The sequence below is a fragment of the Triturus cristatus genome, chromosome 2_2 (genome assembly GCF_964204655.1).
Source record: "Triturus cristatus chromosome 2_2, aTriCri1.1, whole genome shotgun sequence".
Taxonomy (NCBI): Eukaryota; Metazoa; Chordata; class Amphibia; order Caudata; family Salamandridae; genus Triturus; species Triturus cristatus.
The window spans coordinates 474570880-474715058 of NC_140582.1; positions in this window are offsets into that span (position 1 = coordinate 474570880).

Genomic DNA, 144179 nt, shown 5'->3' on the forward strand with positions numbered 1-144179 from the left:
TGACACGGAGCAGCGGGACAGGACTGCAGTGCTGTTGCAGAGCTTGGTGATGGCCCTGGTAGATGCAGTGGTACGGAGCAAGTTCTGCCGATGCCTCCTGCGCTCGCTGTGTTGTCCTGCTAGGATGGCACGGGTGTGCTCCTGTAGGCTCTTGTTGATGTCCCGATTCCCCTCAGCTACAACTGTGGTCATGTGACGCACAGCGTCTGTCAGAGTACACATGTGTTTTGCCAGTTTGGAGATGTTGAGGTTCATTGTTCCCATGTGTCTCCCCTGCAGGCGCTGAACACGCAGCATCTGGGCCTCTACACCACCATAGATGTTTCTTGGCTGTTCGGGGAGCTCAGCAATACTGCACATGGACCTGCGCCGCTGTGTGACTCGGCCACGTGCTGGTGGTGGAGCTGGCAGAGTGACACGTGTCTGACTGGGGACACTTGTGGGGGCTGGTCTCGGCTCTGTATCCATCACCTGCAGGGAGGGGACATGTGCCCTGCGTCTTGGTGGTGTTGTCGGTGGTGGTGGTATTGTCGGTGGTGGTGGTGGTGGTGTTGTCGGTGGTGGTGGTGTGGATTGACGTTCCTGCGGAGTCTCTCCATCGGTCTTTGCCGGTGTCTCGGAGATGATGAGGCGCTCGCTGTCATCAGAGTCCACCGGAGATGCATCTGTGTGTGAAACTGTGCATTGCTAGTTTCTTTGTGACTATATCTGTTTGTCATTCCGCATACTTTTACTACAATATATGTCATGTTTAGACACACTGTCGGGCCCGTACTGCTGGTCTCATTTATTGTGAACTGGTGATCATACATGCACACATGGCTAACATGACTACAACTCCCATGATGCAATACTAATGTCAGGGTATATGTGTTATGCACTTCTCCCTGCACACTGTGATTGACCTGAGGGGATGGGCATGGGTATACAATACGCAGCGTATAATTGCAGGCATGCATCTTATCTTGTTCTGTGGTTGCTGCGCCGGAGGTGTCCATCTGGGTTACTCCGACGACTGCCTCTGGAACAATGGTCCCCTCAACAAGCTCCTCCAGGGCTGTGTTGGCAGGTACTCTGGATGGCCCCCCTCCTGTGCCAGCTGCTTCCTTGACCCTTTCGGCAATGCGCTCCTTTGCCCTTTTTCTGAGGTCATACCACCTCTTCTTAAGGTCGTCGATGCTGCGGTGGGTGACTCCGACAGCATTCACCCTCTCCCTAATGCGAAGCCATATCTTCCGCTTCTCGGCTTCGGGCACCTTGAGTGACAGATTCCCAAACAGCTTATCATGCTTGCTGCTCACCCCCTCGATCAAATGCTCCAGTTCCCTGTCAGAGAACTTTCTCTTCCTCTTCCTGGGCGTGTCTGATGGAGTAGATGCATTCTTGTCCATCCTGGATAACTGTAGTATTGATGGGTTCTGAGGGTGAACTCTCTTGGCTCAGCTTGTATGCTCTGCCTCCTCCTGTGAGCTCCTCAGGGCAGTGAATGAGGGATGGGCTGGATGACTTCCTGGTTGTGATGTCATCAGTCAGCTTCAGGTGCGACCCGTTTTTTGCGAATTCGCTATGTCCGAATTCGCAAATACCAATTTCGGTATTACCGATTTCGGTATTTGCTAATCTTTATTTTAAGGAATCGCTATTGTGTCTTCCGTTAGTTTTAGCGATTTTTAAGGAATCGCTAGATTTTACCAAATCTGCAGATGCATCCCGAAAAACGATTCCTTATTTGTGATTCATTATTTATCGCTAATAAGGACTCGCGTTTCTGATTTTTGATGCATGTGCACCAAAGTCTTCCCATTCATTCCTATGGGCCTCCTAGCCCATAGGAATGAATGGGAAGGTATTCCTTAATTGCAATTTGCAATTTGCTAATCGCAATTAGGGAATGCCAAGGAATCGCAAAACATTTGTGAATGTTTAATTACAGCCCTTTTGTGATTCTCAAAATATCGATTCCCTAAAAATCGTCATTTGAGAATCGCAATAATGGTATTTGATACATATGCCCCTTAATGTTTCTGGGGCATTACATACACGGGCTCGGTAAAACTAGGAGACACCGTGTTGACCCAAACCACCCATCAACAGTTGTGCCTCTAGCAGACCACCTGGCTGCTATCAATCATTGCACATACCGTCATTGGGACGAACTGGGCTATAAGATGGACAAATGGCTGCTACCAGGTGGTAATTTCAGTATGGCTCTTTACTCTAAACCCACAAAATTGTCTCTGACAAGGCCGACCAGGCATTCGGTGCAAGTGTGGCATGCGGCCAATAAAAGTATGGGTTGGGGACAGAAAATTATGCAGGCCCGTCCCCTGTGGGACTCGGAGCAACTGGGCACCTTGAGGAAAACAAAGGGATTTGAGAAATGGGACATGATTGGGATCTCAAAAGTAGGTGACTCATGGAAAAAGGGAGGAATCGTATCATTTGCCACTCTGCAACAGGAGTATGAGATGGCTGACTCAGAACACTTTCGGTACCTGCAGGTGAGCCATGCACTGACATTGCAGATACCGAAGGGAGAGTCTCTTCCAGAGGCCTCAAGTTAGAGGATAGATTGCTCGATGGCTACATGCAAACAAAAGTGGTATCCCTGACATAAACCAAGCTGATTAATACCACCCAGACCCCTTGGAACGGTTCGGGTACACTGGGAGGAGGATGTCTCAGAGCTAGATGAAGATGAGTGGCAGGAAGCTTTGGACTCCCCCCAGAAAGTCGTGATCTCCGCTCAATTGCGACTGGTCCAAATTAAGATTCTCCACAGAGTATACATCACGGGATCCATGCTAGCTAGGATGGGCAGGGTGGATGACTTGGGGTGCAGGAGACATTGCGGTCAAGAAGGCACATTTATACATATACTGTCGCAGTGTGTACACATTCAGAATTATTGGAAGGGAATTCACGAATGTTTCAGAAAGGTCCTTGGACTCCACATGGAAATTGATGTCAAGAGATGTCTGCTAAATGTTTGGTAACCTACTGATCTAAATAGCAAAGACAAAATGTGGGCTACACTAGGTTAGATGGTTGCTAAATGAAACGTTGCTAAAATGTGGGGCGCAAGTACATCTCCTACAGTGGAGGCGTGGAAGGCTGACATAGACTGGTGCATGATAAGGGAGAAAACTGTATATGTTGCAAGAGGCTGCCACAAAATATGGTTACAAATATGGAGCAAATGGAATGAATATCATGATAATATCTGTACCCCACCAATTGCTCCCTCTCTTTCTGTTCCAAGTACATCGTAAATAATGTGACACAAGATTACTAAGTATCACACTATACAACTGAGCAATGTATGTATGTTTACGCTAAACCAGAATTTATCCCATTTGATTGCAAACATGAATGTCGCTTCACTGTTAACAATACAAAGAATTATAAAAAAAACAGTTGTGCCTCTAGGGGACTTAAGTCCACCGCTTCTGTAAACGAGCACCGTAGTGACTCAGGACATGATACATCTGTAGATACTTGTGCAATTAAGTGTGGGAAAGAGTAAACTGAACTTGGATGTCTGTGAAGGAATACATGGCATATCCCAGCCACATGTCCCCCAACACTGTAATTCCTATTGAGTCCCAGCGGCAAAATCCCTTCAAACACCACCTGCTCCAACCAGCATCCTCTCCAAAGGATAGTCTGCTGAGGAAGATGTCTATCCCAGCCTGTGATTCGTTTTACTCCTCTCCACACCAATAAGATCGCTTTGGGGACCTCTGGGAGGGTAAGAGCAATGGGACAGCCACATAAATGTTGCATGACCCCTCAAGACGTAAGCTGGGCAGTTCTAGTTAATACACCAGGTGATCCCATATTTATTACTAATACTTGGGACACCCAGTATGGTTACTCCCACTTTTTGCTTGATGTAATGCTGATTCTGACAAGTCTCACTGGGACCCTGCTAATCAGAACCCCAGTCTTTCTGCTTTCTCCACTAAATTGTTATGGCACAGATTGGATACTGGGGTGCTCTTATAAGTCCCTAGTATATGGTACTGAGGAACCTAGGGCATAGGTACCCCAGAGGTCCCCCATAGGCTGAAGCATGTATTATGGAGACCATTTAAACTATCTCTACAGGCGTGCCATTGCAGCCTGTGTACGCTGGTGCGAGCACCACATATGAAAGATATATGTTTCCCTATATCTAAGGTCTCTGCACTTAAAACCTATAAGTTACCCCTGCAGCAGCCCTTTTCAATCCTAAAGGCAGGGTGCCTGTTCTAAGTGTGAGGGTGCCCGTGCATGAGCAGGACACCCGTAGAGTCTTTGGAGTACATTCCCCTGGGTTGTAAGTGAGACAGCCCTATGACATATAGAGGGGCACCGCGTCATTACGCGATGACCATCTCAAAATTGGCTGTAACAAACCCTGTTGTGTTTGGTATCAAACATGTTGGAATCATACCCCACACTGTAAATGGTGTGGGGATATGATTCCAAGCACTGTAAAGGCCCTCCGTTAGGTCCTCAGTGCTCCCAGGACCAGTCTGCTAGACCCGGATAGCGCAACATGGCAACTGCCAACCAGAGACACAATTCTGTCCTCCTGATGCTGAGCCAAGCTCGAGCAGAGGAAGGCAGAACAATAGGCATCCTGTCACAGGGAGGTGTGACCACCTCCAAGAGAGGGTTTAGTGTATTGGGCCAGGGTGGGAGCACTTACGAGCATCACATAGTCTGCATGCAGGGCACATTTGGCACATTTAGTACACTCCATGCATAGTCAAGCTCAAACCAGTTCAGGGAGCATTGGCTCCCACTCTGGCACAAAACTGGACAAAGGACAGGGGAGTATCGGCCCCCTTTTCTCCTCCAAACCCTTTCCTTAGGGTATTTAAGGGCTTACCTGTGGGTGGGTCTCTAGATTCATCGTGGGACACATTACAATTCAGACACCACTTCAACTTTGACCATCTGGGCACTTTGGACTTCACTGGACATTGCTCTGGGCATCAAGGCTACATCTGGGAAGACTTTTGATGCTCCTGATCTCTTCACCCTGCTCATCTGCTGCAATGTCCAGGCCTGTGCTCCATACAGGAACCTGTCCAGGGCCTGTGGACATCCAAGACACCTGAAGGAATCTCCCTTGAAGTGAAGGAGTCACTTCCCTGCATCTGCAGGCACCGCAACTAAGCTTACCAGTCTGCCTATCCAGGACTACTATGGACTCTGGAAGGCTCAGCAACACAGGTCGTTGTTCTTCATGTCCCTCGAGACCTGCCCTGTCCTCTCACCAAGTTTGAGGCCAGTATCTCTCGTCAGAGCCGAAGGAACTGAACCCCTGTGCACTGTGTAGACATGTGCTTGCAAAGGCTAGTCCGCTTCCTTCTACCAAGATCTTTGGCCTCCAAGTAGCCCCAACATCAAGCATCTCCAGTGACCAAGATCTTCAGCCTCACCCCGTCCTTGTACCGTGGGCCTGCATCCTTGGTGAGCTGCTTGAGATCCTCTGCAACTTCAGTGCCTCCAGCCTGTGGGTCCTCTTGAGGGTCACTTTTGGATTCTTTAGGGCTCCCCTGATTGCTCTGGGACTTCCCTGAGTCCCCCGCTTGTGGTGAGTCTTCTGGACCTTAGTGGACCCGACATTGCACCTTCTTCTACTTCTACATTGTTTGCAGTTGCCAAGGCTTGTTGGTGTTTCCGCCGGACAGAGACCCTTCAACTAGGTCTGGGCGATAAATTTCATTCCGCTCGCGGAATTTGGGCAATTTCGCGTTCTGCGGAGAACGCGGAATTGCCCAAAATTCTGCATTCCGCGGCTTCGCAGAATTTTTTGCTTGTTCGTGTTCTCAAAATGTGTGTTCGCGAGATATTTCCCCCCGAGCACACAAACAGCATTCGCGAACAGGAAAAAAGCATCATGAACAAGCAATTCCGCGTGTTTCGTGGAGTTTTGCATAGTGCGACTATGCAAATTCCGCCCACCCCTACCTTCAACTCGACATGGGACAGCTCTCGTATCACTGCCGGTCTTCCACAGCATTGCGTGGTCCACACAGCTGCAGTTTCAAGGTCACCATCAACTCGTTTACAGCACCGACATCGGTGGCATTCATCTTCCATGCCTCCTGGTCACTTCCAAGTGGCATAGACTCTGTCCCCTATGCTTTCAGGTATTTCTTGACTTGAATCTACCTTTGGCTTCCACCGGACACTTTCACCTTCTCCAACAGCGGCACCTTCCTGAAGTCCTCCATTGGGTTCCACAGAGGTTTCTGAAGCCACTTCACACCTATGCACCCGGCTCCCCTGGGGCAGGTATCTTGGTTCCTAAGGTATCCACAGGTGGGGTGGTTCTCCAACCTTCTGTCTTCCATGGAGTTTCTTCAGGGTACACTGGGAATGGTCCTTCCTCTTTAAATTGCAACTGCAACTTACATATTGATTTGTACGGAGAACATGGTTGTGTTCTTACACTGCACACAGCCTCTGTGGGGCTCCTAGATACTCACCTTGGGTGGATCCTTGGGTCCCTGGCACTTCTACATCCTCTGACTATTGTCTTGACTCGAGTCGTGGTTCGCATACCACTAGTTTAGTATATGGTTTGGTCCCTCCCTGGTGACCACTGTGTATTCTGTGCTACTTACCTGTTTCTATTGTAAAGTATTGTGTGCATTGTAGTCCACTGACAGAATACTGATGTAAAAAATATAGAAGTATATCGATGAAATAATATAGAATGCAAAGATTTCGACTCCCTATACTTAAATAGGAAAGTGCAAAAATATTGAGAAAAATAATATTGATGCCAAAAATATAGTTGTTCAAAATCTTCATTTGTATATATATATTATCTACTGGCGGTCGCCAGTAGATAGTTATAGTTAGGACCTATTTTCCATAGGAAATCCGCAACATTCTATTCCCAATAAGTCTGGCGCCGGTTGACGAATCCTCGCTAAATTTTCCAAACTTTTGGCCAGCTCCGCTCCGCTCCTATCCTGAAAGTTTTGTGGTGATTTGTCAAGCGGGGGCCGAGAAAAAAGGGGGGTCCCAAAACGCGTTTTCCCCATGCAATATCCCATAGGATCTGTTGTCGCAGCTACAGCCCGAACCGCTGAATGGAATGACACCAAATTTGGCAAAGAGGTAGTCCTCAGTTCAGACTCGTGCCTTTTGCATAAATGGTGTGAATCTGTTCAGTAGTTCCTGAGAAAATTAGAGTTAAAAGTACATAAATATCTATGGCCGTGGAGGATCCACAGGCTGTAAACGCACCGTATGCGCACCCTCCCCGGACCGAGCGCGCACCCTCCTGATCGCGCACTGAATGCTAGTTGGCTGTCGAGTGTCTCTCTACATTCAAAACCAGGAACTGTTGGCGGCCATTTTCTGCCTCGGTAGAAGCGAGGCTGAAGGTGCAAGGGGAATAAGTATGTAAAACATATAAAGGGAGCAGAGTGGAAATACTCTGACCCTCTAGAGGTGCTCTCTAGAGGTGCTTAGGGGGTCCCAGAAGCAGCCCCTGGGCCCCCTTTAAAAAAAAAAAACAGCCAAATGCGCGCACAGTGCGCGCATCCTATCGCGTTGGGTACGCGGATCCACAGATTTATTTTTTTTAAAAGGCAAGAAATCATTGGTTGTATGACTACTTTGTACACTGAAAGGTAGGGTGTATATTTCTGTTTTTTAAAGGTATGATTCTTATTGGTTAACAAAAACAGATTGTAAGGAACATTATATATGATTAGCTGATATGTTGAAAAGTGAAGCACACTTCCTCACTTGTGTAGGAACATTGTGTGCTGAACTTCTGACCTGTGTGCTTAGTGCAGTGTTCCATGACCTGTTTCTATGGTAACAGGCAGAAGGCAGATTGGGGGAAGGGTTGAAATGTTTTTCAGTTGGAAAGGGTTGAAATGTTTAACCAATAGAAATGTGTGTTTGCTTTTGCGTTTATGTGTGAAGGATTGTGATTTGATGTTTACATGTATATGTGTGGAAAATGAGAGGGAAACTTTTCCATTCTTTGTTTTTGCTGAGAGGTGCACAGTGCAGAGATTCTGTAAAAGAAAATATGGTGAGTGACTGATATACTTCTTAATCTACAAAAGAACTTGAAAGATGAGTTATTTAATTGTGAGGGGATGTATGTAGACTATTTTGATTTTAATCAGACTAATGTATTTCTCCTGCTAAAGTGTAGGGAGTACTTTTTTTCTCTACAATCTTATTGACAGTGTGTGTGCATGTAGAAACCATTCTGTGATAAGCATTTGTGTTTTTCATGTGTTTTCAGACAGATAACTGTGCTGTTTTTATATTTTGGTAGAATTAGAAACCAGTCATTGTTTATGAATTTGTGAAATGAGTTATTTTATGTTTCTATACTAAAATGTAGTACTACTTCTAGATGAAGAAATGTGTTTTGGTAAAGTGCAAGGGATAGTGTTGTTTGTCTAGAATCACACAGTCAGTCTGTGTGCATTTGGGAACCACTGTGAGAGAAGCATTTGGTAACATCGTGTATTTGCTGACAGATAACTGTTTTAACCTGTCATGTTGTGAAGTTTTAGTAGCATTAGAAGACAGTTATGGCTTATGATTTGATTAAATGAGTCAGGCTTTGACAGAAAAGTGCAGTCCTGAAATATGTAGATTGTGTGCAGTTCCCTTACCACTTGCACTGTAGTGAATGAGTTTTGGTAAACTCCTAGGGATAGTAGTGATTGTCTAGAATCACACTGTGAGTTAGTGTGTATTTGGAATCAGTGTGAGAGAAGCATTTGGTGACATCATGTATTTGCTGACAGATAACTTTTTTAAAACCTGTCATGTTGTGAAGTTTTAGTACCATTAGAATCCAGTCTTTGCTTATGCGTTGATTAATTGAGTCATGCTTTGACACTGATGTGCTGTACTTAAATATGTAGATTGTGTTCAGTACCATTAACTCTTCTAGACTAGTGAATGAGTTTTGGTAAACTCCTAGGATAGTGTTGATTGTCTAAAATCACACTGTGAGTCTGTGTGCATTTGGGTAAGGATTGTGAGAGAAGCATTTGGTAACATCGTGTATTTGCTGACAGATAACTGTTTTAAAACCGGTCATGTTGTCAAGTTTTAGTAGCATTAGAAGCCAGTCTTTGCTTATGCTTTGATTAAATGAGTCAGGCTTTGACACTAAAGTGCAGTCGTGAAATATGTAGATTGTGTGAAGTTCCCTTACCACTTCCACTGTAGTGAATGAGTTTTGGTAAGCTGCTAGGGATAGTGTTGTTTGTCTAGAATCACACTGTGAGTCTGTGTGCATTTGGGAACCACTGTGAGAGAAGTGTTTGGTAACATCGTGTATTTGCTGACAGATAACTGTTTTAACCTGTCTTGTTGTGAAGTTTTAGTAGCATTAGAAGACAGTTATGGCTTATGATTTGATTAAATGAGTCAGGCTTTGACAGAAAAGTGCAGTCCTGAAATATGTAGATTGTGTGCAGTTCCCTTACCACTTGCACTGTAGTGAATGAGTTTTGGTAAACTCCTAGGGATAGTGGTGATTGTCTAGAATCACAGTGTGAGTTAGTGTGTATTTGGGATCAGTGTGAGAGAAGCATTTGGTGACATCATGTATTTGCTGACAGATAACTTTTTTAAAAACTGTCATGTTGTGAAGTTTTAGTACCATTAGAATCCAGTCTTTGCTTATGCATTGATTAATTGAGTCATGCTTTGACACTGATGTGCTGTACTTAAATATGTAGATTGTGTTCAGTACCATTAACTCTTCTAGACGAGTGAATGAGTTTTGGTAAACTCCTAGGATAGTGTTGATTGTCTAAAATCACACTGTGAGTCTGTGTGCATTTGGGTAAGGATTGTGAGAGAAGCATTTGGTAACATTGTGTATTTGCTGACAGATAACTGTTTTAAAACCGGTCATGTTGTCAAGTTTTAGTAGCATTAGAAGCCAGTCTTTGCTTATGCTTTGATTAAATGAGTCAGGCTTTGACACTGATGTGCTGTACTTAAATATGTAGATTGTGTGCAGTACCATTAACTCTTCTAGACTAGTGAATGAGTTTTGGTAAACTCCTAGGATAGTGTTGCTTGTCTAAAATCACACTGTGAGTCTGTGTGCATTTGGGTAAGGATTGTGAGAGAAGCATTTGGTAACATCGTGTATTTGCTGACAGATTTCTGTTTTAAAACCGGTCATGTTGTCAAGTTTTAGTAGCATTAGAAGCCAATCTTTGCTTATGCTTTGATTAAATGAGTCAGGCTTTGACACAAAAGTGCAGTCCTGAAATATGAAGATTGTGTGCAGTTCCCTTACCACTTCCACAGTAGTGAATGATTTTTGGTAAACTCCTAGGTATAGTGGTTGTTGTCTAGAATCACACTGTGAGTCTGTGTGCATTTGGGAAGCACTGTGAGAGAAGCATTTGGTAACATCGGGTATTTTTTAGCAGATAACTCTTTTAAAACCTGTCATGTTGTCAAGTTTTAGTAGCATTAGAAGCTAGTCTTTGCTTATGCATTGATAAAAGGAGTCAGGGTTTGACACTAAGGTGCAGTACCATGTACTATTCTGTTCACTGTGGCAGAACTGAAAATGTAAAAGTTTTACCTAAGCACTGTCCTAGAAGTAATCTGATTATTTAGTCAGTTTCTAAGTACCAAATAGATTGCTTCAAATGTCTATGCAGTATGCATGTAGTGTTCTAACATACTATACACTTGTCTTTTATACCTTCAATTCCCTAGTCAGTATCCATACACTTCCAGGAAACACCCTGTCACTTCCTTTGCAGTCCTCTAGAGACCCATTCAACAGCATGTACTAATCCATTCACTGTGCCAAAACCCAAACACTTATACATTCTCCAAGACACTCTCTTCCCAGTGCTCTAATGATTCAGTCACTGCCTAAGTATTCATGCACTGAGCCAGGTCTTAGCACATGGACTTCTTCAAACCCCTATCCACTATGCATGCAGTCCTCTAACCACCTACACACTTGTCTTTCACACCTTCAATTCCCCAGTCAGTATCCATTCACTTCCAGTAAACACCCTGTCACTCCTGTTGCACTCCTCTAGTGACCCATTCAGCATCATGTACTAATCCATTCACTGTGCCAAACCCTAATAAATTCACCCAGGCACTCTCCTTGCAGTACTCTAATCATTCAGTCAGTACACAAGTACTCATCCAGTGACCCAGGCCTTAGTATATGGACTGCTTCAAACCCCTATCCACTATGCATGCAGTCCTCTAACCACCTACACAATTGTCTTTCACACCTTCAATTCCCTAGTCAGTATCCATACACTTCCAGGAAACACCCTGTCACTCCCTTTGCAGTCTTCTAGTGACCCATTCAGCCTAATGTACTAATCCATTCACTGTGCGAAAACTCAAACACTTATAAATTCACCAAGATACTATCTTTGCAGTACTCTAATCATTCAGCCAGTGCCTAAGTATTCATGCACTGAGCCAGGCCTTAGCACATGGACTGCTTCAAACCCCTATCCACTGTGCATGCAGTCTTCTAACCACCTAGACACTTGTCTTTCACACTTTCAATTTCCTAGTCAGTATCCATACAGTCCAGAAAACATCTTGTCACTGCCTTTGCACTCCTCTAGTGACCCATTCAGTACCAAGTACTAATCCATTCCCTGTGCGAAAAGCCTAGCACTTATAAATTCACCTAGGCACTCTCCTTGCTGTACTCTAATTATTCAGTCAGTACCCAAGTAGTCATGCAGTGAGCCAGGCCTTAGCACATGGACTGCTTTAAATGCCTATGCAGTATGGATGCAGTCCTCTAATCACCTACACAGTTGTGTTTCACACCTTCAATTCCCTAGTTAGTATTCATACTCTTCTAGCAAACACCCTGTCACTCACCCAGTGTGTCTCCTTACAGTACTGTAATCATTTAGTCAGTTAGCATGTAGAGTTTTAGTGAGGTAGGCTTTAGGGCATGAACTGCTTCAAAGTAGTATGCACTATGCATGTAGTGTTTTAACCATCGTCACACTTGTGGTTCAGGGACATAGTTTCTTAGTCAGTATTTATATAAAATGTGTCTGTACAGTAATGGAATAGAATAATTTTGAAAGTTATTAATATACATTTATTTGTGATTTTTTTTACAGCTACAGAATAGGAGTGTTTCTCATCTGTTTGCACTCTTCTCGTGCAAGATTGTTCGGATGAAGGGTCCTTAGGTGTTTCATCATACTTGCCGTGCCGTACGAGTATTGCTTGTTAGGATCCCCTCGTGACAGAACTCTTTTGCAAATCTTGCACGTGACCAAGGTGGCATTGGTCTTTGGTTGCCCCTTGGGAAAAGTAAAACATCTCCTCACCACTGAAGAAAAACGTTGTGGGCGTGGTGCCTTCTGCAAAACAATTTCCTCAGATTCGGTAAATATTTTAAAGCGGCAACATTCACAGTTTTTGTAAGTTAAACTTATAACATTTTGTTAGATGTATGCATTTTATATATCTGTGATTTGTTTCTTGTAGTATTTTGTTGAGAATAGCATGTTGTTTTTTTTTAACAATCTTTCTGATTTTACAGGTCTGTCGTCGACATCCATGGTCCCCACAGGAGTGTTCCGCTTGTTGTTTTGTATTATTGTTGATACATTTTGTTTATTAGTTTATCGTTCATATATATGTTAATAAAAAAATAACGTTTGAAAATAGTTTATCGTTTACATATTTATGATTATAAAAAATAAAGTTTGAAAAAAAAAATTATAACGTTTTTGGTTGTTCTCTTAACTGCTGTGTGACTCTTTCTTGTTCTTATTACTGTTATTTGATGGAGTCCACCATGGTGTTAAATTTTGGGGCACTTATCACTGGAATACTGGTGATATCTGCAGTTTGCACCAACTTCTGAATAGTGTGTTAGATTTATCTCAACTTTACTTCCGTTAAAGTGCTGATAATGAAATGGAGACTAGCCGTTCCCGTGCAAAAAGACACGAGGTGCACCTTTCCGATTTATTCTAAATACTAAAATCCTTGATTGAATTGCACTGAGGTATTGGCTGCACTTACAGTGTACACACAAAATCTATTAAGAAATCTCATTGTATTTATATTGATTGGGAATAGTGTGTCAGGTGCTGGATCTTGACGAGATGCATTGCTCAGTTCGTATATTGTTATGCACACGAAAAAAATCACATCACAACTTTCACACCAATTGCAATGCAAAACAAATTCCGGCGATAAGACACGTTAGCACCAGGGATTTTACACCTGCTTTCTGCTGGTGTTAAGCATGACTTGACAACTACCTGCACCATGAAAGGGAACAGAGCCAAGAGCCACACCAGAACACCCACAGGTGCCATAGAGTCAATGAGCATGGTACAGGGATACCCATGAGGGCCAGAAGACTCATCTCAACAACTCCAGGACCGCCAATGCCCCCAAACCCACATCTGAGCAAGTGTGTCCCTGTGGTCATTGTCTTAGCATGATAGGCACGAGCCCTGCAACATCACAGTGTGCTGTCACCTCAGCGTTGGCAGTGAGCCTGGACGTATAGCTACGCACGCATCCTCCTGCATGCACAACTGGCGTGTGCTGGTCTGGGGTTCACAGGTCAGTGCAGGGGTGTGCCTATCCAGCAAGGGGAATGGGGTGTCTCGGACATGTCCGTGTACAGGAAGTGCGGTAAGTGTGTCTCTGTGTTCTGGTATGGCCTGCTACAAGAGCCGCAGCAGTCAATGTTGTAAAGTGGCATGCACCACCTCCAAACGGCACTGTGATGGTGTAGTTGGAATGTAGCAGGACATGCGCAAATAGGCATTACAATAGTGTGCCGTACGAGTGCACGAGATACAACAGTGCACCGTACAAAAGTGTGGGGGCTTGTGGGAGGGAGGAGCAGCCGTTTGGCAACATAACACACAGTGAACTCGACCATGTGCCACATGCTGGGCATCTCATCCATGATGACCACGGTTGCAGACATCGCACAACACCAACGACTAGCCTTTGTACACATCCTGTATGAATGCAGTGTGGTTTTCACTTCTATGCTCGTTCAGTGGTGTGATGTTGGCGGGTTGTGTGACTTGTGCTCCTTGTTGGTGTGTTTCATTTTGGCCATTGTTAGTCTATATGTGTGTTGTACTTAATTGTGCATGTGTGCCATTAAGCCCATCTCCCCCCCTGCCCCCACTCCCTGCTTCTTCTTCTTCCTGGTGCTGTTGTGTCTATCATTTAGTTGCTCCACACATAAATACATGTGAAGAATAAATTAGAATAGTTCCTTGATTCTTTTAGGTTTCAAAACTTCTCTATTGGTTTCTTTTTAATTTTCCATATGAACCGTTTTGTAAATTTTCAACAACACATAGAAGTCAGAAGTGCAACGTATTCTATCAACACACTTTCTAGAACATTCTACAACACGTGCAGGTTAAAAGTTCATCAATTTTTTAAAACTTAACGATATTTTTTTGCAACATTTTCTTGAACATTTAAAGACACGTGCAGGTTAAAAGTTCACGATTGTTTTAAGTTCGAACAGTGCCTTCCAAATGCAAGTAGCAGGTGTGGTTGAGATGAGCAAATTTTATCCTATGATATGTACTCCACGTTGAAACTGCTTTTTCTTAACCAATCACAAAGATGCTTTTCCACAAAACTAATGTGCAGCCTACTTTTAAAAAAGAATGCTTTTCATGATATCTTTAAAGATAAGTTATAGATAGGAATTAGCATTTAGAAAAGCTTTGAAATTCACTGAAAAAACCATAGGTTTCATGCACGTTATAGTTAGGAATTGGCATTTAAAAAACCTTTGAAATTCACTGAAAAAACCATAGGTTTCAGGCACGTTATAGTCAGGAATTAGCATTTAAAAAACCTTAGAAATTCACTGAAAAAAACATAGGTTTCAGCGGCGTTATAGTTAGCTGGACATTTCCCTCGTACAAAACCCTAGAAATTCCCCTGTTATAGTTAGTTCAGCTAACTATAACTCGCGCCCCCGCAATGCACTGCTGATGACATCTCAAATTACATCACTGATGACATCACTGATGACATCATCCATTGAGTATGTGTTTCTGAACAGTTTTAATATGTTTAATATATATAGGGAAAGGCCTGTTGAAGAATAAGTGGGTGTACAAGTGTGTGAATGGATGATTTTCTAGGTGCGGAACTGACTCTATAAGTGATATATTAAATGTATCTTACTGCAGACTAGTGACTAAACTGTGTGAATATCTGTATGTGTCTGTGTGTTGGTGTATAAGTGGCTGCATCGTTTTGTAAATAGCTATATGAGTGTCTATATGGGTTATTGATTGGTTGTCTGAGTATCTGTATGGGTGCCTGAGTGTTTGTGTGGGTAGGGTGTGTGTGACTCTGTGACTAGATGTGTGAGTGGGTGATTCAGTGGGTGCATGGTTTTAAGAGTGCATCTGTGATGGATTGTATGGTTGGGTGACTGTATGTAAGGGTGTGTTAGTGATTGAATGTATATCTCAGTTGTACATGTGTCAGTAACTACATATGTGAAACGCAGTGTATATGTGTGTGAGAGTATATAACTATCTATATGTGAGAGTGTGTGATTTTGCGAGTGGCTGTATGCACCATAGTGCAAGGATATCTGTGTCATATGCTGTTTGTATTTCTGCAGGAAGACACAGAATTTGTTAGTATTTTTATGAGTAAGCGAACTTGAGTGTGTTTAACTGTATAGGTGAGTAAATTGGACTGTGATTAATTATTTGCATGACTGACTAGATGTGTCAGTACCTCAATGGATGATTGGCGGTGTGTGATTGTCTATATAGGTGTATAAATGCACAGAGTGACTGTAAGTATGAGTGACTGTACAGGTGAGTGAGTGGACATGTATGTAGACCTAAAAGTTAATGAGTTTTTTCAGTGAATTTCTGAGGTTTTTTAAATGCTAATTCCTAACTATAACGTGCCTGAAACCTATGGTTTTTTCTGTGAATTTCAAAGGTTTTTTAAATGCTAATTTCTAACTATGCCTACAGAGATAGGACATGTGAAGAAAGAAGAAAAAATGCACAGAAAGAAACAAAAGAAGTGCAGAAAGAAGCAACAGAAGTCCTCAAATACGAAGATAAGTGCAGGAAGAAGGATAACGTGCAGAAAGAACAAAAAGAAGAGCAGAAAGAAGCCTTGTTGCAAAATCATCCTGTACCCTCAACTTTTTCAGACGGATACTGGTGGTAACTGAGTCTGACTAACCAGTCCTAGAGCCAGTGCTATGTTAAAAGACACTTAGAATACAGTGAAAACACCTACATACACTAGGGAACATTATGCGTTGGGGTCCCCCTGTGATTAGCATGACCTCCTCTGTAAGCCCCTAGTGTATAATAGGGCATGGGGATTAAAACTACCTCTTAAAACAGGCCACAGGGCGTTTTTGCACACATTAACTCAGGCCCCGTCCCCTCCCTTCACCACTGTGTAAACACGCCCTGTGTCCATTTTTAGTTGGGAGATTAAGTTCATTTGAATCCTGAGGGTCCCTAGGGTCCAACTAGCCCACTAGGTACCTCCAGTAAGTGCCACAGAGCTGCGTTGCAGAGAGGTGTAAAAAGTGGCACGGCCTGGACCACCTCTCTGCAATGCAGCTCAGTGGCGCTTACTGGAAGCACTTGGTGGGCTAGTTAGCCCCCAGGGGCCCTCAGTATTGAAGGGAAATTATATCCCCAATTTAAAACATGCCATAGTGCGTGTTTGCACACGTCACCTCAGGCCCCGTCCCCTCCCTTCACCACTGTGTAAACGCGCCCTGTGGCTGTTCTAAGTTGAGAGATTAAGTCCCCCTGAATCCTAAGGGTCCCTAGGGTCAAACTAGACCACTAGGTACCTCCAGTAAGCGCCACAGAGCTGCGTTGCAGAGAGGTGTAAAAAGGGGCTTGGCCTCAGAACACCTGGCTGCAGCGCAGCTCCCTGGCGCATACTGGAGATGCCTGTTGGGGGCGCGTTTGCAGAGTGCTGCACGGAGGGGGCATGGCCTCCGGCACGATGCCAGTCTTTTATTTATTTTAGTTTTTTAAGAAGGGGGGCTGTTTGGTTCCCCTTCTTATTCTAATTTATTGGCCCTGATGACCCCATCCCCCAGGGCCAGTCTCCTAATTATATTTTTTTGACCCCAATCCCCAGGGCCGGCCACTGTTTTTTATTATTTTTAAAAAATATATATTTATAGACACACCTAGGACATGCTGGACAAACCGTACGTACCTATCACCATGACGATTTGCGTGATATTCATTAAAAGGCGACTATGCATGCAATGAATCCACGTGGAATGTATTTACACCACTAGTGAAGCTCTGACATGTCTGATGCCCTACCGTGCCTAATCCTGGTAGACACCCTTGTCGTTTATTTATACAAACATGGGTAGCTATTGACGGGCACATTTAATACACATGCACACCAAGCCATTCAAAGGGGATTCGACAAAAATTCGACCAAAACTATGCAAGAAACCCCCCTCACGGTTAATAAAACACACATCCACTGCCGGATGTGTAATACTTTTTATTTTACTCTCTGGAAAGGGGACGAACATCACTTGAGAGTCACAGCGTGCTCCTGACAGAGCCCAATGCTGTGTTACACCCACCATTGCCTGCCGAGTGCCACACACCTCTGTGTTGTATTCCACTAGCTAGTGCATATGCTATGACACTCTCTAGCCCATGTGCACTGTAACACCACCCCGTGAATATGTCATGCCACACTTGTCTTCGCACGGGTTATATTGCCCCATCTAACGTGCCTTTCTCGATGCCTATGTTATAACGCACAGTGCTATGCCATACATATTACAATCTGGGATCCATATATTTGTCACAGTGCATATGCAACGTTACACTCCCCAGCACATATTTTATATTACAACTTTAGAGACTAGTTAGGTTACACAACACTGCCCTGTGCATATTACACTCCAAGGCGCATATCGCATAGCACGCGCTAGTGCCTGTGCTATCTCGCGCTCTCCAATGAATCTGTCATTGCGCACAATGTATTGCAAATTATATTTCACGCCCGGTTCATCTTATATCACACTTTTTGGTGCATAGTTTATACCATACACTATATCTAGTTTTCATTTTCAATCGTGCTCTCAGGACTATGTTCTATATAACACTGTGTTCACCTCCCCTTTTCACGGGCATTACATTTTGCGATAGGGGGTGGAGGGTCAGGGGGTGTTTCTGCCAAGTGAGCCCGGAGTCACAGTCACAAACGTCCTCTTCTTCCTGAATAAAAGTGAGATTATGCTGCATACTTGTTCATATTTTAAGTAGTTCGCACAGACACAATGTTTTAAAAACAATAAAGTTCCTAATACCCGCCTTCTCTGAACAGTTAGCTTGCTGCCCCATCCCCTTCCTCCCTATCCTCTGTTGTGTGAATCCATGGACTAGCCCCCTCCCTCCTGCCATGCATGGTCTGATGTGCTGCCACTGCCCTCAATTTAGTATGATGTACCAGTCCAGTCCTCCTGCCCTCCATTGCCCAATTCTATGCCCCATCATTGACCTCCTGCTTAAACTCTGTGCTTAGCTTGCTGCCCCTATTCTCCTTCCCCCTGCCCTCCGATGTCTTTGTGCATGCCCCTGCTCCATCCTTTTTGCCCACCATGTCCCATGGACCTGCCACTCCTATCTACTCTGAGTGTTCTGTTGAGCTGCCACTCCCCTCCCACCTGCCTAGCATTGTCAGATGACTGTAACCTGTCCCTGCCACCTCCACCCTGCCTGTCCACATGCCATGCCCCTATCCTCTTCCTCCTGTCCTACATGGTCCATTGTACTGCCACACCCTTCTGCCCTCCCTGGTCTGTTGTGCTGCAACTGCTCCTCCTGCCTGCCCCGTGTGGTCTGTTGTAAGGTCCCTTCCCCTGAACTTTCTTGTCTGTGCACAGGTCCTGACCCTCCCTTCTATCCTCCATTGTCCTTTGTGCATGCCCCTCCACCCTCCTTCTTGCCCATCATAGCCATTGTGCTGCCACTAACCCTCCCACTTGCCATGCATGATCTTCTGTGCTGCCATGGCCCCTCCCACCTTCCCTGTGTGGTCAGTTAGCTGCCCCTGACCTCCTCCCACCTTCCCTCCATGGTCTGTGTGTATGCCATCACAGTCTCACTGTTGCTCTTCATGGTGTGTCTTGCTTCTAGTGCCCATCCTGCCTGACCTCCATGGCTATCTTGCTGCTCCTGCCATGCCCCCTTGCCCCCAGCCCTACTCCCTCCCTCCTGGCTTGTCTGTTCCATTGTAATGCCCCTGATCCGTCCCTCCTGCCCTTTATGGTCTGTTATGCTGCAGCTTTCTCTCCTGTCTGTCCATTATGGTCAGCTAGCTACCATTGCCTCTTGCCCCTCTGTTCTCTGTTGTCCATGTGCATGGTCCTGTCCCCTCCCTCTTGCTTTCTATGGATTGTTGTGCTGCACTCCCGTCCTGCATGCCCTGTGTGGTGTATTGTGCTGCTGCAAACCCTGATGCCTGCCCTGCAGGGTCAGTTTGGTGCACCTCTCCATGTCCCTCCTGTCCTCTGTTATCCAAGTCCATGTCCCTATCCCATTTCCTTCCATGATCCAATGTACCATACTTGCGAACATTTTGAACTTGGTAAGAGGGAGATTTTGAAAAAAAACTGGGGTATTGATTTTCCCCTTTGAGTTACATTGAAAAAGAGGATATTGTAGACAGGAGACAGATCAAATAAAGCCCATTTGAGCTTAAAAACATTGGACGTTTCCTGGCTGAATCGGGTCTGTTGGCATGTATGGTTGTACTACCATTGCCTCTTCCTTCTGCCCACAATGGTCTATTACATTGCCACAGCCTTGAAGGAGGGTAGATTTTGTATCACAGGGGGCCCCTGGCCCGTTCTGTCCACACCTGAAGTATGAGACCCTTGTCCTTGCCCTGCCAGCTGCATTTGTAGGCCGTATTAAATTGACCAGCGGGTCCTGTATTGCTATATAATTATCCTGAGACATCCTTACCACTCAGCCAGCATAAAACCCCTGTGTAGGCCCTTCTGTTCAATATGTAGGCCTCTTTGTTAAATTGACCATAGCTCTGCAATTTTAGTGTATAGCAGTCTGAAGGCAGGTCTACGAGGCCTTCTGATCCAAACTAGTAGCCCCCACCCTACCCGAGTGCTCCGTGCTCGGTATCAAAGTTCAACATCCCCCTGAAGCTGTCGACATACAGTAGGCTGCATCCTGGACTGGTACTTGCTTCCTGGGCAGGTTTCCCGCTTTTAAGGAAGTGGCAACCGCAGAGCGTCAAGTTAGGAGAACTGAGGAGATTTTATACATGAATATATTGAATTCCCGTACAATACCCATTATTTTCTGCTTGCTCTATGGAACTTACGATAAGCGATTGGCCTGAGAGACTGACCTTTTCACCCAGTCCATTGTCAGCATTAAGTGGGTAAATGACGAAATGTCTGGTAAAATCTGCAGTCGAAGCTTTTGGGTAGCATACGTAGGTAGATGTAGCGTGCAAAGGAGCCCACAAAATGATATAAAAAGGGAGCACCCACAGATATCGACGGACTACCTCGCCGTCTGTATGTAGATTAACAGGCAGTGCAGGTTTTCCCCAAGAGCTGGGAGCTCTTGTCTTCCTTTGCTTAAAATGTCTTGCTCTGCTTTGCTTGAAGTATCTTATTCTATTTTACCTATATGAAATGTCATGTTATGTTTAACCATTGTTCTCTTTACTTTTGCATTTAAAAGATTTTGTATTGTAATTGCAGGAATGCTTGCTCTAAGAGTAAACGTGAGTGTTCCTAGGTAACATTTTCCTTGGTGTAACTTGTTTCTCATGATGCATTTATAGATGTGTTTTCTCTCTCTCTCTGTCAGGACATTAATTGAGATACAGAGAATATTATGACAGCTGTATGATTATCTGGATTCTGTTTTTTGTACTTTATGTCTCTATTCTGCGGTTTCTTTGAAGTTGCATCTTCTCATTAAACTGCCATTGTATTCTGCCTCCAATTCCATGTCTCATATGTCTGTTTTCTTCATTTTTGGAGCAAGCGTTCCTAGGCACCCCGGCTCAAATTAAGGTGCCCCTTTTGTCCCTGACTCACTCTCCTGCTCAGTTCTGTGGTGGCTCCCGGGGATCTGGGGACCGCCCCTAGCTTCCTTGACCCGTAATAGATCTTCCCTCCAACAGCCTCTCTTGCAAGTCCTGTATTGTTGGTTTGTTGCCCCTGCCCCCCTTTCCACTGCCCTCCATAGTCTGTTGTGCTTCCACGGCCCTTCCTGCCTGCTCAGTGTGGTTAAATTGTTGCCTTTGCACCCTCCTACCTGCCTTCAATTTTCAGAGTCCGTGCCCCTGGCCTCTGCCTCTCAACAGTATCCTAATGAACAACTAGATTGCTAACATTCTATATTTATTACAAAAGTGTGGAACGCCTGACATCATCTTGATGTAATCAAAACTGTAATACCTAGAGCATTTCCTTTAGAAATTACATATATGAGAGGGTCTTATTGGCATCAAAATTATGGTTAGTGCTCTAAAAGACTAAAATAAGGACATATTTTCTGAGTTTTCAAATAGCGACAAAGCACTTTTAAATTATTTGTTATCTTTATGTTTTTTTATCCAGTTGACCACTTGATTAAATGTTGCACTTAGGGGAGAGGATGTGGTGTTACTTCCAGAACTGTAGACTTTGCAACTGGGGAACCAGGTTGAAGTTTCTGCTTCAGCTCGACATTCTGTGATTCTGGTCAAATCACTTAGTCTCCCCATGTCTACAACCAAAATGAATTTGTTCTTGTGTGATGTAACCAATGCTCATGTAAAGCACTCCAATACCTGACAAGTCTGCACTATATAACACTGCAAAAACACAAAATAATAAGTGTTTTGCACACTTCTGTCATTGGGCTATATTTGGGCTACATCTGGTTGATTTTGGGCTACATTTGGGCTCTTTTGTCTCCGGTGGCCATCTTGGGAGATTTATTTGTTATGAAGTTTCCTAATTTCCTCATGTACTGCAGTCTTCTCAGTAGGAAATGCTTTCAGTTTTTTTACTTTGATTCCATCATGAAGGTATTCAGATATGTCACACATTTGCCATAAATTCTGAATGTTAGCACTCTAGTTGCTCATTAGATCACTGTAGTAAAACTACTCCACCATGGAAGTCTGCTCCTGGTATTAAAAGTGCATGTTTCAGTCTGCATGTCAGAATTTTTTAATGAAATAGAAGAGGATTTGAGAAGTCACTCAAAATGTGCCCTCATTTTCTTTCTTCAGTATTAATCATAATTTCTATGGCAAAATGAACCTCCTCATTGTGTTCCTTTTTAAATTAAATGTTTTAAGTGTTACCAGTTTATTCCAATCAAGATGGCTTCAGGTGTGCCATACTTTTGTCATAATGAAGACAGTAAGCGCTCTAGTTGTTTTTAAGAACATTCTGGGACATTCTGTCATTGGGCTATACTTGGGCTACATCTGGGTGATATTTGGGCTACATTTGGGCTCTTTTGTCTCTGGTGGCCATCTTGGGAGACTTATTTGTTATGAAGTTTCCTAATTTCCTCATTTACTGCAGTCTCCTCAGTAGGAAATACTTTCAGTTTTTTACTTTGATTCCATCAAGAAGGCATTCAGATGTGTCACACATTTGCCATAAATTCAGAATGTTAGCACTCTTTTTGCTCATTAGATCACTGTAGTAAAGCTACTGCTCACCAGGGAAAACTGCTGCTGGTATTGAAAGTGCATGTTTCAGTCTGCATGTCAGAATTTTTTAATGAAATAGAAGAGGATTTGAGAAGTCACTCAAAATGTGCCCTAATTTTTCTTTCTGCAGCACTAATCATACTTTTTATGGAAAAATGAACCCCCTCATTTTGTTCCTTTTTAAATTAAATGTTTTAAGAGTTACCACTTTAATCCAAGCAAGATGGCTTCAGGTGTGCCATACGTTTATCATAAGTAGGACTGTTAGCGCTCTAGTAGTTCTTTGGAACACTCTGGGAAGCTGCAGTAGAACACAAAGGAATCAACTGACAGTCTCTGCCCTTGTTGGATGTACATGTTTTACTGAGAATATCAGACTTCATTCTCACATGACTGAGAAAGATAATGTGAATTTACAGAAAATAAGCTCTCAGTTTAGCCTATAGATCACCTTCCAAACCTCTGTGGTAAAAGCATGAGAAAATATTTTTCTCTCAATCATGATATCCCAGCAGAAGGCTTTTTCACATGGTGAAATCACCTTAGAACATACCACAATTCCTAAAATGAGTATGGTACCATCAACAAATGATTTATAATGTAACTAAAGTCTTAAAACCTTCTATTAACTGCAATGCTTTTTAATGAGGTGCTATCATGTATATTTGTCCCAAGATGGCTGCCAACACTTCTTGGATGAAGTGCTGACAGCCAATCAGATCTCAGGATGAGATGTGTGGTTAGGCTCCGCCCACATATATATATGCTTTTAAATGCTATTTACTCAGGAAATACTGAACAGATTTACACCAGACCTGCAAAAGGCACTTCCTTGACCTTATGGCTACCTCTCTGCCAAATTTCAAGTAATTCTGTTCAGCCGTTCGGGCTGTAGCTGTGTCTAAAGGTCCTATGGAAAAATGCATGGGGAAAACGTGTTTTGGGACCCCCCTTTTTACTCGGCCCCTGCTTGACGAATCCCCCCGAGACTTTCAGGGTAGGAGCGGAGCGTAGCGCCCCACCTATTTTGAAAATTTCGCGAGGATTCGTCGACCGGCGCCAAAGTTATTCCAAATAGAATGTTGCGGATTTCCTATGGAAACAGGGTCCTAACTATAACTACCTACTGGCGACCGCCAGTAGGTAATATATATATGTATGTATATATATATATATATATATATATATATATATATATATATATATATATATATATATATATATATATATATATATATTATAGTTAATTTATCAATGACAACTCCATGAACCTCCAATTCCCAGCCACTATCAACAAAGAAAAGGTGGAATTTTTGGATGTAGAGGTATACATTGTTGAGAATCATTTACAAACTCGGCTACATAGAAAGAGCACTGCTGGCAATTCCACCTTGCATGCCAGCAGTGCTCACCAACGTCATTTAATACATAGTATTCCATACAGAGAATTTCTCCGTATACGACGTATCTGCAGTTTAGAGTTGGATTTAGACAAATGCCAAAAAGAGGCTTTTTCACAATTTTTGGTCCGTGGGTACACACTTTCTAATTTATCAAAGGCTTTGGACAAAGCCAATTCTCGACCACGGGACCTGTGTTTGCAAAAAAGCCTCCATATTACAACTCACAATGAACCCACATCTGAACCGATACAAACAATCCGCCTTATTACAACCTTCAGCAAACAAGAAAAAAGTATCAGACACATTGTATATAAACATTGGCCCATTGTGTTGACGGATCTAACACTCAGATTCCTATTGCCAGCACTCCCCGATATAACTTTCAGGCGGGCTCCTTCTATGAGGGATGCCTTAGTTAAGACATGCCCGGAGGTTATAATGAAAACCAATTGGCTATTTAAACCAGGCTTTTTCAAATGCTCGTCATGTCGAACATGCAAGTTTGGCTTAAATATATCCGAATACTGTACAGCTTTCAGTGAAACTCCAATCTGTATAAAAGAACACTATACATGTAGAACTGATTTTGCTGTATATCAACTACAATGCACATGCCAGTTGAAACATATTGGCAGTACGAAGCTTCCGGTTTTTAATTGGATTCTTCAACATTTGCGCGCCATTGTGAATTCAGATAATAACTATCCTGTAGCGTGACGTTTCAAAGCAGTTCACAATAATATATTGAGTGACCTGACGTATTCTGTAATTGGGGCTGTTCCCCCTCATTTTCGGGGAGGTAGCAGGGAGAAAAAATTAAGACAGATGGAGTTTTCCTTTATACTCATGTTAGACACACGTATACCGCATGGGTTAAATACCAGTGAAGACCTGTATAATTTGTTATAACAAATATGATAAATTCTGTCTTATGCTTAATATACACCGTCGAAACTGAAGCACACATCTACACTTATCTCTATAATAATACAACTGTATGACTGTATCTAAAGATCTATTTGTTCATGGAGATGAGATGTTTACCAACATAGTGTCAGATATTTAGTTTTTTGCTATTGCTATTTTTCTTGAAATATTGGTTGTATATACGCTTGACATACACTTTAAATGAATATAGGATTAGATTAGACACCTGCAAGCCATGCCATTTGGAAATGCCACACATAGTATGAATAGCATTCACAATTAATGCCCTTTTGCTGCACTACCATTCTTTTAAACTTTATTATTTTTTTTGGTTTTATTTATTGTTAAGACACATAGCCTTGCACTACTAGCACTTTGTACACTTTGATGGCACAGGACCTACTATGATATGAGTTATGCATAAATGCAATGACCATATATTTCTCATCTATTAGTAACCAGCACTTTGGTACGCCTTAAGTTTCATACAATGATTGTCATTAAATCGGACGTATCAATAACTAACATGATATTTCTAGCTTATTGGTATACAATGATAAAAACAACTTGAATCGATAGGCACTTGCCTTGAATCTAAGAAACATTAGTTGGGATACACATTATTTAAGATGTGTAATAATAGGCATTAGCCGCATCGTCTCGTATATACCTTTACTGTTGTAATATGGCACATAGATGCTTATAAATTCCATAACAGTTTTAGTTCTTAGGAGTTGTTAGTTATGATATCTACCTATAGAATGAATTGGTATATGTATGAATCTCATCTTTAATGAACAGTACATTTAAATTCTAAATGATTTATTTATAACAGGCTGTTTAACCCCTTCGCTGCTGCGGACATTCCGCTGCAGCGCTGGGGGGGGGCAGGGGGGCAGCGCGGTGGGCCTGTGCTCATGACGGAGCCGCTCCGTCATGAGCCACAGTTGAGCTGTGCTCATGACGGAACGGTTCCGTCATGACTCCGCCCATTTGCGTTGTCCCCCCACACAGGCGGGGAAACAGCACCGCGCAGGCGGAGCGGCCGCCAACGGGAGTGTCATGACGGAACCGTTCCGTCATGAGCACACGCCAACCGTGGCTCATGACGGAATGGTTCCGTCATGAGCAGGGAAGGGGTTAAACAAGTACTGGTTAAACAAAACAGAATGTACAGATTGATTATGAGAATTAGTTAAAGTGGTCCGGTTACTATTTATAGCCCATGAGGGTGTGTGTGTTGCTTTAAAATTGCACGTTGGCTTAATCACATTCAGGTATTCATTGGTTGTATTTTATTTAAAAATGCCATTCTGTCACCGGCGCGTCGGGTGATCAAGATCGCTCATGCGATCGAAACGCATCCGGGGCGGACACTTGTCTGTATCAACTTCAATGATGAAATAAACCGATATCATGAAGTAACCCCCTTCGTTTGGATTGATTGATTTCCTTTGAAGAATTTTGTGGCCCGTACCTGTTTTGAAGAACGAGCAATTCAGGCATCAATGCTATATTTATAGTTATATATATATTCACTGAAAAACCTTAGGTTTCAGGCACATTATAGTAAGAAGTTAGCATTTAAAAAACCTTCGAAATTCACTGAAAAACCAAAGATTTCTGGGACGTTATAGTTAGTTGTACATTTCACTCGTACAAAACCAGTGGAATTTGCCCATTATAGGTAGTTCAGCTAACTATAACTCGCACCCCACAATGCACTGCAGATGACGTCCCATATTACATCATTCATGACATGGTCAGTGACATCACTGATGACATCACTGATGACATCTCAAATGACATCACTGATGACATCATCCAGTATATAAAACAGACTCAGGATTCCAGCGTCAGTGGCATTTTGAAAGGAACTGCATCTGATGAAGGCGAAAGCTGAAACGCGTTATGCCATTCCTTTTAATAAATGAAATTTTAAACCCCGCCGTGCCCCCTTGTCTACTTGGATGGAGGGAGACTGTTTTTTGCATTTTACCGCATAGCCATGACACGCAAGGGAGGCCCTTCCTTTAGTTTCTTGTGTTCAATGGCACTTACACAGACCGCCCTGCATGCCATGGAACAGAGACTCTGCTATCAGCAATAGTCCATGAACTCGTGGAGCGACATCGCTACTTCATTGATGTCCCTGACTTGCAACCAATAGGACTGCGAGGCTGGAAGTGAGGGTTTAAGAGACTTATTTTTGCCCAGTAATACGCCGCAATCCTTAACCTGACTACGTTCTCAGCCAGCCTTCAATTGGATGTACTGCAAGAATCTGGCTATCAGGATCACTCACCCCGACATCGCGACACGAACAAACTGCATGCTGGGAGGTGCAGTCTTTTTACACCAAATCACCAAAGTGATCCTTGCTGAACGAAGCTCAGGTGTGCAACATCCTACTTTAGATGGGCCAGTATTTAAAACACACTCAGGATTCCAGAGTCAGTGGCATTTGGAAAGGAACTGCATCTGATGAAGGTGAAAGCTGAAACGCGTTATGCCAGTCCTTTTAATAAATGAAATTTTAAACCCCGCTATGCCCCCTTGTCTACTTGGATGGAGGGTGACTGTTTTTTGTATATATATATATATATATATATATATATACTGAAAAACCTTAGGTTTCAGGCACATTATAGTAAGAAGTTAGCATTTAAAAAACCTTCGAAATTCACTGAAAAACCAAAGGTTTCAGGGACGTTATAGTTAGTTGAACATTTCACTCGTACAAAACCAGTGAAATTTACCCGTTATAAGTAGTTCAGCTAACTATAACTCGCACCCCACAATGCACTGCTGATGACGTCACATATTACATCATTCATGACATGGTCAGTGACATCACTGATGACATCATTGATGACATTTCAAATGACATCACTGATGACATCATCCAGTGACTGTGTGTTTCTATAAAGTTTAAATATGTTTTATATATATGCCAAGGTGTATTGAAGAATGAGTGGGTACATAAGTGTCTGGATGAAGGATTTAGTAGGTTTGTGACTTTATAAGTGAGTGAATAAATGTGCCTTAGTGAATGCATGGGTTAGTGACTAAACTGTGTGAATGTCTGTATCAGTGTGTCTGTTGTTGTGTAAGCTGGTGCATGGGTTGGTGAGTAGCTACACGAGTGTCTATGTGGGTTATTGATTGGTTGCCTGAGTATCTGTATGGGTGCCTGAGTGTTTGTGTGGGTGGGTGGGGGTATGTGACTTTGTGCATAGATGTATGAGTGGGTGATTCATTAAGTGTATGGGTTCAAGAGTGTGTCTGTGAAGGGCTGTATGGGTGAGTGAGTGTGCGTATGGCTGTGTTAATGAGTGAATGGATGTCTCAATGGTATATGTGTGAGTAACTACATATGTGAAAGGCAGTATATGTGAGTGTTGGAGTATATAAATGACTATATGTGACAGTGAGTGAGATTGAGAGTGGCTGTATGGATGAGTGTGTGCTTGTGTCAGTGATTGGATAAGAGAGTAAGTATGTGTTAGTACCTGTATGAATAGGTGAGGTGGTGTGTGTTTATAAGTATATTGGTGAGTAAATGGGAGTGTGATTGATTCTTTACATGACTGACTAGGTGTGTAAGTAACTGTATGGGTGAGTGGTGGTGTTTGACTGTCTGTATAGGTGTATGAATGCATATGATAGTGCTGTATTGATGAGTGACTGCATGTATGAGTGACTGTATGGGTAAATGAGTGGATGTGTGAATGGATCGAGGAGTCAATGATGTAGTAACTGGTGTTGGTGTGTCTATGGTTTCGAAAATGGTCTGTATTTTAGAGGGGGTGTATGAAAGGTTATATTAGGGTGTGAGGAGGTGCATCAGATTATCACATGGATGACGTCATCAGTGATGTCATCAGTCATGTCATTTGAGATGTCATCAGTGATGTCATCAGTGATGTCACTGACCACGTCATGAATGATGTATTATGTGATGCCATCAGCAGTGCATTGTGGGGGCGCGAGTTATAGTTAGCTGAACTAACTATAACGGCCGAATTTCACTGGTATTGTACGAGTGAAATGTCCAACTAAGTAAAATGTACCTGAAACCTATGGTTTTTTCAGTAAATTTCAAAGGTTTTTTAAATGCTAATTTCTAACTATAACGTCCCTGAAACCTATGGTGTTTTTTCAGTGAATTTCAAAGGTTTTTTAAATGCTAATTTCTAAATATAATGTTTATGAGACCAGTTTTTATTCAGTAAATTGCTAAGAGTTTTAGTGATATTTGTTAACTGTAATATCCTATTAATATTTTTTTTTCTTTTTTTAAAATGATGTAATGTTTTGTGTTTTCCAAAATATCAAAAACAAATGGGAAAAAAAGTGGAGTCGCCTACCCATCGTGTACCTATCTCGGTGGGTGCTCGGATTTATGTGTGGTATGCGACTGGTGTGTGGTGCCGAGCTGCGCGTAACATCATATACATATGGGGGTCGCGCCAGGGGCACAACTTTTGTAATTTTTGGTATGTGTTAAAACTATGGGGGTCATTAGTATAGTGGGCGGATCGCCACCGCCCATATGGCAGTGGCGATCCGGCTGCTAAAAATCACCGCCCGCTTACAAATTCCCCCCACCACATTACCATGGTGGGGGGACCCCGGCGGACAGGAAGACCGTCCGCCGGTTTTCCACCGGTAGGCAATCCGCCCGATTGCCTACTTGGCGGAAAAGCATTTTATATGGTGGCGGTGTCTGGTAGACACCGCCATCCATATTACAATGCAAGCGTGGATCTGCCTTTCCGTGGCGGCAACTCTGCCACGGAAAGGCAGGCAGTTTTTCACATTGGGGGCCCGTAGCGGGCCTCCAGGGATTCTGGGGGTTGGGGGATTGCACATGGGGGTACCTATGGTACCACACTGCATTTCAATGTACAACGTGGAATTGCGGCGGGTGGTGCTCTCTGCAACGCCCGCCACAATGTTGAAGATGCACCATGCACCCGCATGTGGCGTGCGCATACTAATCGGGAGGGTGGGACCGCCGCACCCTCAGTGGGCGGTCCCGTTTCCCGAGGGCATGGCGTCCGCCCGCCATACTAATGGGGCCCTAGGTGTCTATAATTGTAATATGTATATTAGAGTAATGCATTATCTAAAGTAATTATAAAAATCATATCTTTGTATTTACATTGAAGTTATATGATTCTTAAATATATTTTGCAGAAGTCGTATTGTGTGCGCATTTGATATGCGACGGTTGCGCGGTGCCTTGCCCAGCGTAACGTCATACATGTATGGGGTCGCGTCGAGTGCGTGTTTGGTATGCGACGGGTGCGCGGTGCAGGGTCCCGCATAACATCATATACTTATGGAGTTGTGCTGGGTGCGCGACCCTCGTAAATTTTTTAATGTTTTTAAACTATATGTATATTACTTTAATGTGTACATGAGAGCAAGAGATTATCTAAACTAATTATAAAAGTCATATAGTTGTAGTTTCAATAAAGTTATATTATTGTTTAATATATTTTCGCAGAGTCGCGACGCGTGCGTGCTGGTTGCGCGCCGGGTGTCCGACCCCCATGTGACTTTAAAACTAAGCATTTTATTGGTTGACAAGGTTTTTCATTCTAGCAGTTGAAGGATCCCACCCATTTTTGTCATTCTCTCTGCAGCATCACTGGAGACACACCTGCTGGGTTTTTTCATCTACTGAGTGAATTTTTTTGGGTGTTTGCTAAAAAATTTAACAATGGCCCCTTCAACTCCTGTTGCAGATCTTCCTTCTGATGATGAAGAGTTTGACCAACCTCTAAAAAAAAGGTAGGAATCTAATACCATCGGAGCGGCCCTTGCTCCTGTTTTTAACAACATTTTTAAGTGAGGTCTGTTTCCAAAAGTTTGGAAAAAAGCCTCAATCCTTCCTCTTCTCAAGAAAGCCAACTTGGATCCTAAGGAGCCAAACAATTATAGGCCTATCTCTTGTCTTCCCTTACCGGCTAAGATGATTGAAAGGGAAATTAATCTTCAACTAAGCTCCTTTATCAAGACCAATGGTCTTTTAGATTCAACTCAGTTTGGTTTCCGTTCAGAACACAGCACGGAGCTGGCGCTGATTAAGTCAACCGAGGAAATTAGAGAAGCATTAGATCAGGGTAGAGCTGCGATCTTGATTATGCTGGACCTTTCGGCGGCCTTTGACATGGTCCACCATGAAGTATTGTTGGACCGGTTAGGCGAAAGCGGTGTTACAGGCAAGACTCTCGCCCTTCTAAAATCTTTCCTCACCGACAGAACCCAAACAGTAGATATGGGTAAAGATTGTTCAAGGCCATTTTCTTTGCCCTGTAGGGTTCCACAGTGGTCGGCGCTCAGCCCCACGCTGTTTAATATATATGTGTCTCTGCTGGCAGCCCTCATATGATTATTTGGTTTACAGCTGACCTCCTATGCCAATGGCACACAAATAGTGTTATCTATACCAAAGGGTAAAGAGGCTGAGACTGGTCGGGACTGCTATAATAGCATGCAGTCTATCGCAGGCTGGATGTCAGCAAACTGCCTCAAGTTAAATGCAGGGAAGACAGAGGTGATCATTTTTGGAAACCCCTCAAATCTCTGGTCAACCGATTGGTGGCCTCAAACATTGGCTCACCCTCCAGCCCCCACTGTTAAGGCAAAGAATCTGGGAGTGATGGTGGACTCTAAACTGTCCTTTGGGGACCAGATCGGTAGAGTGGTTTCCTCCTGCTTCCATCTCCTCAGGATTATGAGGAAAATTAAATTTCTTCTTCCTGTGGATAGCCTTAGGACAATAATAACTGCGCTCATTCTGTCTCGCCTAACCTATTGCAATGCCCTGTATCTTAACATCCAAAAAAGGCAGCTTAACCGACTGCAAGTGGTGCAAAATGCAGCCGCCAGGGTCCTTCTGGGTATCCCTAGGTTTGTCTCAGCTAAGAGGGGACTTCGGGAGCTCCACTGGCTTCCAATGAAACAACGCATGGAATTTAAGGCCCTTTGTCTGGTCTTTAAGGCCCTTGAAGGATACAGCCCTGCCTTTATGAGACAATGTCTTCAATGGTACATTCCCTCCAGGGCTCTACGTTCAGCTGAGGCAAAGCTGGTAAAAGTTCCAAGCATTAAAACAGCCAGTTGGGGGGGCAGGAGTTTCTTCTGCTGCGCCGCAAAGGCCTGGAATGGCCTCCCCCTGCAGCTTAGAGGAGCAGCCAGGCTCCTAGAGTTTAGAAGGGGCCTGAAAACCTGGCTCTTTTCTTAATTTGACATTCTCTCTTTCACCATGTAGGCAATGTTTCAGCGCCAGGACACCTCAGGGTAGCAGTGCGCTTTATAAGCATCATTAACATAACATAACATAACATAACATTGTCTGGACATTTTTCACCATTCCAGATGGTGAAAAGAAGGTGTACGCTAGAAAGGTGAGCTGTACACTTTGCCCAAGAATTTTATCAAGAGGAAGCGATAAGAAATATTTGTGTGGAACATCAAGTATGTTTAAACATCTTCAAACAATCCACCCGAGACATTTGGCACGTGAACAGCTCCGATGCGCACAAGAAGCCATGCAGGAAGGTGACTGCTCCCAGCACTTCTGGAGCCTCAAGTTCCTCATCTCGAGGACCGGACATTCGTCCTGAGTTTGTAACCCTTGAACAACATTGCATGAAATGCAAGATTGTATTGTGTTGTGGGGAGCAGTCAGTTGATGCTGTTTGTTCTGCAGCAAGAAACCATAGTTGCACATTTTTTGATTGTTGTGTTGGAATGACAATTTAATTCCAAAAGTTAACAGTTTTATCTGTTGGTTTTTTTTGTTTTTTTTGCAAAAAACACCAAAAGTTCACAAAATAGTTTAAAAAACACAACAAAAATGTAAAAACAAAAAAGAAGAAAAAAAAGAGTTTTTTTCAGAACTACCTTACCCGGTTAAAAAAGAGAAATACCTGCATGCTGATGCCTGGGTGATTGCATGAGTATATATATAGAGATTGATTGATTCAAACAGTGCATGGGTAGTGCATGGGTGATTGTATGAGTGCAAGACTAGTGCCGCATGATTGCACGAGTGTAGCTGTAAGGCCTGAGTTATTGCATGAGTGGATGGATAATGCCTGGGTGATTGCATTAGTATATAAGTGGTGGTTGGGTGATTAGAAGAGTGTATCGGTAGTGATTGGGTGATTGCATAAGTGCATCAGTAGTGTCTGGGTTATTGCATGAGTACATAGGTAGTGGTTGAGTGATTGAAAGAGTGCATGGGTAGGGCCAGGGTGATTGTATGAGTGCATCAGTAGTACATAGGTGCTTGTATGAGTGCATGGGTAGTGCTTGGGTGATTGAAAGAGTACATGGGTAGTCCCTGGGTAATTTGAGGATTGCATGAGTAGTCATGGGTGATTGGAGTAGTGTATAAGTAGTGCCTGGGTGATTTCATAAGTGCTTGGGTAGTTGCAGAGTGATTTCATGAGTGCTTGGGTAGTGGAGGAGTGATTTCATAAGTGCTTGGATACTAATTGGGTAATTGGAGAATTGTATGGGTACTGCATGTGTGATTGCATCAGTGAATGGATAATGCTTGGGTTATTGCATGAGTACATGGGTAGTGCTTAGGAGATTGGGACAGTGTATGAGTAGTGCCTAGGTGATTTCATAAGTGCTTGGGTAGTTCTGGAGTGAATTAATGAGTGCTTGGATACTAACTGGGTGATTGGAGAATTGCATGGGTACTGCATATGTGATTGCATCAGTGCATGGGTATTACTTGGGTTATTGCATGAGTATATGGGTAGTGCTTGGGTGTTTGGGACAGAGCATGGTTAGTGCCTGGATCATTGCATGATGAGTACATGGGTATTGACTGGATGATTAGTGTACTGCAAGGAGAGTGTATTGTGAGTGCTTGGGTATTGGTTGAGTGATTGGATATGTGCATGGTACCAGCTGGGTGATTGGAGGAGTGCATGGGTAGTGACAGGTTGATTGCTGGAGTGCATGGGTAGTACCCGGGTAATTGAAGGAGTGAATGAGTCGTGTCTAGGTGATTAGAGGACTGCATGGGTAGTGCACAGGTGATTGTAGCAGTGCATGGTTAGAGCCTGGGTGATTGCATGAGTACATGGGTACTGACTGGATGATTAGAGTACTGCGTAGATAGTGCATGGTGAATTTACATACAGGTGCTTGTTTTGGTAGAGTGATTGGATAAGTACATGGTAGTGCCTGGTTAGTGGCAGGGTGATTGCTGGACTGCATGGGTACTACATTAACCCTGGGCAAAGCACTACGCTCCGCTCGCATAGTTTGCGAAGTCTGCACTACTTCGCAATACGCGAATTGCACGTAGCAAAGTGCACACACACGTAGCATAGCGTAGTGCAGCAGTCATTTTTTGCTTGCTCGCGGTCCTCAACGTCAAGTTGGCGACCGCGAGCAAGCAAAATGACATCCCGGCGAGACTTTTTCCTCGTTCTCGATCAGCAACATCAAGTTGCCAATCGCGAGCGTGGAAAATAAATCTCCCGGTGAGATTCTCAATGCGGGGAGGTCAGGTTTCTCATTGCAAGTGGTCGCGTAAGATCGCGACCGCTCGCGATGAGAAACTACCAGTCCGCGTTGAGAAAGCTGCCGCTCGAGTAAAAATCTACTCGAGCGGCAGAAAACTACTGCTCGCACTGTGCAAGATGCCGTTTTCCATGATTGCACAGTGCTGGATACTTGTCTGCACTGTGCAATCATTAAAAATGGCATCTTGCACAGTGCGAACAGATTACTACGCAGTTCAGGAAGTGCTACGCGTAGCTCGCGTAGTGCGAAGTGCACTTTGCGTAGTTACGCGTTGCGCTACTTCGCGAACTACGCCCAGGATTATACTACATGTGTAATTGAAGGCGTGAATGAGTAGTGTCTAGGTGATTAGAAGATTATATGGGTAGTGCACAGGTGATTGCAGTAGTGTATGGTTACTGCCTGGGTCATTGCATGAGTACATGGGTACTGACTGGATGATTAGAGTACTGCAAGGAGAGTGTATGGTGAATTTATAAGTGCCTGGGTATTGGCAGAGTGATTGGATAAGTACATGGTACTGGCTGGGTGATTAGAGGAGTGCATGGGTAGTGGCAGGGGGATTGCTGGCATGCATGGGTACTACCTGGGTATTTGAAGGAGTGAATGGGTAGTGTTTAGGTAATTAGAGGACTGCATGGGTAGTGCACAGGTGATAGTAGCACTGCATTGTTAGTGCCTGGTTATTTGCATGAGTACATGGGTACTGACCGGATGATTAGAATACTGCAAGGATAGTGCATGGTGAATGTTTAAGTGCTTGGGTATTCGCAGAGTGATTGGATTAGTACATGGTACTTGGTGGGTGATTAGAGGAGTGCATGGGTAGTGACAGGGTGATTGGAGCATTGCATGGGTACTACTTAGTAATTGAAGGAGTGAATGTGTAGTGTCTAGGTGATTAGAGTTTTGCATGGGTAGTGCACAGGTGATTGTAGCAGTGCATGGATAGTGCTTGGGTGACTTAATCTTACCTTTTTTGAAGTAGAAATGAAACTCATTGAAATTATTTTTTCAGTTGTTTTATTATAATCCAAATTTAAAATATTTTCAAACTTTAGAATTAGTGTCTGTAAAAGAGAAGAAAAGATACTGTTATTACATAGAAGTTTATAGTTTTCAGAACACAACATAATTTTACAATTATGTAGCATATTCAGTTTGCCTTTTTTGCTGTTTTCAGATTCTATTGAATTTCACCATACACAGTGATTTCAATGTTGATCATCATGTGACAGCGGGCAATAAAATACAGTCAATACGATTGTTAAAAAACAAACAAATGTGTGTTCAAAATATTTACAAAAAACTCAACTATCTGTTACATTTTCAAAAATAAACACCCTCAATATCATTGCAAAGCATACAAAAATCAAATATATGAACTGCTTCTTTCAAAAATAATTTTCTAAATACAATATCAAAGAACAGAAACGATAATTGAAACTGTAATTGTTGACATCCTCCCGATAGGCCGAATGATGCTTCCGAAAACATTTGCATTGAAAATATCCCAAATAAACTTCTTAATTCATATTGACATCTTATCAATAGGCCGAATGATGTTTCTGAAATTGTTTGTATTGAAAATATCTAAAAAACTCATTAATTCATGTTGACATCTTCCCAATAGGCCGAATGATGTTTTCAGAACTTTGGCATTAAAAATATTATGTATGAATTTGGTAATTCATAGGGCAACCGACATTTGAATTCTAAATGAGCATCATTACAATGTGTCCATCCTTTAATGCACTTTAAATACACAGTATAGTGTCCAGATGTTGTAGAAGGTCCATCGTGGAAAATAATTGCTACTGCTTTGTAAGTTCTTCCTGAAATTGACAGTTGACTTGCAACAAAATCTTTAATTTTAGTTTTCAATTTTCTTCCATCTGCTTTACAACGTTGTAGCATTAAAATGACATATTGTCCAAATATTTCTATAAATAATGTTGATAACATTACAGATTTGCAGTGAGTACATTCCATATTTTGATTAGCTGATTTTACTAATTTGTTAAAAGACACTGTTTTTCAATCTTGTATTGTCAAATACATGAATCTTTCAGTGTCTATTTCAGTTTTAGAAGAAAATGAACAATCTTCACATTTATGATCCCATTTGTAACGAAGTCCAAACAGATTTCAAGTTGTATTCCTTCATCTCCCAGTACTACAAGCATTTGCATAAGATCTTCTTGAGCATCTTGCTGTACATTAAGTGTAAATTGTGAAGAACCAGAACATATATCCAGAAGATGCCGAATGCTAAAAGCACTTTGGATTTAAATTTTATCGGTTGTCAAGTTTTCAAAAATAGATTGCAACAAAGAACTAAACCTTTTTACTCGATTCACCATAACTTGTTGTTGAAGATTTTCTAGAAAAAATATAAAGTTCTCAACTACAGTAGCATAGCAGTTGAAACCTGAACTAATTTTAAACTGATATCCTACAATATCATCAAATGTGTTCATTTTCCTTTTTCTTTGGCGCCTCAACATTCTCTTGATTTTTTTTCTTATTTCCAACCTCACTAGAGAGTTTCTCATATGTTCGTTTTTGACATACTACATGCTTTTCATATACAGGATATTCACCTAAGTTGGGAGCATACAGTCTTCTTAACCGGTTATACTCTTACACAATTTGCATCTGCACTAATCTTTCTCTCATCAAAATCAATCAAATACAATCCAGATAAAGTTCTGACTCTGGAAAATGCAACATATGCCATGCCCTCTTAAAACACGGTACTTCCAATGTTTACCAAAGCACTGTCTACACTTAAACCTTGAGATTTATGAATGGTCACCGCAATTGCTAATGAAAGAGGAAACTGTTTTCTACGAACATACAAGTCTTTAACAAACAAAAAACGAACAGCACAATGTCCAATCTGTTTTACCTCTTCTATCTGATCAAATTTAATCTTCAAAAATGTAATTCCATCTCTATTTGAATAATTAACAAAATCAACAAATTATCCCATTGGTCCATTTACTAAACCTTTTTCCACATCCAAATTACGCTGCAAAATTACCTGACAGTATTAACATACACATAAATTATTTTCTAAACTAGCAGTCTTAGATATAGATTTTTCCAAAGAATCCAATTTAGTTTTTAATTTTTCAGACAAAATAATAGTAATTCCTTCGTCTTCTATTTTATCAATGGCTTCCATTTTAATTATTTGTTGTTTTTCCAACTTCAAAAGTTCTTGATTGAATGTAGAACACTCTCGCAGTGTGGGCATTAGGCAAATTATAGATTTCTTTTCTCTAATTTTTTGTATATTATTTCGCGAGCAACATTATCATTTGGAAACAAGTTTGTAAGTAGCCGACTTTGCAAAGCTTCTTTACCATGTTCTGTCAATACACCAATTCTTATATCTTGAAGAATGCTTCCATAATATTAATCACTTGCCTGTCGCATATTTTTTAATTAGTTCTTTGTATTCAAAATATGACCAAATGTTGACATTTTCAATACTTCCCAAAGATTTCCTGGTGTCTTCATGCACAAGTGTTTTAAAAACTGGTTCCCCTTTTACAGGAGTAAGTTGCAGTAGATCGCCAAAAACAATCACATGTTTTCCTCCAAATAATACATCATAATCAGTTTTTAAAATTTGCTGCATTCTTAAATGTAGAAAGGCAAGCATTAAGTTTGAGACCATGCTCACCTCATCAATTAGCAGAAGTTTCATTTTCTTTAGTACTCTTGAAACTTCAGAACAAGCTTTTCCAGATAGCTTGTGATATAGTAAATGATGTAATGTAATCCCCTTAATGTTGTGTGCTGCTAACCCAGTTGGAGCGGTTACAGCAGAAGATAAATGTGATTCAGTGGTTTTCTGTAGATAACAGGTCAAAACTTTAATTAAGAAACTTTTTCCTGTACCAGCTTTACCACTGATATACATTTGAATAGGTTTAAATGATGTGCAGTTGCATTCTTTATTTTCATGAAGTAAACCATGGTCTATCTGTTGTGTGACTTGCTGATATATTTCTTTCTGTTCAATATTTAGTAATTCTTCCAAGTTTCCCAACTCCATAATATCCTGTTGAGCTTGATGCATTGCTGTTTCTACTTCATTCAAGGCTATTGCTGCTTCATTTTCAAGAATTGGTTCTCCTAGTGGATCTTGACTCAGTGGAGCAGAACTTTGACTTTCTTGAGAACTGTCTCTAGCAATCTCAGCTGCAATAGAAGCTTCTTGTTCAATTTCTTCATTCAACATTTGTAGATAATTTGGAAAAACTGTGCATTCAATGCTATCTTTACATGCATTAAAAGAATATTCATAGCACTGAAAATCTCCAAGTAATTCCATTTCATTACGCCAAGGCTTAAACAGTTGCAGAAGTGCTAAATAGAAAATTCCCTTTTATCTGGTGTTTCACAACTGAGTTTCCTGTGAATAATGAGATTTCCTTTGGTATGTTTCACCAAACATCCATCACAGCCAATGACTTCATATTTTTATTTATTTATGTTCTCTGTAATATTTCTCTCAAAGCTATAATATTGCAATAATTCATAGACACATAGGTTTTCAGGATAGGGTCTTCTTTTAGGATAGTACGTATCCAACATGATTGTTTTAACAATATCTGTGCTTTCTGGTTCATTTAATGCTAAATATTCAATTTCTTGTACAGATTTCAATACTCAATTTCGTGTTGCAGCAAGACCTAGACTAACCCAAATGATTCCTCTTGACTTTGACTATAAAGTTGCAGCGGTCAACCGATCCAAACATTCGTAGGATCCAATCTCCTGATGGGACAGCATCTTCAAACTAAAGCTGTACAATTTGTTACTCAAAGTCTTCTCTTGTGAAATTTCCTCCCACATTTCTTTCAACTCCGTCTTTTCAGATTGTGTTATGTATGATGTAACATAACGAGCAACAGCAATGGAATTATCTGCAACATACTGTATATCGATATTTGCATTCCACATCAACAAAATCTCTGGATTGTAATCATTGATATACTTTGAATGTTCACTTCTTTTTAAATTGTAAGTATTTTTGGAAGATTTTCGAGTTATAGTATGCCTCACTGCTGACATGAAACTGTTGACTCTTCCTTTAGAAATTACTGGACGTGGAAATCCAAAACGACATTTTGTATAAAACTTTTTATCTGCCACATCGCTGAGTTTGAAACCGTAAAACTTGTTTCTTAAGGTATTTTCTTCTTCTGTTTTTTTAATACCACATGTAGCATAGTCTTCAATGAAAGATAAAACAGTCTCATCAGAATCATTTCCAAATGTGGGTGCATCTTTGATCCATATTAGAATATGTAGGTGTGGCCAAGATGGCGGCCGAGTAGGACATGCCTGCTCATCGCTCCATCCTATGGCCCAGGCCCTGCTTGCATAGCGGCGTATAGCACTGCCCTAAATACAGATTTGGACCTGTCTCGGTCCCGCACATACCTGGGTGTCTTATCGTGCCTCTGGGGTGGCGTGACCGCAGCTGCTGAGCCCTAACAATCGCAGTGAGCCAGGCCGGGACTGCCCGTAGACCACCTTGTGGGTTGCAGAGGGTGATTGCAGAGGCAGGCGCGTGGCGTCTGAGACCAGTTGCTGGGCTCCCGATTTGTGCTGCATCAGAGCGGAGTGCGGAGAGTCGTGGTGAGCTTCCCGCCAGAGTCCCTGAAAGTAGCAGTGTGACGTCGTCCCAGCGGCAGATCAGAGCCGTCGGCCTGGAGCCCGCTGGAACTGCACCCCTCCGTCCACTGTGGTGAGCCTGCCTGCGGCGTGACCTGCCGGTCGCGGCAGATTAGATGTGCCACCCGCTTCTGCGGGATCATCGACCAGGTGCCCGCCTGACCTGAGACTGGCGCTGGTGCAGCATCTAGGACCCGGACATCGGGGGCCAGCCCCCCGAGAGCAGTAAGTGCATCGCGGCCTACCGAACGACCGGTGCCGGCAAAGAGCGAGGCCTTGCGGCCAACCTGGTGTCCTGGCATAGGAAAGGGCGGATGCCTTGAACTGCTCCCCGGGGGTGGCCCGCCTAACACACGCAGCCTCAAACCCAAGGAACTCCAGCGATCCCAGTGACTGTATGTGCCTGATTTAGAGCTGCAGCAGTAGCGTGGTTTCGGGCTCTGCACCCACACAAGACGGGCCCTGCTGTGGAGATAGACGGCTGCTGGGTGCGCAGGCCTATGGAACCCTCCCTCCTCCTGAGTAATCGTGTTCTCCGGGGCCTTCTCATCTCCCTCCTGGCCCGTGAGCTGCCTGTGAGGCCTACAGCAGAGCGCCCCACATACACGCCTGACCATTGGCCCGCGGTCCTTTGCCATGTGGGCCTCGCCCTTCTCCATCTGAGCATTGCGGCGGTGTCGGGCAGCACTCGGAGAGGCTGACTTGCTCTAGATTTAGTGGCCAGCAAGGATGTGGCCTATTCCTGGGGACACCCGTTCAGACTTATCTTCAAGTGGGAGGGCAAGCTACGTCAACATCACTCATTTGATGAGGCCGCACAGCTCCCCCGACTGCCAGAACATGACCACGCTACACCTGAGGAACCTGCCCCTTCTGGACGCCGAGATGATGCTACACGATGGCAGCAGATGGGGGGCTCGCCATGGAGTCTACGGCCGGATCCAGATGCTATGGCTAAAGAGCGCTCGGCAATTCTTCGATCCCTATCAGAGGAGTCTAACACTGGAGACTGATGTGTCCTGATTGAGAAGCTCTGACCGTCAATATGGTTGGGCTCTACCTGCTTCCACTGGCAGGGCCTGGTGCAGGGAGGGGGTGGCGGGTGTTCCTGCTATCCATCCCACGCCTCACTACTGGGCGGAGGCCCGGACAATCGTAGATTCCATACGAAAATGTTTTTTCTTCTTCTTTGTTTATGTTGTGGGTTTTGGGGTTTCCTCCTCCTCCTCCTCTGAATTCTGAAGGTAGCTTGCCACCTTTTATTCCAACTCTCCTTCCATGTTTCACCTTTGCTGGATCTGGGGCAACTATTCATGGCTCATATAGGGATTTATCCCCATGTCTTCCGACATCAACATTGTGTCCCCTAGTGTTAAGGGGCTAAATAATCCTACTAAACGTCGAGCCATCTTGTCCTATCTCAAACATTCAGGTGCCTATATCTGTTTACTTCAGGAAACACACCTGCTGTCTAAAGACACACACAGATTGAGATCTAGAATATTCCCTCACCAGATGTTTTCGTCGGCCACTTCAAGACTGCAGGGGTAGCAATCTGGTCTCCGCTCAGTTCCTGGGCCAAGTTGGCGGTAAGCAGGCTGAGCTCAAGGGGAGACTCCTAGCACACACTTTCACTTTAGAGGCACTCAAGTTCACAATCGCCTCGGTGTATCTCCCTAATAGTGAGCAAGAGGGCTTCATCACAGACACCATACACGAACTCACGAGCCTACCAGATAGAACATTGCTCCTGGGGGGGATTTTAACCTAGCATTTGATAAGGACATGGACCGCTCGGGACAAAGATGTGGACAATCGAGGGGCTCTCTCCAATGGAGGGAAATGATTACTAACAGAGGCCGGACTGACTGATTTCTGGACACTACATAAGCCCAACACTCGGACATATACCTTCTATTCTCACCCACATAAGACCCACGCCAGATTTGATTATGTTCTCACCTCTGACTCTTTGATGCGACAGACACGGGACGTGGAGATTCTTCCCTGCCGACCACTCGGCGATAAAAATATCCCTATCATTACATTATCGATGCCCTACTCGCTGCTTCTGGCGTCTGCCCGAGACCATGTTAAAACGCCCCTCAGTGGTACAACAAATCCAAAGCTGTATGACAGACTATTTGGACCTCAATGATTCCCCCACCATCCCCACAACGACCCTTTGGGAGACCATGAAAGCAGTGGTACTGGGGGAATTTATTGGCATAGCCGCGGCTGACAATAAGGATAGGCGAGAGAAAAGAGAGCGATTGACAGGGGAGGTGGTCGAATTAGAGAGCATACATCAGAGGACAGGAGCACCCAGGATTTGGAAACTGCTCAAAGCAGCTAGAGCACAATTGGCAGGGTTGGATGTTGATCGGGCTGAATACACAGCCCTACGCCTGAAACATGCCTTTTATGTGGGGGTAGACCGCTCTGGACGCCTCCTTGCCAATCGTCTCAGGGCGCAACGTCAAGCCTATAAGGTCGCTGAGATTCGGGATTCGCGGGGGGGACCTGTTTGGGAAGACCCCGAGGTTGTAGAAGCTTTTCGGCAGTTCTATGAGACTCTCTATGCGGCTCAGCCTCTGCCTGAGAATGAGCCGACTTCTTATCTACGGGAGGTAGCCACAACTAAACTACTACCAAACCAAGCGGCAGAATTGGAGGCCCCCATCCAGCTAGAGGAGGTAATCTCGGTAATCTCTCGCCTGAAACTTAATAGGTCGCCGGGCCCTGATGGATTCTCCTCTATTTTCTACAAGAAGTTTTATGCGCTACTAGCCCCACTCCTGGTACGTGTTTTTAATTTGCATGGATCTGCCCCGGCTTCCTCCCTCCCATCCTCTATGCTGGAGGCTCTAATAACAGTAATCCCTAAACCCGGCAAAGACAAATGCCTTTGTGGTTCCTACCGCCATATATCCCTCCTCAATGTGAACTTGAAGATCTTCACGGGCATTCTAGCCGCTAGACTCTCAGCACTTACCCGGGCTGATTGACCCCGATCAGTCCGGGATCGTCCCTGGACGACAGTGCCCCAATAATACCAAAAGGCTCCTCCACCTAATAGATTGCTCTGAGCGCTTCCCCGCAGAGCACCTGATCCTCTCTGTTGATGCAGAAAAGGCGTTTGACAGGGTTTATTGGCCGTAGCTTAGGGCGACCCTGGTCCACTTCGGACTACCGAACCGCTTTATAGATTGGATCTTTGTGAGCTATGCATCTCCTATGGCTACAGTCCGGGTAAACAGAGTGGCCTCTTCGGCCTTTCCTATTTGTAGAGGGACCAGGCAGGGGTGTCCGCTGTCCCCGCTACTGTTCACCCTCTACATGGAGCCATTGGCCCAATGAATCCGGGATGACCTCGAAATTATAGGAGTGTGCTTTAGTAGCTCGGAGCACAAGCTCTGTTTATACGCAGACTATGTGGTGGCGATGCTGGAGCATCCCAGGGATTCCCTCCCAGCCTTCTTGGATGAACCGGATCGGTTCACGCTTGCTTCAGGTTTCAAAATTAATGTTCATAAGTCACAAGCCCTCGTTCTCTCTCTGCATCCCAACACTTTGGAGCTCCTGCAGTGCACATATCCGATCCAATCGGCCCGTGACTCAAACTCCCTACTTGGTTTTGCAGGTATCAGCTACTACCGCAACCACCAGATCGACGAATTACACAGCGATCCTGAAACAAATTTGCAACTCCCTCCGGAAATGGAGGCCTCACTCTCTCTCATGGTTAGGTCGCATCGCCGCTGTAAAAATGGTAATATTGCCCCAGACTCTCTACTTGTTTCACACCCTCCCCTTGACACCACCTACGGGAGTCGTGCACGCATTGTAACGTGATGTGGAGCACTTTATTCGGAGGGACCAGAGAGCCCGGTTGAGTCGGGAGCTTGCCTATAGAGACCCGGTGGAAGGGAGACTAGGTATTCCTGACCTTATACCTTCCTGGCGAGCGGCCCAGATGAGGGTGCTAGTGGAGTGGTCACTTCCTGAATCTGAAAAACATTGGCCGTTCATGGACAGGTCCCTGGCTGGCCAGCCTTTATGGGGGGTACCTTTTCTCTCATGCGCAGGGTGTCCTCTCCATCTATACCTTTCAGAGGTGACCCATTCCACATTGTTAGCATGGGACAAAACGGCAACATCTAGGGGGCTCACTATGTTCCCGTCCCCGATTACGTCTATAGTACAGAACCCTGACTTTACCCCAGGGACTCCCACCACTGGACAGCGGAAGGCTGCCGATCCATAGGCCACTTTTTTGATTTATTGGGGCTGCGCCCTTTCTCTACCCTCCGTATTGACAATGGCATCCCTGAGACGGAACGATATCGATACTTACAAATCCGACATTGGGTTCTTCAAAAGGGATTGCGAGAGGGTGCAGAGAGACTTCTTACACCCTTTGAGAAGTGGCTATTGACGAGACATAGCAATGCACGACTGACTTCGGAGTTATACAGATTTACCCGACGCACTTCAGAGGATGGGAAGTCCCCCGGACAACTATCCTGGGAGGGGGAGTTGGGTAGGGCACTAACCCAGACAGAATGGAGGGATATTTATCACAGAGCCCGACGCACTGCACGTAATGTGAACTCTATAGAGACTGCCACTAAAGTGGCCACCTATTGGTATTTAACCCCGGTGCGTCTTCACAGGGGCAATCCCTCACGTAGTGCCCACTGCTGGTGAGACTGTGATGCGCTGGGCACCCTTACCCACTTGCTGTGGGAGTGTCCTCTCCTAGAAACCTATAGGCAGCAGGTACTAGACAATATAGACTCCCACTTTGATACTCAGATTCCCAGCTTATGTTCTTTTGGGTCTCCCTAACGCTCTTACTTTTCCTCTTACATCCAAGAGGGGTTGAAAGATGGCCTTGGCCTTGGGGGCGGCAGTCCAAAACGTCCTGACACATTGAGGTACCAAGATCATCCCCACTCGACTGGGATGGCTCCATCATCTGTGGGCCATACTTGGTATGGAAAAGATCTCCCTCTCCTTGACCAACCCGGGGGCTTCCTTCCACGATTTATGGGAGCCCTTTCTCACGCTACTGACTTCCGAATTTACGGAGCTTACCTGCCCCAAATACCTACGACTCCTGGGACTAGCAGATCCCCCCTACGCAGACAACCTCTAGTATGTCCACCGCATAGTAGGCCTTAGAAGGTCTCTTTCTAGATCATTGTCTGTTCCCTTTGTAAATGGGAGTATTTATTTTCAGGGAGGAGGAGGTGGGCGGGTGGCTGGTAGGTTGTTCCTTTTCTCATTTATATTGTTTACGACAGCCAAACTTAGCAATACAAAGTCCGGGTTGCATCCCGATGACTGTGGAACACACTGGCTCATTAGTGTTCCGGTTTCTCTAAAATCAATAAAGAAATTTAAACAAAAAAAAAAGCATATGTATATGAGGAGCACCTCTAGCTTGGTACTCCTTTCTCCAAAAGAAATCAATAACTTCTCCAAGAGGTGGGTTGTTTTTATTGCAGATAAAAGACATCATAGCTTGAAACCTATGATTAAAATATTTGTACACCTTTACAGGATCCAAGGAACACAGTTCTCCAGCTGTCTTGAATTGAATGTTTTTAATATTTGAATTAGCTTTTTGAAGAAATTCAAGTAAATCGTCCCATGCGTATTCAGCACAGCTTAGCGTAACAAACCATGTAGGGGTTCCTAAGTTCCTTAACATACATTTAAGTTCTCCATGACGACGATACCAATACTCATTAGTACCACTTTGACGCCATCAAACTAATCAATTGAGATTCTAAATGATTGTCTTTCTGTTGTACTTTTTCCATGAATTCCTTTGCAGAAACATGTTGAATATGAACTCCTGTTTTTAATATGCGGTTCACTGCATATGAAAGTCAAGACAAGTCACTTTCAAACAAAAGATGAAATATATATGGAATACATTGTCGAAATCTTGGATCTTCTGAGTACAATCTTGTTGTACGATATTCTGACGCTGAAATCTGTACTGGTCGTTTGTCATATCGTCCACCTTTTCCAGTGGGGAAGAGCTGTGGAAAACAACGAGCTTCCAAACTTCTTTGCCAAACACTCATAGGAGTTCCCTTTGCTTTCTTCATTTAGAATAATTCAATAGTATTTCCAATCACTTCCTTTGAATGTAAAGGATGTACACTATAATGTTCATACATTTGGCCACTTGAAATTTTGCTATCATCTCCTAAAACTATTTCTTCTTCTTCCACATACACATTTTTGTAATAAACATTGTTTTTTATCAGATATAACATAGCCTTTTGCACTTTGCTAACATCTAGTAATTATTGCAATATTTTCCGACTCTTCATAGGAACACCATTAACTAGAATAACTATAGGTTCAGTTTCCTCTTTCTCTACACCAATAGTTTCAATATTTTTCTTTGAATCGAAAGGTAAATACACAACTCTTCCTTTTAATCCTCTTTGTAAATCTGTGGGAGGCAACTTACCTGTTTTAGGCTCCATACAAACAATAGCCTGAAACGGGTGCACAGACTGAATCAGAATGGACTCATACATATTTAGATCTACCAGTTCTGGAGGAATACCTTCCAACTCTAGCTTATTATATACAGCTCTAGCTGGCATTTTCTTCTCCTCTAATTTGCAATAACAATATTTACAAATACGTTGATCACTACCCAACTCAAAGCAATCTTCCACTAGCAAATAAGCTCCAAATTCCTTCCACTTATCATTGTTTTCTTTTTCACTTTTTAAATACAGATCAACATTCCTACTTTGTTTTCTATAGTGAGTACGTCAACAACAAATACAAAGATAGTTTGGTCTTTCACTACAAATTACCTTAAACTTCGCAATTTCTTCTTCAAACGTCTCAGTACTACTATTTACTACCTCTTCTTACACAAATACACTTTCAGTTTCTCTGCACTCCTGGTCAGGACCAAAGAAACAAAATTCTATATCATCACAAACTTTTATTACATCTGATACTGACCCATGCAAAAGAGCAGTGTTTAAGCCACTTAAATGTATTGCAGGACTTTTTACATAATACAATCTTCTTACTAACTTCCGCATTGCAGAGTGATGTACTGCTAACATTCTCAAATGATGAAAAACAATTTTACACACTTTTCTAGAAAGACAAGCCAGAGAATGACCTTGTAAACCAGTATTATTTCTCACTTTACAAGGATCTAGTCCTTGCAACATCTTAATATTTTGTTTAATACTTTTTTTTACTATACTCTCGTAAGGAAATTTCGTAAAATATCAATAGACTCCTGTCTTATACTACAAATACTACTACAATCCCAAGTATACACTGGGGCTTTAGAACGTCTCCCTAGTACTTCATCAGCTATTACTTCTTCTACATTTCTAGAAACCATCTTTTCTTTTTCAATTACTCAACCGTTCTTCACTTCATAAGCACGACCATTGGTATCAACTGCGTGAACTAATGTATTGTTTTGAAAATAGCTCTCTTCATTAAAAAAAGTCTCTGTACTTGAAGTGTGCTTCCATTCACCCCAAATTTTTTTACAAATGTTAGTTCTGTTAATTAGTCTCTTCTTTTTACTTTTGTCCTTCATAGAATGCATTGCTTTATCGAATGTTCGCATTTTTGTTTAAAACTAAAATGAACAATTTTCTTTTTATTTCAAAAGCCTTTTCGACTATAGATTCAATCAGTTTTTTTCTTTTTATAAAATGCAGATCTTCTTTTATATTTCTTGCCATCTTTCAATCAATTTTATAGTACTCTACTTTCATACATACGTTTCCTTATATCATAAAATTTAATCATCCTTCTTTTAGCATAAATTGTTTTAACAGAACGTGATTTGCCATTCAGTTGTCCTTTTTTTATTTCATTCTTCTTTGTTCTAAATTAAAAGTCGCACATTATTACATGACTCAACTATAAGTGTCCCCATATTGCTAAAAGCACACATACATATGAGTCTTCCTTCACAAATCATCATGATATGTAAAAGAAATATATATTCTATTTTTTTTAAATATAGGAAAACCTAGAAACTGAGACATGTACTACATCTGCCTGAGTGATTCTAAAACTCTGTAGGTAGTGCTTGGGTGATTGTATGTGACCAAGGGTAGTGACTAGAATTTTGTAGGAGAAGATAGATACTGACTAGCTAATTACCTGAGTGCATACATTCACTTTAACTGCATGGTTAATTGTAAAAATAGTACCTGAAGGGATCAATGAGTCATTGACTACTGCCTAGGTAAATAGACAAATGCAAGAGAAGGGCATGGGTGATTCTACGACATCAAGGGTAGCGTGTAGGTTATTTCATGACTGCATAGGTACAGCCTGCATGATTGTATGACTGTAGGAAAAGTAAATGACTATACCCTGGATAATGACATGTTTGCAAGGCTAATTTCTGGAGGATTACTGAAGTACATAGAAAGTAAGTGGATGATTTTATAAGTTCATGAGTACCGCCTGGATGCTTAGTGAAGTATTAAGATGGTGCTTCACCGATTACAGGAGTGCAAATGTAGAGACTGGGTGTTTTTAAAACTACATGAGTAATGATTGACTGATTCCATAAGTACAAGAAAAGTGCATATGTGATAGAAAGAGAAGAAAGGGATTAAAGGAGTACATGGGTAAAACCTCACCAATTGCATAACTGCAGGGATAATGTCTGGGAATCTACATAGCAAGTGACTGGGAGAGTTTTTAAGTGCATGGGTACTTCTTGGATAATTGCGGTGCTACTGAGGTAGAGCCTGACTAACTAAAAGGCCCGAAAAGTAGTGAGAGGATGATTTCATAACAGCATAGCTACTGTCTCAGTGATTTCAAGAGTACAAAGATACAGCCTCCGTGATTGAACGAGTGTAACAGTAATACATGGGTGATTATATACCTGCATGAGTTATACCTTAGTGATTGCATAAGTGCACAGATAGTGCCTAAATGATTGCATATGTGCAAGAGCAATGGCTGAGTGATTAGAGCACTGCATATATTGTGCTTGCATCATTGTAAGACTGTATGGTGAGTACTTGGGTGTTGTTATAAGTGCATGACAGTTGGGCCTAGCCAAATATAAAGTCGCATACTATTACATGACTCAACTATAAGTGTCCCCACATTGTTAAAAGCACACATACATATGAGTCTACCTTCACAAATCATCATGATATGTAAAAGAAATATATAATCAATATTTTTGAAATATAGGAAAACCTAGAAACTGAGAGATGTACTACATCTGCCTGAGTGATTCTAAAACTCCGTAGGTAGTGCTTGGGTGATTGTATGAGATCAAGGGTAGTGACTAGATTTTTGTAGGAGAAGATAGATACTGACTAGCTAATTACCTGAGTGCATACATACACTTTAACTGCATGGTTAATTGTAAAAATAGTACCTGAAGGGATCAATGAGTCATTGACTACTGCCTAGATAAATAGACAAATGCAAGAGAAGGGCATGGATGATTCTACGACTGCAAGGGTAGTGTGTAGGTTATTACATGACTGCATAGGTACAGCCTGCATGATTGCATGACTGTAGGAAAAGTACATTACTAAACTCTGGATAATGACATGCTTGCAAGGCTAATTTCTGGAGGATTACTGAAGTACATAGCAAGTAAGTGGATGATTTTATAAGTTCATGAGTACCGCGTGGATGCTTAGTGAACTATTAAGATGCTGTCTCACCTATTACAGGAGTGCAAAGGTAGTGACTGGGTGCTTTAAAACTACATGAGTAATGATTGACTGATTCCATAAGTACAAGAAAAGTGCATATGTGATCGAAAGAGAAGAAAGGGATTAAAGGAGTAGATGGGTAACACCTTGGTGATTGTACAACTGCAGGAATAATGTCTGGGGATTTACATGACTACACAGCAAGTGACTGAGAGATTTTCTAACTGCATGGGTACTTCTTGGATAGTTGCAGGACTAATGAGGTAGAGCCTGACTAACTAAAAGACTCCAAAAGTAGTGACAGGATGATTTCATAACAGCATAAGTACTGTCTGAGTGATTACAAGAGTAGAAAGATACTGCCTCCATGATTGACGGAGTGTAACAGTAATACATGGGTGACAATATAACTGCATTAGTTAAACCTTAGTGAGTGCATAAGTGCACAGGTAGTGCCTAAATGATTGCATATGTGCAAGAGCAATGGCTGAGTGATTAGAGCACTGCATATATTGTGCCTGCATCATTGTAAGACTGTATGGTGAGTACTTGGGTGTTGTTATAAGTGCATGACAGTTGGGCCTAGCCAAATATAAAGTCGCATACTATTACATGACTCAACTATAAGTGTCCCCATATTGTTAAAAGCACACATACATATGAGTCTACCTTCACAAATCATCATGATATGTAAAAGAAATGTATATACAAAATTCCTCAAATATAGGAAAACCCAGAAACTGAGAGTTGTACTACATCTGCCTGAGTGATTCCAAAACTCTATAGGTAGTGTTTGGGTGATTGAGTGCAAGGGTAGTCACTGGAAGTTTTGCAGGACAAGATAGATAGTGGCTAGCTAATTTCCTGAGTGCATACATACACATTGACTACATGGTTAAGTGTATAAATAGCACCTGAAAGGATCAATGAGTCATTGAGTACTGCCTAGGTAAATAGACGAATGGAACAGAAGGGCATGGGTGATTTTATGACTGCAAAGGTAGTGTTTGAGTGATTGGGAGAATGCATGGGTAGTTCCTGGGTGATTTCATAACTGCTTGTGTAGTTGCGGAGGGATTTCATGAGTGCTTGGATATTAACTGGGTGATTGGAGAATTGCATGACTACTGCATGTGTGATTGCATCAGTGTATGGGTAATGCTTGGGTTATTTCATGAGTACATGGGTAGTGCTTGGGTGATTGGGAGAGTGCATGAATAGTGCCTGGGTGATTACATAAGTGCTTGGGTAGTGGCGGAGTGATTTCACCTGTACTTGGATACTAACTGGGTAATTGGAGAATATGGAATCAGTGATTCATTACTCATGTAGTTTTAGAATCACACAGTCACTACCTTTGCACTCCTGTAATCGGTCAGACAGCCTCTCAATAGTTCACTAAGCATGAAGATAACTGTATAAATATAATCTGAAGAGATAGATGAGTCATTACGCATTATCTAGTTAAATAGATAAGTGCAACATGCCTGCAAGGGTAAGATATGGTGGTTTACTTTTGAGCTATATCTTCACCATTCTATCTACAAATATGCGACATCATTAAACTATACCTTTCAATGGACTTAATAAAGAAGGCTAATTAACAACACCTTTTATGAGCATTTTTAAAACCACACTTTTATTCTACATCTTCACCTTTGTATCTAAAATTATGTGGCATCATTCAACTATACCTTTGTTCAGACTAGAAAAAAGAAGACTGATTAACAGCACCTTATTTCCCCAATGTTTAAACCACTATTTAATGCTGCATCTTCATCTTTTTCTCTAAAATTATGTGGCCTCATTTAAGTATACCTTTTTCCAGACTAGAAAAAAGAAACCTAATTAATAATACCTTATATGACCATCCTAGAAAGCACACTTTTGTGATGCATCTTTACCATTCTATCTAAAAATATGTGGCATCATTTGACTTTACCTTTGTAAAAACTGGAAAAGGAAACCTAATTAATAACACCTTATATGAACATCTTTCAAACTGCACAGTTGTGCTGCATCTTTACCAAACTATCTACAACTATGCAGCATCATTCAACTATACCTTTGTAGAGACAACAAAAAAGAAGCCTAATTAATTACACCTTATATGAACATCTTTCAAACTACACATTTGTGCTGCGTCTTCAACCAACTATCTAAAATTATGCAGCATCATTCAACTATACCTTTGTACAGACTTAAAAAACAAGCCTAATTAATAACATCTTATATGAACATCAGTAATCATCTTAAAAAATACACATATTACTGTTCAGCGTCTTTTTTAAACAACATTGAAGTACAATGAAATAAATTACAATATACATCTCTACATTTAATCATATATTTCAAACAACACAGTTTTTGAATAATGTTAAACATGTAAAAATTAAACCTCACAAATGTATAACTCACCTTGCAAATAAATGTGTTGAATTTAAAATCTCACAAACTCTGACAGGATTTTCTTTTACACTCAATCAATATAATGCACCAGACTCAGCACGGTAAAACCAGTAAAGGCAAAGTTTCCTTCTCTTTCTCCACACAAATACACATAACTAACAAATGGCATTGCTTTCCAGTTTTTTTCAAATTGTATACCACATTTCCAATGGTTACACATAATAATCCTTAGCAACTTACTTCTAAAGGTGCGCAAACTGTTTCTACATATTTTTAGAAGTCACAACGCCATCCATTGTGCACCACTGTGATGGAGTCGTGAATTCATACGAAAGTTCAAAAAGATATAACAAATAAATTCAACACTATTTTTTAATTAAACACCACTTCTAAAGATAGTATTAACTTAGGAAAAATCATTCCACAAAAATATTACTAATATATAAATTACAATTTCACATTTTAAAAGCACAGTTAAGTTGTAACCTTTCCCCCATTCTACTTCATGCCAGTTTCCATAGTACCAGTTCATGGAACATTCAACTGAACTCACAGGTCACAAGTTTACCATATTTTCAAGTTCACCACACAATGTTGCAAATACAAACAGCGGGTGTGGTTGACTTGGCAAAATATGATCTTATCCTTTCCATTGTACCTTTGAAACATTTTTTTACTAACCAATAGGAAAAATGCTTTAAAAAAAGTAAAAGGCACCCTATTTTTGAAAATAGAATGTTCCAATCAATTGCCTAATTTTTTAAAAATTGCATCTTGTCCACCATTGTACATACCTCTCATTCTACCAACTGACAACCTCAGCTACAGACATCTTTTCATTACTTCCAGACATCCCTTCAAGATGCTTACAGTGTGGATTGTTGGGCTGAGCTATGTTTTCTGGTGCAAAAGGTATGCTGAATGCAGAGGTATTGACAAAGACCTAGATTTGCAAAATGTCAACATTAAAATGGATTGGATGGAGAGGATTAAAGTGGCACCAATTGATGCATTTGATTAAAACCTTTTTGCATCTCTAACCCCCTGACCTTATGATTGTGCACTGTGGTGGCAATGACCTAGGCATATTGACTGGGGAAGGTCTGGAAATGCTAATGAAGGACACCTTTGCAGAATTGATGTTGCTTTTCCCCAAACTGTCTTTGTATACTCTAACATATGCCAAAGACAGAAATGGAAGTGGTCCAATCAATTCTGTCCACAGATTGAGAAAGCTAGAAAAAATGTCAATAAAGCTCTTTCCGCTTACCTCAGAGACCATAGGATGGGCTCCATCTATAACAACAATCTACGTTTCCATATGGATGAAATCTACAAAAGTGATGGAGTACACTTTACTGATCAAGGCAACAGAGTGTTTCTCAACAACCTGAAGCTCTGCATCAGCACTTACATGTAGCTACAACAATTTCCCAATCAAAAGAAGGGCTCTTTTTAGAGCCACCCAATAACCCAACAAATAACCAAGCTTTAGAAAAAAAAATCTTAATTATTTTTGCTTGAAGTCGAGCACCCATCGCGACTTAAGAAACAGCGCACCCATCTCGTTCACACTAGGGGGCCACGCTGAGAGCTGCTCACCCATCATGTTCACACTAGGGGCCGTGCTGAGAGCCGCACACTCATCATGTTCACACTAGGGGGTTGTGCTGAGAGCCGCGCACCCATCCCGTTCACACTAGGAGGCAGCGCTGAGCACCACAGTAGGATCGTGACTTCAAACTTTGTCGGAAAAAAACTGTCCACTTCCAATAATTTATATTTGCCCCGGGGAGCCCGACCCACCAGGACAGGCCCAATTCATTTATTTATTTTTTCAAGGGAGGGTTGACTGCATGGCCCCCCCTCCCGGGCCATTTTTGCCCCGGGACCCCATCCCTCGGGGCATGCCCAAACATTTTTTGTTTTTTTTTAAATATAGAGGGGCTCACCTCCTGGGCCATTTTTAGCCCCGAGGCCTCAATTCCCCGTGGCATGGCCTTTTGTTGGGGACCGTGCGGGGAGCCACAATGCCCCCACGGTCCTGCCGGCTCCCCGACTCCTGCGGAAGCCGGCATTGCTTTTGAACAAGGGGAGCTGCTGACATGCAGCTCCCCTTGCTCAAAAGCAATCTGCTTTGCTTCATTGAAGCGAGAGCAGGTTTTCCTGCTCTCGCTTTAATGAAGCAAAGCAGTGTTTGCTATGGCAGTGCTCCTGCCCTGTCATAGCAAACGGCAATGTCCTGGGGGTGGGCACCCCGTATAACTGCAGGAGCCGGCACAGGGGAGTGGTGGTCCCCAGGGCTATCAAGGGCTCCTGGAGGGGGGCCGCATGGCCCCCTCCTAACATTTCTAAAGCCCAGGGGAGGTGGTGGTCCCCAGGGCAGTGTGGGGGGGCTTAAGCCCCCCAAGCACTGTTTATTATTCATAGCCCCGGGGAGGTGGCGGATTCACTGAAAGCCTGCTGTGGCCGCATTTCTGTGCCAGTGATCAAGAGCAATCAAGTGCTCGAAACGTGTATGGCCAAGGCAGAATTTTGATTAAGGAGGCATGAGGGCAGGCTGGTGGAGTGGGAGTGAGAGCTGTAACCCCTTCATGTGTGATGTCTCCTTAAGGGCAACCTTCTCTGTGTGTGTATATATATATATATATATGTATATATATATATATATATATATATATATATATATATATATATATATATATATCTCGCAGCAACTCGTGATGCTATCCCGCTTATGCACGGAAATCACCAGTACAGACCAACTTTTGCAGCATTATTTTTTATTTTCTGTCTCCTCCTGTGTCAGGACGCGTTTCGGCCATCCAAGCGGCCTTGATCACCTGATCGCACGTCACAGAGTAACCCATTTTTAAAGTGCCAGTGCAACGTTCAACAATAAACATAGATGACATACTATGACCTCAATATTACAAATCACGGCAAATTTTAGCCATCATTATTCACGAAACATGTTTTAAATGTCACAATCATGTTCAGAAAATCCCCCATTGTTAAGGTAATTTAACACATTTGATAAGAGCCTAAATGCCTCATATATTTTACATATAAATATGTGTATCTCCATAATGTGCTTATTGGGGGAAATATATAATGAGAGTGTCATCAATATGTTAAAATTACTCATAAATTTATTTGTTGCACAATGAACATAGGATATAAAGTGCTCACCGAAATAAAGTGCTATAGTATTATCATTTCAAAGTATGCAAAATACTTAAAAAATAGATATACTATGATACAAATAAAAACCATTAAATATACAGTGTTTGCAACAAAAATTCAGGGACATGAATAAGAAAAGAACACTCAACTGAGGATAGCCAGATATAAAATATACTTCATCTTGTGAGGAGCTATGGTGTACCAATCAATCCTGAAGATTAAAATTATTAATTTCATAAGAGTGGCCCGGTGACACGTTTAAAACAACCAATGTATAAAAAAACCCATAGATAAAACTACCCATGAAATTCCTTTAAAACTGATTGTTAAAAGACAGCGTCCCCATAAATACAGCCAAATGATGTACATATATCCACCCAATAAGGGGCACCCTCTGTTTCTTAATAAATTTCATAGTAGGGTGTGCAAATCTTCCATTGTGTTTAAACCACCTGGCCATTTGCTATTGAATTCCAAAATATAATTGGTCTCTAACCTACGGAGGGTAGCCTCCCTATCCCCTCCTTTCTTTGTTATAGGAATGGACTCAATGGCAAAATAGTGGAGAAATCGAGGGTCACTATTATGCATGATTTCAAAGTGTCTGGCGACAGGGTAATTTGGGTCTTTATTGGTTATTGCCCTCAGGTGTTGGAGGATTCGCTTATGAACTGCCAACTTTGTGCTGCCAATGTATTTAAGGTGACAATCACATTCAAGGACATACACACAAAATTCAGTTTACCCCTATGGACGCCGATTGGGAGTGCACCTCGCTCTTGTGGGGCAACCTGTGAACCTTTATGTAATTACGGCCGGCCCGGCCGTGAGGAGCACCGCCGCAAATCAAGCGGCTCCGCAGCTGTTCTGTTGGATAGCGCGGCGGAACAAACTGGCGAGAGGCTGAATGGGGGAAGGTGTTGGCGGTGTACCCGCGATGAATGAACTTTATTTACTTTATTTTGCTCAGGAATACTGCCAGCTCACTTGGGCGTTATTTGGACTTCCAATCCCAGAATTCTTCGCGTAGATACTCACCTGAGTTTGATGCATAAATAAAGGGTGTATATTGGAGAGTCATGTGGTGGCGTTTCTGCGCAGCAGCATCAACCTCTGAGGAAGGGCGGAGCCCGAAACAAGTCAGGTCGCTGCAGGCATGGGGCACGCCTGCGACCTTCCCTGACCCTATGGACGCCGATTGGGAGTGCACCTCGCTCTTGTGGGGCAACCTGTGAACCTTTATGTAATTACGGCCGGCCCTGCCGTGAGGAGCACCGCCGCAAATCAAGCGGCTCCGCAGCTGTTCTGTTGGATAGCGCGGCGGAACAAACTGGCGAGAGGCTGAATGGGGGAAGGTGTTGGCGGTGTGCCCGCGATGAATGAACTTTATTTACTTTATTTTCCTCAGGAATACTGCCAGCTCACTTGGGCGTTATTTGGACTTCCAATCCCAGAATTCTTCGCGTAGATACTCACCTGAGTTTGATGCATAAATAAAGGGTGTATATTGGAGAGTCATGTAGTGGCGTTTCTGCGCAGCAGCATCAACCTCTGAGGAAGGGCGGAGCCCGAAACATGTCAGGTCGCTGCAGGCATGGGGCACGCCTGCGACCTTCCCTGACCCTATGGACACCGATTGGGAGTGCACCTCGCTCTTGTGGGGCAACCTGTGAACCTTTATGTAATTACGGCCGGCCCGGCCGTGAGGAGCACCGCCGCAAATCAAGCGGCTCCGCAGCTGTTCTGTTGGATAGTGCGGCGGAACAAACTGGCGAGAGGCTGAATGGGGGAAGGTGTTGGCAGTGTGCCCACGATGAATGAACTTTATTTACTTTATTTTGCTCAGGAATACTGCCAGCTCACTTGGGCGTTATTTTGACTTCCAATCCCAGAATTCTTCGCGTAGATACTCACCTGAGTTTGATGCATAAATAAAGGGTGTATATTGGAGAGTCATGTGGTGGCGTTTCTGCGCAGCAGCATCAACCTCTGAGGAAGAGCGGAGCCCGAAACATGTCAGGTCGCTGCAGGCATGGGGCACGCCTGCGACCTTCCCTGACCCTATGGACGCCAATTGGGAGTGCACCTCGCTCTTGTGGGGCAACCTGTGAACCTTTATATATATATATATATATATATTCACTGAAAAAACCATAGGTTTCACACATGTTATAGTTAGCTGGACATTTCACTCGTAAAAACCCAATGAAATTCCCCCGTTATAGTTAGTTCAGCTAACTATAACTCGCGCGCTCGCAATCCACTGCTGATGACGTCACATATTACATCACTCATGACATGGTCAGTGACATCACTCATGACATCACTGATGACATCTCAAATGACATCACTGATGACATCGTTGATGACATCATCCATTGAGTATGTGTTTTTGAACAATTTTAATATGTTTAATATATATAGGGAAAGGCCTGTTGAAGAATGAGTGGGTGTACAAGTGTGTAAATGGATGATTTTCTGTGGTGCGTAACTGACTCTATAAGTGAGTCATTAAATGTATCTTACTGCAGACTAGTGACTAAACTGTGTAAATGTTTGTATGTGTCTGTATGTTGGTGTATAAGTGGTTTTGTGGTTATAACATGGTTTTGTGAATACCTATATAAGTGTCTATATGAGTTATTGATTGCTTGTCTCAGTATCTGTATGGGTTCCTGAGTGTTTGTGTGGGTAGGGTGTGTGTGACTCTATGCATAGATGTGTGAGTGGGTGATTCTATGGGTGCATGGTTTTAAGAGTGCATCTGTGATGAACTGTATGGTTGAATGAGTGTATGTATGGGTGAGTGAGGGATTGAATGTATATCTCAGTGGTACATTTGTGACTAACTACATATGTGAAAGGCAGTATATATGCGTGTAAGAGTATATAAGTGGGTAGATGTGAGAGTGTGTGATTGTGAGAGTGACTGTATGGATGAGTGTGTGCTTGTATCAATGATTCTATAAGAGCGTAAGAATGTGATACTATTTTTATGAGTAAGTGAACTTGAGTGTGTATAACCGCATTGGTAAGTAAATGGGAGTGTGATTATTTGCATGACCGAGTAGGTGTGAGAGTACCTCTATGGATGATTGGTAGTGTGTGAGTGTCTATATAGGTGTATAAATGCATATGATAGTTTTGTATGGAGTGACTGTAAGTATGAGTGACTGTACAGGTGAATGAGTGCAGGTGTATGTAGACCTAAGAGTTAATAAGTGGGTATGTAGTTATTGGTATTGCAGTATGTATGGTTTTGAGAATAGAACTCTTAAATTTTTAGTCGGTGTATCAAAGGTTATATTAGGGTGTGGGAAGATGTGGTAATTTATCACATGGATGACGTCATCAACGATGTCATCAGTGATGTCATTTGAGATGTCTTCAGTGATGTCATGAGTGATGTCACTGACCATGTCATGAGTGATATAATATGTGACGTCATCAGCAGTGGATTGCGGGCGCGCGAGTTATAGTTAGCTGAAATAACTATAACGGGGGAATTTCATTGGTTTTTTACGAGTGAAATGTCCAGCTAACTATAACATGTGTGAAACCTATGGTTTTTTCAGTGAATTTGCAAGGTTTTTTAAATGCTAATTCCTAACTATAACGTGTGTGAAACCTATGGTTTTTTCAGTGAATTTGCAAGGTTTTTTAAATGCTAATTCCTAACTATAACGTGTGTGAAACCTATGGTTTTTTTAGTGAATTTGCAAGGCTTTTTAAATGCTAATTCCTAACTATAACGTATGTGAAACCTATGGTTTTTTAAGTGAATTTGCAAGGTTTTTTAAATGCTAATTTATGAATGTATTATTATATTTTTTAAATATTTATTTTACAATAAGCTACCTATATATATAGTTATAGATTAACTTTATCCTGTAATATGGAATGGCTCCGTTTTTTTTTTATTTGGATAGAGTTGAACAGCATAGTTAATATCTTCTATAAACTTATAAACACTTTAAACAATTATTTTTTTAAGGGTTTTTGTCCGTGCGCGCACGGTGCGTGCACGGTGCGCGCACGGTGCACGCAGGCTTACCTACTCCGTGTGCGCATGCGTACGTGCTCCACATGCGCATGCGTACGTCGTGTGTGCTCCGTATGCGCGTGCTCCGTACGCGCATGTGCACGTGCTCTGTACGCACATGCGTGCGTGCTCCGTGCGCGTCCGCGCATGCGTACGTGCTCCGTACACGCATGCGTGCGTGCTCCGTACACGCACCGTGCGCGCACGGTGTGCGCACGGCAAGTCATGTGATTTAGAAACAACACTTTTCATTGGTTTATAGTAGTTTCAGGTCATGTGATTAAGAAACAACACTTTTTATTGGTTTATAGTAGTTTCAGCTCCAGAAACTTCCAACACCATACCCACTCCCCTCATTATTACTTCTGATTCCCTAGGAGAAGGAGCTGAGCAGCTTTTCCAGTACTCCAGTACTTGAGAATGGCAGAGCAGCAGTCATCTTCTGGGAGTGAGCAGGAGACCCTTGTGAGACAGAGACAGAGGAAACAGAAAGACTCTTTTATTTGGCAATTTTTTACATTTCTGGTGGGGCAGAAAAAGGTGAATGCTCCAAAAGTCACCTGCACTCTTTGTGATCGTGTCTTATCAAGAGGAGATCCTAAAAAGAAATACTCTTTTAGTATCTTCACTATGATCAGGCACATTAGAGATGTACATCCTATGGCTTATGCTCGAGCTGCTAGAGAAAATCCTCCAGCAGCTCAGCCGAGCACATCCGCAGCAGCTCAGCCGAGCACATCATCGGCAGCTCAGCCGAGCACTTCATCTGCGGCGGCAGCTTCACCTGCTTCGGTTCCTCTGGATATACACCCTCTGTTTAAGAGGGTGCATATACGGTGCAATGCGTGCAATGCTCTTCTCTCTTATGGGGAGACCAGCATTCCCCTAATAGAGAGCAAGATACAGCAGCACACGTGCGGCACCCTATAATTTTTGCCATGTTTTTTTTCCCTCTGTCCCTCAATTAACACAACGGCTCTTTTTAGAGCCACCTAACATCTAAAGACTTAAATTTGATTTTTAATTCTATTTTTTTTATGATTCCGCCATGCGCGCACCCTGCGCGCACCTCGCGATGGTGCGCGTACGGTGCACGCACCGTACGCGCACCCCGCGATTTAAAAAAAATATATATATGTTTTTTTCACCCTTCATTTTCCTTCAGGGACCCCCTGACAAAAGCTAGGGGGTCAGGAACTCTCTACCCTGCCTCCTTTTCACGTTCTCCACCTTTCTTTTTCACTGTCACACACAAAATGGCGGTCGACACTTGCTGATTTCGACCGATTCGAATGTTGACTGATATGACTCCACCAATCAGAATTACGCTCGCGCACGGTGCGCGCATGGTGCGCGGCTATAGATATTTATGTGCTTTTAACTGCAATTTTCTCAGGAACTACTGAACAGATTGACACCATATATGCAAAAGGCACATGCCTGACTTGAGGACTACCTCTTTGCCAAATTTCAAGTAATTCTGTTCAGCCGTTCGGGCTGTACCTTCGACTAAAGGTCCTATGGGAAAATGCATGTGGAAAACGTGTTTTGGGACCCCCTTTTTTCTCAGCCCCCGCTTGACGAATCACCCCGAGACTTTCAGGGTAGGAGCTGAGCGGAGCGCCCCATTAGTTTTGAAAATTTCGCGAGGATTCGTCAACCGGCGCCAAAGTTATTCAAAATAGAATTTTCAGATTTCCTATGGAAACACGGTCCTAACTATAACTATCTACTGGCGACCGCTTGTAGATAATATATATATATATATTTCTGCCTTCCAAATGAGGCTGCACTACCCGTGAGGCTTATGTATCAGAGACACATTTTTTAAATTGGAAACATGCATTCATGCCTTACACGTTTCTGACTCTTTGGGCTTTGGGGCAAATTTGTTGGAAAATATCTACACGGCCGTCCTGACCGTGGAAGACTGCACCATCACTCAAATGGAATGTGAGGCTGCGCAGAGGAAAATAGGTTCATGCTCGTGATGAAGCACAGGAGATGTGGCAAAATGAGCCAGCAATTAATCCTGAGGCTCACTGAGGGAGAGAAATGCTTTTAATGTTAAGACTGTGCCAGAACCTACTTAAGGGAAATAATCTGCTCCGTTAAGGGACTACATGTCCCATCATGCTTTAAGAACACTTGTACTATACGTTTTGCAAGGATATAAAAAGAGTAATGGAAGCCTTCTGTGCACATTCTGAGCTGCCTATGAAAAAGAGGCTTGATGCTTCGAAACGCGTTGGTGCAATAAAGAAATACATGAACTGGAATGAAATTGCTGGCTGCCTGTTTATACTTACATCACCTGTCGAGTGCGTCTTCGAAGCTTTGGGGCAAATTTGTTGGAAAATATCTAGACGTCCGTCCTGACCATGGAAGACTGCACCATCACTCAAATGGAATGTGAGGCTGCGCGGTGGAAAATATGTTCACGCTCGTGATGAAGTACAGGAGATGTGGCAAAATGAGCCAGCAATTAGTCCGGAGGCCCACTGAGGGAGAGAAATGCTTTTAATGCTAAGACTGTGCCAGAGCCTACTTAAGGGAAATAATATGCTCCGTTAAGGGACTACATGTCCCATCATGCTTTAAAAACACTCGTACTATATGTTGTGCATGGATATAAAAAGAATAATGGAAGCCTTCTGTGCACATTCTGAGCTACCTGTGAAAAAGAGGCTTGATGCTTCGAAACACGTTGGCGCAATAAAGAAATACCTGAACTGGAATGAAATTGCTGGCTGCCTGTTTATACTTACATCACCTGTCGAGTGCGTCTTCGAAGCTTTGGGGCAAATTTGTTGGAAAATATCTACACGGCCATCCTGACCGTGGAAGCCTGCACCATCACTCAAATGGAATGTGAGGCTGCGCGGCGGAAAATATGTTCGCGCTTGTGATGAAGCACAAGTGATGTGGCAAAATGAGCCAGCAATTAATCCGGAGGCCCACTGAGGGAGAGAAATGCTTTTAATGTTAAGACTGTGCCAGAACCCACTTAAGGGAAATATTATGCTCCGATAAGGGACTATATGTCCCATCATGCTTTAAGAACACGCCTACTATACGTTGTGCATGGATCTAAAAAGAGTAATGGAAGCCTTCTGTGCACATTCTGAGCTGCCTATGAAAAAGAGGCTTGATGCTTCAAAACGCGTTGGCGCAATAAAGAAATACCTGAACTGGAATGAAATTGCAGGCTGCCAGCTTATACTTACATCACCTGTCGAGTGCGTCTTCGAAGCTTTGGGGTAAATTTGTTGGAAAATATCTACACGGCCGTCCTGACCGTGGAAGACTGCACCATCACTCAAATGGAATGTGAGGCTGTGCGGCGGAAAATATGTTCACGCTCGTGATGAAGCACAGGAGATGTGGCAAAATGAGCCAGCAATTAATCCGGTGGCCCACTGAGCGAGAGAAATGCTTTTAGTGTTAAGACTGTGCCAGAACCTACTTAAGGGAAATAATATGCTCCGTTAAGGGACTACATGTCCCATCATGCTTTAAGAACACTCGCACTATACGTTGTGCATGGATATAAAAAGAGACATGGAAGCCTTCTGTGCACATTCTGAGCTGCCTATGAAAAAGAGGCTTGATGCTTCGAAACGCGTTGGCGCAATAAGGAAATACCTGAACTGGAATGAAATTGCTGGCTGCCTGTTTATACTTACATCACCTGTCGAGTGCGTCTTCGAAGCTTTGGGGTAAATTTGTTGGAAAATATCTACACGGCCGTCCTGACCGTGGAAGACTGCACCATCACTCAAATGGAATGTGAGGCTGCGCTGCAGAAAATATGTTCGCGCTCGTGATGAAGCAGAGGAGATGTGGCAAAATGAGCCAGCAATTAATCCGGAGGCCCACTGAGAGAGAGGAATGCTTTTAATGTTAAGACTGTGCCAGAACCTACTTCAGGGAAATAATATGCTCCGTTAAGGGACTACATGTCCCATCATGCTTTAAGAACACTCGCACTATACGTTGTGCATGGATATAAAAAGAGTAATGGAAGCCTTCTGTGCACATTCTGAGCTGCCTATGAAAAAGAGGCTTGATGCTTCGAAACGCGTTGGCGCAATAAAGAAATACCTGAACAGGAATGAAATTGCTGGCTGCCTGTTTATACTTACATCACCTGTCGAGTGCGTCTTCGAAGCTTTGGGGCAAATTTGTTGGAAAATATCTACACGGCCATCCTGTCGGTGGAAGACTGCACCATTACTCAAATGGAATGTGAGGCTGCGTGGCGGAAAATATGTTCACGCTCGTGATGAAGCAGAGGAGATGTGGCAAAATGAGCCAGCAATTAATCCGGAGGCCCACTGAGAGAGAGGAATGCTTTTAATGTTAAGACTGTGCCAGAACCTACTTCAGGGAAATAATATGCTCCGTTAAGGGACTACATGTCCCATCATGCTTTAAGAACACTTGTACTATACGTTTTGCATGGATATAAAAAGACTAATGGAAGCCTTCTGTGCATATTCTGAGCTGCCTATGAAAAAGAGGCTTGATGCTTCAAAACGCGTTGGCGCAAAAAAGAAATACCTGAACTGGTATGAAATTGCTGGCTGCCTGTTTATACTTAAATCACCTGTCGAGTGCGTCTTTGAAGCTTTGGGGTAAATTTGTTGGAAAATATCTACACGGCCATCCTGACCATGGAAGACTGCACCATCACTCAAATGGAATGTGAGGCTGTGTGGCGGAAAATATGTTCACGCTCGCGATGAAGCACAGGAGATGTGGCAAAATGAGCCAGCAATTAATCCGGTGGCCCACTGAGCGAGAGAAATGCTTTTAGTGTTAAGACTGTGCCAGAACCTACTTAAGGGAAATAATATGCTCCGTTAAGGGACTACATGTCCCATCATGCTTTAAGAACACTCGTACTATACGTTGTGCATGGATATAAAAAGAGTAATGGAAGCCTTCTGTGCACATTCTGAGCTGCCTATGAAAAAGAGGCTTGATAATTCGAAACGCGTTGGCGCAATAAAGAAATACCTGAACTGGAATGAAATTGCTGGCTGCCTGTTTATACTTACATCCCCTGTCGAGTGCGTCTTCGAAGCTTTGGGCAAATTTGTTGGAAAATATCTACACGGCCGTCCTGACCGTGGAAGACTGCACCATCACTCAAATGGAATGTGAGGCTGCGCGGCGGAAAATATGTTCGCGCTCGTGATGAAGCACAGGAGATGTGGCAAAATGAGCCAGCAATTAATCCGGAGGCCCACTGTGGGAGAGAATTGCTTTTAATGCTAAGACTGTGCCAGAACCTACTTAAGGGAAATAATATGCTCCGTTAAGGGACTACATGTCCCATCATGCTTTAAGAACACTCGTACTATATGTTGTGCATGGATATAAAAAGAGTAATGGAAGCCTTCTGTGCACATTCTGAGCTGCCTATGAAAAAGAGGCTTGATGCTTCGAAACGCGTTGGCGCAATAAAGAAATACCTGAACTGGAATGAAATTGCTGGCTGCCTGTTTATACTTACATCCCCTGTCGAGTGCGTCTTCGAAGCTTTGGGGCAAATTTGTTGGAAAATATCTACACGGCCGTCCTGACCGTGGAAGACTGCACCATCACTCAAATGGAATGTGAGGCTGCGCGGCGGAAAATATGTTCGCGCTCGTGATGAAGCACAGGAGATGTGGCAAAATGAGCCAGCAATTAATCCGGAGGCCCACTGTGGGGAAGAGAAATGCTTTTAATGCTAAGACTGTGCCAGAACCTACTTAAGGGAAATAATATGCTCCGTTAAGGGACTATATGTCCCATCATGCTTTAAGAACACTCGTACTATATGTTGTGCATGGATATAAAAAGAGTAATGGAAGCCTTCTGTGCACATTCTGAGCTGCCTATGAAAAAGAGGCTTGATGCTTCGAAACGCGTTGGCACAATAAGGAAATACCTGAACTGGAATGAAATTACTGGTTGCCTGTTTATACTTACATCACCTGTCGAGTGCGTCTTCGAAGCTTTGGGCCAAATTTTTTGTAGCAAATATATCAGGTGATCAAGGCCCAAGGTCGGGCTGAAACGCGTCATGGCGGCATTGTGTGTTTTGAAATAAACAAATTTTCACCAAACTGTGGTCCGTATCCGTTGTCCGTGAGGAGGCAGTAGCGGAGTTCCTAGGATATATATATATAGATTTGCAATATTCTGGTGGTATCAAATTGATTGTTTGGAAGTACCAACACGAATGGCATACTCAATATTCACTGTAATATTGTGATTATAGTTGAAAGCAGTTAATGTATATAATAAGATTGTATTTACATACTGGTGATTTAGATTTAACTTTTCACGGACTGCTCAAAAATGCAACAATTAGTGCTTTCATGTTGTATCTCTTTACATCCACCATATTGTATAAGCATTGCTTAATGGAGTGATGTGCCACTCGCAATCTTTCTACCATGTCTATGAACATTTACCAGCATCACGTGCAGAGTGAAACACGCCTACAAAAGGGTGGTTCTTTGTTTTACACGTTGTCATGTGAACAAGGCTCAGGTGGAGCCGAAACGTTATGGCGACTAGCACGCGAGATTTGTAAATAAAAATTGCACCAAAACCGAGGTCCGTGTCTGTACTGTTGGGGACCGGCACCAGAAGCGGGCGGACTTGACGAAACTACGGAAAGTAGCGGATGTTATTGGCCGGGTGGCGACGTGCGGCCATCTCACGAGACCCTCTCCATAACGGACAACGCCTGAAACGGAGCCAATTCCCGGTTTCCGGGTTATTTAAATCCTTGGAAGAGGAACGGCGTTTTTCCCCCCCGAAGTAACGGAATTGTTTTCTGAACAAAAATCAAGGAGAAGGATACCTTGGGGAGTGCCGCGTCGGAGGACACGCCACACTGAAGGTAATTACCTGATCAGTTCTGTTTTTGGACATAACGTTCCGATTAACGGGGGAGGAGAGTTTGAGTGCAGTCGGGGTGTATTGAACGTTGACCTGTATAAGTAACAGAGTTAACCCCCAGACGATAAACCTTTAATACTTGCATTAAGTGCAACAAGGATAATGTCGACCGACAACGTGGATGAACGAGAGGCTGCGGCATTGAAGATGTTTTCTGACAGTCTCCCCACAGCAATGACACGGGATAAAAGCAGCAGTGAACTTGCTACAAGCCACAGTACTATGAAAGACAAATTTAAAATTTTGGAGAAAAAACTTCGTAATGAACAGAGTAAATGGTGGGAAGCAAAGTCTTTACAGAGCTATCTTGATGTAAACAGGATACCGAGAGGTCTACGTATCTTAATAGCGCCGAGCTATGAAAACCCAAATCCAGAGCTAATGAGAGAGTGGGCTGAGAGCAATCTAGAGGCTTCACGAAGATTGGTACAAATTTTAGTAAAATATGCTGATATCGACAGGGCGCAATTATTGAAGGAAATAGCCACGATACAGGATGAATTAGAAGGAATGGAAGACAATGAGGAAAAGAGGAAATTAACAGCAGAAATGAAGGACAGACTTAAAAAAGAACAAGCAAAAATTATGGACAGGAAAGCATATAAATGTCAAAGAGATCGCAGTGATTATGAGCTGGGACAGATCTTTACTTTCTCTAAAAAATATGATGCTTTCTGGGGCAATAAAAATAAAACCCAGAACCAACACAAATCTGGACCAAGGAACAAGGAACAAGGAGAGTCATCGAGGTCTGATATGAGTTCAGTGACTGGCAGTGAATCGGATTCAGACCAGAGGGAACCAGCTACCAATGATATGGCCAAACCACAACTGGGAGATGAGATTCATTTTTTATGCCAGGAACGGATGCAAACTTTGCGGCCCCGCGTCCAAAGGAACTACGGAGGAAATACGCAAACTACAGGCGCAGGCAGAGGTACAGGACAAGGAGGCGGCATGTCATACAAGAGGAGAGGCAGAGGTCACTGGAGAGGCAAAAAGTAATCACTGATGAAACCTCAATAATTAATCTGACCGCGACAATACTCACTGAGGAAGAGGAGAATATTTTAAAATTGGGCCTCTCCTATGCCCCACCAACAAACATGAACTATATCAATACAAGATTTGATATATACAAAGCTGTACGTAAATTAAAACTCCGTAAATTCCATCTTATGAAAAATAAAACCATGGCTGAGATAGCAGCACCTCAGACTTCTGACGATATCACAGTATTGGGGACGGTAATACCCAGTGGCATCGTTGATCTTTGGATGAGTGAAGGATTAGATTCTATGGTGACCCAAACTGGGGGAACGGATGATCCAAGTGGTGTGGGTCCCATAAAACAAATAGCACCAGTCACTCCATTCAAACCCACCTCAACTTTCACCCCAATTATGGCAAGGGATTCCATCGATTTATTCAATGAGAATGTTATCTCGCAAATCAAAGAGATACATAAGAAGAATAATCACAGGAAATCCAAATTTGACATTAGAAAAAACCAATATGAGTCCTTAAATCATAAACTTGGTAAGGATATGAAAACTGTGGTACGGGCAAGTGACAAAGGAGGAAATATTGTACTAATGACGAAGACAATGGATGATCGTGAGGCTTATTCTCAGCTTAACAACAGGGATCACTACGAACGGAGTAATGCATCTAAGATGAAACAGTTGCAAGCTGAATACCATAAGAAATTGTCCAGATGGAGAAACAAGGCATTGCTGACAGATGATGAATATAAGTTTTTAAGGAATGAGCATCCAATAACTCCATTTATCTATTTTATCCCTAAAGTACATAAAGACATGGAAAACCCCCCGGGCAGGCCTATCATCTCTGCTAGGGGTGGTCTATTGGAAAAGACATCTATCTACATAGACTATTTTTTACAAGGAGCTGTGAAGTCATTGGACTCTTATGTTCAGGACACAAGGGACTTTTTGTTTAAATTACAAGCGGTCCAGTGGAAGAAAGATTTCTGGATGTTAGCATTGGATGTCTCATCACTTTATACCAGTATAGTACATGAGGATGGTATAGCTGCTGTGGTGTACTACCTATCTAGACGAGAGAAACAGTTTAGAGACCACACTGCTATGCTATTGGAAATGCTCAAAATCTGTTTGAATAATAATGTATTCATGTACAATAACTTGTTATACCGTCAGCTACAGGGAGTAGCTATGGGGGCCAGTTTTTCTCCAAGCTACGCATGTTTGCACATGGGAGCTTGGGAGGAACTGGTCCTCGAAGTACAATTTGAAGAGGTCATGACAACTAACATTATTGCTTGGTACCGCTTTATTGATGATTTATTTGTAGTCTGGCAGGGTGACAAGGAATCAGTTGAAACATTTGTCAATGCCATCAACATCAATACATTGAACCTTAGCTTTACTGTTACCATGAGCCAAACAAATGTTACGTTTTTAGATACGGAGGTTTACATTGAGAATGGAGCAATTGAAACTAGACTATTCAGGAAAGCAACGGCCGGCAACACTATTTTGCATGCGGCCAGTGCCCATCCACAACACCTAATTGCAAGCATACCATTTGGGGAGATGCTGCGCCTCCGTAGAGTTTGCAGTAATGAGGAGGAATTGAATAAAGCTCAGGCATTAAGTAAGGTCAGATTTTTACAACGCGGCTACTCAGAGTCAGTGATTGATAAGGCCATAACCAAATCTCGGGCAAGAGAGAGACAGGGGTTATTGGTGAAATATGGTCAACCTGTTACCAGTGACTCTGACCCTGTAAACACAGCTAATTCACTCAATGAATTTAGATTCATTACAGGGTACAACAAACAACATCGGGAATGGTACCGTATTTTAAATAGGAATTGGCCCACGTTAAAAAGTGATCCGGTCCTAGGACCTACTCTACCTCGAAGGGCCACTCTCACCTTCAGTCGGGCCCCCTCAATGAGGGATAGTCTTGTTAACACTAACCCTGAGACCATTGAAAAATCAACGTGGTTGCAAACCCACGGGGGATTTTACGAATGTAAGGTATGCAAGGCATGCACACACGGGGTCAATTCTAAAACCTATAAGGATGGATTCAGTGAAAGGAAACATAAAATTGAAAAGGTATTAACCTGTAAAACTGAGTTTGCTGTATATGTGCTTCAGTGCCCGTGTGCACTTAGATATGTGGGCAGTACTAAGTTAGAAGTGCACAAACGCATTCTACAACACCTTAGGGCCATTACTAATCAAGACAATACGTATCCGGTGGCCCGTCATTTTAAGGAGGCACATAGCAGTAACAACAAAGAATTATCATTCTATGTCATTGATGCAATACCAGCTAGCAGGCGTGGAGGTAATAGGGAAGCGTTGCTTCGCAGGTTAGAAACCAAGTATATACTCCGCCTTGATACCAAATGGCCGACTGGTTTGAATGTTACTGAGGATCTGTATACTGGCCTTTACTAGTTTCGGAAACCTATTTGTATTTTGCACATATAGGAGGGCCACTATCTATTACAACTTCTTGGCTAACTGCTCTTATTCTGTCCACAGGTTTTAGTAAAACATTGTTTTAGGGGGATTTTTAACACGCAGAGGTTGACATTTTATCTTCTTATGTATTATTTATTATTTTAGATATAATAATGATTACCAATATTTGGTTTTAAGACAGTGAATTTTTATGATCTATTTTTGGATTTACATATTAAGATACAACTAATGAAAGCGTGATGTTTTCTATACCCTGGCACATTTGCACACTTTGCACTTTAATTCCTGGTGTACTTTAATTCAATTGGACCTCATGACTGATAGAGTATCTGTTTACACAAATAGCGACAATTGATTACATGTTATTATATGAAATGAAGCCTCAAAAACCCACCATATTCACTAGTGAGTCATTTACTGATGGCTCATACATATATATTGTTGGTGTGACTGGGCTCAGTCTACCCACTATATTTATTTATCTCTTAAAACAAGTAACTGCTGCTATTCTGATTTTAAAGTTTTAGTATTGTATGAAAAGCAATATCACTAGGCACTTTATTACACCCTTTTTAGGCTGACATAGCTGCAGGAATCAAGAGAATGATGTTGATGCTGATGTAATTGGTGTAACTTAGGGGGATTTAACCCGTTAGTTTTGCAATATTCTGGTGGTATCAAATTGATTGTTTGGAAGTACCAACACGAATGGCATACTCAATATTCACTGTAATATTGTGATTATAGTTGAAAGCAGTCAATGTATATAATAAGATTGTATTTACATACTGGTGATTTAGATTTAACTTTTCACGGACTGCTCAAATATGCAACAATTAGTGCTTTCATGTTGTATCTCTTTACATCCACCATATTGTATAAGCATTGCTTAATGGAGTGATGTGCCACTCGCAATCTTGCTACCATGTCTATGAACATTTACCAGCATCACGTGCAGAGTGAAACACGCTTACAAAAGGGTGGTTCTTTGTTTTACACGTTGTCATGTGAACAAGGCTCAGGTGGAGCCGAAACGTTATGGCGACTAGCACGCGAGATTTGTAAATAAAAATTGCACCAAAACCGAGGTCCGTGTCTGTACTGTTGGGGACCGGCACCAGAAGCGGGCGGACTTGACGAAACTACGGAAAGTAGCGTATATATATATATATATATATATATATATATATATATATATATATTCACGCTCAGGCTTGCACCCTCCTCATAGGAAGCACTCGAACACCATCACGAACTTCCAAGCCAAAAGTTCTTTATTAGGTACGGAAGCTTTATCTCGCCGATCTCTTTCACAGCCGTGTACCAGTGTTGCCTGACGCGTTTCGAATTTCTTCTATTTCAAAGGCTGCTGGTAAGACGAAGCACAGTCCGGCACTACCCTTTATATGCACGTAATTGCGCACCCTGGATGGGCTGCTCCTAATTAGACTGCGCAGTGTGTCCTGGGTATTGTAGTGCCAGGGAAAATGCGTTCCCCCAAAGTGCAAGATTAATTCTGCTGACATATTCAAAGCCCGCAAATGGGCCTCGACGAGTAAAAGCTTCCTCAATCCTGTGAAAGTGCCCCACAGTGGGAGGCCGGTAAATATCAACCCCCGTGGCCCCCTGTAGATCTGGGGTGGTGCGTTCCTGGCGGCTGGGCCACCGCCTTTTAAATTCACGCTCAGGCTTGCACCCTCCTCATAGGAAGCACTCGAACACCATCACGAACTTCCAAGCCAAAAGTTCTTTATTAGGTACGGAAGCTTTATCTCGCCTTTCACAGCCGTGTACCAGTGTTGCCTGACGCGTTTCGAATTTCTTCTTTTTCAAAGGCTGCTGGTAAGACGAAGCACAGTCCGGCACTACCGTTTATATGCGCATAATTGCGCGCCCTGGATGGGCTGCTCCTAATTAGACTGCGCAGTGTGTCCTGGGTATTGTAGTGCCAGGGAAAATGCATGGAGCCTACTTAAGGGAATATAACTTAACTGAATGGACTGCATTTCCCAAAATGCTTTTGATACCATCATAAGCCATGCCCACTGAGGGCGGTCTTCACCAAATCAAATAAATAAAAGGAGTGATGAACAGGTGAGCGTGTCTGTGCCTCTGTAAAAGCCCATGATTAAGAGGCGTTGTTGTCTTGAAACGCATCGGGAATGGTGTAATGTGGAATGGAGGAAAAGTGGGCTGCTGAAGGCGACTAAATTCCGAACGGAACAGAGTACATCGAGTGCCCTCTCAAGTGCAGTGGTGGCTGTTGACTTATGTTTTTGCACGGCGCCCAGGGTCGTGGGAGAGGAGCACCATTCTCATACCCTATAAGAAGGCTGTGGAGGGGGACGACCGCTCTCTGGACGGCACGATGTTCTGAGCAGACAACTTTAAAAACATGGCGACTTGTCCATTTACTAAAAGAACTGAAAACAAACATTTATTAATAACGTAGTAATGAAACATTCACTGTTAACCACCCTCCTTTACTCAGAGCCAAGTTAGCAATTATTTCAGCAAAGCATAAGTTAAGGCATCTACAATTAGTGTTACTTAAGCATCACACGACATGCCTTCTAATATACTATGCGCACAATTTACAGTGTAAGTCACTCACAACATATTCTACTTACCATATTATTACATCTTCGGTTATTTACGTATGGTTAAGATGAATTTACATGCAATTTGCGAAGCAGTTTACGCTCATGTGATGTATAGGTGCACATTAGTATTCTATCTACTTAACATTAGTATATGTTATGGGGGTACTCAACAAGAGTGGGTTTCTTCTTCGAATCCCCGCTCCATCAATCCCCCCTTTGATGGCTTTTGAAGCCATCACAAATACTCACCATACCAAGTACCACCTTTTGTGTTAGCTAAAGCTTAGTATCTTTTTCCCTTTCTATGGCACTCACGTTTAACTTTTTCATCATATCATAATATTTTTCACTTATTTCCTCAAATTCTATCTCCTCTCTTTTCCTCTTTACTCCTTTCTTTTTATACCTTTTATCTAATGTAACCTTCTTTCTTTTTATGTACCTACAACATTTATATGCTATTATTATTACTAAAATTAGTAGAGCTATTGAAACTATGGGCATTACTACCTTCCCTAAAAGACTCTCTCAAAACGTTGCAGACTAATTTTTCACAGCTGTAAGACTGTTTCCAACTCTTTCCCAAATACCGTCAACCTCCAGTTGGGATAAATCCTTGTGTAACCTTGTAATGTTTTAAATGTATCCTTCTATCCCTTTACTTTTATCAGGGATATATGTACAGCAATGTTGAACTTTCAATGTTCCACAGACTCCACCCTCCTTGGCCAAAATAATATCAAGGGCCGGTCTATTTTGCAAAACCATTGATCTGATTGCCGCCATTTCGGTATCAATCATCAAAAATCCACCTGCAGTATCTGTTGATAATCGATCAACTACTGTAGACAGCTTTCAAGTTTTATGCAAATTTAATACTACCCAAATTGATGGTATCAGTGCAGAAAACAAATCAACAATTATTACAGTAAAACTTGCTCTCTTTCTGCGTGTTAGTCCTTGTTTTATTTCATTGACACTATTATCCTTTAGTTTTAAATGATAAACCTTTGGAAACACAATCCCAAAGTAGCAACTCCGATACCAGTGGGCAGGTAACGTATAATAGGCCTTTTTACCACATACATAGTGTATCCCATGGAAGACAGGATCAGTTCCACCCTTTAATCCCAAACCTCCTGTAATTTGAAAGTTATGTTCACATTCACTAGTGCCAATGAAATAATTATTGCAGTTAGTCTTTGATCTTAACAAACATAATTTCCCTTTCCTCGACCAGTCTAAAGACATTGCAGCATAAGTTTCACTCTTTTCATAATTTCCTTCATGTAATGCTCAAGGTGGTTGTTGTGTCTTTACATTTAACGAAAAATCATTATCTGATTCGTCATGATGGAGTATGCGTCCATCTAACTTTTCTCCATTAGTACTTATGACCTGGTTAGCAACATCTTGCATTACTAATAGAATCCATATGAGTATTAGCAGGAAAATATTACAAATGCAAAACTTAACACATCTACGTTTTAGTTTTGATTTCGGTTGTTCAGTCACTTTGGTCTTCGCTATTTTAGTAAGCAAAAACAGTAAAATCTAACAATTTACTATCACTAAGGCCCAGGAAAAATTCTAAATGTACTTCTACCTAAAATAAAAAATAAAAATAAAAAATGGGTTGGTGTAATCCTACACCCAATGACGTTTCTTCTTTACCCCTTTTAGAGTCTGCAAGGGATTTATCCTGACAAAACTTGAATCCACCACAGGCTGGAACAGTTCTTGATTAAGGTGGTCTCAAATTTCCCTCATCTTCATTCTCGGTCCCACTATTCTCATGCTCCTTATTTAGATCTAAAGTCTCAAACTCCTCAAGAATGACATAAGTCCATTCAGGGGCCTTGTATTTTCTGCAGGGAATCCTTGTTCTTTTTGATCTTCTCTTTGCGCCCTTTTCTAAATCTTCTTGTTCTGCCTGACTTGTTATTCTGTTGCTTTGTTCTGGTCTGTTTCTTAATCTTCTTCTGATTATTCTGTATTTCAGTCTTTTCACTCCACTTGGCCAGCAATCTCCCTTTCTAGGTTTCTTTGCCTGGACTATCTTATCACCTTCTGTATTCTGCTCACTGCTTCTTTTGTTCAGTCTTATTGTTTTCCTTGATTTTCCTGTATTTCAGTCTCTGTAGGTTCAGTATTTGAGTCTGACTCACTAGCTAATTCTCCCTCTTCTAAATCTTCTTCGATCTTTCTCTCTTCTGAGACAGCATTTGGAATCTGTGATATTTCTTTTTCTTCATCAACAGCCTTTTCACCTTCTCCTGGTTTAGTAACAGCCTCACCTTCTTCTGACTCAACAGCAGTAACTTCTGTCCCAGTATCTGGTGCCCATTCTACTTGATTTGTGCTTGGCTGTTCATCATCAATATGTTCACTTGAATCTGTCACTCCACATTCTTCAGCCTCACACACTTCTGCAACTGGTTGTGGATTTTTGGTTCCCAGTCGCTGTTGTTCAGGTCTTTCGATTGGACTTGGGACTAGACAAGTATGGCTCTCATGTATCCAATTTGGCAAACCAAAACACTTCACTGCTGTGGTCTCCACCAATACTATTTGGTAAGAGCCATTCCAACGGGGTTCCAGGCACATTTTCCTCACGTGCTTCTTCACTAGCACCCATTCTCCAGGATTCAGGTCGTGTGCTTGGTCTCGCTGTGTTGGTGTGGCATCTCCTCTAACCTGGCGGGACATAGAATGTACCAGGTCAGCCATTCCTCTGCAATAGCCCAGCACACGATCATCAGAGAGATTCATCAATTTATTTGCAGGAATGTATGCTTGTCTCATGGCTCTCCCCATTAACACTTCGAGGGGACTTAACCCTGTCTTTTTGTCAGGTATGCTTCTAAGACTCATGAGCACAAGGGGCAAAGCATCAGGCCATTTTAGGGTTGTAGATGCACACACCTTTCCTAATCTGGACTTTATGGTGCCATTAATTTGTTCAACAATACCAGACGCTTCAGGTCGGTAGGCACAATGCAACTTCTGTTCAATTTGTAGCGCAGCACAGATCATTAAAATTATTTAATTATCAAAATGCAGTCCTCTATCTGATTCCAAAGTGACCGGAAAACCAAATCTTGGGATCAATTCTCTTAACATCAATTCAGCAACAGTCAGACTGTTGTTTCTCCTTCTTGGGTATGCTTTCACCCAGTAAGAAAACAAACAAACAATGACTAGTACAAATTTTGGTCCGTTACATGGAGACAACTCGATAAAATCAATCTGAAGGCGAGTAAGAGGTCCTCCTGCTCTCCCAATTACACCCCAGTTTACCACTGTCTTTCTTCCTGGGTTTTGTTTCTGACAAACAACACACCTTTGGCACACGCTTTCAGTTATTAACCTAAACTTTGGATTGTACCAGGACTGTTTGAACATTCTTACTATGGCATCTTGTACAATATGCGCATGTCCGTGGTACATCCTTGCCATGTGAGAAAGTAATGAATCTGGTAATACTGGTCTCTCATCATAACAGATCCATATCTCATCGTCATTTTTCCTACATCCTGCTCTTTTCCATTCTTCCTTTTCTCTGTCAGTGACTTCTTCCTGCATTTTGCTCACCTCATCCCATGTCTCAAATGTAGTGGCAATCATAAGGTGGCATTCGGTATTTCCTCTTTCAATGGATTGATTTATAGCTAGGGTATTTTATGTACAGTAACGCACTAATTGATCTGCGTATCTGTTACCCTTTGTTACATCATCATTTACAGATTGGTGTGCAGCACATTTCACTACTGCGATTCTTTTTGGCAATTGTAAAGCTTAAATTAGTTCCTTTACAGTTTTCCCATCCCAAAATGGTGACCCAGAGAAGGTCATGAATCCTCTTTTCATCCACAGCTGACCAAAGTCATGCACTACACCGAAGCCGTATTGGCTGTCAGTGTAAATTGTTACTTTTAGACCCTTTGCCAAATTGCATGATCTAGTAAGAGCAAACAGCTCTGCGACTTGGGCAGATTTGATGCCTTTTAGACAAGACCCTTCCAGGGCTCCAGCCAGAGTACAGACAGCATATCCAGCGCACAATTCACCTCTTTCATTCCTTAAACAAGATCCATCTACAAACAATTCGCAATCTGACTCTTCCAGAGGTTCATCTGTAATATCTGGACGAGGCTTCGTACAAAGCTCTGTTACTTCCAAACAATCATGTTCTGCTTCTTCTCTTACCTCTTCAAACCTTGAGTTCGGTAACAATGTGGCAGGGTTCACAGTAGTGCATCTTGCCACTGTCACATTTTCAGCACCTAGGATTACTATCTTGTACTTCAGCTGACTATTTGTCATATGTTGAGTTAGATCAATGTGGCAGGGTTCACAGTAGTGCATCTTGCCAGTGTCACATTTTCAGCACCTAGGATTACTATCTCGTACTTCAGCTGACTATTTGTCATATGTTGAGTTAGAGTACCAGTTAAAAGTATCTCAACAGAGTGTGGTACATAGACTTTCACTAGGTAACCCATTACAATTGATTCACTTTGTTCCAAACTCACACAAGTGGCAGCTACTGCTTTTAATCACCCTGGTAATGCTTCGGCCACTCAAGGGTAGCAGAAAAATATGCTATTGGACGTCTTTCCATTCCGTGTTTCTGAGTTAAGACCACAAGCGCACAACCATCTCTCTCACAATAACCAGTCTGGCATACCCAGGGCCAGTGCCCACCTTCAGCCAAATTATTCAACAAAGCAATGGAGTCAGTTACACATGCTTCACGTGTTTTAGATGCCAACAGTAAGTCATTAATGTATTGAATCAGAACAGACTTCTGGGCAGTTTCAAGGTTCCAAACATTTTTTCAAGATCTGATTAAAGATTGAAGAACTTTTAGTATACACTTGAGGAACTCTGCACCATGCCAAAACATGATTTCCGAACCGGAAGGCAAACAAATATTGACTATCCGGATGCAAGGGGATGGAAAAGAATGCCTGACACAAATCGATAACTGTGTACCATTCAGTATCACATGGGATATGATACAAAATCACAGCAGGGTTGGGTACTATTGGGCAACACGGCACAACAATTTTATTCACCATTCTCAGGTTTTGAACTATTCTACATTTTTCATTAGGCTTTTTGATACCAAAAATGGGAGAGTTACAAGGACTGCTCATTATCTCTTTTAGGATACCTTGTTCAATCATTTGATCAATCACAGGCATGACTCCAGCAATTACCTCGGTACTCATCTTGTACTGGGCAGTATTGGGATACACTGCTCCATCCTTCACTATCACTTGAATGGGGTCTACATTTTTCATTAAGCCAATTTCTTTTCCAGTAAAATTCCACACATCTGGACTCACAGAACCTTTCAGTTCCTCTGGTAAATCTTCTTCAGTCACTAACGAATATAATTCTTTTACTTCTGACTCTCGTTGAGCCATCAATAATTTGTATTCGACATCCTCATCCGGTGTCATTATTGCAACACCATCCGGTGTACAATAAATAGTGCACTTCATTTTGCACAACAAATCTCTGCCCAAAAGATTCACTGGACTAGTATCACACACTACAAACCGATGCATATCTTTGAAATTTCCAATGTGAACTTCTATTGGGGCTGTAACAGGAGTTTTTATGTGTTTGTTTGCAATGCCTACAACTTGTATAGTTTCTCCTGAGAGGGGTAGGTGTGGGATTTCCACTGCTCTTACAGTGGAACAGGTAGCACCAGTGTCCAATAAGAAGGTGACACATCTTTTCCTTCTACCTTTCCATCAATAAATGGACCTGACTGATCTACCGCTAAAGATGTGCCAAGTATGCACTCTTCCTTCCCACTCAGGCACCCTCACTGCATCAACTCCAACTCACTCGCAGTATTACGCACCAAATACTGCGAGACTAACAGTCTCTTACCAAACTGTTCTTCTCCTCAAAATCCTGAACTTGTACTGTACATCTGCATACGAGCATTCACATTTGGAGGTATGGGCGGCTGTGGCACCAGTAACTGGGTGGTAACTACCTGCTGCTACTGCTTTCCAATCGCTTAATTCTACATCTGTGGATTTAAAATTTGATTTGCGCCATTACCTTTCTGTACAGATCAACACTCGTTCTTCCAATGTCCCAACTTCCCACAAGCATGACAAGGAAGTTTCTTTTTAGCCTCTTCTCTACTCATTTTAAATTTTCCTCGAGTCTCACTGTTTGTCGACCCCTCTTGACCCTGATTCTGTGAAACTGTACTTGTCTCCTTTTGCTGTTCAGCCAATTTACTTGTGCCCACATCATTTTCTCCTTTAGGTTTTTCAATCGAGAATCAATGTAATCATTTCAGTACTTGGCATATCTCAAAATTTCGTCAATAGACTTGCTTTGCCAAGATAGCATATGTTGCTGTATCATCGCACTATTTTCAGGTCTTAACCCATAAACAAATCGATACACGAAATGTCCCATATCCTTATCGCCAATGTTTTCAAATCCACTATACTGTTTGAAAACCTGTAACAGCCTTTCATAATAGACATGAACAGACTCTTTAGGCTCCTGGGTTGTTCTATCAATTTTTACCCAATCTGTTTCCCTTGGACTGATTTCCCCTTTAAAAGGGTAATAACCTGATAATACTTTTTCATCACCTCTTCAGATGGGGCACCTGTTTTTGCATCTCTAGGATATTCGTCTTTTGGCCAATCAACCGTAATCTTGCATTCAGTCCACAAATTTGCCTGAACCACTATTTCAAACAACCCATCTAAAACCTTCAGCAACACTTTGGATACCTTTACAAATCGATCTACTTGTTTATACCATTCAACCGTTTATTCTCGTAATCTGGGGAAATCATTCGTAAAAGACAATATGGACATATCCACCACCTGGAACCTCTCTCATAGGACAAACTCTTTCTGCCTGCTCCGTTTCCTTTACAGGAAACATGGATGTTCCTTTCCCACTGGCTTCCTCCTTCTTTTTCACCTATTTACTTCTCCATTTTTCTATCGTTCCCCATTTCTTCAAGATATTCATCAATTCTTTTACCTGCAATCTTTTTCCAGACGTATTCCAACTTTCGAAATCTTTGTCAGTAAAAGCCATACGGTGTGGTTTCTGTAACACCTTTGATTATTCCATATCGATCGCATATTCATTTGCTACTTCTGTCAGTTTCTCATGAAAGTTCTTTGTTCTTGAAGTTATACTTTTGCACAGAAACAACAACTCATCCTCTGTATAAGTCCCTAATCGTTCTGGACTTATCGCAATAATCATTTCCTCCAAGTCTACTTTCAAGTGGCTCACATTCACACCTTTAGGCTGGGTATCTGTCCTTGTTAATTCTTTCACCCAATTACTAAGGTCTTCTGGGGTTAAACCCTTCGAACTTCGACCTATGGGAGTCATATTTTGACCTATATTTCTTGGCTCTAACTGGGTATTTCTTTTTGGGGTTTCAGTCATTACATCTCCAATCGGTAGATCCAGCAAGGTATTATTATTTGAACCACTTTGACTCTCGATACTCATTATGTTGCTACTTCTTGGAACAGTTAAAGTAGGAATTTTCTGTAATTTCAAGTTTTCTCGAATTAGAGGAATCGCATGACCTATAGTTACAGGTACTGTTACAGCTTCAGCATTTAAGTTTAATTCATTCAATTTCTGTATTTGTTCTATTCTTGCCTTATTTAACAGTCTAGCTTCATTGTCTCTTATTTGTTTAGCTAAATCAGTAATTTGGGAAGTTAACAGTGTTATATTTATCATTCGCGGGGCATTCAGAGTCACTTCCCCTGAACTTTCTTCATGAGGTGGGGGTCTTTTTGTCATTATATCTTCCAATAACTCATCATCAGATTCATTCAAACCCTCTATGGATGTTTCCAGATGCTTAAACTTCTCCTTACATTTAGCTCCTGTTTGACATTCTCCTGTCAAAACTGAATATAATCCTGCAGTTACTACAGCCTTTCTCCATCTTTTCATTTGATCCTCCCACCTTTCAATAGGAATTCCCTCCCTTGTCACAATTCGCTTATCTTTATTGAAAAGATTCTTTAGTTTCTTCCACAAACCCATCTTTAAACTGTTCTTTATTAATACCTTTCACTCAAACAAAACACAAAAAACCTTTCCGTACTTCCCTTTATTCAATCCCCCACCTTTATCCTATCCCAGTGCGCCTTACATCAATCAATCAATCTCGATAAACCAAGTAATTTCAGTTTTGTCCAATGCCAGAGTGAATCACACTAGTCACCCAATCACCACTTCACTTACTCCTGTGACCTAGCCAATACCAGGGCGACACTGTGTGATGTCAGCATTACTCCTGCTACTGACCCTCCCTTTTCAATCTGCTCCTTGCTACACACCCGCTGTCTCCTCCAATACCAGTGTGGCACCTTTTTCATAATAAAAGTTATCAACAACACAAAATGACAATGCTACCCTGTCCGTTCCACTAAGTTAAGAGATAGTATTCACTTTTCAAATATATTTTCTTACACTACAAGCAATAATAACGACCAGCGTTATTTCTCTTTTCTATCAAGCTCCGGAATTACCTAACGGATCCTCTCAAGATCGCACTGAGGTATCACAAGAGGGTCTCTTGACGTGCAAAGAGGGTTGTCCTGTTACTGATCTCAGCTTCCCTTACCAGAGTTCCAAATATGGTGACCCTTCACCATCACAATCTTTCCTCCTTTCATACGAAAGTTTCCCTAAACATAATACTGAGAGCCCTACCTAGCTTTTCAGTATCATCACAACAGACAAGGTACTTCTGCAGTGTGATTTCTTTACCACACTGTTCAAATTCCTTCCCGGGATTCCTCAGGCACCTCTTGTACCTGTACTTTTAGACAACATATAAACAAGAACACTGAATCTTTAGGCTAAAATCATATAACGAATATTCAGTAACTATTACCAAACTAATCAATAACTAACCATCGCTGAGCTACCAAGTAACTGATCCAGCGCAAACTCCAATATTTCAGAGAGGGACGAGCAGTCAAGGATTTCATGTACTGTGGCACATACACATACACCCAGTTGTTCCTGTTGCGCTGGTGGTCAAGTTAGCGTTTTCTTCACAGACAATGCATAGTCACAGATCTCTACAAAATTTCATTTAATCACCTTAGGTCAATTATTCACCTACTTGATCGATGGATTAATTAGTTGATTAATTGAAGGTCAATAGTAATTTCCAAATCGTTGTCGTATGAAAATAACCACAACTTCTTTGTGAGTCGTTAATTTTGATCTAACTCAATGCATGAATTTGAGAATAAACACCTCATGAGAGAGAACACAATCTAATGATCATCTAGCAAATAATCAATTTCAACAAATACATTTGTCGCAAGGAGGGGATAGATGAAGAGACATCAGACAATAGTCATCAATTCAAATTCATTCAGAAAGATAGAAGAAGAGACAAAAGCACAGATCAATTGAATTCTCGAGTTATCAAAAATACCAACCCAAGGGAAAAGAACGAGGAAAACCACCACCCAGGCCTAGGTAGCGGCAAGGGACCCCCGATCAGAGTGCCAGGGATCAAGTCTTAGATCAGGATAAGGACAGGACTCTCTGCAACCCGACAATCAGCATTGCACCCTCACTTTCCCATCTCCCTCAAAAGGCCTCTCAACTGTAAACAGACAGCATCAAGGATAACTACGACAACCGACCCGACCCCACCCCTTGATCACCTATACTTTATACCCTCTTCGTACATGTCCATCCCACTAAAGCTGCTAATGTCACCTATTCTAGCTACAGGATGGGTTAAAACAAGAGGTGGATGATCATTCCATATTAGATAATGCTTTCTTTAACTACCCCATTGTATATTTTCGTTTCCCACCTATTCAATATACATCCCTACTCTCACATGATGAAATTGTAACGGCATGAGGACAAAGTGAATACATTTTATAAATTTTTCAGACTTTCACACAGAAACACAGAAGTTGGCTGTTTGTCAAACGTGGTGTCCTTCACTGCATCACAATCTCTCAGCAGGCTCAGCAAGTTTTTTATAATGTCACGTGGTTTGTACGCGCTGCAAGTTTCACTCATCACAGTTTAGACAACTTTAAAAACATGGCGACCTGTCCATTTACTAAAAGAACTAAAAACAAACATTTATTAATAATGTTGTAATGAAACATTCACTGTTAACCACCCTCCTTTACCCAGAGCCAAGTTAGCAGTTATTTCAGCAAAGCATAAGTAAAAGCAACTACAATTATTGTTACTTAAGCATCACACGACATGCCTTCTAATATACTATGCACGCAATTTGCAGTGTAAGCCATTCGCAACACATTCTACTCACCATATTATTACATCTTCGGTTATTTACGTTTGGTTAAGATTAATTGTCATGCAATTTGCGGAGCGGTTTACCCTCATGTAATGTATAGGTGCACATTAGTATTCTATCTACTTAACATTAGTATATGTTACGGGAGTACTCAGCAAGAGCAGGTTTCTTCTTCGAATCCCCGCACCATCAAGAGTAAATATTAATAAATAAAATTATACCAGAAAAACAAAAATCCAGTCATTAGAACCAGAGATATGCATTTTCAAAGTATTAAGCAAAACTAGTGCCAAAGAGCACAAAGCGCCAACGGTGGTAATCTGGGTGCATCGGAATGGTACAAAGTCACAAGTTCAGGACAACCATAATTACAGGACTGCAGTTTGGTCCACTGGAAAGTGTCTCCGGTTGTACTCATGCAGAAAGGAGGGGTCCTGTACATTGTACTGCTTTGAATTGTGAGGTGCTGATATGCGAGGTCCTCTATCAAGTTGTGTCATACTGTCTCAGTTCCGATGAGACCACTGATCAGATGATGTGAGGTGCTGCATTGCGAGGTCCTGTGCCTAGTTTTGTCACACTGCACTTGTGTTGGGGGAACCCTCAGTTGGATAAGGAAGAGTACTCTCTGATGCCACCCAAGGGTCCAGGTCCAGGGGACACCTCTCTGAGATCAGGACACACTCCAGAAGAGGCCAGCAGCAGGGTATAGGCAGGTCCAGTTGGGTCTGGTCAACTGGGCAGATGCAGCACAGATCTCTCGAACTTGTTATGTGTCTATAGCTCACAGAGAAGGCCAGCAGCAAGTGCTTTGGAGTCACTCTGGTGGTTTTGATTCAAGGAGCAAGCCCAGTCACCCTTCCTCAGGCAGCAGGACAGCAGGAAAGTCCTTCCAGCAGCAGGGAAGCAGGGCAGTCTTTCCAGCATCAAAGCAACAGAACAGTCTTCTAAGGCTTCCACTTGTCCAGAAGTGAGCTGGTAAGTAGCTGAGGAGGTCTAATATTTTAACCTTCATCCAGCCTTTAAAGTAGGGGGACTCCCTATACTAACCCTATATCACGGTTTCAAGTAGTCTGGGGTTACACAAGACTAGTGTCAGGTTCCTGTGTATATTTGTGCTGGAGGCAGCCTTTTGACATGTAAGTGGGGCAAGGAACGCTCAGCACCAACCATCCAGACAAAATGGTCCATCCTGCCAACACCTAGACACCCTTTGTCTCACTTTCTTGGAGAAATACACAAAGGCTAACAGCTAAGCAGATCACAGTCATGTGCCCCATGATACTGACAGAAGGCAAAAATGGTTAGGACAAGAAAATGCCAACTTACTAAAAGTGATATTTTCAAATTTGCTACTTACAACCCGACCTTCCCATTAATTTTAAATTACAATTGATTTGAGTGCAAACATCATTTCATATCTGCATCCAAAATTAAGTTAGCACTTAATAAGTGTAATAAGGTAAACCGATGTTATCCTGTGAGACAGTTAGGCCTTGCTATAGTGAAAAACTAGTTTCAGAGTCTTTCACTATCAGGACATGTAAAACGTAAATCCACATGTCCTACATGTTAAATACAATACACTATGACCCTACAGGGCTGCCGTAGGGGTGACTTATAAGCAAAAAAAGGAAGATTTAGGCCTTACAAAGGATTTTTCCCAGGTCAAAATGGCCGTTTTAAACTGCCCTCAGGTTGCAGTAGCAGGCCTGAGATATCTTTTAAAAGGCTACTTAATTCCGTGTCCTTAAATTTTACTAAAGTCTCTGTGCTGTTGGTTGGTAAACACTTCTGTGATGAAGTTGAGTCCTTCTTTGCTATCTGCCTATCTTTACTTCTGGCGGTCCCTTCTTCTCTCCAAATGGACAGACTCAAAGCAGCAAAATTGCTCCCATCACCTGCTATTATCATGATGGCATAAGACCAACCAGAATATCATAGACCGACTACGTTGACATTGGTGGTCCATTCAGGGTCTGCCCCTCAAAATAATAAGTTAGGCATGATTCAGCAAATCCATTGTAGAATCTAGATCAGCACTCTAATGCAAAGTAGACACTCTAGTGATTGAGCATTACCTACTACATGAAGCCCAATAACAGCTATGTGATTGTGTGAATATTGAGGTATCCTTGCAGGCTATTCAGCCTTAGACAGGTGAGCTTCGCAACAAGTGGGTGACCTCCTAAACAGCGTTCACTTTCTGGAGAACAGGGCAGAGAACCAGGAAGTTCAATACTGATACAATAACATTCACATTATATGCCTGGCTGAAGGCAAATAGGGCTCAGATCCTACTTCGTTTTTTTGAGAACTGGCTGTCCAAACATATCACACTCATCGCCCTCTCACCACTCTTTACTGCTGAGTGCACCCATCGCATCTCAGCCTGTCGCCCACTGCCGGGGGGGTGCTGCTCAGGCCAATTGTGGCCAAGGTCCAGTCAAGCACTATACCTATTCACTTCATGTAATGATACCTCTGTTTTTAGGGATCAGATATTTAGATGTCTTGACTTATCTACACCTAGATTAGGATGCATGTAGTCAGCAGCATCCCTATGAATAGAATGTGCTAATTTGAATTTGCTTGCATAATTTAAAAAACCAATACAATTGTTTAAAAAATTTAATTAGTTCCAAAACATTGCAGAATACCCCAAACAAGTCCACAGACCTATACATTCATGAACAGGGGTGTGTTGAGGTTTAAACATGCAAGCATAAATGTGGAAAAGTGTAAATTCAAGATTTTGAATAATTACTGGAATTTTCCTATTCTCTTATGCGGTACCAGCTGCCCCCCAGGATACTACCAGTATTCCAGGGAAAAATGCAGTCTGCCCACCAGCTGTCCCTTCTTGATTAACATCCTGGGACAGGAAATAGTAGATGGGGGACCAGAGTTCCTTTTTCCCAGCTATTGTTTCTTGCTCCAGGAATCAGATTAAACAGAGAATGTCGGTAACTGGGTACGTCCTCTAAATATCAGTACGTTTTAAGGATTGGCAGCCAGGACTTTGTGTGGTTGCAGCAAGGGGTGCACATTCTTTCATGCATGACAGGAAGCACTGAGCTATAAGATTCGCTATTGTCAGGCCAGCCTACACAGTGGCTGGGCTGACCTCACTCAAATCACCTCTATGAGTAGGTTGGACCAGTGCACAAGGCCACTGTGATTGGGTGGGCAGGAGTTCGCTTTCCAAGCACGGAATGGAGACTGTTAGCAATAAGTGCTACTTCCCCATTGTCCGGAGTGGCCATTCATTTTAACTATGGCACAGACGCATTTTGCACAGCTCTCATAGTTTAAAAACTATGCATTGTTGTAACACATGAGGATATACAACATGCTCATCCCTACTCATGACCATGCCCTTTCTCTCACAGGTGATATGTGTGAGCCATCTGCAGTCACAGAGCCCGTGACAGCTTCTGTAGGACTGCCTCACAGCACTACAACAGGCCAATCAAAAGGTGATTCTAAATCCCTGATGATCATGGATACCCCAGCAAATCTACCACCACATCAACTGATGAATTGGGAGAGAGGCAGGTACCTGCTACAGCAGTATTGTTCTCTCAGTTCAAAATATTTTATTGAGTTTTAAGATATAATAAAAGACTACAAAATAGAACACTGAAAAAGATACAGACAAAAAATTGTAAAACATGCATAATGTAATAGAAGTACTAATAATTTGAACATTGTTATGTGTTATTGTAAATATAAATAAGAAAAGAAAACTTAAATATATATAAGGAATACATAAAAGCTGCTAAATTATACTTTAATTTCTCTAATAACTGAGTTAGTAATGTAACAAATTATGAAAACTTATTTCAAAATATAATGCAATATAATCATCAATCGGTTTCCAAAATTATTGATAATTAGATGAATTAAGAATAACACCCAAAATAGTTACATTTGCTTCACGTCTAGTAAAAAGTATCCAAGAGCACCATGTGTGGATTGATAATGCTGAAGCATATTTTCAATTTGTAGTGATTAATTTTAAAGCAGCAGATATAAGAAAGGTAAATAGTTTGATATGTATTCTGCAGCACATATAGAAAGAGGAACATGCCTCAATAGATTGTTTCTGTGCAGGAAGATGCCCCTTCTTGCCCCTAAACAATCCTGCCAACTACACAGGCACTGTTGCACCATGGTGCAAAGATCCCTGTGTTGGCACAAGGCTGCCAAAATGGCACCAGCGCAGGGGTCAAAAATAGGAATGCACAGAATTGTATGGATTGGACAAATATGGTGCATCTGCCCTTTCACATTGACATAGGTGACTTGCTGTGCTGTTTGTTATGTTTGTAGACTTCCACCTACAGGGTATTGTCAAGGGTGTTTAAGATACAGACCCTCCTCTCTGCAGGTGATCGTTGGTGCTGGCAGGGTGGAGGGGTTAAGGCAATAAAAGAGACCCGGGGAACCTGCCTCGTGGTTCTTGACCACTACCGCACCTTCTTGTCTGCATCATCCTTATCTGTGGAGAGGCTTCCCTGCCTCTCCACATTCATCCTGGCCTCTTTGCATTCTTGAGGGCGTGCCTGTCGTTCATGGTGCAGCACGTGTACCCCTCTCAGCTCCTCTGACAAGCCCGACATTTCACACTGGCTACCCTGAAGAGGAGTCCCTCCCTGATCTCTGCGTGCTTTTGCTCCCGGCCTAATGAGACCAGCCTACGGGAACCATGTGTTCCCATCTAAGGAAGTCCCCCAGGATACTAAAGTCCTATGTAAAGTACCTAAAAAAACAACAAATAAAGAAAATACAGAGATATTCCTGCATCACTGAGAATAGCTGCACACCAAAATTCTGGAGGAGAAGCAATGTGCATTGCAAGTCAATGAACACTCACTTTAAGCAAGTTGTCACCAAAGAAAAAAAAGGGACATTAAACAGGGCCACCCACCCCCTCAATCATCTAACCAGCACCATTACAGAGTCAAGGAGGCATGCGGCTGCCCAAAACTCACCTCTTGCTCCTGTAGTTCTGCTTCTACAGCCCTGAAGTTCTACCTCACTCATCAGCTCACACTCAACTCTCGGTGGATGGTACACCTTATCTAGATCACCTGTCCTGGCTCTATCTCGACCCATCAGCAACTGCTCAGGGTCAGTGAATAAAGTCTACACATCACCCCTAGTAAGGAAATCATAGTGACCTGCAACCATCATGTCTACTGTGCCCCCCATTGAACCAATCCTAAATGAAGGGCCACCATCTGCTCAAGCAGCCAAATGGAAGGACTGGCTTGAACCCCTCAAGACATATTTCGCAGCAGTGGCATTGAAAGTTGACCAACAGCGCCCCATGCTCTTGCATCTGGGAGGTTCTGCCCTCCTCAAGCTTGGAAAATTGGTCATGGAGGCAGGACCTTTGTACACATATAACACTCTGAAGGAGGCACTAACTGCTCACTTCAAGCCTCTGGCCAACCCTGATTATAAACTCTTCCTACTGCTTCAGGCAAGGCAACTGCCCGAAGAATCTGTGGATGGTTTCTACACTCGCCTCAAAGATCTAGCTAGCACGTGCAGGAGGGTGAGAATGATGAAATACGGGCTCAATTTATTCAAGGGTGTGCCGCTGAAAAGTTGAAAGAGCCCATTCTCCAAGCCCCTGGGATGTCCATGGCAGATATGCTAACGATGGGAAGGCCAAATGAACTGTCGAAGGTGCGAGCGGCACACATGGAAGCAGCATTGCAATGCCAGGCAAAGACAGTACCTGTCAATGACGTCCTGCCCAGAAGTTCTGAAAAGAAGAAGGTGTGGAGCAAACCACAACCTATGCCCAAGACATGCAACAATGTGGTGGACCCTTCCAGCACCAAGGACCATTACCCGCCCAGAGGCAGAGGTGATCCTCATGTCACAAACCAAACCACTTTGCAAAAGTGTGCCATTCCACCACACAGAAGGGACAGAGGAACAAGCCTGTCAATGCCCTGATTGCCTCCCAAACCATGGAGGAAGAGGAGGACATTGATGACGACGATGTAGATAGAGCCGTTCATGTCATACATGCCATGCAGCTGGATGGATGTCCTCAAAGACAGATCCCCAAAGACAGCGAGCTGGTTGCAGGACACCAGGTCCAGGCGCTGATTGACACCGGGGCATCAATAAACATCATGGCCCAATCTGTGATGCAGACTCTTCCCACGCAACCGACCCTGCGCCCCACCTCTACACAAGTATTCCGGTATGGGTCCACCATTCTACTTGCCAGAGTATTTAGTACCAACATAACTCACAACTCTCGTTCCAATTGGGCCAAAGTGTATATCACCAAGCTGCCGAACCACCGAGCGCCGGCAGCTGGTTTCTTTTGCCTTCACTGTCCATCAGTACAGCGTGGAGGGCCTCAAACACCGCATGATACATCTTCACATTGACCGCTCCATTGAACCCATTGCCCTAAAGCACCGAAGAGTGGCTTTTCATCTGAGGTCGAAAGTGGAGAAAGAGTTGAGGAAGCTGCAGCAGGCCGACATCATCGAACAAATCGATGGTACGACTCCATGGGTATCCCCCATTGTGGTGAAGTGGAAGCCCAAATAGCTGGGAGTAGTGAGGATATGCGTTGATATCAGACTTCCTAACCAAGCCATCAAGAGAGAGCGTCATCTGACCCCCACAGTAGATGACATTGTAGCCGAGATGAGTGGCTCCCAGTGGTTCTCCAAGATGGATCTGTGAGCCGGATATCACCAACTACTGCTGGACCCTGGGTCCAGGGCCATCAAAACCTTCTCAACTCATGTTGGTCTCAGAAGATATAAACTTCTCAGCTTCGGCGTGTCAAGTGCAGCCAAGAATTACAAGACACCATAAGAGGGGTAGTAGCTGGCCTAAAAGGGGCCCTCAACATCAGTGATGACATTTTGATACATGCACCCATCCTGGAAGAACATCTGGATCACCTGAGAGACACTTTTTTGTGTCAAAGAGACAATGGCCTCACTCTCCATCGAGAGAAATGTGCTTTCCTCCAGAATGAGATAGCTTTCTTCGGATACTGTTTTTCTCAGCATGGAGTGTTCCCTGGTCCGGCCAAGGTAAATTACACCCAGTTAGTCTCAGCTCCTACCACAGTCATGGGCAAGAGGAGTTTCTTAGTTATGGTCACATACTGCAGATGCTTCATTCAAAACCTGACAGACCCCATTACCCCTTTGAGAGAGCTGATGAAGACCAACACCAACTGGAAGTGAGGGCCTGATCAAGAGAAAGCTTTTCAAGACACCAAGCAAGCATTATCTGCTGACGCCACTACTTTGACCCACCCGAGATTCTGAACTATCAGTGAACGTAAGTCCCATTGGCCTTGGACCAGTGCTGTTGCAGAGGCAAAGCAATGGAGACTGGGCACCTGTGGCCTATGGGAGCCGTGATCTGACAGATACAGAGCAACGGTACTCACACATCGAGAAGGAGGCCATCGTGGTCAATTGGGGCTGTCGCCATTTTCACCTCTACCTCTATGGTCAGCCTTTTGTGGTCCACACGGATCACAAGCCTTTGATTCTACTATCAATGGGATTCTACTCGAAGCCTCCACCGAGAATGGAGAAGTGGATTCTGCAATTACAAGAGTATCAGTTCATGGTGGTCTACCACCCAGGGGCTCAAAACCCCGCCGATTTCCTCTCCAGACATGCATGACCGGCCACAAAGGAAGAAGAATTGGATGCGGATAAAGTGGAAGAGTATGTTCAACTGGTAGCAGAGCAGTCAGGACCATTGCCCATCTCTCTGGAGGAGATCATGAAGGCCACAACGGAAGATGAGTGTCTTCAGTTAGCCATCCCCACAGTGACCTCGGGGACGTTGCATGTCTTGATCAACAAAATGCCCTGCAGGACCGAGGAAGCACAGGGGGCATTAGACTCCTTGCACCATGTGCGCTTAGACCTGGCTGTGTCTCCTGAAAGCCACCTCATGAGAGGGTCCACTTGGTAATCCCTAGGACACTGCAACAACAAGTGGTCGATGTTGTTCATTTGGCCCATCAAGGAATTGTCAATTCAAAGTCTAATTTATGATTTCCAAATCTTGATGGGCTCATGAAGCAGACAGTTTGCCAGTGCCCTCTGTGCCAGGTGGCCGGACCAGCAGAACCACCAGCCCCTATCATCATGGAGGATATACCACCTTGTCTCCGGCAGGGAGCAAATGCTGATTTTGGAAGTCTCCCGGACGGTATGCACATGCTAGTCATCATTGATGACTTCTCAATGTACCCGGAGGTTGAAGTCATGGACTCGACGACAGTGAGTAACACTATCCCGTGCCTTGAGAAAATAATGGCCACTCATGGGCTCCTGAAGGAATTGCGCACTGACAATGGCCCTCCTTTTTCCAGCCAGAAATTCACAGAGTGCTTGCGGTCCCGGGGCATTTTGCATCGCAAAGTCACACCCCACTGGCCACAAGCCAATGGAGAGGCTGAATGCTTCATGCGTAGTCTGAACTAGGTGTTGTGGATTACGTTGCCTCACGGACAGAACATGGAATGTGCCTAATACACCTTCTTGAGGGAATATCGACTTACACCTCACTCAATGATTCAAGTCAGCCCTGGCACAATGTGCATCAATCAAGCCATGGGTGACGTCATTCCCCATGTGGACCAGCTATCAGATCTGCATGCGCAGGTAGCAGAGAAGCTGAGACAGCATCAAGCCAGGAGTGATCACATGTCCCGAGATCATGGAGCCAAGCCACAGTCTCTCGCAGTTGGTGATTTGGTCATCGTTAAGAATCGGAAACCACAAAGAAAGTTCTTGCTCCCTTTCGAGGGTTGATCCCAGGCAAATACACGCTGTTTAGGGCACAATGATCACAGCCCAGGAAGCAGGTGAGACTGTCACAAGGAATGTACCAGAACCAGGATGGTACCAGACTCCTGTTAGTCCGGCTGTGGAGGCACCGTCTGGGACCATGAACAGTGAAGTTGGACATAGTGGTAGCTGTGTCCCTCTGGAATCTCTCATAGGCAGGGAATCTACACCTGCTGGCTCTAACCTGGGACATACTGAGGCTGCAGAAACTGCTGTTCATCCTCCAATGTAGCCATGCACCCAGAGATTTCCTGCTGTCTATCCATGTCCACCGGCGGACAGGCATGGCAATGTTTCAGATGATGATGGTAATCAAGGAAATTGGAGGTACTGTCTCAGAGCACTTCCTGCAAGGTCTTCTCATCTGAAGGGCTTTGTGTTGGTTTGAAACATAGTAAAGTAACATTTTTTTTTCTCTCTCTCTCTATCTCTCTCTCTCTCTCTCTTTCCTCTTTCATTTTCCATCTCTGTTTTAAATTTTTCTTTGTCTTCGTTGCCTGGGGCCACCTGTATCTGTTTTATCACCCGTTTATGGTGTCTGCTGTGTTTTGTTTAAAATAAAGGCGGAATGTTATGTTGCTGGACTTCTCCACCTACAGGGTATTGTCAGGGGTGTTTATGATATGAACCCTCCTCTCTGCAGGCGATGGTTGTTGCAGGCAGGGTTAAGGAGTCAAGGCAACTAAAGAGACCCGGGGAACCTGCCTCGTGGGTCTTAACCACTACCGCACCTCCATGTCTGCATCATCCTTATACGGGGCCTACACTTCACCAGGCCTAAGCCACCAGGCAAGCCAATACTGTCCTACCCCCAAATCCCCATAAATGAGGCCCCTAGAGTGTAAATAAATGGTGAAAACACCAGTGATATGAAGATATATTTAGCAAAACAATTATCCTCAGGTGCCAGATAAATACAGCTAGACCTCATGCTGAGGAGCAGATTAAGGAATTGATTGCCTCAAGGCTAGTTCTTGAAAACATTTCTAAGAACAGGCAGCAATGGCTAAATTTTGACAAGTAGGACAAAACTTCTAAAACATTATGATTGAGTATTTGCATCACCCACGATAGTGCTTAACGGGTATCCTCCAGGTAAACAGTTATTTACCAGCATAAAACCATGCACACACGTGTTATCTTCGAAAGAGAAACTCCCCATGCTCATGTTTTATTTCTTACCACCATAAATAAGGTTATCATAAATGTAGATTATTTCTCGCCTTGGCTATGGATATTCAATAATAAAAACGATAATGTAAAATGCATTTATGCTATGTTTTCCTTAAACTTCCAAATGGTTTACTCTTTACAGTTATGAAGTCTCTAACAATTTTAAAAAGGTAGAACCACAGCGGATAACTAAAGACATGGTAATAGCTTGTTTAATTAAACGCGGATAACCACGCAAAAAAGAACAATACTATGAAAAGTCCACTAATGGTTTAGACACAGTTATGGTATTTAATGTCAGTTTAGAGGTATATTATCAAACGTAAAGAAGCAAGACATGTTAGGCTGACTAAAATGTTAACTTGTGAGTCAGTACAACTTGTATTTTCAAATTTTGATTTAAGTACACTCACAAGCTACAAAAACTGTGCAGATAATCTATTTTACAGTTTCATTATAATGATTATGGAGCTGCTGCGACGGCTAGTCGGTTGGCAAAGACATTTTTCACTGCCAATAACATTTGACGAACCTGTGAATGTTTGTGAAGATTGATAATGTGAGGAAAATGGTAGGCAAAAGTGTACCATGAGATGTGTATTTCTTAGTTCGTCACACAATGGAGACATTTGCTGAGTGATTACTCAAAAAACATTTGACAAATTTGCACCATGCAAAATGTGGAAACTGTTCTTTGTTTGGTAGTTTGATTTATTGAACATCTATTGAATCTTTTAAAATATTAACACTAGAACACTTTAAATATACGTGCAGAGTTTGGTTTACCGTTATGTGATGTTATGATAATTTGTAGAGTGCGACTAATCACCTGTGATGGTATCCAGGCACATGAGCAGGTGATTGGGTGCATGGTTCCTGCAGTTATTTCAAAGAGCCAGGTCTTCAACTTCTTGCAAAACTCAAGAAATGAGGATAAGGCTATGAGGTGCTGAGAGAGGTCCTTCCATGTTTTGGGTGCAATGTAGAAAAAAGAGTGACCTCCTTCTCTGCTTCTGTGGATGTGGGGTGTGTGCATGATGACAGTTATGACTCATTAGCAAGTAAGCCATAAAACACTGTGGCACACTGACACGCATCATTCTGCATTCAAGAATAAATGACAAGGGATCATTTAAAAATAAATAATAGGTGTACACTTCCCCCTCCATGGCCAGCTAAGGACCAGGGGCCAGACTTATCAATATCTCATGTAATTCATTGCAGCAAGACAACTTGATGCACTGTGCTGCATGACAGGGAGAGGGCAGGAACACACCACATTGACCAATAAAATGACATGCTTTTGCTCCACTCTGCCTCTGGGAGAGGAGTGAACGCATCTAGGAGGACTGCGAGAGATGCACCTTAAGGCAGTAAGGTTCTGGCTGGATGTGTGAATGGGAACACATGCAGATCACGGTATGGAGTTCTGATCTTGTGATACTGAGAGGCTTTCTCCTGTGATTATTTACTTCCTTTTAGTCACCATTTTTACTTCCTATAGAGTATGGCTACAGAGGTCCCTCTTACCCTCTTCCCATGGGGAAATTAGGAGCCTGTTTTGGGGTAAGACCGTGATACGGTCTCACAAAACTAATGAAATGTATTTTCCTATATGTTCCACGTTTGCAGTGTTACGTGTTTCACACTCACATGCAATTCTGATATATGCATGGCATGTATTTTTTTCTTCTTCTTCATGTGACCAGGCATCATTCTGAAAGAACCTCAAATTTGTTTTACATGTTTAAGAATCACCATTTAGTTAGAGGACGACACAGGTAACCCTAACATAGTGGTAATATCTGACCAAATTTGGTAAGATAAGGAGCCCTATTTTTCGTCCTGTTGAATGCCACAGACCCTTTGGGCAAATATGGCAGAAACATGTTGACAACAATGGTGGTGATGGGGTATTAGTTCCCCTAATCCCCACACTTGTTTTTATTACCAAATAGCATCCAGCGAATAAATGTATTTGGGTTCTTACATTGGGTTAATAAATCACTTTTTCATGGCCCCCACTTAGATTTTTAGAAGTGCCTCCCTATCTCCAGGTGTAGGCCCGCTCTCTACCAAATGCATTTTTTAGAGAGCGAGGACTGGCAATGATGAAGCATGGCACCTAGTGGTGTGTGAGGACAGTCCTTTACATTTTTTAGATGCCTAGCACCCCACTGATTTAGTGCTAAGTGCTTGTGAGGATCTGGTCGCAATTCTCAATGACTAATTATTCAGGGTAGCTTCTTTTGTGTGTGCATGATCGGTTTGGAGGCCAGCTCACCCTGAATTCCCCGTAGCCTCTAGTTCCCTTCCTTGGAAAGCTCCAGGGTGTTGTGTGTTGATACTCATCCACAAGTAAGCCATAAAACACTGTGGCAAGAGGCACACTAACACTCACCATTCTGCATTTAAAAATAAATGACCTGGGAGAATTAAAAAAAAGAAATAATAGGTGTATATTTCCCCCTCCATGGCCAGCTAACCACCATGGACCAGATTTACCAATATCACATGCAATTCAGTGCAGCAAGACAACTTGCGGCGGTGTGGGGCATGACGGAGAATGCAGGAACGCACCAGATTTACCAATATATGGTCCACAACATGCTGCTCAGTGCCAAAGCAGGTACCCTTGCACCATTTGCACAAAAACAATCCTGAGAGGCTTTTTCCTCTTTCTAAGTGTGCTGCAGAGTGCTGCACATTTAGAAAAAGGAAGTGCAGAGGAAAATAAAGATATTTCTCCTCATGGATCCTCCCTTAGGTAGGCGTAGAATTTTGATACATTCCCAGATTTCCTTCTCTTGGAAAATCGGAAATTGCTCCAGAATCCATGGGTGGATGTTTGGGGACACCCACACTCCACCCATGGGATGACTTCTCTGTTTAAATTAACGCAAGTCAGGCACTTGCGCAGCCTTAAGTTACTCTACATTTAACAAGCAATGCAGTGTCACACAAGGTGGCTTTGTGTTGCTTGGTAAATCTGACTTAGGTGATGCGTTGCCCAGGCAACACCATGTGTGATGCAACGGAAATACAATACAAATATAAATCTGGACCGAGTGGCTTTGGAACATAAAACCTGTGACTGGATCTTCCTGCATGCCATCTAATGACATCCAATGACATCTCTATAATCTTTGTAATGTGATGTGAGGCCCTTCAGTGGTCTAGGCAGGTTTTTATAGTGGGTGAGGCAAAATTCTCAAGGGGTACCATTGCCAGTTGAATATTCAACACAATAGATGCATTAACAGCAGATGTGAACAGTGGTGGCTTTTTAAGGATGCTTGTTTTCCGGTCCAGGGAGTACCTGGCCTGGCAATTCAGGCTGGACTGTTCCCATGGGGAACAGGGTCAAGGCTGATTTTCATATGGCTAGGTCTAAACTGGAATGGCTAGCTTTCAAGCTAGCCTGGATGATGAGGGGCGATGCCACGAAACCCGTTCCTGGATGCTTGTTTTCCGGTCCAGGGAGGACCTGGCCTGGCAGTTTGGGCTGGAGTATTCCCAAGGGGAACAGGGTCAAGGCTGATTTGCATATGGCTGGTTCCAAACTGGAATGGCGTTGCGAGCAAAATAATTTTGGATTAAACCCAGATCTGTGACTGGGGGTGAATGTTTGACAATGTTCAACATTCTGTCCATCCTCTTTTTGTGTTGCATTGGAGTGTAAATACCTGGTAAACATTGCAAAAACAAGTTATAGAAGTGAGAAATATTTAACTGCCCCAAGTAGTTTTGTGCACCCAGATAACATTGAAGTAATATGGGCTTAGTACTGGTAATGGACACAAACCTCTGGATACCATACACCGAGGCTCAAGGGGTGGCAGCAGAAAATGGGTGGAGTCACAAGGTACAAAGTCTGACAGTCAACTTGAACATAAAACAGCTCTACCCCAAAGAACATAGAAACAAGGACAAATGTGATAGTACATTTGTTCTGTCTTACTTAATTGGTTACAAACAGACCGCATTTTAAAATAACTGTGAAAAGGTAGAAGCTGCAGAGATCTTTGAGTACTTGACAAGTTCTAGGGCTGTGATTTTTAGCCAGTGTCACCTGGGGTGCTTGACTCCTACTCACAAGGTCTGCTAATGCCTAGAAAATTAACGAATATTAACAGATTAGTAGATCAAATCTGAATAAAGAAGCAAAATTTAAAATTTAAAATCTTTAAACATTCTTTACATTCATGGGAATAGGGTAAGTTCACCAAACATAATATAGGATTGTTAGAACTGGGGGTCTCAAGTTGGCAATGGTATAAAACTTTGTCCAAATAGGGACCCTTGCTTCTAAGTCAGGATAAGGGGATTACACTCCAAGATAACCCCTGCTCACCCCCTTGGTAGCTTGGCACGAGCAGACAGGCTTATCTCAGAGGCAGTGTGTTTAGCATTTGTGAACACATACAGTAATACAGTGAAAACACTACAGATGGACACCACACAGGTTTTATCAAAATAAGTATTCTTTATATAGACTTAACACAAGACCAGAAACGACAAAGATCCACAATACTGTACTTTACATTGGTTTCAAGATGGAAAAAGTTACTTAGTTCAAGTTGATGATAAATGCGACACAGTTCTCACAAAAGTACCTGGATGCGTAACGCAAAATAAACAAAAGGCTCGCAGAGGGAGATGCGTTGGTTCCGTGCTCCGGGGGAGATGATGCGTTGCGCCTCAATGCTTCCGCAGAGTAGGGAATGCGTTGTGATCCTTACCGGTGCGGGGGTGATGCGTAGGTTCTTGGCCTGCGGCCCGGTTGCGATGCGCAGGATAGGGCCTCGATGCGATGCAACAATCCTGGTGCGATGCGAGAAGATGGCGCCCTTGATGCGAAGATGCGACGGCGATGCGTTCACGCCCTGGCACCCTTGCGACGACTCTGTACTTAGAGCCGCGAGAGGTCCTGCGACATGCTTCTCTGGCGATGCGATGGCGACCCTCTCGATGACGTCACGCTTCTCCGATGATGCGGCAGCAGACAGCTTCGACGAAGACACGCTTCCTGGGAGATGCGGTGGCTGCACGCTTCTCCGGCGATGCAACGACTACAGCTGCGGTGGCGACACGCTTCTTCTTGTTGCGTCGCGCTTCCAGCTCCCAGCGACACGCAGGCTTCTGCAGATAGAATTCCCAGCAAGGAAATTCAGAGGGGAGCTGGTGGTGAAGTCTTTTGTCCCTGAGACTTCAGCAGGAGGCAAGCACAAGTTCAAGCCCTTGGAGAAATATTCTGTAAGATGATGAAAGTCCTTTGAAAAGTTCCTTTTCCTTTCCTTGGCAATGAAGACACCACTGCAGGCCAACCCAGCAAACAGCACACTGGCAGAGGGGCAGTCCAAACTCCTGAAGCTTCCTTGGTTCTTCTCCTATGCAAAAGGTTTGTCTTGTTCCCAGAAGTGATGTAATTTCTTGGGATCAAGATCCCAATATTTATACCCCAAAATCCTTTGTCCTCTGAGGGCAGAGGGGCCTTTGCCCAGTCCAAACCAGTTCTGGAGCACTCTGTTTACATGACTCCTTCTTTCCTTTCACAGTGCAGGGCAGAAACATCAGACGCCCCACAGGAGGTGGAGCAAGCATTGTGGAGGGAAAGCACAGCCCCCGAGCACTTTGTTGACATTTTTCCTTCTCTCCTTTCACAGTGCAGGGTAGAGACATCAGACTCACCACAGAGGGTGGAGCCAGCACTGTGGGGGGCAGGCACTGTTCTATTCAGGTCCCAGGTGCAACTCCTCCCTCCCATCTAGATGCAGATCTCTCTATTCAGCCCTGTGCTGACTCACCCTGTCTCCGTAAATTTCCCAGCCCCCTAGAATTCCCCAGCCCCTGTCACTCAAACTGCAGACAAGGAATACACAGCCTAGCAAAGGCAAAAAATACCTACTTTCTAAAAGTGGTATTTTCAAACACAGAATGTTAAAACCAACTTTACTAAAGTTCAGGCATACAAAATTTGAATTTCTACCATTTTCCCTGAGTCAGTTAGGTTCATAAAATGTAATAATCTATCTGCCCATTCTGGCCTATGGTGAACAGGTAGCCTTGCAATTGTGAAAAACAAAAATGGCTGTAATTCACTATTAGGACATCCCACACACATCAGGGCTTGTCCTACCTTATACTTACAACGCACCCTGCCCTTGGGCCTACCATAGAGGTGACTGATATGAAGCAAAGGGAAGGTTTAGGGACTGGTAAGCGGGTGCACTTACCCAGTCGACATGGCATTGCGAGACTGCACACAGGCTCTGCAATGGCAGGCCTTAGACACATTTTACAAGGCTGCTTCTGTGGGTGCTGCAAGCCCACCAGCAGCATTTGGATTTACAAGCCCTGGGCACTCCTGGTGCACTGTACTAGGGTCTGACAGGTAAACCAAACCAGCCAATCATGGAATCACTAATCCATACATCAATTTATAATAGGGAGAGCATATGCATTTTAGCACTGATCAGCAGTGGTAAAGTGCCCAGAGTCATAAAATAGCCAACAATAGGTCAGAAATAATATAGGAGGAAGGCAAAAAGTTCAGGGATGACCCTGCAAAAAGGGCCAAGTCCAACAAGCATGGACAATGAGTGGTGTCAATTGAATTTAGAAAAGGTCCAAACTTCCCATTAACATTTAGATTATTTTCATATTTGTTTGTGAAGTAAATATTTTATCATTTGTGCATTTGTTTGATGAATGGTTGTTTCTCTATTTTTGCGCATGGTTTTGCAGTTCAAATGATCAAACTTGATAAGACCACGATCCCTGATTCCAAAAATGACTCAGTGGTGTCCCTGAATTCCAATAAAGATTCACTGGGGGTCTCCGCATTTTAGTAATGATTAAGTCGGGGGCCCGCAGATGTCAAATGTTTAAAAGCCCATGTTCAAGGGTATACAAGTGGTAAGATAACTCTGTTTTTAATGAACTTGCGGGAGAGGTTTGCGCAGTCTACTCACTGGTTTACCCCATGACAAAATAGCATGCAAATGTGTTTTTTCTGTAAATGGCTCAGTGGGTGATAGATCTGTCATCCTTAAGGGAGTCTTCCCCCAAACCTTTTGCCTGCTTACCTTCTCTTTTTGCTGATTCATTTTTTTCTTTTTGCATTAGGACTCTGAGCACTTTACAACTGCTTGCCAGTGCGAAAGGGCATGTTCTTAACATGGTAACATGGGTATATACACAATTGGCTGATTTAGTTTCCTTGCAAGTCCCTTGTAAAGTGGTATATCATATAACCAGGGCCTGTAAATTAAATGCTGCTAGTGGGTCCTCAACACTGATTGTGCTACCCACACAAGTAGCCCTTCAAACCTGTCTCAGACCTGCCATTGCTGGACCTGTGTGAAGTTAACTGCCACTTTGACTTAACATTTAAAACCCTTGGCCAAGCCTTAAACTCCCCTTTTATTACACAGAAGTCACCCCAAAGGTAGTGCTGTAATTTCTCCCTCCTCCCCTTTTCCCCCCTCCTCTCCCTCGCCTTATGGGCTTGCCCATCCTTAGAATGTTGGAGCTGGTGCTCCTCTTAGAATGTTGGCATTCTCGAGTGAGAGGCCGTAGGATCCACATTAATAAACTGGAACTTCTTCACCATCTGTTTCCTGAGTCATATTTACAACATTAAATTTTGGCGACGAGATACCTTACCGTGCTGGGGACGGTCTGGATCCTTCCCCCAGTGCCTTCTGCCTCTCATTGATCCTTCCTGGCGGTGGTCTCTCCCCCTTCCTCCTTCAAAGGGGGATCGGTTCCTGCATACGCTGCTGACCCCGTGCTGGAGAGTTGCCTGTCAAGCCTCTAGGCGCTGCTCCCCTAGTTGGCGGTTGCTGTCGCTGTGCTGGAACATTGCCTGGGGTTGTTTTCCGTGGCGACTCCTCGCTGGCTGGTCCCTGGCAGCTGTGGTGATCGGCGATCCAGGGTTCGCTGCCCGCTGTCGCTGAATGCTGTGGCGCGACCTGTGCTCCTTCTGACGTACGGCTCCTGAGTGGTGAGTCCCCGGGTGCATGAGGTGATCGGCGCTGTGCCAGTTGAAGCGGAGCCCGGAGGCACGTCTGTTGCTCCCGGGATTGACACAGGGGCCGAAGCGTGCTGTCCGCTGGTTGTTGTCTTTTTGGGATCAGCGCTGTGTGTGAGAGAAGCTGTGTACCGAGGATTGCATGCTGCTTTTCCTCAGCGGTGGTGTCTTCGAAGCTGTGCGCCGGAACCTGTGGGCTGCTTTTCCTCAGTGGTAGTGTCTCTGCCTTCAGGGTCCCTATCTTGGCAGCGTCTACGTCGTTCCTCGTTTCCTCTCTGGAGAGTCTTCCTTCGCCTGCGTTTCCGCAACTCCTCTGACTGAACGCTTGCTTCGGAGGCCGCTCCGTGTCAAGACACTGCTCTCTGTGTTCTCCGGTACTGCTCCCTCTGCTGGGGGAAACATTAACTGAACACTCCAACCTTTCCCTCATCATCCAGCCTGTCTCAAGGTTATCGCTGACAGGGTCAGCTCACGCAAGTTATGGATTTTTGTATTTGATTCCTCTTTTTCATTGCACAGAGGGTGGTATCACTGGTATTTTGCGACCAGTTCAACTTATTCTTCTATCGCCTCCTTGCCTATACTGCTATCCCTTTCCTTCCGTTTCTCACCCCATCTTTTCTCATTCTTTTTCCTTCGTCCTTTTCTTCAATAATTTTTTTGTGTGTATTTTTCTTCTTTCCCGCTCTTCATAATGTCCGCATTTGCAATGTCTAAACCCCCTCCATTCCTGGATGAGTGTGAGGATCCTGTTATCCCTTGGAAAAAATGGGTAAACCTGTTCGAATCCTACCTTATTGCCATCGAGGGGGAAAGGTTTTCTGCTGTGCGTAAACAACATGTCCTGCTGCACAATCTGGGAAAGCATGGGAGGGATATTTTTGATGACTTGCCTGATGCTATTGTTGAAAATGCTAATGAGGGTGTGGGAGGCGAAGGGGATGTCCATAATGATGTATATCAGTTAACATTGTTGAAACTGGAAGCTCAATTCGAAGACAAGATTAATATTGTGTTGGAACGCCACAAATTTTTTTTGCGAATTCAGGGAAAAAATGAAAAGGTGATGCATTACATTGCTGTTCTGAGGGGTTTAGCCTCTACATGTGAGTTTGATACGTTAACTGAGTCACTAATTAGAGATCAGCTTGTAAGGTGTACCTGTAACAAGAAGATCCAAGAAAGACTTCTTGCAGAAGCCCCGGACTTAAAACGTGCTATTGATATTGCCAAGAGCATAGAGCATACAGCATATTGTATGAACGAAATGAAGGAAGTCGTGGAGGTAAAACAAGTGGCGGAGATCAGTGTACACAAGATCTCCAATAAAGACTACAAACACAAACCTTCCCCTTCCAGTCCTGAAGTACATACTGCATCAGGGAACAAGCCGAAATGTTACAGGTGCGGAAATCCCAATCATCTAGCCAACAGTGTAAGTTGTCCTGCAAAGGGGGTTGTATGCAGCAAATGTAAGAAGAGAGGCCATTTCTCAAAAGTATGCCACAATGCAAAAAACAGTGTCACCCACATGATTGGCAGTGAGCACGATCCACAACTACCTAGCGAGGATATAGTTTTCCAGGTTTCCAATTTTTCAGAATGCAACAGCACTTCCTACCCAAAGTGTGAAATATTTTTGGACAATGTTAAGTATGAGGTCTACGCTGACTCCTGTTCCACATATACACTCGTAAATGAAGCCACGTTTCTGGCTAATTCTGGAACAAGTGTGTATAGTCTCTCACCTCCAGACATCAAACCAGGAGGTTATAATCAAGATCCCATACCACTGGTTGGAATGCGACTCATGAACATCAACTTTAAGGACAGATCAACCGTGGGAAAAGTCTACATCACAAGGAATGGTTCCAACCTACTAGGGTGGAAACACCAAAAGGATTTAGGAATCAAATTAGACCCCAACGCGCCGGAACCTGTGTACCTGATCGACAGGGCATGTGTTGGAATGGAAATCTGCAATCGTTTCCCAGAGGTGTTCACAGACAAACTCGGACTCCTAAAAGGTTTCCTCCACAAAATCAAGCTTAAAGCCAAAGCCAGACCTATCATCCACAAACCTAGGTCTATCCCGCTGCTGACGAGGGAACCGCTTAAGAAGGAACTGGACAGGTTGGAAGAGTGCAAGATCATAGAGAGGATTGAGAGCTCTGAATGGTTGGCGCCCATCGTGGTAGCAGCCAAAGGGGGTAACAAAGGGATTCGTCTGTGTGTTGACCTTAGGGACTTGAACTCCAACATTTGGGTTGACCGACATCCCCTCCCCAACATCAATGAAATGCTGTCTGCCATCCATGGAGCCAAAGTTGTTACAGTGCTAGACCTATCATCGGCGTACCACCAAGTCGCTCTCCACCCGGATTCTAAGCCCCTCACCTCTTTCATAACCCCGCATGGAGCTTATCAATTTTCCAGACTGCCTTTCGGCCTGGCATCTGCGGCAGCAGTGTTTCAACATGTCATGCAGCACATTCTGCAAGGTCTGGGAAAAGTGCTCTGTTTCCAGGACGACATCCTGATTCACGGTTCGTCAGCAGAAGAACACAATAAAACCCTGGAAGCAGTGTTGACCAGACTTAGTAAGTCAGGTTTCACCACTCAGAAGGACAAATGTAAAATTGTGGTGGAATCTGTAGTTTATCTAGGTCACACCATCTCAAGTGAAGGAATCAAACCCAAATCCAGTCTGGTGGACTCCGTTAAACTAGCCCCTGCACCCACCAACAAGGAGGAACTCAAATCATTCCTGGGGTTGGCGGAATACATGTCAAAGTTCGTCAAAAACTTCGCGGATCAGGTGCGTCCCCTCAGAGAGTTGCTGAAGAAAGGGTCCGAATTTGATTGGAAACAAGATCACCAATCAGCTTTCCAACTCATCAAGGAGGCCATTGTTGATGCACCTATTCTGAGTGCTTTCAATCCCAATGCTAGAAGAACTTTCACCACAGACGCCAGCGCGAAGGGTTTGGGAGCTTCACTTACGCAGAGGATTACCGGTCAAGAGACAGTGATCGCCTTTGCTTCTAGAACTTTGAGAGATGCCGAGCTGAACTACTCAACTATAGAAAAAGAAGCATTGGCATGCTACTGGGCCATAAACCATTTCAAGTATTTCTTATGGGGCATCCCGTTCGTGTTGAGGACGGACCACAAACCCTTAATACCGTTATTCTCCACTAAACGCTTGGAAAATACCACTCCACGCATATCGAAGTGGGTGCTGAGTCTACAAGGGTTCAACTACATCATGATATACGTCCCTGGAAGTGAAAATAGGGTAGCGGACTGTCTTTCCAGACTACCAATGACCAATGGGAACCCGATGCAAAACCCACCGGAGGAGACAATTCTGTTGGTCGAAATTCCAGCCATCAATCGGGAGGAGTGGGAGAAATCCATAAGAGATGACAGTGATTTCGCCACACTGAGGAACTTGATTAGAAAGGGTTGGCCTGTCGACAAGCAGGAGGTGCCGGAGTCTATGCGCCATTTTTGGCCGGTGCAAGATGAATTATCTATTGTTGAGAACCATATTTGCAGAGGAAGTAAGATCATTCCTCCGAAGAACATGTATGAAAGAATAATACAGATTGCCCATGAGGGCCACCCAGGGAGGAGCATGACAAAAATCAAAATCAGGCAACACTATTGGTTCCCCGCGATGGATTCGCTAGTGGAAGATCAAGTAAAGAATTGTGCAACCTGCGGTTATTGTGACAAAACCAAAGTTGTCCGCAAAGCACCGTTATTCCCTGGGGAGGTGCCCTCCGTACAATGGGAAAAGTTGGGATTGGACATAATTGGTCCCTTAAACCTACTGAACCAATTTCAAAGGTTCATGTTTGTTCTTATAGACTACCACTCTCATTGGATTGTAACGAGAATGGTATCTTCCATCACCACAGCGTCGCTATTGAATTTTCTTGAGGGACACCTTTTCCAAGGAAGGCATACCTGGTGTCATAATAACAGACAACGGAGTTCAATTCGCTTCAGAGGAAATGAAGCAGTTCATGTCCACGCTGTCCATTTCACACATCAAGGCCCCACTCTACTGTCCCAAAGCCAACGGACTGGTGGAAAGGGCGAACAGGATGTTAAAGGACACCATCAAACTAGCACTGAGCTCCCAGGTTCCGGTGGAGGAAGCCATTAGGAAAATGTTGTGGTCATATCATACATCGCCCAATGCTGTCTCCGGAGTGTCACCGTTTGTTTCTCTCAAAGGCAGGAACCCGGGTTCCAAACTCACTCCTAACTGGCTAAATGGAGGAACTCCGGTGTGGGTGGATAGAGACACTGTGTTGGAGAAAACTCACAAACATCAACGAGAGTACAAGCTCAGGTACGACAGTCATTGGGGAGTCTCACAAAAGAAGTGGAGTGAAGGCCAGTGGGTGGTCGTTAAGAGGCCGTCTCTGTCTAAATCCAAGATCTCTTCATTTTCCAAACCACTGAGGATAACAAGGGTTAACAACAATTCAGTTGTGCTGGAAGACGGAGGCACGTGGAGTATGGACAACATAGCTAGTTGTCCAAGCACTACTGGTTCCAAACACACTGATGAGAAAGAGCATAGTCCTGAAACGTCCAATAGTGGTGAACTCAAAGTGGCAAGGGTACGGAAACCTCCAAGTTGGCAGTCGGACTACAAAATGGGTCATTAAAGTTCCCACGTCCCAACCTCCCTTTCCGCATGGGTTAGATAGCCTTCAGGTGAGGGGAACTGTTGTGGGACTGCATTTTGTACTTCTGATTGCCAACTTTATCTACGGTATTCCAGGTGCTCTAGTCTGCGGAAAAATGTACTGTTATATAATTTCCCCCCTTCTGCCTTCCTGGCTAAGGGATACTTCCATCTGTAAATATTAAGTCATGTTTATTTTCTCTGCCTTGTAGGGAGATGTGTTGTAATTTGGTCTTGTCTCCCTCCTCCCCTTTTCCCCCCTCCTCTCCCTCGCCTTATGGGCTTGCCCATCCTTAGAATGTTGGAGCTGGCGCTCCTCTTAGAATGTTGGCATTCTCGAGTGAGAGGCCGTAGGATCCACATTAATAAACTGGAACTTCTTCACCATCTGTTTCCTGAGTCATATTTACAACAGGTAGGCCCTACGAATCCATATGGCAGGGTGCTGTGTAAGTGAAAGGTAGGCCAAGTACTTTTGAGCTTTGCATGTCCTGGTAGTAACAAACAGCCACATTTATTTTCCATTACTTGCACAGCTGACTCCTCTCTTAAGCTAACATTTGGAATTCCTCAGTAGACTTTTAAGCTGTAATTTCTGATCAGAAAGAAGGAGCTGCATCATATTTTATATCTTTTGAAGTGTAATGATAAATCCTCTTTAATGGTAAAATTGGATTTAGTATCACTATTTTAGAAATGCCAATTTTAGAAAGTGGGCATTCATCTGCTCTTACTGCTCTGTGTGCCTGCTGTCTGTGTACCTGTTACCTCTGGGCTAGGTACACTTTGTGCATTCCATCTAGACAATCACAGACACAAGAAGAGTAGATGTCACAGAGAACTCATTTACATTCACCTGCATTCTGATAGCTCTTACTGGGTAGCAAGAGATGGGGGAGATAACAATTACACATGAATATGTAGTGTCCTGTTTCCCACACAAACAGCTGATTTTCCCCTACTGATAGTCTGAAGCCAGGGCTGGGCAAGAAAGTACCTGTTTGTACTTCAAAGACCCTTCTTTGAAGTCACCCCCACGTCAAAGCCACAACTGGATATAAGTACAGAGGCTCTGACCCTACCAAGACAGTACACTACAGGGCCTGTGAAGATCTCTGCCAAGAGTAAAGACTGCTGTGCTGCAAGGATTGCCACTCTGCTTGACTGCAGCTCTTGAATAACTGCTTTTGTGCAGTGCTGTGCTACTCTGCTGCCTGCTGATCTCTGCCCTGCTGAGGACAAGGATTGGATCCATCTCACTTGAATCCAGAGTGACTCCAAGAGCTTGCTGGCTAGCCCCGGGCTCTAAAGTCTCAGGGCCATCAAAGACTTCCTTCATCACCTGCAACAGCACTTGGACTCTTCCACCTGTGAGTCCTGCCCTGCCAAATGGTGCCAATCAAGTCCTGGGTCCATGAAAGTGAGTTGTTTCTGAACAGAACTATCAAAATCGACACAGTGATGACTTTAAGTCAATTGGAACTGACACATTGCCCTTTGATGCCAACTCAGGGGTTGATCAATGACATTGCTTCAACGGACTGCACGGCTCGGTGATGCCGGACATTGCAGCTTGACTACAACGCATCATCTTCAACGTAAAGGGATGCATCTGCATGTTTTGGAACCGATGCCTTGAGTCTACACTGTCAACGCTTCCTCCATCCAAGGTACTTTTTCAGTTGGACCTGTGCCAATCGAGTCCTGGGTCCATGAAAGTGAGTTGTTTCTGAGCAGAACTATCAAAATCGACACAGTGATGACTTTAAGTCAATTGGAACTGACACATTGCCCTTTGATGCCAACTCAGGGGTTGATCAATGACATTGCTTCAACGGACTGCACGGCTCGGTGATGCCGGACAGTGCAGCTTGACTACAACGCATAATCTGCAACGTAAAGGGATGCGTCTGCATGTTTTGGAACCGATGCCTTGATTCTACACTGTCAACGCTTCCTCCATCCAAGGTACTTTTTCAGTTGGACCTGTGCCAATCGAGTCCTGGGTCCATGAAAGTGAGTTGTTTCTGAGCAGAACTATCAAAATCGACACAGTGATGACTTTAAGTCAATGGGAACTGACACATTGCCCTTTGATGCCAACTCAGGGGTTGATCAATGACATTGCTTCAACGGACTGCACGGCTCGGTGATGCCGGACAGTGCAGCTTAACTACAACGCATTATCTGCAACGTAAAGGGATGCGTCTGCATGTTTTGGAACCGATGCCTTGAGCTACACTGTCAACGCTTCCTCCATCCAAGGTACTTTTTCAGTTGGACCTGAAGCCGGCCTGCTCTCCTTTGTGGTCAGCCTGAACTTTGAATTTACCCCTGTCCAATGCAACCTCAAGTAAGCAGTAAGCGCTATTTGCTTCTAAGCACTACATTTTGATAAAATCTTTAAAAATACAGAACTCTGGTTCTACTTTTTTGGTTTCCTTCATTTTGGGCTTGTTTTACTCATAAGAAATATAATCTATTTTTCCAAGCCTGTGTGGAATCTTTTTGTGGTGTTTTCGTTGTTTTACCATGTGCGTGTGTTTGTTTTGCATAAATGCTTTACACATTGCCTCTTTAGATAAGCCTGACTGCTCTCTGCCAATCTACGAGAGAGTGAGCACAGGTTATCTTTTAATTTGTATCTAGCTTGACTAGAGTGGCGGTTCCTGGTTGTACAGGGTGAATACTCCAGAAACCCCGTTCTAACAGTGTGTTACAGATTTTGTTAAAGAGATCTGCCAGTTAGGTACAACTTCTAAATTACATCCATTGTAATGTACTTTAGTGAGTTATAAACTAGCATCAATGAACTTCATGCAAACTGCAAGGAATAAGATCAGAACCTTTCTTTTTTTCAGTTTTTCATTATGTTATTCTAAGGTTGAAAAGGATTAATTTGGCAAATAAAAGGCACTTATGACGTGTAAATGCTTTATAAGTGGTAGTTAGTAATATCAGCAAAATTTCAAAAAGAACTTTAATTGGTATTAGAAATATTTAAAAAACTGCATGTAATTTACCATGCCCTATTCATTTTTAAAATGTACATAGTAACTTCCTTCATTTCTATGTTGCATTTTTTCATATTGCCCCTTCCATCCCTTCTGTCAATCACACTTTATTACTGGAAATCTAATAGGAAGGGACGTGGTTGCAATGTGACATAACACAGAACTCTCAGTATAAGGCTTACAGGACCGAGGCTCAAACAGCAGTAGTCATAATGTCATATAAAGGGTTCATCATTGTAGATCACAAAATACCTTAAACAAATATTTGTACCAGGAAGTGCCCACAGTACCAAAGGAACTCATCCGCAGTACGTCTCTCAAACTCTCCCAAAATCAGATTATTACTTACTGGAAATATTCAAAATTTGCTCTCAAATATGTTGTTAATTTTGTATAAATATGATTGAATCAACCTATTGACCCGTCCTTTCTATTTGGTCTCCCAAGACCTAGGGGCCAATTTATCAAGAGTTTGTGTCTGCCTTGCAGCACGCAATGTGTCGCAAGCAGTAAGCCGTATTTAAGAATGACTCAAGTGCCCAAATGTGTCATTTTTGTAGAACTGTGTGGTGTAAAAGCTGCTCTGAATCCAGCTGCATCATGCATAAATTAATCTATGCAATGTAGGCACTCCCATTCAAAATCCAACGCAAACGTAACGCAGTGGTATTGAACAGTACATCACTGCATCACACATCGGGGGGTATCAAAGTGCATGATAGAAATCTGTCAGAATGTCTGCGCATCGGCAACCCTGGCATAGGAAAGGACACAGTGGCTGTAGTAGAACTTCCTCACCATCACAGTGCACTCTGACATTCTCAACTACGGCATGGAGGTTGTTATACTGCAACTGGGAGTAGCTAGGAGACAACCATGAAAGCAGCAAAAGAAGAACAAGCGTGTTTTCCATCAGCGCATATCCCTCATTCATCTCACGGAGGTCAAGTAGGTCAAGCAGGTTTATAGACTTAAGAGGGAGTCTGTCATGGAATTGCTGGAGAAGATAACGCCAAGTTTCCAGCCATCAACTGCAAGGACCAAAGCCATTCCAAAACATGCAAAACTGGTGTCTCTGCTACACATGTTGGCCTCAGGGTCATTTCAAATCACATCGGCTAGATTTGCAGGCATTTCACACAAAGCATTTCTGCCTTTCTCCCATCGTTGTTGGATGCTGTAATAAAAACTCATACCCCAGTACTTTCCCTTCCCAAAAACTACCCATCACCAATTGGACCCCAAGCAGGGCCTCTACAAAATTGCTGGATTCCCTCATGATTTTGGTGCCATTGATTGCACATATATGCAATTTGTGCCTCCTGCAGCCACATCATACCTGTACAGAAAATGTGAGCACAATTACTCCATAAATGTCCAGGCAATAGTGGGCCATCATGGAATGTTCATCAATGTCCTTGCAAAATTTCCAGGACGTGCACATGATGCATACATCTTCTGCCACAGTACCATCTATGAGTGTTTTCAGAATGGCAGATATAGGAATGGCCTACTCAATGATAGGAAAAGCAGAACTATACAATTGAACAACTAATGAGTTGTAAAGTATGACATAAAAGCCATCTCTGTGTTTGTGTTTGGATCTTGTGTCATGTGCACATAGAGGTAGTATTTTCCTCTAACATGTAGCCAATAATGTCCCAGTGTGTGATATCCTTACTGATTCTGCAATGGAAATAGGAAAATACCCACAGTGAGAAGTATTGTGTCATCTCACACAGTGTTGGTGAACAGAACCACCATTTCTGTAATGTAGTACACATCAACAGACAAATCATGTAGTCCATAATTATTATCAATATAAGATGAAATGTTAAATTTTAGAAAAGTTTGTGAAGTGTATATGTACAATGGTGTGGCAAATCTGGAATAATTGCCAAATTCACACTAAAATATTGAACAAATCTTGTGATCCTAAACATATGTGGCACACATGCCAATAAAATTATAGGTTGATCAAAGTATCAGGAAAACAAATGGAAAAAGAACATCTAAACTTGATGTACATTATGCACTGAAAGTGTAGTATCCAATCTTGTGTAAATATGTACTCTAGTAACATATGTGATACCTAAAGATCAAAGTGCAGGAAATTTGCTAGGCATTCCAACATTTAAGGTCCAAATGTACACATAGCTAATAAGCTACATTGGCATACTTCAGTAATGCGATAGATGAATAAGTTAATGGCTCAAGGTGGCTACATTTCCCGCATTGCAGACCATCAATGTGATACTGACACAATTAATTAATAGTTCCTGAAAAATGTAATACACTAAGAAATAACCTAGGGGAAATGTAACAAAGATAAGGTATTGGAGTTGGAATAGTAAATTATACTATTCAAACTCCAGCACTTTCCCTAAGGCAAGTCATTGTAACAACTTGAGTGGTAAAGGAATGTGTTGTAAAGACACATTTGTGATTCGGACCTTGTTATTACGGCATGCATACTAAATGCCTGCATAGTTCCAACATACAACCCTGTGTCATGGATTGTGGTCTTGTTGACCAGGAGGGCCACCCAAAGAGCTACCTTCATAGTTGTGGAACGCTGCTGCCTTCAGGAATAAAACAGTGCAAGCATGGTGGTGGCAGCATACCGTGTAGTGATCATTAGTAGTGAACATGACCATTCTCAATCAATCAATATAAACTTTATTCGGATAGAAATACATATCCATAAATGTACAGACAAACAGCAGCATATTCAACGAAAAATTTCAACAACAAAAGAACAGTTGAAAAGAATCCAGTTGAGATTAAAATTAGTCCTCCACTAATACAATACACAGGATAAAAAGTGCAAAATCCATTGACATATAACTTAAAAATTAAAATATCAAGATAAAATAGAAGGATTCAGCAGGGGCACATAGAATTACGAGTACGTACCGCCTCCCTCAGGAAAGAGCAAACCCGAAAGGTTAGCTCATCATCTTTTAAAGCGATGACCTTCCCACATGCAGCCTTATAATCAGTCTCCGTAAAAACCTTTTAGTGAGTATTGAATAATAGCAGCAGAAAAATAAAAAGTGCAACATCGATTGTTTCTGTTGGCTATTGCAATAGATCAAGGTTAGGGGTAAACCCAGCGGGAAAAGAGAGCATAAATTTCATGGTGTCAGTCCTCAGCCGGAAAAGTAGCCCCCTTTCCCAGCTACGAATTGGTTTTAATAAGTAGCTAGAAGGTGCATGTGAAACGTTCTCAATACACATGTATCTAGCGACTGACACTTTCTTGCGCTCTTTGTCCAATCTGGCATCCCTATAGGATGCATAAAGAACCATCTGAAGGGATTTATTACTAGTGGAGCCGAGGTCTAAAGGATTTGAAAATAAGTGTTCGCAGTTCATACTGGTTAAACTTTTATGCACCGCTGCCAACCAAGGTATGTTCATTCCCTTATCACATTTCAAACAGTCTGATATTATCTCTCTGGTTAGTTGGGCCGCAGGATTTCTCCAAACTCTTAGCCAAAATAATGCTGGACATTCCAGAGGTGAATGCAGATGCACCACCTAATTTTGCAATACAGTATAATTTTTCTTTTAACCACCATATTGGGAGAACTGGCAGGATGGGTTCACTCCCAACCTAGAAGACAGAACATTTAGACATCTGATAACTTGGGTCTCGGGCAGAAGAACTGGTTGCAATGTTTTAACTGTACTCTGTCACACTCATTCCTTTGTTTCCTTCCACAACAGATTGATGACGAAAGATGTGATGCTCATTGCCCAAACTTTCCCCTAATCCTCTTTCCCATCCATTCATCCAAACCCCTAGCCCTTTTACCCCGGGCTGTGTGATTTATTGAGGAGTGGTTGTTTTAATTTACACCATCAATGGATCACACACTTCTAAGCAATAGCCCTACTGGCCAATTTACCTACCTGGCATAAAAATGGATCCATATTTTAGATATAGAACAAAGAACATCAGTCGTCAGCATCATCATTTAGGCCTTGTGTTGCAATTTCCAATCCATTTTCCATCTATTCAATATCCACCCTTTCTTCCAACCATCCTTTTGCCCATCCATCCCTTTACCCACCCACACACCCTTTCATTCATATACCATTTTCCTTTCTGTCTACCTTCCATTCTTTCACTTTTCACTCAAGCCATCAATGCTCATTATGTGAGCTTTTGGTGAGTTGCAGATAGAAGAGGCCATAATAACTCAACAAACGCTGTAGATGGTAAACTTAGGGGGCTCATGATCACTTGTTGATGATGCCATGGTACTAGCCAGTAAATATAATAGAAATTGTCAATGAGCAAGCAATTACGTGACTTACCAGTACCCGTCCATGCTTCTCCCCCTCCAACTGACTCTCCTCCTCCAGCGGAACTGGAGCCGGCATCACTGGTGGTCTGTGTGGCTAGAATAAAACATTATATAATTTAGATGCCAGATACGCCAACACTTAATTTTTTCAGTAAAAAAATACAACTGCAATACATCACCACTGTTCGATTGCAACTGCAGTATGTTTTAACAAAAATATCACTGGACATTTGGTTGGTTCACAATGATAGACATGCCAGGTGTGGAATATTGGTCAATGAAAGACATATGGTGTTGATTGGCAAATAATGTGGGAGAAGGGCCTCATACGTCTTTTTTAGCCATGCAGCACTATCATGGAAAACTGCTGATATACTGCATAAATGAATGAGACAGAACATTTTTGGGGGGTCCATGGCCAACGCCACTCTCTCGTGAACTTAACTGATAGAGCATGAGCAGAAAAAAGAAAGCCTTCTCAACAAACATACTTGGTGAATTTTATAGCTTACTTGGGGCTGCAATCTTCATGGTAGATAGTAGAGTATCAAAATGTGTTATTCTTAGTATTACTCTTACAGTACCACAAAATATATGGGAGAGAGGGAAAGATTACCTGCAAAGCAAAAGGTAAGTGAACTAGAGACTAGTGACCGGAAAAAGTCAGCTACCAAAAAAGAAAAAATTTAAATATAAACTAAAAAAATAATGCAGGGATAATATGAATGAAATAAACATTGAATCCATTGTACCTTGCATGTGTGGGTTTGTATTCCATCCTCATCACCATGTGGAAGCAAGACGGCATGTAAGGGTGACTGAGAAACTTTCATTCTCACCAGCAACATCAGGCTCCAGGCAGCAACTTAGATCCTGGAACCCAGCACCAACATTCCAATCCACCAATATTCTATCCTAAGCCTACAACAATCATAAAACCCAACATTAGGGAAATAATATTAATAAATATTAGGACATACTAGGATGAGCAGATCACTCAGCAGCGGTGTTGGTGGTCGGCGCCTCCTGCTGACCACCTACTCCTGGAACCATCTCCTCAGCATCCCTATTCTTGCCCTTGGGTGCTGATGTAAGAAATGATGAAGATAAAATAAAGTAGATTAGTGATTCAGATAATCTCCACACAGTTATTATGACAGGCAAACGCAATGGCATTGTACTTCTCTAAAACAGATCGCCTTCACCTACAGTACTAGTTAAGTCTATTGACTATCGTTGAGTTGCCCATACTATTCTAAAATCCCTATTCCATATTTCCTTAACAAAAACTATATTTGGAACTAATGCAGGGCAGTGAGTAATCTTTATTCTACTCTTATTTCTCATCCACCTTAATGAACCAACTCAGTCTCCCATTTTTGCAGTGCATAGATGCATACTACACATCGCTGGGAAATAGCTTGGATCTGTGCGTGCTAAATAAGCAAAGTCATAGAAAGAACGCGCTACTCAATGATATCATTGATTCACTATAGTGACAGGAGGATAGTCTGCAATGGTTTGTTCATTAATCAGCCAAAGCGAGCGCCACTGATGAGCGCCAATGATGATGAGGTAGCACTGAGCACCTAGCAGAAACTAGAAACTGGATCACATAATAATATTATTGCAACGTAAACTAAATATAACCTACCTCTGAGTGTGAGCAGAATGCTATTCAGAAAATAAATGTTAGCATTGTAGAATGCAAACACACAAATAATTTATACTCACCAGGCCCGGAAACTCAATGCCTAGCAGAATGAGCAGGTCAAACATCAATATTTTTAAACTGGTGCTACAGGCTTCCAATTACAGTTAAGGTCTTTGAGAATGTGCATTGGTAATGAGTTTTAGATGCAGCACACTTTTATTTCCATACGCAGATTAATAACATTAGAAGTTGCATAATTTTAATAGCAGCTTTGCAAATCATACATACCACAATTGAAAATATTGAAGCTACAACTGAATTCTGGAACCATAACTATTTGACCACAGTCTGTTTTCCCATCCCTCTCCAAAACAGAATAAGCAGCTGTTAACATAGATATATATGTTATACGAGAGCTCTTTTAACAAATGAAAGGACTGATGAAAAAATGAATTGCACCATTTTGTAAGCACATTAAATACATTGAACAGTTCAGATATAAATTATATAAACACGAAAAATCATAATATCGACAATACGCAAAAAATATATTTCCTTTGATATGTATCCAAAAAGAGGACATATCTTTGAGTCTGATGAAAAACCTGTAAAAAAAAACATACGATACCCACACACATACTACAAATAACTCCTTAAGCATAACAAATCAAATAGCATTATTTGTAAAATAAAACAAATATAATACACTTAAGGAAACATACATTGAAAGAATAAATGATATATTTTAAGTCCTTTCACAGCACACAACCAAAACAAAGCTAAAACCTAACAGTAACCCACTAAACCTAAACAAAACACTAACCTATGCTAATTCTACTAACTGTAAATACATCCCTGCTTCTACAAAATCAATCCCCAAAGGTAACATAAAAATACTCTTAACTCATCTGCAGACTAGCATCAGTAAAGAGCAACAGCACAGAAGCTGTAACAATAAGAAATTTGGTTAACCTCTTCAATGCCCGTGACGAGCTGGTCTCGTCATGGGCCGCAGTTGCGCTGTGCCCATGACGAGACCAGCTCGTCATAAACCCCGCCCGCTAATGAAACGGCCGGCACAGGGTGGGGAAAGGGGCGGGCACTGAAGGGGTTAAAAGGCTAAAGGTGCTGTTAGATCTCTCAGCGTCATTCTACACAGTCGATCATAAGATTTTGCTGAGACTAGAGGAATCTGAGATAAAAGGAGAGGCTCTGCGGTAGATGACTAGCCTCCTCTCAGATCGTTCCCAGACAGTCAACCTGGTACCTTATAGATCTAGGACCAAGAAGTTGACCAAGGGAGTAGCACAGGGCTCCTGTTTAAGCCCTACCCTATTTAATATCTATGTGGCTCCCTTGTCCAATGTCCTGAGGTTTTATGGGTCAAGTCAAGTCAAGTCAAGAGTACTTATATCGCACACAAATCACTCTTTCGAGTCTCATGGCGCTTGCAGACAGCTCTGAAAAGTAAAACGGAACAAAAACTAGTTTCCAAAAAGCCAGGTCTTAAGCTTTTTGCGGAAACAGCTGTGGTCTGACATGTTGCGGAGATGGTAAGGCATTTTGTTCCAAGATGCTGGGGCCAGAAAAGAAAAAGCACGGCCCCCCTGCCTTGCCGTGCAAATTTTAAGGTGGGCTAGCAGAGCAGAGTCACTAGAGTGCGGTGCCCTGGAGCGTTGATACCATCGTAGCTTTGGCAACCAGTATTTTGGGCCGCTTCCATACATTTGTTTATGAGTCAGACAGAGAGTTTTAAAGAGGGTTCGTTTTCTCACTGGGAGCCAGTGAAGGGTGCTTAAGCAGGATGACGACGGGGTTCTGTATGGGCGGTCGAGGACCAGTCTAGCGGCCGTGTTCTGAAGAAACTGGAGTCTAATTAAAAGATCCGAATTAATTGATAGCATGATAGCATAATAGATATCATATGCGGATGATACCCAGCTCACTTTTTCTTTCGACAAATCCTCCAAGACGGCCCAGACCACCTTCTCTACCGGCATGCTAGCAATATCTCAGTAGATGTGTAACAACTATCTACAATTAAATGCCGGGAAGACAGAGATTTGGCTCTTCGGAGAGGCAGCCCTGTTGTGGACACCAGAGTCATGGCCAGGGTAGTTAGGTGTCTCACCCGCCCCAAAGATAACGAAAGAAAATGGCCGACAGGTAGGAGCTCACCAAAGGAGCTCCGAGCGCTTGGGATCCCTTGCCTGGAATATCCCTGTCAGCGGCAGTCATCATCAAACGGAACTGAACAGATAAACAGGACAGAAACATTTCACGCCTCAAGTAAAGATAATTATATAAGGATCGGGGCCAAACAACGACGCTCACCTTTGTCCGGACATACTCTGGGGAAACTGACAAGTAAATGACCGTCATCTTCGAAGCGGAGTGTTCATCCTCGAAGTGGAGAGCTGACCGGACCCTCCTTAGCTCATCGCCACCCACCTCTGTCCGCTCAGGCCCCGGCTGTGAGTTGCCGTCGAGGATCACCGACAGCAGAATGAAGACTAACTTGACTGCAGTCTGAAGAGCGCTGCCCCCTGAACAAAAGAGGAAGGGTCTAGCTGGACCTGAGGCACATGGAGCAAATCTCAGACCCCAGCGACCCCCGGACGAAGCTGCAGCCTATCTCCGCCCCTTCAGGATCATCACACATTAACGCAGATAACACGTTCAATCTCCTTTGCGGAACACTGGATCCATGGCCGAGACATATGGAACAACTCTCGGACCCCTGGACGAAGCCGCTACCCAGCTTCGCCCCTTCAGGATCAGCGAAAAATAACGCAGATAGCGTGTTTAATTATTTTCTTGCACGTAACACTGTATCCATGGCGATACAAACTAACAACCTCACAATTATCACGGTATCTATGGCACCCTTTGTCATTAAAGTGAGGCGCTGACGAAGCCCTCAGTTTGGACCGGCTGGGTCATCAACGATAACAGCAGCAACATCGGGGATGCAGCCACTATACTAGGTGGCAGCGAACATTGTACCCGCACTGATTTTTTTACCAGATGTTATTGAAGCCTACAACCCAGTCCCGGCCCTTGAGACTCTGCCCATAACATAAAGGTGCCTCACACCTGCAGAGAATCATTTTTAATAGACTTATTGGTTGCTCCCACTGGAATCCCTGTTAATGGTACTTTTATTTTTTCGTCTATTTTGTACGGTGACTTCTCACTAAGCTCGGTCAGCAGCAGCCTTGTGACCCAAACTCGCAAAATGGCCGCCCACATACATTACAATGGTTAGGGGTCCACCTTCAGCCGGGGGTCACTCTAAGCAGAGAGAATCATTGACCCCTGTGGTAGCAAAGCATAATAAGTGAAAAAGGACTAAGATCATCAACAGAGGGATGGAAAGAGAAACAGGACTACCCCGGGCTCAGCACTGCTAATGGAAAAAGGCACAGGACTACCTGGCTGACTATGATGTTCTCTCCAAAGGAGGCGGCCATATTGGACTGACTCCCCCACAGTGGAACAGCCCCTAGTCTATGACCACTGATCTCTCTACCTACTTACTTCAGGTCAGAATTTCACTGTAAACTTCAACTAATCTAATTTATCTTTATTCCTCTCTGTCTAATTTTACCTCGCTTGCCCCACATCCAACCCCTCATTTGCCGCCCAAGGTGCATTCATTACTGTACTAGAATCAACCTCCTTTTTCCTCCTGCCCAAAACCTAGCTAATACCACAGTTGCTCCTTCACCCTCCCGTAACCACCCCCCTCCCCATGCCCATCACACCCGCATAGCACTGACCCCCCTATGAGCCACATACACACATACCGCCCCATAACATCACACCACCCATCAACAGGGCCTGATCTATTATGGAGCCCACAGGCACGCATACCTACCCCATCATTTACCCCCCAACCTCTCAAGAAAATCAGCCAGACGATTCAAACACAATTTGAATCTTCTCAACAAACAATGGGCCTATAACCACGGATATCATCTTTCACACTAAATGAAGAGCACAATGGAGGAAAGCATTCTTATTCTTATTTGTGATCTCCTCCACTAGGAAAACCGCTCATGGTCTAGTTATTTATATCTCCCCCTCCCATCTCTTCCAAGCGACAGCAACCATCACCATCTATAATAACGGAACCATCCTCATGCAATCCACAGACCGCAGTTTAAATCTCTTGGATAACATCTTCCCCATTATCAAAGAACAAGTGTCAAAACCCCTAACCTCCACCCAGGCTACTCCCACCACCAGCTCACAACATATCACATCGCCAAACCCTTCTGATATCCACGCCTCACTACTATTCTGGCTAGTACTTACATCCGAGTCATATGCTACCTCCACCCAGGCTACCCCCACCACCAACTCACATCACATCACCAAACCCTCTCACCAACCACGCTCCTCTACTAGCCCCACCAATACTCACATCTGAGAAATATGCTACTCCCCTCTCCCCTTCTGGATCACACACAAGACTCTCCCCCATTCCCACTACACCAGCATGTATATCCCTCACAGACTCACACACTACAACAGTGATATCACGACTAGTAACCACTACCAAGTTCCCCTCTCCACCAGACCCACACATATTACACTCACCCCTTACGACTGCGGCAGCATACACACCCCCAACAGATATAGCATCCCCCGTTAACGAACACAGCTCCCCTCCTTGTTAACATTACTCCTTGCAAAACCAAAACTCCCACTACCTCATCCTTGCTGCGCACCAATACACCTCACATGTACACTCCCCATTCCAGCTCACTCCCCCGATCAGGAGATGGAACAAAATAGTACGTTCCACTACTACATAGAAGAAGTGCCGCCCTTTGATCACCCACTAGACCCAAGCACACCTCCCTCACCCATAGCTCAGCCATCTACATCCATAACACAGCCTCCAAACCTACTCATATCCGCACCAGTCCCCAGACTTCATGAGATCATGAACTTAGTAGTCAAATCAAAGAAGAACTACAAGCATTAAATGAGGTGTTATCGAGACAACCGTGGTACACCAGAGCTACAAGACAGCCTAAATCTAATGGGCTCCTGAACCAGTAATAGAGAGTTACTCTCTCTATTACAATCATATGAACCCTTTCACCGGAACCCTCTCACACCCAGTATAGCGACACTCCCAACTATCCCCCCCAACCCTCACAGGCCCACTAAACACAACCCTAGAGGCGTCATTGACAACAACCTAAGACAAGTTCCCCTCATTCAGGAACCTACCTCATCCCTCATCACGCCCCGTCTTAAATGCATACTCCTAAACTGTAGATCGGCCTCAAGACACGCAGCTGACATCGATGACCTCATTCTCACTCAAGACCCGAACCTGATAATGTTAACCGAAACCTGGCTAAAGGAATCCTCCTTACCAATCATTGACATACTAGTACCCCCAAATTATGACATCATCAGACTGGACAGAATTGATAAGACAGGTGGCGGTAACGCCTGCATACACCGCAACAATATCTCAGTAAACAGATCCATATCCCCTGTATTCCCTTCCTGCGAATACATATGTTTAGACATCACCAGTAATGGCAAACCAAGTTGTTCTTTACACACCCTCTATCATCCACCAGGTGACAACCTCACCTTTACCGAACACTTCATGGATATTGTCTCCTCTAATACCGGACATCAAAATACCCAAATATTCCTCGGAGACCTCAATCTCCACTGGAACGACCACAATGATGCAGTGGTCAATAGTCTCAAAAACTACCTCGCTGACCTAGACCTCACCCAAATTTGTAACAGCCCAACACACGATAAAGGTTCAATCCTGGATATAATAATCTCTAAAAGCGACTCCACTCAGTTAGAGTCGATCCAACCCTGCGACTAGTCAGACCATCATATTATCACCTTCTTTATCAAGGAAACAGTGAAACTTAATTCGGTTCAACCCACAAGATCTAAAGTATGGAAGAGGGATTGGAAAAACATTAACCCTAACATAATACCATCTTCCAGCTACAACCTACTTCTTCCCCCTGAAGGGATTTCCGAAGTCCATGACCTCACCAATCACTACCTCAATTCCATGAATTCGATACTAAATGAGGTAGCCCCCCTTCAACTAAAGAGAGTCCCCAGAAAAGATTCTAAGCCCTGGTACAATGGAATACTCAACGAGGATAGACGATCTCTCAGAACAACTGAACGCACATGGAGATCAGCTCCATCCGCCAATCACCTCAAGACTCTAAGAAAGAAGAGAACCGCATATTACAGAAAGATCAAGCGCACTAAAGCAGACTTTTTCAGCTACCACTAGACCAGGCAAAAAATCGTCCCCAAAAACTTTTTGAATTAATCAAAACTCGATCTAAGGATGCACATCATCGTCCGCAAGATAAAGCATGCCCACAACCCACTGTGAAGAATTTGCTTCCTTCTTCACTCAGAAGACTGACAGCATCAAGAAGGACCTTCTCAATGATCTAATCTCACACTCTGTGTCACACATGAAAACCTCCCCATCCCTTCCAATTGCACCACACCATATGCCATTAAAGTTTGACCTAAAAAATGATGCATCCTGGTCATCCTTTGCTACTTACAGTGAAGAATCTATCTGCAAAATGCTTAGTGCCCTGAATCCCGCCAATCACTTCACCGATCCTCTCCCCGCAAACGCTGTTAAAGACTTAACACCATTGCTTCTACCTCTCTGGACCAAGATCATAATGAGCTCACTACAACAAGGTTGCATCCCGGACACCCTCAAAGCCGGGCAGGTTTACCCCATTCTAAAGAAACCCACGGCCGACCCTACGGACTTAAACAACTACTGCCCTATATCCAACATTCCTACCTTGGCCAAACTAGTAGAAAAATGTGTACACCTCCAGCTGATAAGACGTATTGATCACTTTGACCTACTTAACAAATACCAATCAGGTTTCTGAGCAGGTCACAGCACTGAATCAGCCATGACACATATAATTGACGATGCTTTACAAATCCTAGATCAGAATGGAGCCTGCCTACTCATCTTGCTAGACCTCTCCTCAGCCTTTGATGCGGTCAAACACGAGAACCTGATAGATCTTCTGAAACACAGAACAGGATTATCGGGGTCAGTGCTAAACTGGTTTACCTCGTACCTCCAAAACAGGTCACAACAATTCAAGGTCAACAACTCCCTGTCCAAACCCGTCCCAGTAACTTTAGGAGTCCCGCAAGAGTCCTCACTATCCCCAACACAATCTTTTCATGGAACCACTCACTGAAATACTCTACACGTCTAACATGCAATATCACATGTACGCTGATGACACACAACTATACCTTAAGATCCATACCCTAGAAGACATCAAATCGCTTAACAGAATGCTTGGAAACACCCAGACATGGCTGGCAGAAAACCATCTCAAATTGAATGCCCTAAAAACCGAATTCCTCCTAATCACGCCACCCGCCCAAGTTCCCATTATGCAAGACTGGATCAAACACCTTACTGTACTCAACGGCCAACCAACCATCGTGGACTCAGCAAAATCACTGGGAATAACACTTGACAGAAACCTCAATATGCAAAAACACATCGGAAACGCAACAAAAGGAGCAAACTTTCAGATAAATACATTAAGGAAGCTGAAACCTTTCCTGCCGGAAAAGGACTTCATGCAGGCAGTACAAGCTCTAGTTATCCCTAGAGTGGAGTACGGAAATGTCTCTCTCTGTGGCCTGCCCAAAGCTACAACAGCCCCTCTAAGAGCTTCAATCAATGCTGCAGTGAGACTCATCACTGGTTCTAAAAGAAGCTCCCACATCTCCCCGAACCTAAAATCCTTGATTTGGCTACCTTTTGAAGCCAGAATTCATTTGAAAATAGCGTGCATGACTCATAAAGCCATGCATCACAAGGTACCCAGCTATTTGGCACAGAAACTGACGCTCTCTGGTGGGGTCAGATCCTCAAAGCTCAAAGATTCAACAAGAAGAACACATATAACCGAACCTTTTCAGGGATGGCGCCCAGAATCTGGAATGCCCTACCCCCAGAAACCAGACTTAATTCCTCTACTGCATAAGAAGTAAAATCGATTTGCATGGCTAAATTCACCTGAGTATGGATTAAAGAAATTTTGAGACCAAACGTACCTTCGCTACTAAACTTTATTATGCCAAGGGACCATCCAGGCATCCTAGATAGTATATCTACCCTTTGCCTGACTCACCGGGAATGTTTTGTGATATACCTTATTACTTTGGTTTTACGAGATGTTATGTATACGCGCTTTGACTTGCATTTAACTGATGTGTAAAGAACTGTACCTTGTAACCTAGACACTCACCTTGTAAAACGCTCTGATATCCGCAAGGGTCTTGTACGCGCTGTATAAAACTTTCAAAATAAATAAATAAATAAAAAAGACATCAGTAAAAAATCTTTTTACGTGCTGAGTCTGCTGAGACAAGTAATTCCTTTTCTTCCAGACCATACACGGAAGCCTCTCATTTAGGCGCTAGTCTTAAATGGACTCGACTACTGTAATGCTCTACTGGTTTCGGCTAACGAAGCTTCGCTAGATCGCTTACATGTGGTCCAAAACACAGCGGCATGGCTGGTACTGAATGTCCCTTACAGAACCCCGTCTCTTCCGCTGCTGAAGAAACTTCATTGGCTGCCGGGTGCGCAAACGCATAAAATTCAAGCTTTGTTGCATCATCCATAAGGCGGTGTGTGGCAATGGTCCAACATACCTTGCGGAGAAATTCCATCAATATACTCCACTTAGGGACCTGCGATCCAGCTCCAAATCCCTCCTCAGAGTGCCCTGGATCAGCAAGGCTAGGACAGGAGTGAAAGCTTTTTCGTATCTCGCCCCCAGGCACTGGAATTCACTCCCTATCACACTGAGGCAGTGCCCGGACCATCTTAAGTTTAGGAAATCACTGAAAACACACTTTTTCTAGTTGCTTCCCATAGTGCCAGTACTCACACGTCAGTCCACGAGCGCAGAGATACCCCTTTGGGGGTGATTCAGGCACTATTGGAACCTGATAATAATAATAAAGAACACAAAAAAGTCCACCTATCTTAGAGATTAGGGGAAGTAATTACTAAACTTTAATACTAACTTTCCTACGTTGGAATTTTTTTTGAATAAAAAAATGTTTAAAGATATTATAAAATCGGTGAAAATTGTACCAAAGTTAAATATGGAAACATATTAAAAGGTACTGACATCATTACATTTATTAATTTACCTTACTTACTGGGCTGTGTGAAGTTCACGTAATTTGCTGTAGCATAATTATTTAAAAATGTAAAATGTCAACAAAATTATGAGAAATGATGCATAATTAAGGGAAATGCAAATCTGTCACTTCTCTTTATATTTTAGTACAAAAAACAACCATGCATAAATTTATTTTACAAGGATGCATTTAAAGAGCATCGTGAGCAACAATCACTCATGTTCTGATTCTCCCATGTGTTTGTGTGCCATATACAGGACATTTTTAACCACAACTTGCGCTATTCATGGTACATTTTTATTGTAAATGCCACTAATTACACAAAGTGGTGTAATGGTTTAATTTCAAGAATTTTCCATAATAAATGTAATGTAAAATTACCCAAATTATGTTTTAAATTTCACCCAGGCCTAATACTCAGTAATATTTAAAAAATTAGCACACGTTTGTAAAAATATCATACAAATGTTTTTTTCTATAAAAATAAATCCTGTTTGATAGAAAAAGTGTTAAAAATACCACAATATGTAAAATTGTAAAACACATATGTAAATGATTTGTTTAAAAAGCAAAAATATGAACATGCAACAACAATATAAAATGGAATGTAAAATTGGTTATAATAATACATTTTAAAATAATTGTTATAAGAATATAATAGAGGATACAACATATGTAGAAATTGTTATAAATGTTTTATTGTCTCTAATAAAACCATTACAACTGTAAAAAAAAAAAAAGTGTCACAATATTTTTGATGATAAATAATACTGCACCCTAACCTACATGAGGAAAAGCTTTAACCTACAAGGAACATTAATTTACTGTTCACACTAAAATCTAAGCTATGTTGGTTAAAGTGTTGGAGATTAAAGGTGTGAGAGTTAAATATTCCCACCCCAAGCTAAGGTGCATCAGGGAAAGTGTTAGACTTTAATAGGGGTAGATTTACTATTCCTATACCAATCTAAGCTATACTGGGAAAAGCATGGAACTTTATAGCGGTAAGCTACATTGAGAAAGTATTGGACATTGAAGGTGTTAGATTTACTATTTGCACTCCAATCTAAGAAATACTCAGAATATATTGGGTAATTGAGGGGTTAGATTTACTATTACCACTTCAATGTAAGCTAAATTGGATACACTGTTGGACTTTTCCATCTTTAGTAAGTTTTACAATTATACAACAAATACATATTGGGTCAATATCAATAGCATGTTTATAACTGTAACACATCAGTAACACCTATATTACAGGACAATCAATAGTTTTGATTCTGGCAACATGTGCATAACAAGAAAAGAGAGAGGAACCAATGATATCATACAGGGGTTAGTCTTCTGCCTCCCTGGGTCCCATCTCTTTACGTTCTGTAAAATCATAGCTCTTTTCTGTTCAGACTCCCTGGTCCTCTTCTGCTCTTTAATCAGTTTAGATTCTTTGAGCCTTAAGTCCTCTGCCACCACCCACTGCATTACATCCCAACTACATTTATGCGATGTGGGGATTCTATTTGACTGCCAGTGATTTTATATGTGGTGTTTGGCCAAGATCAGAACCACGGCCACAAATATAATTTGCATTTTTCTACACTTGGGCTTTGGGATAATACCAAGTAGACAGTACCACACCATCACATCTAGTCTAACGTGTGTCACCAACTCAAGATGTTTCACCAACCCCACCCAATATTCCACTATTCCATCACAGAACCTTTTCATGTGAAGGAAAGTGGCATACTGTCAGAACATTTTCAGCACAATGCAGACCTAGTTGGATATATTCTGTGAAGCCCGACCAGTGTTAGTTAGTGCAATGAAGGTAGTTAAAGTGTCTCAACTTAAACCACACACTGCTTGCAATTGCCTGCACTCGCTTGCATGCTAGCCTCCATTCATCATCGGGAGCTCACCATCCAAGGACTATCTGTTTTTTATTGTGGTCGGTGGTCTATCCTCCTTCAGTGCTTTGTAGAGTTGTGATACTAGTCTCCTCCTCTCCCTCCTCCATCAGTACCTCTAGGGTCATGGAGACTGCCGGGCATCCTCAAATTTTATTAATTTATCAGCCAGGTAAATGTTCCCCAGTGTGAGGCACCCTGCGTCTCTCTACCTAGCCCAAGACTTGGAGTCCCATATGCGGCACAATGATTGGAACAACTCGATAAGTAGGGATATGCTAAAGAGTGGCTTTTCCAATACCCTTTTAATTACCATGTCCCATTCAGCATCAACTTGCTGGACTGCTTATGGCATGCCCCCCTCACTAAGTAAACTAGTAACATTACTTCTGGAACCAATTCTCCTAGAAGTCTAGTTTTCTAATGTGGGACCTCCGCACACCACCTTGCCGCGTGCTGTAGTGTTCCAAGTCTGGTAAACCCACTTCTGCCTGTTATTTGTCTAATTTCAGGAACTCTAGGCATACTCTGTACCTTTTTCACACCCAGACTAGCCAGATCAATAAATTATAGATCACCCAGAAAAATGACTTACACCCACGGTACACTGAATTTTTTAGCAGGTATAGTCAATGAGGGAACAATACAATTTTTGCTTGTGCCACTCTGTCCAGGAGGGTGTTCCAGAAACCCACATATGACTTCAATCCCCTCAATGCTCGGCCCAGGCTGAATTCATAGTATAGAGCCATAGAGTGTGACACCCATAATCCCAAGTAGCGGAACTTGGCTTGTTCCTATTGAAAGCTCAGGTCTGGTAGATCTGGCTGTGCAACTTCCCTAAGGCCCCCTAAAAGGAACAGTAGACTCCTATTTATACACAGGGCCAAAATCTTTCCAAACTGCTCTAACTCCTGCAATATATTTGATATTGATTCCAGAGGTTGGGTGAAGCATACCACAGTGTTGTCTGCATGTGGAGAAGTGTGGCTCAATGGTTAGAGCGGCAGACCCTGATGCAGAGGTCTGGCCCGGGACCAGGGTTCAATTCCCCGCCTCGGCGGGTCTTGGGCTCAAAATTCCACGGACCTGACAATTCCTGCCTTGTGCCTATTCCAATCATGGAGTCCCACTCTGCAACTCTGGGCAATAGCTTGCTTAATCTCCACAACGGCCCCCACAACGCTAAGGATGCCTGGCCTCCACCTTGGGGGTGCCCAGGAGTGGACACCTCACAGGGAAAGCCAGGATGGGTTCCACAGCGGTATTCGTACAAGCGCCTTGAGACCCTTGCGGGTGAGTAGTGCGCTATACAAGTATCAATTTACAATTTACATATAGCGATACCAAATGGACCACCTCACCCACCTGTAGTGCTCGGGGTTGCATTGTGATGCACATTTAGAATGCTAAAGGTTCCATTGCTATTGTGAAGAGCAAGCACCCATGCCTAGTTCCTTGCTCTACTTTCCAACTGCTTGACATAATCCTACCCAACATAACTTTAGCAATCGGGTCACTGTAGAGCAGGTCATTGCATTTCAGGAAACTATAGCCAAACCCCATCCTCTTGAGGACCTCAAGTATTTCATCCCAGACCAATGAGCCAAATGCCTTCTTGAGTTGAACTCTGGCAGGATGTACTCTCTCACTGTGTTTTCCACCAAGTCCAGAGCATGTCCGAGGCATTTGACATTGATGAGCATGTTGTGGGAAAAAATAAAACCAAAAGTCGTAAATGTGAACCAAGGACTTCACCAAAGAGAGCCTATCAGTGGCTTAGATGTCAGAAAAAATTGTGTGTCTACATTTAAAATGGACAACAGGCAATAGGAGCTAAGACTACAGTTGAGTTTTTCCTCTGTATAATTTGTGAATTGTTGCCAATTTTTAAAACTTGCAACTGTGGGAATGTTTGGTGTATTTAAATCCTTTCTCTTAGCCAAGTCTAGGTATGATGTTTGTTGTACAGTTTTTTTCAGGAAAATCATCTGTCTTGGTATCAGACATGCTCTAAACTAAGCATCAATACCTTGAACTAGCCAGTCTTTGGTTCCGCAAACAGAATTTAAATCAATTATGTCTTTCGAAAAGTTGTACCCTTGTATTGCCAACTGGAAAATAAAGTGGGCAAAGTTAATACATTTTGTGACAGACAGCATGTTTTTCTTTGCCGGGGAAGGGAGAAGTTTATAATATTAAAAGTCTGGTTCTACTGGATTATTGCTAGAAAAATATGCAACCTACTGTGAGTATGTTTTAGAGCTACCCAAAGGTGGTGTAGGGCAATCTTCCCATTGTGTATAATTAAATACAGCACGTGGAGTACTAGCTCAGTGTAAGTAATGGTGCACATAGCATTGTTGTAAAAACATCTCATCATAATTAGATGTTCCACTATACATGTCTTCACTTTCAAATACAGTATAATCTTCTAGCTCAGACAGCATAGATATTACAGTGCTAATATCCCAGTCATCAGAGATGCTGCCAGGAGTGATAACTCCATTCAGTTATATTTTGAATACATATGATATTTGTAAAATATCTGTAGAAACAAAGTTATTGAGTGGGACTTCATCCCAAACAATGCCATCCAGGAGGGCAACTGCAGAAATGTTCACAAAGGACAGGTCTCGTCACACTTTGTGTGATGAAGAATGAGGCTGCAATTCCTCAGCTACCAGTTCCACTGCAGAGTGTTCTGGGAGATAACATCCATTTAAAAGCAAAATGAATACTGTCAAAAAAACAATGAAGATGAAAGGAAAAGTAACAAAATGTAAATCCAAATGTAAATCCAGTGTGGAACAAAATATGTCTTTTTTAGACAAATTAATAATGCAAGTGTTCAATGCAATGGTGGTTCTGATGAATCTGAGGAAAAGTCATTAATGTTGGCAAACTAGCTAGAGACCGTCTGTGCAAAAACAGGGACTTCATGTGGTGGTGTAGAACTGGTAGTTAATTCCAATGATGGATCACAGTAAACATCATCATTGTTGGTTTGTGGTATTGAAACCTGTGAATTAGCAAAACTTCGATGTCAGATATCCCCAGCCGTGGAACAGAAAGCTCCATATTGGTTATTGCTTGTAAAGTTAACTTCTGTAGGGTAATGAGAGGTGGCAGGTAACTAACCAGGAGCTGTAGTGGCCTACTGTGTAGGACTGGCGACAAGGTGTGATTTAATCAGGTCAATTGCCACAAATATGTCTGTGATGGGCATGCTGTGGTGGAATCTTTTATTTGTTGACAAATGTCACTTTTAATGACATAGGGTCTAATTACAATGGCGCCAGGTTGGAAATCGATCGACATGTAGTTGGCAGTTCCACCCAGCAAATGAAGTTGCAGCCGCCGTGTAGGCGGTCGGAAGCATCCTTTTTTCCACTGGGGCCACAGTGGAAAAGGGGGTGTTTTAAAATATCTGTGTGCCATTTGGTGCCTGGCACATGGGGCATGGATGTTTGGGGAAGCACCCTCATGGTGGAGACCTTCAGGGGGTGGGGCCCTGCTAGAGGCCCCCAAAGTCCCTTTCCGACAGCCTTTCCATGGCAGGTGGACTGGCTTGGAAAGGCTGTCAGAAAGGGCCGTCATAATCCCTATGGCGGTGCCTGCACAAGCACCGCCCTTGTTGTAGGGATTGTGATTCGATGGATGGGCTCCTTGAGCCTGTCAGACACATCAGTCATTCCCTCCGACTGCAGCAGTCATACCGACAGCATCAAATGCGGCGGTCAGACCTCTATGCTGGATGGCCGTCAGACTGCCATCCTAATTTGTTAGTGGTAAGGGGTAAAATAAGAAATGGATTCTTCCAACCTCTAAAAACATTCACGCAGTGACAAGGTGATTGCACTGAGCCGGTGACTAAACTGAAAGCTCTAATTCTGGCACTTGAGAATACTGATCCTGAATTCCACACACTTGCAGTGTGTGATTCATATTATTTAGTTCACTCTTACAATGAGTATTTACACTACTGGAGCCAGAATGGATTCAGAGATTCTAAAAGGTATATTATCAAGCATAAGCTGCTTTGGGGAAAGGTCGCAAATTTTAAAGCAAGTTTGCCACATGCTCATTTTATCCACACACTGAACCACCAACTTGTAGGAATACACTTTTCAGGGAATTCACTGGCTAATAAAGCAGCAAACTGGTGTCATGGCTGCAATAACTCATTCCCACATGAGGAAAGATGAACACCTCATGGTGGCTGTCAGTCACAGCTTTGTGCTGTGGCACCACATTGCCAAAGTCACATCCAGCAAAATACTCCTACCTATTCAGTGCCCAAAACATTCCGTTTGCTCATATTCCCAGAGTAGGGGACAGAACAATTTCAAATTCAGATTGCAGAGCAGAATTAATCATGACAGTACATGAGGGGTTACCATCTGCCCATGCTGGGGTGGCAGCTATATTTTTGTTATTCCAGCAACGCTAGTGATGGGCAGGTCTATAAAAACAGACTAAAGACTATGGGCCTGATTAGGATGTTCTTAAAATATTCTAGACATTTGTTATTGTTTAGTGTTATCAATGGAGTTACCTTTGTGATGAATAGTGTGATGAATGGTGTTTTATACTTTGTGAAGTAACACATAAACTTTAGTTTACAGGTGGATTGAAAGCATACGAACCATCACAATTAATTGGGTTGGAAGAGTAAGGCATGAGGTTTACCAGACTGCAGATACATTAACTGTTAGACCTGTAAGTCTTGGGGTAGTCTTACACCACACATTTGCCTTCACTCCTATTTTTGCAGATCTTGTTTTCAGTGGCCTTAGGACTCTGTGCATTTTACCACTGTTAGCCAGTGCTAAAATGTTTGTGCTCTTGCCCCTAAACATAGTAGAATTGGCTTATACACAATTGACACATTTAATGTACTTAGGAGTTCATAGCAAAGTTATGCTACGTGTACACAGGTCCTGCAAATTAAATGCTACTAGTAGGCCTGCAAAAGGGATTGAGGCAACCACTTCAGTCGCCCTTTAAACATGTCTCAGGCCTGTCATTGCAGCCTGTGTGTGAAGCTTTAAACTGTCATTTCGACTTGGAAAGAAAAAACATTTGCCAGATACAAAGTTTCCTTTTAAATAGATATAAGTCACACCTAGGGTAGACCCTGAATAGCCCAGAAGGAAGGGTGTGGTGTATTTAAAAGGTTGAACATGCGCTTTTAAGTTTTAGATGTCCTGTAGTGAAACACTGTTAAATTATTTTTTCCCTACTGCAAGGCCTACCTTTCCCATAAGATAACTTTGGGTTTCCATATTACATTTAATAATTAATAACTTTCAACTGGGAGTCTGTTAACTAAAGGATTGTACTTTAAAGACCTATTTAATTGTAAAGTCAGATTTTAAGTCACATTTTTGAAAATGTCACTTTTAGAAAGTTGTTATTTTCTTGTCCTACCCATTAGGTGTCTGCAGCCTGCTTCACATGACAGTATAGGCCAAGGTGTAGCCAGCAGCTGGTATGTGTGCCCTGCTCCCAGACAAAGAGAGGCTAGGTGTTGGCAGGATGAGTCACCTACCACACTTACACATCACAAAGGCTCTTCCTGGACACACTCAAAATTGGTTTATCACTAGTCTTTTATACCCCCAGACAAATTGGGCCAGGGTAGGGAGGAAGAGGATACCTGACACCTCAGGGGGAGTCAGCCTCCAGCACCTTCTCCTACTTCAAAGTGGACACAAGGAATAAAGCCTCCAACCCTGCTCTTCAGTACACATCTGAAACTGTGGAAAACTCAGAAGAAGGACTGATGTGCTGCTGTGCTGCTCTTCTGCAAGCAGGACCTCCACTCTGCTGCCCTGCTGTGCAGCCCTTCTGCCCTGCTGCACTTTTTTTCTTAGTTAGAAGGACTTGACCTACGTCTGTACATACAGACAGAACACTCTGTCTGTCTCTGCCCCATACCAACAACTGAGCTGACAAAATAGCAACAAATGATCAATTCTGGCTAAGTAAGGCTATAAATACATTAGCCCCACTGACCATTTCAAATGGACAACATAAAAATCCCTCTGAACCGTGGTACTCCCCCAGCCTTAAAAAACAAACAAATGTCTGCTGTAAGCTGAAATGGAAATGGACATTACAATATAATGATGAGGATAAAGTCAAATATAAGAAAGCTCTCAAAACGTATAAGTCAATGATTTTTGCAAATAAATCTGCCTATTTCTCAGAGAATTTGAATTAGCTAAAGACTCAATCAATAAACTGTTTAGAACGGTTAAAGCCTTATTAAACACAACTCAAAACAAGTCGATCAATGCCAGTCAACTCTTTTGTAATGAGCTGACAGACTTTTCAATCAAAAGTACTCCATGTTTTTTCTACTTTTACCACTAACGTTCCCAAATTATCTAACTTTCAAAAGCCCCATCCAGAAACAATCACTGAATGCTATTTACCTAACTTCTTAACTATAACCCAAGAACAAGTTAGGACCCTCGTTGCTAACACAAATTAGGCTCTTCGTAATACCCATGTCTACCCAAAGTGCTACATCTCACTACTGAGATAATCTCTGGAAATTTCACATTCATTTTCAATGAAATCATACAAACAGGTTCTTTATCCAAATTTTGTAAGAAAGCAGCCATACTCTCCCTTATAAAGAAAGCAAACCTCCCAGCATCAGATCCCTCAAACTATCATCTCATAACACAACTTCCTTTGCCAGCCAAAATACTAGACAAACTTCTTAATCGGCAATTATCCACCTACATCCACCTATTAGATGACACTCAGTTTGGATTGCAGAGCCAATATAGCATCGAATTAGCTCTTATAATTGCAGCAGAAAGCATCAGATCTATAGCAGACAGAGGAGAAAATGGGGGCACTGATACTATTGGATCTCTCGGCTGTGTTTGATACTGTCATTCACAACATTCTGCTAAAGCTCCTTTTTGAGAGTGGCATTAGGGATAAAGCACTCTCCCTACTAACATCATTGGTATCTGATAGAGAACAATTTATTACCTTAGAAAATGTATCATCCACTTCTTGGAGTTCTCCCTGCGGAGCCCCTCAAGGACCGTCACTGAGTCCTACTTTATTTAATCTTTTAGAGGCCTTCTGGTAAAACCCATCAAGATCTTTGATTTCTCTGTTGTCTCCTATGCTGACAACATGCAAATTGTTGTGTCAGTCACAGGACATCCTGGACACTCAGCAGCACAATTCTGCCTCTGTATGGAACAAATCAGAATTTGAATGGCAGAAAACTGCCTGAGATTAAATTCTGGCAAGACCGAGATATTACTCTTCAAAAAAAATACAGATTTCTGGTCCCCAGCATGGTGGCCACCAGATATGGGCCCTGTTCCGTCTCCATTGGAAAAGATTAAAAATCGGTTGTCTTCTTTGAGAAGAAACTGACTTTCAAAAAAAAGATCAACCAAATTGCTTCTTCGGTTTTCTTTCTTTTAAAAACTCTGAGAAAAATCATACCCTATATTCCGCCATATTTACAAAATTCAGGCATGTCTGTTCTAATTCTGACCAAACTAGACAATTTTAATGGACTATACATTGGCCTACAACAAAAAATTGTATTCAAACTCCAGACCCTCCAAAACGCAGTGGCCTTTCTCCTCTTCAGTCTCCCCAAATTTCAATCCGCAGCCACAGTACTGACAAACTTACATTGGTTGCCTTTAAAAAACATGATCACATTCAAAGCATTATGCATTGCCTTTAAGGCACTTCACGATACTGGCCCAGGCTCCTTGACAGTATTTCAGATGGTACACACCTTCTAAACCATTACGCTCTTCTGGAGCAATGAATGTTGAAGTACCTAAGTTCAAACTAGCCAGATGGGGTGGCAAACATATTGTGACCTGTACGACTAGACTGTGGAACTCTCCGATAGAACTAAAAAACTCCCAATCCCTCCTACAATTTGCGTAAGCACTGAAAACATGGTTCTTTTAAGATCAAGGGCCACACTTGCACCTAGTCTGCCTTTTCTTGATCCTCCCTGCAGCACCAAGACACCTTTGGGTATACCAGCGCTATACAAAACTCCCTAACATAACATTGTGAACCCAGAACCACCAAAATGACTCCAAGGGCTAGTCGGCTGGTCTCCTGATCAGAGCCTCTGGGAAAGAACAGGCTCCAACAACGTTCTCCCCAGCACCAGGACTCTGCCAGCTGTGGGTTCTTCCCTCCAAAGTGGTACTGCCCCGGTCCTGGACCCTTGGAGTGGTCCTCAACGTACTCTGCCTGCCCAGCTGTGGTCTCAACAGAACCAAGCAGCACGATGCAAAACTCCATTTTGGAGCCGCATCACATCACCTCATAGAAATCCATATTAGAAACACTGTGCAAAGCCCACCTCCCTTCTTAGAACTGCCGCTGCATGGTGCAACCCAGACTCAGATTTTTGCAATGCACAACCCTCATTGACACTATCCTCGATGACAATGCAGGACCTCGCATTGCAGCCTCCCAGTCTTCTGGAGGCAACACTGCACCACACATCTCCACACCAGGACCTCACATCGCCTCGGCTGCACGACTTATCCTCGCTGCAGGATCTCGCAATGCTACGCAAGCAAAATTTAAGGTAGTCTTGTTCATCAGGCCTAACTTGGTCCCAGGGTCCAGCTTGGGCTCCATATTGGTCAGCCTGAACTTTTGAATCTTTCCCTTCCAGGCCGCCCAGATAATCACTGTTGGAGCTTTGTGCTTTTTGGCACTATATTACCTTAAATCTTCAATATTGCATATCTCCAGTTCCACTGATTGGATGTTTGTTGTTTTGGTCTTAAATTATTCATTACATTTAACTCAATTCTTCCAAATTCATGGAGGATTGTTTTATGTGACTTTATTACTGTGTGAATTGCTGCATAAATACTTTACATATTGCCTCTAGGTTAGACTTGACTACTCTTTGCCAAACTACCAGACGGTTGAGCAGAGGTTAATTTGGAGTTTGCACGTAACTTCATCCTGACAATTGCTGCTTGAGTAGGGTTTAACCTTATTTTGTTCAGATTGCTAGATACTGGCTGGATATCGTATTATCGAGCTACAAAATGTTGACCTGCAACTATATTGAGTGCAGAATTTCAACTACCAATGTATCATCAAGGAACGTACATATAGGTGAGTGTAGAGTTACTATTTACTTATAACACTTTCATACTAGATAACCTCTGACTGCATATAAATAAATATTATTTTGTCTCCAACCTCAGACGAAACTATGTAAGAAAACCTGTTACACAACTGGTCGCACAAAGCTTTCTCAAAGAAATTAAATCTCATACTCTCATTTCCATACCTGTCTGCAATGCTACCTTATTTTGTTGTGTGAATTAGAATCGAGCACCAGAAGGATTAATGTGCCTTGAAACAATAGTTCAAAATACGAGTCAAGCCAAAGGAAATGATTGGCACCGACTTTTGAGATGAAGCTGTGTACCCCCTTTTCTCAATGTGCAAGAGACGTTTTCACCTGGGATGAATTTTCTGTATGGTCTAGTTTACTAAGAAATGCTACATTCTTAAAACAAGTACATAGATAGATCCCTTCCTAGCAATATATGTCTTTGATATTTATTACACTTCCTCTAGAAGCTCGTGAAACCTCTCACCTGTCCCTCAGGGTATGTATTCATTTCCTGGCTATAGCTATGCTGCAATAATTCTACACAGGCTGTAAACAAGCCAGCCTTCAGTGTGGCTCAGCCTGATTGAAAGAAGAGAACGTTAAGGTGCAATGGGACGCGGCACAGAACACTCTGCAGCAAATTCAAGGCTGGCACGTGATGCTATGGCTGAGGACCAAAGCGTGGCTCTTGGCACCGGTGAACGGCTGCATCACTTCAGTTCAAAAAAGAATCATGATTCATGAGTCTAAGGCTGATGTAACTATGTACGCTCAAAGTAGCAACAGAGCAAACCCTTTGAAGCGCGTTCCTTTTCTTTTGTATTTACATTTTAGAACGCCAAGGGTGACTGGGCGTTATTAAAGACCAATATAGGAAGATAACCTCTCAAAAAGATATTGGGACAGATTACAAAATGTTTTTGACTGGCACAGTTTTACGGCTTTGGGAGTAAATTAAACCAGTTCTTGTTGTAACCCCCTTTTAGCTACAGTGTTATGAAAGCAGATCTCTGGAGGTGGTAAGGTGTGACAATGTTTGGGCACGTTTGTCGCATTGAATTTTGTTGCAGTGATATGCTCTGTTTTTTTTTGTTGTTTTGCGTTGTTGCGAACTGCTGTTGTTGTATTGTGGTATGGTAATTGTATTACATTCTGTTTTGTCTGATTAGTGCCCTACAACGTTTTGTGTCAGGTACTTTGGGCCTCATTTGTGAGGTTTTGCCGTAGGGAAGCGCAGCAGGCCTTCCTGCTGCGCTTCCTTATGGCAAAAGAAAAGAGCAGGAATTCGCTGTTTCTATAAGATACGGCGCATTCCTGTCCTTTTCCCCTGCGCGGGCGCACAATGGGCTGCCGTGGGCCAACGCAGGCACCTTTGCACCATGGTGCAAGGGTGTCTGCGTTGCGGGGATGATTATTTTTGTACAGGAAGGGAAACCTTTGTGAACAAAAATAATCACAAGAGGCTTTTTCCTCTTCCTACATGTGCTGCAGAACACATACAAAAAGTAAAAACGAGGAGAAATAAAGATATTTCTCCTCGTTGTGCCTCCCTTACACCTTCCTTGGGGAGGCGCAAGCTTTTGGCGCTGCCTCAGGTTTACGATTTTTCGTAAATCCGGGGCAGTGTCAAAAGGCCAAGGATGTTGCTGATAACGCCCCCACCAACACCCACTGCACGCCCCTTTCACGCAGAACACTGCATTAATGGGTCTGATATTTATCAGGCAGCATTAAACCAAAAAAAGTGGCTTAGTGCTGCCTGATAAATATCACGCAGGCTTCTGCGCCACGGAACATCACAAAAAGTGACTTTCCAGAGGCGCAAGGAGTCTCATAAATGATGCCCTTTGTGTGTGTCATAGTTCTCAGTTGTGTTATTTACGGCAAGTATGCCAATGAATACTGTTACATTTTCTGACAATAAGCAGTTTCTGCCTCAAAAAATCAAAACTTTGCAGGAGACGTCTTAAACTAGCATTTGCAGTGTCAAACTATATATGATACAGCCCACTGTGTGATAAGTATCAACAAAGCAAACACAAGAAGATGATGGACGGAGCGCTGAAACTTTTCAGACACTCACCCCCAGTCACAGATCTGTGTTAAATCCATCATCATTCTTTAGCTCACTTCGCCACGGCAGTTCAGGCCCAGCCATATGCAAATCAGTCTTCACCCTCTTGCTGAATAGTGTCATACATTCACCCCTGTACATAGATCTGGGCCTAAATCTATCATTTTTATGCTCCGCATGCCATTCCAGTTTAGACCCAGCCATATGCAAATCAGTCTCAAGACTGTTCCTCCTGGGAACCATCCAGCCCGAACTGCCAAGCCATGTCTTCCCTGGACCAGAAACCATCATCTTGGGACCGGTTTCGGGGTAATACCCCTCATCAGCCATGCTAACTCTCCATGCCACTGGAGTCAAGCTAGCCTGACTGATGAGGGGTGAAACCCTGAAACCGGTCCTGTAATGCTTGTTTCTAGTCCAGGGAGGACCTGGCTTGGCAGTTCGGGCTAGACTGTTCCCATGGGGAACAGGGTCAAGACTGATTTGCATATGGCTGGGTGAAACTGGAATGGCGTGTGGTGCAAAAAAAGTATGGATTTAGTCACAGATCTCTGTACTGGAGTGAATATATGACACTGTTCAGCATTCTGTCCATCAATTGTTCTTTTTGCATATGTATCAACAAACCAATTATTTCAGAAATTCACGATCTGAAACAGATTAAAGCAGCTGCTGTTTCATAACCATTTTCAAGGGTCTGTTCTGAAATGGATACTGACTGTTTTGTAAGCTACAAGGATCTGATCTGTAATTACTAACAAATACATATATTTATGCCTTGTCATTGAAGATAAAAGTAACACAAATAATATGTGTTATTTGTAACAAATGTATTAAGAAACATACTTTCATTCATGTGTTTCTATTCTATAAAGGTCAAATTCTTTATTATTACCACAGTAGTGATTAATTGATGTGACAAAAAAGATGATTATTGCCTCACAGATTGAATTCTAGAAGGTAGACACAAGAAACCATGCGGGACAATACTGACAACACTTATATTTTGTGATTCTATCTCATAAAACTGATTAAGTTATCTGTTTAAAACAATTTCTCATGAAAGAAGCATTTGCAAATCCAATAGGTTGCACGTTACAGTGTTGTATAGCATAGCTAAAGGAAGGGCTAGGCTGTGTCATTTTATTGGCACACGGGCCATGCATTCACATGCTTACAAAATGACTCATGTGTTTTTTATTTTTTATTTTAGTGCTACTTGGCAGTAGTAAATAGCGCAGAGGAACAGAGAGTGATGGAGAAGGAAAGCGCTGATTGAGGAAGCATCCCTGAGGGTGTACAGTGGGTACAAGTATAGGATGGCGAGAGCATCACAGAGTGGCTGGGGAAAAGCATATGGCTGGAAAGTGCATCATGATGTGTAGAGGTAAACGAGGAACACATCTGGGAAACACATCCACTGTTGTGGTGCTTAACCCCTTCGGTGCGTCGGATGGCCGGGAGCGGTCCGACGCACCAGTGCTCATGTGCGTCGGATGGCCCCCGGCCGTCTGATCACATGACACAGGGAATCCCTCTGGTGTGGGCACCCGAGGGATTCTCTTTTCCCCCCAAACAGCCTCAGGAGCTGGAGAAGGGTTCCCCAGCTCCAGAGGCTGTGTATTTTATTTCTCTGCAATGACGATCAGCACACACGTTGCACTGACGTCATTGCACTGAAACCAAAACTGAAACAAACCTGCTCATTTCAGTTTCACTTTCTATGTGCTCAGGGGGCTATCTCAGCCCCTGAGCACGTATACAGCCAAGAGAGGTTTTATTAGAAAGGGGAGGGCCCTTTGCCTGTTGCGGGTACTTGGCCCACCGACAAGACTGAGGCACCATTTTTATCGGGAGACCTGGGGGAACGCTGGGTGGTAGGACATTTGTGCCAGCCCAGTGATCCCACAACTTTCCCACACAGAAATTTAAGAAAAATTCGTTTTTTTCATCTAAAGTTGAGGTTTGCAGAGGGCACTGGCTAGGAAAACGTTGGCGGATCCATGCAAGCCATACCTCCCTGGACTCCCCCAATTCTCTAGTTTTTTTTAGAAATGTGTGGGTTTTTTAGGTTTCCCTAGATGGTCGCCGAGCAAGGGGCTAAAACACAGTTGACCTCCCTTGCAAAAAAGCAGGTAGTTTTGTGATAGGTAATTTTGATGTCTCTACAATAAGTTTTGGGCCCTTGCCTATCGCGGGAACTTGGCCTACCCACACGAGTGAGGTACATTTTTATCGGGAGACATGGGGGAACACTGGCTGGGAGGAAATTTGTGTTAGCCCGGTGATCCCACAACTTTCCCACACAGAAATGTGAGAAAGATGTGATTTTTTTCAGCTAAATTTGAGGTTTGCAGGGGATTCTGGGTAGAAAAACGTTGGGGGATCCATGCAAGCCATACCTCCCTGGACTCTGCCAGTTCTCTAGTTTTCAGAAATGTGTGGGTTTTGTAGGTTTCCCTAGTTGGCTGCCGAGCAAGGGGCCAAAAACACGGTTGACCTCTCTTGCAAAAAACAGGTAGTCTTGTGAGAGGTAATTTGGATGTCTCCACAATAAGTTTTGGGCCCTTGCCTATCGCGGGCACTCGGCCCACCCACACAAATGAGGTGCCCTTTTTATCAGGAGTCTTGGGGGAATTCTGGGTGGTAGGAAATTTGTGTCAGCCTAGTGATCCCACAACTTTCCCAAACAGACATTTGAAAAACATTTGATTTTTTTCAGCTATTTGAGGTTTGTAGGGGATACCGGGTAGGAAACTTTTAGGGGATCAACGCAAGCCACACCTTCCTGGACTCCCACGGGTGTCTAGTTTTCAGAAATGTCTGGGTTTTTTAGGTTCCCCGAAATGTCTGATAACCTGGACCAAAAATACAGGTGCTCACCTATCAATCACAAAACAACCTGGTTTTTCTAGGAGGTCATCTGCGTTTTTGGTTCCGGGCTCAGCGGCCATCTAGGGAAACCTACCAAACCCAGACATTTCTGAAAACTACACACCCAGTGGAGTCAGGAAGGTGTGGCTTGCTTGGATCTCCTGACATTTTCCTACACAGAATCCCCTGCAAACCTTAAATTTAGCTAACAAAAAAAATCACATTTCCTGACTTTTCTGTGTGGGAAAGTTGTGGGATAATCGGGCCGCCACAAATTTTCTATCACCCAGTGTTCCCCCCAGTTCTCCCAATAAAAATGGTACTTCACTTGTGTGGGTAGGCATAGTGGCTGCAACAGGAAATGGGTCAAATCGTACTGTGGAGACTTCAAAATGACCTAGCATGAAACGACCTGTTTTTGCAAGGGGGGTCACCTGAGTATTTGGCCCGGGTTTGGCAGCCATCTAGGAAAATCTACCAAACCCACAAATTTCTGAAAACTAGAGACCCGGGGAAGTCCAGGGAGGTATGGCTCGCATGGATCCCCCAACCTTTTCTTACACAGAATCCCCTGCAAACCAGTTTGTGCACATTTGTCACATTGCATTTTGTTGCAGTGATGTGCTCTGTTTTTTCTGTTGTTCTGCGTTATTGCAATGTGCTGTGTATTGTGACGAGGTAATTGTATTATGTTCTGTTTTGTCTGTTTAGTGCCCGGCAATATTTTGTGTCAGGTACTTTGGGCCTCATTTATGAGGTTTAGCTGTAGGGAAGCGCAGCAGGCCTTCCTGCTGCGCTTCCCTACAGCAAAAGAAAAGGGCAGGAATGTGCCGTATCTATAAGATACGGCGCATTCCTGTCCTTTTTCCCAGCGCCGGCACACAATGGGCTGCCGTGTGCCAATGCAGGCACATTTGCACCATGGTGCAAGTGTGCCTGCATTGCGGGATGATTATTTTTGTACAGGAAGGGAAACCTTTGTGTACAAAAATAATCAAAAGAGGCTTTTTCCTCTTTCTATGTGTGCTGCAGAATGCAACACACATAGAAAGAGGAAAAACGGGGAGAAATAAAGATATTTCTCCTTGTTGTGCCTCCCTTACACCTCCCCTGGGGAGGCGTAAGCTTTTGGCGATGCCTCAGATGTACGATTTCTCGTAAATCTGGGGCAGTGTCAAAATGCCTCGGATGTTGCTGGGAATGCCCCCAGCAACACCCAATGCACGCACCTTTAACGCAGAACACTACGTTAAAGGCACTGTTATTTATAAGGCAGCATTAAGCCAAACAAAGTGGCTTGGTGCTGCCTGATAAATATCACACAGGCTTCTGCACCACGGAACGTCACAAAAAGTGACATTCCAGAGGTGCAAGGAGTCTCATAAATGAGGCCCTTTGTGTGTGTCATAGTTCTATGTTGACTGATTTGCATATGGCTGGGTCAAACTGGAATGGCATGGGGAGCAAAAAAAGATGGATTTTTTCACAGTTCTCTGTGTGAATGTATGACACTGTCAATTGTTCTTTTTGCATAACTATCAACAAGCCAATTCTTTCAGAAATTCAAGATCTGAAACAGATTAAAGCAGCTGCTCTTTTATCACCATTTCAAGGGTATGTTCTGAAATGGATACTGACTGTTTTGTAACCACCAAGGATCTGGTCTGTAATTACTAACAAATACATATATTTATGCCTTGTCATTGAAGATAAAAGTAACACAAATAATACTTGTTATTTTTAACAAGTGTATTAAGAAACATACTTTCATCCATGTGTTTCTATTGTATAAATGTAAAATTCTTTACCACAGTAGTGATTAATTGATGTGACAAAAAAGATGATTATTGTCTCACAGATTGAATTTTAGAAGGCAGACACAAGAAACCACGTGGGACCATACTGAGAACACTTATATTTTATAATTCTCACAAAACTGATTAAGTTAGCTGTTTAAAACAATTTCTCATGAAGGAAGCATTGGCAAATCCAATAGGTCAAACGTTACAGTGTTGTATACCATGGCTAAAGGAAGGGCTAGGTCTTGTCAATTTGTTGGCACACAGGCCATGCATGCACATGCTTACAAAATGACACAAGTTTATTTTTATTTTTCTTGAAGTGCTACTCAGCAGGAGTGAATAGCGCAGAGGCACATAAAGTGATAAAGAAGGAAGGTGCGATTGGGGAAGCAACCTTGAGGGTGTGCGGTGGGTACAAGCATAGGATGGCGAGAGTATCACAGAGTGGGTGGGGAAAAGCATATGGCTGGAATGTGCAAAATGGTGTGTAGAGTTGGTTCAAAAGAAATAAATGAGGAAGACATCTGGGAAACACATCCACTGTTATGGTGCTTAACCCCTTTGGTGCCTCCGATGGCTGGGAACCGTCTGACGCACCAGTGCTCATGTGTGTCGGACGGCCTCCGACCGTCTGATCACATAGCACAGGGAATTCCTTTGGTGCGGGCACCAGAGGGATTCTCTTTTCCTTTCCAACAGCCTCAGGAGCTGGGGAAGGGCTTCCCCAGGTCCTGAGTCTGTGTATTTGATTTCTTTGCAATGACGATCAGCGCACACATTGCACTGACGTCATTGCATTGAAACTGAAACTGAAATGAGCTGGCTCATTTCAGTTTCACTCTCTATTTGCCCAGGGGGCTATCTCAGACCGAGCATGTAGACAGTGAGGAGAGGTATCATTAGAAAGGGGAGAATCTCCCCTTTCCAATGGTACCCCTACCTAGTAGGTCCCTGCTTGGGGTTTACCCCAGTAGGGCAATCCCCAAGCAGGAATCCACCCAGTAGGCACCAGGGAGGGGGGAGTGGTCCCTTGGTCATTGGCCTTTGCTGCCCCCACAATATTTTAGCAAGAAACAGTCTTTCTGTCCCCCCGGGGGGCAGAGGGGGCAGAAGCCCCCAACATGCCCCCGGGGGGCAGAAGACGGCTGGGATTTTAATTTCGTTTGATGTAGGAGTGGGCGCTGCCCAAGATAGGCATACCAAAGGCCCCACCCCCAGGCAAAATTCTAGTCTTTATGCCCCACCTGATGGGCCAGTGTGTATAGCTTTCAGAAAGTGTGGGTTTGGTAGGTTTCCCTAGATGGCGTCGAACCCGGGGAAAAAAACCCAGATGCCCTCCTTTCAAAAGCAGATAGTTTTGTGATAGATCATTTTAATGTCTCCACAATCCATTTTGGGCCCTTGCCTATCGTGGGTACTTGGCTCACCCACATGAGTGAGGTACCATTTCTACCGGGAGACAAGGGGGAATGCTGGGTGGTAGGAAATTTGTGTCAGCCCGGTGATCCCACTGGGTAGGAAAAGGTTGGGGCATCCATGCAAGACATACCTCCCTGGACACCCCCGGTTCTCTAGTTTTCAGAAATGTGTGGGTTTGGTAGGTTTTCCTAGCTGGCTGCAGAGCCTGGGGTCAAAAACCTAGATGACCCCATTTGCAAAGCCATGTCATTTTGATGTCCTCACAATACGTTTTAGGCCCTTGCCTATCGCGGGTACTTGGCCCGCCCATGTGTTTGAGGTACCATTTTTATTGGGAGACATGGGGGAACGCTAGGTGGGAGGAAATTTGTGTCAGTCCAGTGATCCCACAACTTTCCCACACAGAAATTTGAGACAAATTTGATTTTTTCAGCTGAATTGGAGGTTTGCAGGGATTTTCGGTAGAAAAACATTGGGAGATCCATGCAAGCCATACCTCACTGGACTCCCCAGGTCTCTAGTTTTCAGAAATGTTTGGGTTCGGTAGGTTCCCCTAGGTGGCCGCAGAGCCTGGGGCCAGAAACCCAGGTAACCCCCCTTTCAAAAACAGGTTTTGGACTAGGTAATTTTGATGTCTCCACAATATGTTTTGGGCCCTTGCCTATCGCGGGTACTTGACCCACTCACAGGAGTGAGGCACCATTTTAATCGGAGGCTTTGGAGAATACGGGGTAGGAGGAAGTTTGTGGACCCACACAGATTCCAGAACAATCCATCACAGAAATGTAGGGAAAATGTTTTGCTTTTACAAAGTTTGAGGTTTGCA